Here is a 144179-nt window from a genome sequence, read left to right as displayed (position 1 = left end):
TACAATTTGAGGGGCCACATGTAATAACAATGCCCTTAGCAATGAAGGCCTCAACCGTAGTATTAATAGCATCACATTTATTCAAAACACCTATTGTTGAATACTAGGTGCAGAAGCAACCTCATTGATAGATGGAGGCTTTCTACTAGTCTTGGGTAAATATAGAGGCCTTCTACCCTCAACCACAACACTATCATAGAAAGCAGGGATGGAACCCTTGACAACACATGTTTGGGCATAATAATCAGCAATAGAATGCATAGGCCCTATAAGACAAGAAGAAATAAACAACAAAGCAATAGAACAATGTGGAACCCCCAACAAAAGAGGGTTGATCACCCCTAGATGAGGCAAGACCACCATCACTTGCAATGTAGGGGGCGATGGAAAACAGGGAAGAAGCATCGTGCAACATATTTTTCTCAACTATCCCTCACATAAATCACTAAGTTGTGGTATGCATGTTATTTATATGTATTCCTATTATAAAGATCTAAAATTTGTGCATAACCCTCCTCTGAAGGAAAGTGTAGGAAGTTATTCCACTACCTTATCTTCTTTACAATTATTGCATGTAATTTTATACGAGTACACATTATCATGCACTGTGTCCTAAATATTAAAATTTAGAAAATAATATGATAGACGTAGATATGTCTATTGAGGTCTTTTGACAATAACTTGTAAAGGGGAGACAGACTACTAATTATTTATCATGACACGACATGAGATTTATTAAGTTGTTGGTGAAAATTGTAAAACCTATATAGTTTATCGACAACCCAAATCATATAATTTGGGAGCCATGTTCTTCCAACTAACCAATGCAAATAAGTTAAGCAGAAAATCTAAATTTTGAGGGAGAAAACAAACAAAAAAATTGCCAAACATTTTGTTTATCATATGACAAATTTTATGAATAGTTCATATGTTTGACTCAACATATGTCTTCCCTTCCAAAACAAGTTTTAATAAATTATAATGAATATCAAAATTTGTCTTATAGGGTAAATAAGGAAATAGAAGATGAATAACATAAGGGAGCATCTTGATAAAAGACAAAGAGAAAACCTAGTGTTGCTAACATTACATCACAAGAAACAAAGTCTATTACAAAATAGGTAGTGTGCACTAACATTGACAATGACTTGTGAAAATAATAACAATAACAATAAAAAATAGTGTTTTTTCATTTGGGATAAAAACAAGTTTTGAGGGGACCTAAAACCCCGTACAATTAGATTTTAAAAGGGAACTAGAACCCCATCAACAAGAAACTCTACCAACAAGTAAATAAACAATAGTCTAGTAGTCCACTATAATTCAATGAACAACAACCAAGAGATAGAACAAAGACATACCAACTGCAATAGGGAAAGAATTCCCAATCAACCCTAAGGGGGAAAACCCCTCAACCAAATAAAACAAGGAAACCTCCTAGTGTTCCTCTCCACCAGCGACACTCCCCCCACAGCACTCAACCCCCGTCCTTCTCATTCATTGTTGTCCTTATTCCCTCTGAGGAAGGATCCCTAAACCCTATTCTTGTTCGGGGTGACTCTTGCTCTCTTCTTCATCCTCCTGTTTAGGTTTTGTGCTTGCTCTTTTATCCGCATCATTTGGTATTCTATTTGTTGCTATCTTCTTAGTTGTAAGCTCCCAATCCCATAGACCTATGTTGTGATCTCTTGTTGGACATTAATATTATCTTATCTTTACTTGCCTTCTTATGGGAGCAAAGATTCATATCAAAATGAGGAGAGGATTTCTTGTGCCATTTTCTAGTAAGAGTGATCCATCCCTCCTCAACCAACGAGATTGTTGCCCGTGATTCAAGAATAAGCGAATATGTTGCAAAAGAACCAATAGAAGAGACACATGAAAAGCCAACAGAGGGACTAGTAGTAGAACTAGTTCTGACAGGGATCTCAACACGGTCTGCCTTTGTCATTGCAGGGGAACGCACAATAGCATCTGAACTAGCCACCTCAAAACCCGTAGCAATGCAAGAAGCTACAATCTGAATAGGAACAGTGTCATGAACAACATGAGAAGAAGACTCAATAATGAGGGAAGTAAGAGCACACTTCTTACCAACAATATAGTGTTCAAAAGAAGCCCCCTTCCACCAAGAGGAAGCCTCATTAGTTTTTTGGCCTTTGAAGACCACAATGAGCTACCAAATGTCTAGTGTTGTGGCATTTTCTACATCTGAAGGGAACTCTTTTATAATGCAATGACTAGATCCAACTACTCCCATTAGCAAGCTTAACTTCAAATTTCTTAGGCAAACCCTCAGAAATGTCCATCTCAACAAAAATTCTCATATAAGTGGAATGCAAAATGTTTGATGAATCTTCATCAACCATCAAGAAGTTACCAATAGCATCACCTACCACTTTCAATAAGGAATCAACCCAAAGATGAAGAGGAGGGTTAGGGATCTAAATCCAGATCGGGAACTTAGTAAAAGATTCAATTTTTGGAGAGAAATCAGGATGCCACGGTTTCACCATCAATGGGTGGCGATTCGACCAAGCAAAACAAGGGCCACAAAGATCTTATGATCCCCAGTTTCATCAAACTTGGCAATAAAGGACCCCTTAGCCATGGGGAAAAGGTGGACAGTTCCAGATAAAATAGGTTCCCAATCTTTGGAAACCCATGAGTGCAACTCTGAAAGACTCGACCAGAGACCCTAGAAGCAACAAACCATTACATGGTTAGAGAGAGAATCAATCTCCTCCACAATATCTTGTGCCATGTCCATCTCCAACCTAAACAAAAAAGGGGAGCAAACATAACAAGAGTACTTCCCCATAGGGGACCAGAAGACCCAACAACTACCTTAGAAGCATAAGACAAAGTTCTCTCATAAGCCCTAGCAACATCATCCCTACTTGACCAACTCGAACCCACAGGTGCAATAGAAGCCACTAAGCCCATCCCAACCACACCAAGCTCTGCAGCAATTGAAGGACCCACCGTGCAACCACTCAAGATGGGACAAGAAACACTTGAGACTGAAGACGAGAAAGCAAGGACAAACAAAGTAGGATCACCAACACTTGTGAACAATGGAGAAGCCACAATAGGAACCTTAATGCTAGTATCATTTAACCTTCATAGTGTGTTTAACATAGCAAGAAGGTCAAGTATGTACTCTTGTTCTCAATTGGCAAAAGTTCTCACTGTAAATTTTAACACCTAAAGAACAACATAAGCACACCAAACTATAATGGAGTGATTTCTTCCAAGCTTTTAAAATAAGAAAATGTTTTAGATTTTTAAGAAAAGCCATTATATTAAATATGAGCTAATTTAGTGAGTGCTTGCAATGTTGCTCCAATGTGATTTTTCTCAAATGCAAATATATTTATGAGGGGCCCATTTGGAAAGACTAGAGATGGATTAATAAAAATATTTCTTTTCTAATGAAACTAATGTTTTATGTGACAAGTTGGATATAAATTTGATGTCTATCATTACATAGACATGGTTTTGGAGAATAATGTAATAACATTAAAAGCATTTTGTTAGCTAATTGTATCACTAGGTCCTAACCAACCAACCAACCATTCGAGAAGATGTATATGTCAAAAGTCAAATTAAACATTTGGTGTTCAAACTACAAGAGTGGATTTAACAAGACAAAACTAGAATGTAATAAGTTTCATAAATGAAGACGTTCCAATCTCTACAATTCACTCTTTAAGTACCTATGCTATTCACACAATCTATATATTGTGTAAATTCAATTTAAGTGTAAATTTTTCATTTGACTATGTGTCAAATATATTAGAGCTATCCTTGTCACACTATGTATATGTTATCTATGACTATGCTAGTCATTATTTTTACCTAAAATGTGTAACCAAGCTAACCACCTTTTGTACAAGAAACATAGGATAACCCTAATGTTTACTTGTCAAGTATAAATGAGTCGATCACCTAGATGGATGTGCGACACAAGTAGGAGTTATTCATGTGTACATACGATGTGTAATTGGGAAAATCAAAGTGAGAAGATGTGATGTTGAAATATGTTGGTCAATATTATATTGCTCAACGAATAGTTTAGCCCAAAATTACGATCACAAAACTTATATAAGAGGAGTAAATTATCTTTACTATTGTATACAAACTATGAAACTTTTGATTCTCAAAAGAGATACATAGGGATATTATGAACGTACCCTAAGCTTATAGACCAAAATGTAGAGATGTCACTAGCATTACAAACTTGGCACACTTTAATGGAAGGATATGTATTGTAGCATAAAATCATTGTCACAACTATGATAGGAAGTACCATAAATTTAGCATTTCCAAAACAATTGAAAGATGCTGAAGTGCCATTAATTTAGCATTTCCAAAACAATCGAAAGATGCTTGATCAACTAAATTTAATACTTGTGAATTAAAAACAAAGGTTTTGGAGTTCCAAGTGTGGTTATCACGAATATAAAAGAACTATCAAAAGCAATAAACATTTCAATATATTTGCCAGCTAAAATAATTTATAAAAACAAACACAACACACTCATACTACAAAGCAATGTAATTGTATAAATAATCATAAAATATTGAAATTCAAATTCAAAATCCTTATCTAGAATAATAAAAATATCAAAAACAAATTAATGTGCATGATAGTGATCGTAATGATTTTATCTTTTCCATCTCAAAGTTTGTTTACACATACTTGGATAGTTAGCCTTTGAGGGGTGGGCCCTGATAACACTGCACAAGACAAGCATGACAAATGACATTACATATGCAACTTATTTTTGTTCCCACGGGTTAGACGAGTTGGTTTTACGTTTTGGGTAGATCCTCATGGTCTTTATGCAATTTATTATTGTTCCCACGGGTTAGACGAGTTGATTTTAGGTTTTGGGTAGATCCTCATGGTCTTGAGTACCACTCGCTGACCGTCATTACCCCAACCCCCTAAAGGGAATCCTTGGTTCACAGGGATACCCTCCAAAACAAAAACAAAAATAGGAAAAAAAATATGCAATTTATTTTTACATAAATCAGTGTATTTTACTCATCAAATTCCTAAATCTATACTTGGGAAACTTAAATACACATCAAGGCGCCTGTAATTTGATGTTCGCATTTTTTCTCGAAAAACTTTTACCTTAGTCAAAAACATTGAAACTCTGTCGTTCTCCCTTCTATTTATAAGAAATATCAAGAACACTAGTAATTCGTAACTACCAGACAATTATACAACAAATAAACATATAATTTATGTAGATAATTTTCAGTCAGTACAATATAAACGAGTCTTTGACATCCACATTGAGTCATTAGTTATATAACGAATTCTCAGAATAACAAATAAAGCGAGGATCTCCAGGTGCAAAAGATGCTAAGGTGCAAAGAGGAACTCCAGAAGCAAAGGATGATACGGGCTGCGAAGCCAGGAGTTCCCTGTTATTGAAATGACCAAAGCGCAGAAGGCCAAGAATAGCAATGATCTTGAGCTAGCATCAACTTTCTTGTAAAAAAAAATTCTAGAATTTTGAGGCACACATTTTTCCAGGTTCAAAAGAAATCTATTAGAGCCAAATCACACTTTTTTCCAGCTTCAAAAGAAATCTATTAAAGCCAAATCAATTAAAATGTGAAGAGATCATCACATAAACACCCAATCAGAAAGTCCTAGTAAATAAAGGTTAAAAGAATCACTAACGAAGTAAATAAATGTCAAATATTGAAAGTCGGTTGACTTTGCAGGATAAAGAAACGGTATTTTTCAAATCACAGTACGATAAAATGTGTCTTTTTGGGCAATCAAAAGAGAGCAAGTCATCAATGGGCCCTTGACCTTCTCATGAAGTTGAATGATTCTCAATGAGCCTACCAGGGATCAAGCCTTCCTATGGGCCCTTAGTCTTCTAATGAAGTTGAATGATTCTCAATGAGCCCACCATCAAGCCTTTCTAAGTGCAAGGCTCCCACATCATAAAGAGATGAGGTCAGGATGGTACTTCAAGCAATTTCAGTGGAATGAATACCCCAGTCCTTGGCTCTTAGCTGAAGAGGTTTCAGGCACAAGAGTGCCCATGTTGTGTTGCTAAAACATTTATGTGTTGGCTTTCGCTAGTTGGTAGCTTGCACGCTTCATGCATTTGCTGGGCTACGTCACAAGTCTGAACCCTTTATCAAAGAAGAGAGAAAAAGTGAGCAAGTCATGTGGCACTTATTGTTCTTTAAATCATTAATCAAGCATTGTTGACTGTTAGACTTAACAAATTTAAGATCTTGTGATCAGATAATCAACCGCAACGAAATCACAATTTTATATCAAGACAGTTTAAATGTTCCACAATAACCCTTCACTTTTATCACCACTGCAAATGTAATTGTCTTATATAATTCAAAGAGATCAAATCCCACGCATTCGTTTATCCTTTGAAAAATGCAATCTATAAATTATTACGTTTCACAATTTCACGAGGATCAAGAGACAACACCATCTAATCCTACGAACTCTCAAGCTGTTTTGTTGACATATGTACTCCCTAACCAACTTACTTTCAAGTCAAAAATTTGTATCGCCTTGTAAAAGTCCCACTATTCAAAGTATTTTCCATCTCCATGAAAACATATCCTTGTAGAATCATAACACTTGGCAGATCACATGAACACACAACGTAGAGATTTTCATGCAGTTAATTGTAATAGTAAACACAGATTATTAAATTTTATCAAGACGAAAGTTCACGTATGTATGAAGTTCAAGTGATGCAAGCTTGACCGCGGCAGAGTGTCAATATTATACCCGTACAAGATTTATTTGTTTAAATACAATAAAAGAGCCTTGTACATGCCAAAATTTTAAAATACAAGTTAAAAAACATGTCTGGTTTCTTACGGATTGAGTCACTCTATAAATACTCAACGGGAAAGCATATTATCTAATTACATCATTCACATGAGTTCCTAGAAGCTTTCTACAACTTTCAGTAATAAGCATTCTCCAACGCATGTCTTTGGTAACCTCTCATCAGAGAACCATTTCATGGAGAATCAAAATGGCATAGTATAGGCAAAATTCAGCTAGGAAGTCCCTCCAGGGCATTGAAAATATCAGTACGAGTTACAATACCTGCATCCAAGTTTCCAGAATTAACTTTCAAAGTTTTTGTCCAGGCTTTCCTTGGAACATAAAATTAAATATCTATTGTACAAATTCGTTACATCTCCAGAGTCCATAATGATAAATTGCTTCTGGACTTGACCATGTATGTTTTTTCATCAAGACCATGTATGTTTTTTATTGCCATAATGGAGAAACATACATGGTCAAATCCAGAAGAAATATTATTTTTCAAATTCTGCACTTACCAACAACCTGTCCCTGATCATTTATTATGGGAATTCGATGAATTTTGGATTTAAGCATCAGAACAGCAGCGTCTGCAAAATTCATAAAAAATTTAGCGGATATACTCATTGTGAATCATATAAACAAAAGTATAATTAGTTTTTTTATGCATTCTAGAACATTTGAACTTTAGTACACCCAACCCTGGCAATGTTTTTTAAATAATTGAGAAGTTTATTTTCAGTTTGATCCAGCAACATGTAAATTCACTTTATCAGTATTGTCAAAAGCTTGAGATTTTGAAGGCAAACCTAAGACGGTCTTTTCGGCAGATAAAGTTATTGCAGGCGAGCTCATGACCTCACCAACAGTTGATTTTAACTGCAACAACAAACTGAATAACAGCATTAGAAAGCAACCAAAGTACCTGTACAGAACAGACTAAGAAAATACTGACCAAAATAAAATACCAAATAAAACTTGAAAAAGAACAGGATAGAATAGATGTAATGAGTTACTTGTAACTGGGACCATAAAGAGCTCCCACATTATATTCATGAAAGTTGTCAGCTCTCCACTGAAAGAGTCAAAATAACAGGAAAATACTAGCCTTGTAAAATTATTGATATATCCAATGCAGGACGTTCAAATTCCTGTTCATGAAAAGAAAAACTGATAGAGGAGGATGGGAGGTCTAATTAATGACACGGCCTTATTCTTCCAGCCAAGTCCCAAAACCACTCAGCACACAAACTAGCAAATGCAAAAAATTATCAAAGACAACAGCAAGGTCAGATCTTATTACTGCTGCAACAAAAAGTGTTTGATGTTGCTGAATAGAACATTGCTTTGTTGCTGCAAATTTAAAAAGCTCCCGACAGATTTTAACAGAACACTACAAGTGCCACTTATTTGTTGCAAACAAAACAGTACAGACTGATATACTACATGTTACAGGCAGCTGCTTAACACCAAATAGGCAGCATAAGAACATGTTCAGGCCTTTTTTTGGTTATTTGGCTTGCTGAATCTTCACCTGCTGTGCTGACTGTTCCAATCCCCCGGCTTCTTAATTCATTTAACTCATGGATGTAATTGCTGCAATGCTCTTCAATCAAGAAGCTATTTTAGTCTGGACACCTTTTTTTCTCTTATCAATACAATGTCCTTCACCCCATCAATGTCATCCTTGGACTGTCCCCATTCTCTGTAAAACACAACCTGTTCCCTTTCAGCTTTCACATCCTCTTTCTCAAGCCTAAGCAAGTTGCCATAGTATTCCTCACAAGACATGCCCTCCCACTGTAAAGAGATCAGTTCTCATCCATCCATGATTGAGATTATTACAAAACAAAGCATGTTTCCTTTTGCCCAACTCATTGTGACCATGACGAACTGCTGCAAATGACATTCTAGAACAACTCTAATTGTTCCAAATTGCTTTCCTCGGCAACTGTGTGACTACTACATAATGACTTTCCATAGCCGTGGTGACTGTTGTGAAGCAGTTTCACCCTTGGCGGACATGGTATGCCAAGGCATGTGCTTGTAAATCACCAATTGGTTTTGGGTGATGCCAGAGTGCTGCTTCACCCAAGGATGCTCAAGCATCAAAAGTATTATTAGTCATTTAATGAAGAACATTGCAAAATTCAATTTGCTTTTTAATATTTTCTACCCCAATGTCATCTCATATATAAATAAGAAGCTCTCAAGCTATTTAATTTCACAAGCAGAGAAAGTAAACAAGAGAGTGTCATCCACAAAGTGGAAGTTGTGATATCTTGTACTGCCTTTAGCTGATGAAGTTTACATTTAGCTTTTGCCCTAAAAGAAATAAGCAAAAAGTTTACCCTCCATAATGATGGATAAACACAAACTCAACAAATTCCCTTGAAAAGGACATCTTGAGGGGGTTAAATATTTGAATGTCCCCATTTTAAGAGATGAAATATACTGGTAATTTAACTCAACTGCTAGTCCATTCCACCAGAGTTAACACATGAAGAGTTTCAACTATTAAAGCAAAAGTGCATTTGTAATTCGTATTCTCAGCCCTTTTTGAAGCTTTTGATAACGGAAATACTTTAGTGGCTTTTATGATATAGAGCATCTGTTTAGTCCACATTTGATATCCTCCACTACTGAAAGAGAGCCATTTCATTTGGTATTCTCCCCTACTGAAACAAGGCCATCTTTTACATGATACCAAAATAATAGGTAGATACATGTAATGGAAACAGACCCCAAGGAATTATGAAAATGAAAATTAATTTCACTAGTTCTTGTTTCATTATACGTGGAACATTCTTTGTCATAAACTCTTGAGCTCTCTCTTTCCTTGAGACCGTTTGCCTATTTTATTAGGATTCTTCAGTTGTTTTAGAATTCCTTCATGATATTCAGAGCTATTTGAATGAAGGATGTAATTACTATGTTGATTATGTGCACGGTATTGATATGCTGCCTGTTTGCATCTCTGTTTTCCCAGTTCTTTGAGTATTTGCATCCAGTACTGCTCCTCCTTTGGTCTAAATGACAACATTTCATGAGTAAAACCAATGTGCTAGATTTCCCTCTAATCATGGCTAATGTTTTCACACTAGTTGCAGCTCTGATGTAATGTATAAAAGTTTTAGGCGGCAAGGAGTTCATAAAAAATGTGCTAAAAAAATTAATCTCAAAGAAATAAAAGTCAAATGAGGATATGATTAGACACAATTGGAAAAGGAAGAAGGCAATCTTCAAATGTTAGACATGACTGTCTATATGGCATATTCCATGGACTTAACATATTGTATAGTTTCAACGTTTAGCTATAACTGGTAGATGATCCTAGTGGCAGCTCTAGTTCTATTACAAGTAGTACTGCCAACCCATTCCCAGGATCTGCTGCAACACCTAGTCATTTACTATGGGCTGCTGTAACACTCAATGTAATCTTATCCTCAAGTTTGCAGTACCTCCAAGATCAGTATTCTACCTAACCAAGCTCTAGTCAATGCCCAACCAGATACCACACAGACAACTCCAGTGGCGCAGGAGAATCTGGAAGTTCAAATCTAGTGTGCTACCTCAATGGCAAATTAAATCTCATGTACATCACCTCATGAACCTAATCACCTATGGTACAAAGTTCAAACAATGCAAATGAGTTTTCCCATACAACACCAACATGTATGTACAGTATTTTTTGTCCATTCCATTTGTGGGATGACCACCCTGCATTCAACTTTTGTATTTTGATGCAGCTCAGCCATAACCAACTGAAGGAAAAGCATCATCCATGGAGAAGAGAATAGATCTTCCATAATGGTTCTTGCCCTTCTGCAAGATCAAATTACTATAAGTACACATGTAGGCTCTTATAAAATATTGAGATCAAATAGAAATAAATATAGACAGTGACAGAAGTCTATTTATCTCCTTGTAGAGATTTCCGTGTACCTAACATTCACTTCAATAATATTCCTTTTACAGTTCTATATCTGTCTTATGTGTCAGTTTTTAAAGTAGTTGAAACTTTGTTAAATATGTGATTACATCTGTAACACATTCAAGTTCAACATTGTTGTCCCAGGGATACCTCCTAGGATTCCTGTAAAGTTTTGGTTAAAACCTAAAATTTTCAACTAAGTTGAACCTTTTTGGACAAAACCATCGATCTGTTTCAACAAAGATAAGAAAAAAGAAGAGAAAATAGGATGGGCTGTGGACAAAATGAGTTTTATAATTCACAATGAATTATATGATCAATAATTCCATGTACCTAACATTCAGTTCAATAATATTCCTTTTACAGTTCTATATCTGTCTTATGTGTCAGTTTTTATAGTTGTTGAAACTTTGTCAAATATGTGATTACATCTGTAACACATTTAAGTTCAAGGTTGCTGTCCCAGGGATACCTCCAAGGATTCCTGTAAAGTTTGGGTTAATACCTGGAATTTTCAACTAAGTTGAACCTTTTTGGACCAAACCATCAATCTGTTTCAAAAAAAATAGAAAAAGAAAAGCAAAAAGGATGGGCCATAGACAAAATGAGTTTTATAGTTCATGGTTCACAATGAATCGTGTGATGAAGAATTGCATTTAATTTTGATCCATTTGCATCAAATTTTAAAGGATTATGATTTATGAACTCATAAATATTGCACGCTACTTTATTTTATTGTATCTCATGATTTTTGCTGGTCCAAACTAGCCAATTAATTATCTTAATCTAGGAGCAGTTCCCAACCCATTATATTGCACAATCTTCATTGTACTCTTTTGATGACAAGCCATGCAGTCTATCTTATGACCTTTCTCCACTATTTACTAAAATCCAACCCCCCGAGCCACATTTGACAGGGACTGTTTATAACATGGGCATGTATGCCATTTTTAAACCTGGGGCGTTGTTTTAATAGGAATCCTAACCTAACGCCAGACCACATTACTTTATAGACTTGTGTAGAAATAATGTTCCATATAATTTGAATTGTTTCTGTCAGCATATAATTCTTTTTCATAATTTTTATTTCCAATTCCCAAACATTTTTCTTTCGAACTCCATGTAGCCAACTAGCCACTTGTTCCATATAATTTGAATTGTTTCTGTTGGCATATAATTCTTTTTCATAATTTTTAATTCTAATTCCCAAACATTTTTCTTTCGAACTCAATGTAGCCAACTGCAATTTTCAAGCCTGGCAACTGTGGTATTCTCAAGAAAATTATAAGAGTCCAACGAGTAAAATATCAAAAATATTAAAGCTCCACAAAAATGCATTGAGTATCCTTGCATCTTTGTGACTTTCCTCAAATGATGCTATCAATATATTATGTATGGTAATCTGGTTGATGACCAATTGGAATTTTTTTAAATGGATTGAAAATGCTGCAACCTTTTCAAGGCAGTGGAAGATGTAATGCGAACAATAACCTAGGTTATATTTTTCATTATAACTTTAGTACTATCTCAATATTATGATATTGAACTTGAAAAATGAATTCTGGGACTCAATTGTTTTGGGGAAAGGAGTTGCATCTTAGTGACTATCCTCAAATGATGTTATGTATATTATCATTATGTATAGTAATCTGGTTGATAACCTACTTAGAATTGTTTTGGGTAAAGGAGTTAACCAAGACAGCAAGTCTGAGATATTTCAACGCCAACCGAAACCACTTATTGTAAAACTTTCCTCAAAAAGCATTAAAAAATCACTTGATCCATAAGGCAGATTTTGTGACATCAACAATTCAAAACCATCAGGTTCATTCATTCAATTTTAAAGAAAGCATTTTCAGCATTCACATCCCTACATTATAAGAAAAACACAAGTGGACTTGAGCTATTGAACCCTGAGCATTAGATTGAGACTATAAACCTGTTTAGCAATCTTCAAGGTGGTGTGCAATTTCAATGCTTTTGATCAAAAATCTATTTTTTTCAATATCTTTTAGACACAAATGCTTAAGCAAGTATTTCATCCTTCATCACACAAAGGCTAAAGCATTCGATCCAATAAACACGTTGCTCATGCATGTCTATTACGTTATTGCAGAATCAGAAACTAAACAGAAGAATCATAATAAACTACGTCATTCTCTTTCTTGAGAGTAGAGAGTCAGAAACTGTATATCACTCTCTCAAATCAACTTTGACAAAGCCAATTCTCAACAAATGTCTTTAAAATATAATTCCGTAATTAACTGACAAGGAATGGACAGCTTTACACAGAGGAATCATATTATTTATGTATGGAATGTTAATTATAACTGTTTGGTAAAATAAAGCTGTAAGAGGCTACCACAAACAAATTAAACAAGTCCCTTATAGTTACATAAATACCCAAATGACTCCTTAAAATTATTCCCAGAGTTGGCTACTTCCTACAGCCTCTCATATGCAGTTACAGAGCTTATCAGACTATTGCTTCAGTGACCTGTATTTGAAAGTTCTATGTTAATGTTTTATAGCTGCAGGAGAAATCATTTCTCCCTGCGATGAATTGGCTAAGTAATGGTCTTCAGCTTCCACGTCATCTTTCTCTCTCTCTCTCTCCTCTGCATATTATTCCTGGCTTAGATGATTTGACTGCATTTAAAGTGGAATTTTTTTCTAGTCTCTGCTGCCACTGTCCATATCACTCTCGAAAGACATCCAAGCATCATCAGTTATTAATTGCACAAGGAATACATTGGTTTGGGTAACTGCATGATTATATAGCGATCGCAGGAGGAATATTAAATGCATGGGTAGCTGCCGTGGATGGTTCATGTGGTATCGGGTTTTATTCTGCAGAGGTTAGAGTCTGTGTGTGATATCCATCAAATTTGACCAAAGATTACAATGTCAAGAGATTGATGTAATTTTCATGATGTTTTACTGTGTGATATTTTTCGTTGTTTTTGACATCAGCATGTCTACGCTGCTATCTCTTCACCAGTTATTCTAAGAGATTATTTCAGGTGTACCGATTCTTCTGTGTTTGATATAAGGTACTCTGTGTACTGTTGATGTTAAGCAGATCATTTGGTTTCATTGTTCATAGTAAACTTCTGATGATTGGTTCAATAAAGAATTGAGTTTTTGGGTGTGGCTGGGTTTTCCACTCAAATAGGAGGGTTTTCCCAGGGTGAAATTCTGTGTCAACTTGTTCTTCGGTTTTGAGCGTCAGTTCATTGAATTTCTATGTATTCTGGTTTGAAAACTAACATATTATAACCCAAGCATGTAAAATACACCATTCACACTAACTTGCTAAGGTAAAAGTGATGACTATTAGCACATCTATGAAAGATGCAATATCCTACTCAAATAGCATACCATAGCAATCTGCATACAGCAACTCTAATTCTATTCAATCGAGAAACTGAAATAAGGATGAAAAAAATCACAGACCCCTTTGGAAGCTTTTGCTTTGTCCTTCTTGGAGATAACCCCAATACACTTGAGGTCTATGCAATATCCTACTCAAATAGCATACCACAGCAATCTACATACAGCAACTCTAATTCTATTCAATGGAGAAACTGAAATAAGGATGAAAAAAATTACAAACCCCTTTGGAAGCTTTTGCTTTGTCCTTCTTGGAGATAACCCCAATACACTTGAGGTCTATGTCAACAACAGGGAGCCCTGTGACACTCTCAAAATTATCGTCTATCTCCTCCAGCAGCTGATCTGGTCTAGCTATATATATTGCTTTTGACATCACATCAGCCAAAAGTGCTCCAGGTTGTGCCTGAATCAGCAACCCCAAGTAATAAAAAATAGAAATTAGAACAGATACACGAGAATTTACGTAAGAGGGTGTAAATGTCTGACTTCACTCTGACAGTTGAGGATATTTCACCCAACTGACATTATGATATGTTCTGAAAATAAGTTCTTTGTTTGTTCCAACCTAAAGCCAAATAAGCCAAAATTAAAATGAAGAGTTAATTCCCACCTTCAAATTTAAAAATTCTAGTACCTAGCTATTTCCCTTTTGTTTCAAATCCTGTTAAGAAATTCATTAGGTTTGAATAAAATAAGATTCATTGAAAACTGCAGTTTTTTGCCATCTCCTGTAATACTCTACCTTCATTTTATTAATGTCAACTACTGGCAAACAATGGCTTAAGGAATAAATAAATGGGACGCTCTCAGTTTATTTCCTCTAATTTTTTTCAAAGGAGACTGCCAATAGTTGAACATGAGACCTAGGAAAGTCACACATAAATAGCACAGCCAAAGATGAAATTTTCAAAGCCATGCCAGTCATCCTTGACATTCAAGGATAAAAAGAACTTTGTGCTCAATTTTGAAATACAAGCTCTAGTTCCAACATCTGTAGTTCTAATACCTGAATAACATAATTTCAGCTGTTGTGAAAAATACAGCATACGGATCAAGAATTTTGATCATGAAAAAAAATGCTAGAAATAAATTCTAACAAGATAATGTAAAATTCAACTATTAAGAAAAACATTAAAGATCTGACAAATAGAAAAAATATTAACACAATCAAATCCAGAAGCAATATCAATTTAAAACTATGGATTGTGGAAATCTGATATCTTTGATTTAAGATCCGACCAATTCTTCTCACATGAAACTATGCCGAAGGTTTGGCCAGACAAGATAGGACTCCAAACTCCAACTGAGTGTCTTCGTGCCTATTTGTGCAATGAAACACTAAGATTTGTGTTTTTCAAAGATGGATGCCTAGGAACTACTGAAGCCTTTTATTATAACATCTAATATCTACAATCTATTCACTTCCTACCTCCTAACCCAATTACTTATTTATAGCTAATACCTAGTATAATTATTTACCTAACACAATCACATCTTTATTGTTAAAAACTTAAAAGCTTAATTGTAAAAACCCAACTAACAACACAAGTACCAATAATTCAGAAAATACTCTAGCAACAAATATTTTGAGTTTTTTATTATATTCAATAACAGAATCAAAATGAAATTTAAGTCTAATACAGCTTACTGTACACATTCAACATGTGAATTTAAACTCCTCTGATGAAACTAGTAACACTCTGAAACCCAATCCCCTGCTTGGGGATTTCCATACCCAAGAAAACCTAGCTGCCACACCTTCAAGGTTCTATCTCTAGATGCCCAAAAGATCCTGCAAACAGCTTCAAAGTACTGAAAATGAAGTTAAATTCTGTTTTAAAATTTTAAGTTTAGGAAGCATCTTCTTTTTTTAACTCAATGCCTCTTATAACCCATGTGCTCCCTGCTTTCTCCTAACAAAGGTAGCTTCAGAACTTAATCAATGTGTCCTTTCTTCAAGTTCTCCTCAACTAGTGGTAATTTCTAAACAACCGTCTATGGAACCGCTGAATCAATGCAGAAACCAAACAGAAAAGGCCACCTTGTTCAAGTCTACTTCAGACCTGACTCACCGACCACAAACCATCTTATTTTCAGTCCTCACTATCTGACAGAAACTACAAAACTGGCTCATCTATGCTACTTCTATGTTGACAGACCACTCTGTCAGGATATGGACTTTAAATTCATCTGGAACGAACAATGCTCACAGATTTATCCTAAACAAACCCTGACTGCCTCGCTGATAAGCTAACCATTTGTGAAAAGTCAAATGCCCACCAATATATGTATTTCCCATAGATGACCGCACTTAAAAGTTATTGAGGCCCCCTATAAGAGTATCTATAACCATACTGTTTCCTTTATCCTAACCCAAGTACTAATTTAAAGCTTACTTAAACACAAATAACACTTTTGCTTCCAACCTCCAAAAATCTTTTAATCTAACAAACTTTATGAGGCCCCCTATAAGAGTATCTATAACCATACTGTTTCCTTTATCCTAACCCAAGTACTAATTTAAAGCTTACTTAAACACATAACATTTTTGCTTCCAACCTCCAAAAATCTTTTAATCTAACAAACTTTATCCAATGAAAGAGTTGAAAAGATTATAATTTTCATGATTTCAAACTCTACAACTCAGCCTAAGCTAGCAACTTTGTCTGGAGGACAACCTAGATGATTCATACAAAATTAGTTTATTTATTATTATTATGCTTCCCTTCCCAAAAAGTTTAATTTCAAAGATTATTTAAGAGATGGACAATCCTAAGGCATCTCTTCAGGTTCCCAAGAAGCTTCATTCTATACAATTACTTCCATCTTATGATAGTATCTCTTAAATTAATTAGTTTCAGATTTCTTTTTCCTTTCACCTATACTACCAGGTTTGTCTTTAAGGCATACCCACGCATATCTGGACATGCCCATTAAGTAAGGGGTCAAAAAGACTATTTCTGACAAAAGGGTCTCGACTCCAAAACTCACAATGATTAGTGAGATCTCTAGTGATATGAAAAGTGCGATTACAATGAGGGGGTCTGGGAGTGAAGACCAAATCAAAAACTTAGAGAGCTAAAATTATCAGTATTAAATGTCAATTGTTAAAGTAAAATATTAAAAAATTTACTATCAATTGGCATTTAATATTTATCTTTATCACTACCATTTTGGTATTTAGCATTCTGATGAAGTATCATACTATCAAATATTACAGTTCTGTATATTCCTTTAAATTTTTTGTACACACACATGTACCTGCACTCCCATACCCAAGGGCAAAAAAATTGCCCATTCCCACATACCCAGCTCACATACCCATACCAGCGTCTTAGTCTTTCATCAATAATAGCTAATGATTCAAAGACAAGTTGCCCAACCTTATATAACAGTAACGAACTGTAGAAGCAATTAGCTTTCCCATTGATTCTACCATCTTGAGACAAGAAAAAGATTAAGAGGATTTTGTTTCCAGCTAGTTACAACTTACTTTATATCTCATCCAATCCTTGAGTTTGAACTACCTTATCATAACTGTGAGCTTTTCCTCCTTGCAATTTAATTTGTTTGGCAAAAACAGTGGTTTATACTGAAAGATTTATGTGAACCTCTCTTGGAAGCATGACATTTCATTCCTTGCCTCTGGCTTGTCGTAATGCTTTTTCAATTTACTCCTAACCTTCTTGTGGTATTCTAAGGATGATTGTGCTAGGGCTACTAGGTACTTTTGTTCTATCCAACTAATTACTCACATCTTTGTATACATGATAAGTTTGAAACAGAGATAATCAAATGGATACATGAAATATCCTATTGTACAAAACCTAGCAAAGTGAAGTTGCCTTATACATTGATTTTCATCTCTGAAATCTAGGCTTAAAGATAAGCTTTCAATGTTTTGTTCACAATCTTCATCTTATCAATTCTGCAGCAATAACTGATGTACAGTGTTACAATAGTCCCAATCTCCTTAGGTAGCTCCTTAGAAAGAAATTCTTGTGAGTTTGATATCTTGATCACTTATCAAGAGTACCCTGGAGCTTATAGGCACACTTTTTAAAAACTTGGTCACTTGAATATATTCAAATTAACAAGTAATAACAATCGTAATTAAACAGCACTGAGATGTGAACTCCATTGCAGCATTTTGAATGTTTCATAAAATATTGTATGAGATGTTTTATAAGGTGGTAATAATCATAAACAAGGCCTCCAGACTTTATCCACCTGCAGTGAGCATACTGCAAATGGCATAAGAGCCAATGAAGCTTGATAGGCTCTCAATTCCTGCAGGTAGTCAACTTGGGCTTTCAATCCTTGCAATCCACCGTGATCTTGTTTTGTGGGTAAATGATGCCAGCAATTTCAACCCGGGGCAGTTTGGTCAAGGAATTGCAAAGGATGCAAAACATCCAATGGCATTCATGCCATGTTTCCACAGAAATTCCAACTGTCATTTGACCTTTTTACACTCATTTTCCTATGCTTTTAGCTACTCTGCGACCTCAGTGTGGGGGCTCAACTTATCTTCTGCAGGGACTAATATCTGATAACATTACTCATTTGACCTTTTTACACTCATTTTCCTATGCTTTTAGCTACTCTGTGACCTCAGTGTGGAGGCTCAACTTGTCTTCCGCAGGGACTAATATCTGAGAACAGTACTACTAAAAAAACCTTTACAATTACAAAACAGAGTCTCATTGTGCAATTGACCAGTTTTTGACCATGTGTAGATATCAAATTCACCTGAACTCACAGAAGCTGAAACAATAGCTTCAAAACTCTTCAGGCACCTAAAAAGAAATACAAAAAAAATCATAGAAACCTGACATACTGTTTAGGAACTTAAGGTACGCGAAGTCAGGGTAGTGGTTATTAAGTCCTTTCCCCTACATCCTATAAAACTATTATGTACACTGCAGTGTAAAATAGAAACAAGTCTTTAAAAGAAATTATCGATCAATTTTAGGTACTAGTAACAATTACACAATATGAGACGAGATCCCTTGAAATCCAAGCTTGACAAGGCTGTTTTAATTTTAAAAAATCTTCAAAATCAAAATAAATCAGTCTCGAACTGGATCAAAGTTTCCCGTGCAAATTTTCCCCCGTACTTTATTGCTACCCATCCAGCCTACCTAACGATTCGACATTCATTAAGTTCGAGGGCAAGGAGACGATGGAGATCGACAATAATGAGGTCAACTCCAAAAATATGCTCCACTGGAGAACTATAAATACTGAAACAATTTCGTTTAAAGAAGTTGTTCAGAAACAGACTACCAGTAATTCCCTTACAGAAATACTCTTCGCGGCCAAACCAGATCAAATGAAAAATTGATTCAAATAGGTCATCACGTCGATACCTTTGAAAGTAGATAAACTCAGAAGAAAACAAATAAAACATGAGAGTAAATTACAGTCGCAATTTAATACAAATAAAACGATCAAAGGCAAGATGTAATATTTTTGTTTTTTAAACTGCAAGCTAGAACAGAAACAAATGGAATTTTACTGTAATATACCTCTTCTTTGAAAATCATGGGCTCAAAATAAGACGACAGATCCTCAAAATTAAGCATGGAGAAATTTTCAGGCCACTCGCCGGACAAGATTTGTTCCGTCTCGACCTTTGTTTCCACGCCATCCCCTGATGACGCCAACACAACGCCGCCGATTTTCTTCCTATCGACACCAGATCGATATCTGCAAGCCGATGAAAAACGTGATCTTTGAAGATAAAGAGGCGATCGGCAGTTAACAATCGCAGGCGCCTTCTTTATTCCCGTACATTCCCCTAACCGCTGTAGAGGCAAGAGATTCGAGCCCTGGACGACTTGCGTGGCGATAGACATGGATTCCGAGCACCAAATTCTTTTCCCGTCTCGCAGTAATTTTGCAGCCCAATACCCTACTGGCCTCACAGTGTTCTCTATTAAACCTCTGATACGTTCCGAATGAATACCCAAATTCACGGGAAATTCAATTTCGTTTTAATTTCCGTACAAAACGGATAAGTTAGTGGCGCCTCGTGAGGGGGAAAGCGATATTTAATTTGTACACTAGATACGTGGTATTACGCTGTTAACGTGTGCGCTGGTAGCCAAAAACCAAAATCTGCGTGCGCTTCTATTCTAGGTGTTCCCAATAATTGAGAAAGGTCACCTTTACAGAATAAAAAATAATAAATAATAATAATAGTAATAGTAAAATGAAAACAAAAATTGACATGCACTACTTGATAGTTGATAGGTATCAGATAGTTAATATAAATTATTTTTCGATCTTATCCTTTGAGGGTTTATTTCTTAGGTTTGAGTTTTTAAATTTTATTAGTTTATGTCTTAGTCTTATAAGGGAGGGAGGTTAGGCCCCCCATCCAAATCGGTATTAATTTTTGAAGGAAAAAAGTATTGTATAGGAATAATAAATAACTCTTCATTTTATTACATAAAATCAATTTAAAGAAATCTAATTAATAAATTTTTTAAACACATTAAGAAAAAATAATTAAATCTTTATTTTATCAATTTATGGGTGTTAGGTAGCACTTTTCTTGTTATGATCCTCAAACTTTAATTTCTTTAGAACATTTCAAAAATATAATTGTAAAGGATTTAACATTTAGTGTGTTAGTTAAATAGTAGATTTTTTGTTATATACATTAAGATTAATTTTTATATCCATTTAAAATATAATTAAAAGAAGTTTATCATTTATTATGTTAGCTGGAAAGTATTTTTCTTGTTATATCTACCAAAACTAATTTTTCTTTAAAAAATTAAAAAATTATTGACAAAGATAATGAAGCTAAAATTATAAAATACTATATATCTTATTACACGCCAACAACACTCACACAATTAAAAGAAAATGAAAAAAAAATAAAAAAATTATGGAACTAAAATAACGAAATCTAACTTTATAGACTCTTGACAATGATTTTTACTTATATATTATATTTCACATAAAGGTGGGGACTCCAACTCCTCAAGAGCTCTTGTTATTTTAAGCTAATAGCTTTTAGGTTAGTTTAACATTAAGAAAAGTGGATGTGCACTTCTAAAATAAACAAGGATAGTTTGTGCCCAAGTTTAGTATTTGCATGTGATAATAGCAATTGGAATAGTCTTTTGTACACCAAATATACAACAGAAGATGGCATGTGAAAATATGACCTTAAGTTAGTGGCATTAATAAAATATTGTGTTTCAAAAATGCAATAATAACATATTGGGGAGGAAAGATGCCAAGAAGCCTTAGGGCTCTTTCCTCCTGGTTTTTAATGTTTTTATGTTGTTTTTATGTTGGTTGTCGAACTTTGATGGGTTTAAGGCAGAAGAGCCTTTGCTTTTATGTTTCCTTAGTTTGTTTAATTCTAGTACAAGCAGTAGTAATATTATGTCTGTTGAAACTCTTTTAGTTATGTTTCTAAACAATGTTTTTGTGTTAAAAGTGGTAGGGGGTAACTTTGGTTGGTAGCAATCTGTTGGTGGTTCACCACTTTGATTGTTTTAAAGGACAGCCCCCTCATTCTTGATAATTCAAAAACATATTGTGTTTCAATAAGATTTTACATTAGTGAAGCATGTAGAAAAACATGTTACATGTATAATTAATGTTGTCTTGATGGTACTTTATGGTTGGAGCAAGAGAGTAGCACACAATATAGAGTATTGTGACACAGTAACTAGAGTTGGATCTAATACTAATGCATATACATGATTAAATTACACATTGTGTTTGATAGAGACATATATCTTTTGCAACTAGCATGACTTGCAACTTGATATACCACTATAGCTATCCATGATACATGTAAGTTTCATGTTCTGAATGTTAGTATATTGTAATTATGTTTGAAAAGAAATCACTTTGAAATTTGTGAGAAAAAATTAATTTGTAATGAGTCATATTTACTTTTGGTGTCAGCCATTGTTCAATCTTCATTTATCGTGGCATGATTGATGGCATTATTGTGGTTGAGGGTAAATGACCCTTTGGAAGAGAAATCTCAAAGGATAAAGATGAACTTTGATTTGTCTTTTGTATAGTCTTCAGCATCTATATCTTTTAGGCTCGGTAGCAATTGTTCAACAATGGACTTGTCTATTGAGTATTGGATAATTTGTTTGTTGTTAATTGTGATCACAATCTTGAGGTGAAGCAAATATACGTATGCAACTTCTTGATTGCATATGTTGCACTGAGTTGTTTTCTCTTTTAACATTCCATAATTTTCAAATTTGAAGTTGCACTAGGAACAAAATGCATGAAATAGATTTGAGAGTGCATTTGTTACTTTGAGAGCCCCATCAACTTGCATCATATGTTTTGATATTAATGTAGTGTATGTATGCATTCATTATCAATTGGAGTGCTAAATTATCAAATTTTGATTACCTGAAGTGTCATTTGTAGTAATGCATTTAAGACATCTAGTGTTCTCATTTCTTTTAGTGTGTAGAAGAATGTAGCAATGCTCATGCATAGTGTTTTTCCCATGTCGTTTTGTCACACAATATTTATGAATAGCATTGTGAGACTCTCACCTCTTTATATAAGACCCCTCCTCTTATGCACTTAATGTTGGTTTCTCTGAGTTTTGTTGTCTATTAGTGTGAAACACTTAATCATATATAAGGTAGAGTTAGTTAGTCATCATTGCGACCAAGTTACTCTATATAGATCGTCATGTAAAGACTTGTAAGTAATCATGTGTATGTCGATCTCTATAGCAGTCGAGAAAGTCTTTGGTTGCCAAGTACTTCCATATAAGCCAAGTTCAGTTAATGTCGAGAAGAAAAATCATATGGATGTCGAGTCATATAAAAGGAGTCGAGTTAGTTAAGACTGAGTGACATAAGAAAGAATAGTTATGACTAAGCATCAGATACAGTATGTGTCGACTAACATAGAGTGAACAAAAATGACTGGAATGGTACAAACTTTGAGGTAAACCATTTTGACCCGACATGTAAACAATTTTTAATGATTGTAGAGTTTGTTATATTAGTTGTTACATATTTTGACATGGATCATCGATCCCTACGAAGGGAGGGCAATCAATTAGATGAAGAGGCAAAAAGAGAAACATCTAGAAGTCTCTACAAATGTATTTAAAAAGGAAGATCCAAACCCTATTTCATATTTTTGGAGGCTGCAAGTGAAAGTTGTGAAGTAACAGAGTTTAGTGACCTAATGAAGCAGTGAAGGATAGAATAAAGATATATCAGATAAGAGATCATATCAGAGATTGGAAGGAGGAGATCTATAATCAACATTGTAAATGCAGACCAAAGGATCAGGTACTGAATCAATTTTGGCAGATTGAATCAGGGTAAATCTATTAACAAAGTGGTCCTAACAGGCCTTTGTAAATCTCTTAACAGAGTCCTTACTTCATTGTAAATGTTAAATCCTTTAATTAAGGTAGACCTAACAATCTTGTAAAGCTCTTAACAAGGAAGATCCCTCATAGGGTAGAGGGTTAGAAGTGATCAAATTTACAGTCTTAATAGGCTAACTTTGTTAATGTAATAGTGAAGATTTGTGGGTGTCATCCCCACCCAAGTTTTACCTTCACCTTTGAGGGTTTCTGGGTTACCAGAATATTTTGTGTTATGTGTTATACATAGTTAGATTTATTTCAGCATTTGATATTTCAAGTTATGTTGTGCATAAGTTAGATATGAGATGGTGAATATGGTGAATATAGTCAAGTTGTTTTGAAGTATAAAAGTTTTATAGATCTTGATTCACCCCCCACCCCCCAATAGCTCAATTCCCCAATAAACTTCTAACAACTGGTATCAAAATAAAGTTTTGTTGAAATAATTTTAATAGCTTAAGAGTTCAAATCTTGGAGATGGAGGCTTACAAATTGGGAAAGATTATTGACAATCAAATGATTGATATCTAGCCCAAACTGCAACAACTTGAAGTAGTAAGAGAGGAACTAAGAAATCCCTAAGAAAGAGAAAATATATGGCTATCAAATAGAATGACACATTTGATCAAGAAGTTGATACTCAAGGATTGTTTGATGATGTAAGTTCTAATGAAAGTGATGCAACTATTGCAAATCTATTGGAGAAGAACAATATTCTGAATGAAGAATTTAGAGGATTAAAGAGAACATGAAATCCAGTCACTAAGGCTATGTGAAGTGACCGAACAGAAGAAGAAAGATTAAGAAGATAAAGTTACGGCTAAAGAAGACAAAAGACAAATGGCTATCAGACGTGAAGAAAGGTCGTATGATGTACAAAAGCTTGCAAACACTCAACTAGACATGATGAATCAATTGATACTTGTAAATCACAAACTGAACATGAAAGACATGGAGATAGAAAATCTAAGATCACAGAGTGACCAACTGAGGAATGAGTTAAGATATGAGAAAGAACTTGTGAAAAGGATGAATAAGCCCAATGAAGCAATGAGATATTTTGAAGAACTTATGAGACCACCTAGGTCATCTAGAAGCACGTCTGGCTTGGGGCATAAAAAGCAACATTCATCTACTAAAGAAGGAGAATCAGCCAAGAGTGGAGAGCTAAGGAATGAAAAATCAAAAGGAAAACTTACATGGTATCATTGTGGTAAACTTGGACATACTACAAATGTTTGTAAAAGCAAGAATGGTATGCAAAACCCTAAACCTAAGTTCACTGGTAACTATTTTTATTGCAAGATGCAAGGACATTAGCACATGAATGTAGGGAAAATATGAGCAATACACCTACTGCATCTAGATTTGAAGGATATTGTTACACTTGTCAAAAGTGTGGACATAAAGCACATGAATGTAGATCACAAGCAAAGTCTAACTAGACAATCAGAAGGCAAGACGAGTCACCTAAGAAAGATTTTTTCAGTGTCAAAAGGTTGGACATATGAGGAAAAACTGTAGGACCTGAGTACTAGTACCAAACATAGGAAAAGTGGATGTTGAACAAAAAAGGAGGAAGGTGGAAGCAACAGAGCAAATGAAGTTAGGATCACCAAATCCAATGGAGAAGGTGATCACACCACCTCAAACTAATTTTGAAAGGTATGTAACAAATTGTATATTTAATGACTTATCTTACATCAATTCCTAACATAAATATTGCATAGGACAAGATGCATTAGAACATATTTATGGAAAAAATAATGAAATAGAATAATTTACATTTTGGGTGTTGAGCATAAGCAACACTGTCTGTATTGATCAAGTATTGCAAAATGGACTAAGTATCATGTTAGGATTAACCACAGACAGAAATAAAAATTATATGCAAATATAACCAATATCAAAAAATAATAAATCACACATAAGAGAACACAAGACACAAAGATTTAACGTGGTTCACCCAATCCTTGAGCTATGTCCACCAAACAATGAGTCCAATATTATTACTATCTAGTGATTACAACTCGATTACAATCTATAATCCCTTACAGCTCAATATTGCCGCAAGAAGCAATTATCGCATCACACCTTATGAATATCCCTAACCGTAGGCCTTTTTTATACAATATATTTTTTAGGGTTATAATTAATTACAACATGCCAGCTAAAAATTACTAATAAAATAGGCCCACAAATTTTAAGAAAAGTGTACGGTACATTCCTAATCATTCACCACATATCAACAATCTCCCACTTGGGGACTGATCAAGCTCCATACTAAACAACAACCTCCCATTTTGAGACTGATCCTATAGTAATATCGATACCACATGAGGCTCCCACTGGGTCAAACCACCCTAGACTCAACTATTATTTTATCTTGTTTAATAGAGAAGACCAACTAAAGTTGAAGAGGAGTTCAACTTCTCCCTTGTCACTATCTTTGTAAACATATATGTTGCATTGTCATCTATATGGATCTTGTCCAAATTTAATTATCCATCATCCAAAATTGACCGAATGAAATGGTACCACAACTGTATGTGTTTTATTTTTAAATGCAGAGCATAATCCTTTGCAAGATGAATAGCATTTTGGCCATTTGTAAACAAACAGTTATCCCTCTAAGGGTGTCCAAATTCTTTCAGGAGGAACTGAATCCATATCATCTCCTCAGTTGCCTTTGTAGCAAAAACATACTTTGCCTCTGTAGTGGATAAGGCATTAACCTTCTGCAATCGTGAAATCCAGCTCATTGTTACCCCACCAACAGTAAATACATAACATGTAGTACTCCTCCTAGTATCAATATCCCCTGCCAAATTTGAGTCAACATAGCCATGTAAGTCATTAGTAGAGACCCAAAAGTGTAAACACTTATTAGATGTTCCTCTCAAATATCTGAGAATCCATTTGACTGCATTCCAATGCTAAATTCCAGGATGACTCATATACTTGCTAACGACTCCCACTCCATGTGCAATATCTGGCCTTGTACATACCATAGCATACATCAAGCTTCCAACAACTGAAGCATAAGGTACCTTAGACATCTTATCCTCCTCTTCTTGTGTCTTTGGACACATATCCTTAGTCAACTTCAAAATGACTAAGTAAAGGTGTGTTGATAGCTTTAGCATTCTCCATAGAGAAGCGTTGCAGCACCTCCTCAATATAATCAACTTGAGATAATGTCAATTTTCTATGCTTCCTATCTCTACAAAATTTTATACCAAGGATTTGTTTTGTTGCCCCCATATCCTTCATAGCAAACGAATGTGTTAACTATTATTTTAACCCCTTAATAAGATCCATGTTAGACCCAACTACAAGCATATCATCAACATATAAACATAAAATAATGTAGCTATCATAATCCAACCTCTTAAAATAAACACAGTGATTTGAATGCACCTACTATATCCATGCTCATGCATAAAACTATCAAATTTCAAATAGCATTGCCAAGGTGCTTGCTTCAAGCCATATAAACTTTTCTACGATCTGCACACTAAGTTCTCCTTACCTTTGACCTCAAATCCTTGTGGTTGTGCCATATATATATATATATATATATATATATATATATATATATATATATATCACCATGAAGAAAGATTGTTTTAACATCAAGCTATTGCAAATGCAAATCCTCAGTAGCCACAATACTTAAAATAATGTGAATAGAAGTCATTTTAATAACAAGAGAGAATATCTCATCAAAATCAATGCCCTTTTTATGTGAAAATCTTTTTACAACTAACCTGACTTTAAATATTTTCTTACCTCCATCCTCTTCTTTCAACCTGTAAACCCATTTATTCTATAAAGCCCTTTTACCTACAGACAACTTGCATAAATCCAAAGTCTTATTTTTCAACAAAGAGTCTATTGCTTCTTTCGTTGCAGTCTCTCATTGAATCTTTGTATCCACCTGCAACAACTTTGTCAAAACATTTACGTTCACCAACATCAGTTAGTAAAATAGAGTACAAAGAGGGAGAAAATATTTCTCAAGGTCTACTTAGCCTTGCTGACCATCTAACATTTACTAGGGTGTGTGGTATTTGTTGTTGCGATTTCTGCAAAGCATGAGGGGTTGTTGAAACATCTTCATTTTGAGTATTATCCAAGACTACATAATCCTTTAATGTCTTCTCATGTTGTTGTCATACAACACTTTCTCATCAAATATGACATTCTTGCTTCTTATAATTTTATGATTTTCAAAATCCCAAATCTTATAACCAAATTCATTAATGTCATATCCAACAAATATATGTTTCTTTGACTTAGCTTCCAGCTTGGTTCTATTTTCAGAATCTATATGTGAAAATGCTTCACAACTAAAGGTTTTGAGAAAAGAATAACTCACCTTCTTACCAGTTCATGTTTCCTCTAGAATATTAGAACCCAAAGGAGTAGAGGGACTTATATTAATCAAATATACAATAGTATTGATAGTCTCCACCCACATGTTTAAGGGCAACCCAACATGTAACCGAAAGCTCCTTACATGCTCCATTATTGTCTTGTTCATGCGTTCAACCACTCCATTTACCTGTGGAGTCCTTGGAACTATTTTCTATCTACGAATACCATTAGTGGAGCAATAATCTTCAATTTCATGACTACAATACTCACTACCACTATCAGATCTGAGACATTTTAATCTCTTACCAGTCTCATTTTCAACCAAGTATTTCCATTTTTTAGAAGTTTGAAATACATTAGATTTTTGTCTAAGGAAATAAACCCATATTTTTCTAGTTGCATCATTGATAAATGTAACGTAATATCAAAATAAGAGCCAAGAACAATGATGATATATCCAAGTTGGAGTACAACCTCCAATCATGTGCCAGATACTCCTGTCCAAAAATTAAAAACACCACTTCCCAAAAACTCATCTGCACCCAGCTTCAAGTTTTTTCAAAGTCTCTTGACTATGATCGACCCAACAAAGGAAGGAATATGTCTTGTTTGTAGCACAAATTTTGTCTCCATGATTTTCACTCAAACCTCTACAACCCACCCAAATAGCTTGCCTATTCTATGGCATCGGCTACAGTACAACATATTTGCACCGGCCAGATGTCATCGCCATGTACATACATATGTATCTATCATATGTATCATTCAATAGAATCATGTTACTGTTGAGCAGTAAATGAGATGTAGATTATAGATAATCAAATTTAGAAATAACAAGTGCCACATAGTGGCTTAGTAATTGTCTTTAGCTTTTGTATAAATATAGTTTTAATTTAATAAATAGTTTATTAAATATTTTAATTAATAAAAATATTAGATAATTATAATTTTCTATAATGATATTAATTTATAATTATAATTTAAATTTTTTATATTAAATATAAGGAGTTCAAAATTACAAAAAGGAATCGCAGAGTATCAAAACATAATCACAAGAGGCCTAGCCTCACACCAGAGATAACCGACTAATAACTACAAAGAACCCAAAAAAAAAGAGACGATCCCACCAGCTAGTGGAACACATCTTCAAAAGTATCAACCTAGGTAGTCCAGCCCAAAGAGCCTTCCATATTAATATATATGTTCTATTGTATATATCTCATCTGATAATATTATATTAGAAATATATTAAAATATGAAAATACTAATATTTTATAATAACAATATATAATAATATTTCTTAAACTATTAAATATAATATACAAAAGATATTTTTAAAGTATTTTTAATTGAATGACAAATATTATATTATAAAAAAATACAATATTAAAATATATATATAAAAAATTATTTACATTAAAAATATTAAACATTAATGAATTATATTCACCTTAATAAAAAATTAACTCTTAAAAATTATTAGTTTTACAATCCACCTGGCCAATATAAGAGCTAAATGAATTCAACCAATCAAATCTTAGAAAAATAATTTCTTAAATTTGTAATGTTAACAATCATGCATCTATGTTATGCAACATATTAGTTTGATAAAAAAAATTAAAATCAATTAATTTTTAAGTTGTAGAAACCAAAAAATTTAATTAAAGCATAAAATCTAAAAAGTATCACAATAGTACTTAGCCTAACCGCAAGTACTAACAAGAATACACAATAGATTTTAAATGTGACAACTTTGTTAAGTGCTCTTATGTAAACTAGTTGTTTAAATTTTTATCGTTGTGTTGTAGGCTCTTGTCTAATATATAATCATGTTTTCATTTTATATATTAATCGTTTAAATGCATGAAAAATTAAGTTGTTAAAACCTACATTTTTTACAATCTTTTATTTTATAAAAAATTGAAATTAAAATTAATGTTTGATTTAACACTAATTAAATATATATTTTAATTTAATTTGAAAAATATGACTTTTTATTCTATATTTTTTATTAATTTTACTTTGGTACAATTCTTAAATATATTTATAAATATTTATAAACATGCTTTGTTCACTCTTGTGTGTAATATACATACATACATACATACATACATACATACATACATACATACATATATATATATATATATATATATATATATATATATATATATGAGTGTAAGAGTTGTATTTTAAATGATAATTTTTATTAAACAATAAATAGTAGTGTTTTTTGTCAATTTCTTATTTGTCAATTGTATTTAGTAATTATAATATGCTAATATGTTCTCTTGTACAATTCTTAGTTGTCACTTGTATTTAGTAATCATAATATGTTAAATGTCACTTGTATTTAGTGATCATAATAGGTTAATAAATATTTAACTACTTATTAAATTATAGATTCATAAATATTTTACTACTTAGGAGATTAAAGATTATTTATAAATATTATTAGATTATGTCACGATTAATATTTATATGATTTTGGTGATTATTTATTAGTTGTATATTTAGGAGTGTTAGAGATTTTTCTTTTAATTATAATTTTATCAAATAATAAATACTTATTTTTAAATTTTTTTATTCTTAAATAATTAACAAACTATTCTTTTAAAGATACTTATATTTTAACTGGTCATTATATGAGAATGGAAAAAAAATCATTTATTCATATATATTCTCTCAAATTAGTCAATTAAAAAATTAATATAAAATCATAATATAAAAAATATAATAATACATTATTATTAAATAATAATAAATCTTATGATGATGTGTATGATTATGGATGGAGGAAACAACGATTGATCTGTATATTTTGTGATTGAAAATAACAAAATTTTGAAAAAAAAATTGTTGTGTTCTTGAATTTGAAAAAGAATCATGTTTGACTTTTTTCTTTCTTTAGTATATTTTGTGTGGAGATTAGCCAACGCCATAGATAATGGAAAAATGACATCGGGCCAGTGCAAATATGTTGCCAACTATTTGACAAAGTACTTTGTAGAATGGTGGTGACAAAAGGCAATGAAGCTTAGTTTTGCAAGAAATATGTATTGATGTACTCGCAGAGTTTGGGGAGATGAAGAACTAATACCTCTCAGAGAATTGACACATATCAAAAAGATTGAGGATTAAAAATAAGTGGAAATCCTATGACCTATACAACAAAATACATCAAGTTGGCGATGTAAAATATTTGAAGCACACAATCCATGTACATAGCATAGATGTGAAGGTTGATATCATCGATAATGATGTATCTCACTTATTAATGGTGGTCTGGCATGAGCCATAGTGTCAGATTAGATCCATAGGTAATCACAATTGGGTGCATTCGATGACAAAGTTGCCACTCTGATTAGAGAAAGTTCAAATTGCCAATCGCTTGATGATACCCATTAGACGTAAGAACAAAGAAAATGTGATCTAATCCATACAAGCATGCGAGTGACACCTATCATAGAGACTCAAAGTCCAAAAATATTCTTTTGGACCGCATGAGAGTAAAACTATGTGACTATGGTCAAACTATAGAGAGCACAGAGAAAGAATACTACAACAGTATAACACAACATTGACTCTATTGGCCATGTGAACAGTGACGATTGTGCCAACAGTTGGAGAGATTGAAACTGATCATTACCAGATTACAATCTTCCTCTACATTTGAGAGGGGTAGCTCCCTCGTAAGATAATTTTTTGTTTTTTCAAATAAAGATGATTACAACTTAGAATATAGAGAGGAAACTATTAATGACGAATGCACCACACAACTTCAATGTTTCCATTAAATTGATGTAGACTCCTAATGAAAACAAACAAGAACTATGCTTGAGAGCTATCATCAACACAATGCTAATTCAGTGATTCATGAATATTTACACCATACCATGAAAATATTCATACTAATGAATCGAAACTTCAACAATTTCAGATTCGGTAGAATAGAGAACGCAAAATATACTTTCTTTTATTTCTTAGCACCAAGAACATAAGAATTGACTGATTACAAGAACAACAATTGTACAAACTTTCTAAAAATTGCCTTGTTATCAAAACATAAGTGTTCCCAGTCTTTAAGTCCAAAAAAGTTCCCCTTTACAAATCCAAAATGATCCTTTTTATAGACATCAAGGTTAATAACTACTCCTTTGTGGTTAATAACTACTTCCAAAATACGTGATTTTGAAAAGATTAATTAACCTCTACAAAATCAACCAAATATGACTTGAAATTTAGACCTTACACCTCAAAAACAAAATTCCATGAGTAACATGCAAAAGGGTGAATAGAGCCTCCCAAACTAAAGAAACTACAACTGCTGCTCCACAAATCTTTAGCATGAGAATAATCAATTTGGAACAAAAATTTAGCTCCACCATAAACTTTAATACAATTTGATCGACGATTGCATAGAATGGAGATTAATCATAAAATCTCAGAAAGAAAATGAAACTTCGTATCACCATTTTGGAAGATCTGAAAGAGGTTGATCCAGAGTGGAGAAATAATTCGTTCCATCCTGCACCATAAACACCATCGCCAAAGCCCATCCGTTGTGTACGTCCAAATGACAATGCATCAACCAGGTCCCAGGATTGTCAGCTATAAATCTGATAGCAACCCATCCATTGATAGGAACATCGATAGTATTTCGCATGAGAGGATCCGCAAGGTTGATTTTTTTTTAGGATCTTTCTTGGGATTATAGTTGTCGAATCATGTTCCCACAATGTAAAAATCATTTCCATGCAAATTAATCGGATGGCTCTCGGTAGTGAAGATATTAGTCCCCAGAAGAACCACCTGAACTATAGAGTTGTATCTGAGCACTTTCAGCTTAGTGGTTTTCACGGGAGCCCGAAGACTCCTGCTAATGTTTTGTTCAATGTAATCAAATTGAACAGGAGGAGAATCAGGGAATCCATTGGTGAAAACTCCCTTGATTCCAAAATGGTGGGCTTGAATAATCGAAGAAGATGTTGGCAGAACAAATGAATGGTTGTTCATACTCTCTACAAATCTTGTTCCATTGGGACCTCCACATGAATTTTTTGGGCAAGGAATGAGCCCCAATCCGATTGTGTAGAAGACATTTTCATCAACATTGAGAGAGACTTTAATTGGGTGTTCTTGAGAAGCGAGGCTTCTAAGACGGGTTTTGAGCCTTGTGACAGCTTTGGTGTCATTGTAGGAAGGGAGTTTGCGCAAAACAGGGGAGGATGAGCTTCCTTTGTTGTAATCAAAGATTGCAGTTGTTGTTGTGTTGTCAAAGGAGGCTCCTTGAGCACTTGCATATGCTCGAGCAGCCATGTAAAATTTGCCTAGAGCTTTGTTGAATTTTACAAGTACATTTGTTGTTCGGCCTGGTCCCAACATGATGTATTTTGTTATGTGGGGCTTTGTGTAAAGAGCATCAACTGCTACACGACCGTCATTTTGTGATGTGTGATAGATACAAAGAGGTCAGTATTGAGTGCAGTGTTGATCACCCGAATCATGTTTGTTTCGCCTCTCTTTATAGGAAAGCTCAGTGTCTCTGAAGTGGAACATGGATAGAGGTCTCCTGGTTGACCATTTATAGTGAAAGCATCCAAAGTGTTGGTGGCGGCTCCCATTAGTGTTGTCTATCTCACCACATCTATGGGATTCACATTCCACCATTCCTCGAGTAAAATGGGAATCTCTTGGGTAGGCTTAGGGAAAGGATAAGTAGTGCCAATTTTGGGGAAGATGATAAAAGAATAATAAACAGTTGCTCTGGGCCATGAGTTGTGTGTGTGCCACCACCGTTCTGAATACTCCAAGCTATCATAGCATGCTTTCTCTTCAACAGAGGTAGAGTGTAATGCCTATACTTGATTTTTTAGATTTGTTTTGATCGGATTCTTTTAGGCGTGTGTTATGATTATGTTTGATGATGATATATACGTTCATGTATTGACTTTCAGTTATTGAATGATTTTAGTTAGATGAATGATTTTTATGCGGTTTATATAGATACTTACATGTGTATGGTGTGCGTGTATGCTTTTTTTATGTTTGACATTTCTAATGTGGTTAAGGAAGGGAGTCATAGTCACTTGCCAGTCGAGATCTATATGATGAACCACTTTCTTCTATTGCTTGTTTAGTTTAGAATATTGTGTTTGTACATGCATGGATTTTATGCAAATTGTAGGTACTAGGTATCGACTTCCCTAAATTGTGAGGATGAGTGTACCCTATCACAATATTTCAATGGTATAAGTGGGCAGATAACTCTTGAGTCCAAATCGTAAACCCTAAGCCAATTGTCCTAGAAAATAAGACAAGTATTTGAGTTAGTTTCACCTTTCCGAATTCATCAAATGACATGAATTCGTGACTTTGACCCTAGAGTTTGACTTTGTTCTTTGACTTTCAGTTGGGTTGTCATATTTGGTTTTCTGAGTCTGTTGTATTTTTTTTATAATTAAATCAAATTAAAAGATAATTTAATGAAAATTTTATAAAGAAATTCAATATTTAATTATATTTAGTTAATTGAGAAATTAATCAAATAAAATAATTAAATTAAAAAAATTAGCTTAAATTTCTATTTTTGACGTATTTATATTTATCTAATTTATTAATAATTATTTAAGAGTTTTATTTTAATAATAAACTCTAAATAATAGTATTACTTGAATTAATAAATATATTATTAAAACATCTCATAATTAATTTGAGAGAGAAAACATAAAATTTATAAAGTTTATTTTCATTAAATTGCATAAAGCATATGCAAGAATTTTAAAGATAAAGTTATAGTTCTAATTGTGGCGTAGCTATAGTTCAATGATAATTATTTAAGAGTCTTATTTTAAATAATAAACTATAAATAATGTTATTAATTAAGTTAATAAATATATTATTAAAAATGTCTTTGAATTTAATTAAATAAAAGAATGAAACTTAAAGATTAAGTTATGTTCTAATTTTGGCATATTTTTAGTAATCTAATTTAATAATAATTAATTTAGAAGTTTTATTAATAAACTCTAAATAATATTATTAGCTAAATTAATAAATATGTTATTAAAAACATTTCATGATTAATTAAAGTGAGAAAAAAATTAATTTAATAAAGATATTTTAATTGAAATTGCATAAAGTTGTTGCATGAAAATTGTATATAGAAAATTCAATATTTAATTATATTTAATTAATTGAAAAGAATTAAATAAAAGAATTAAATTTAAAAGATTAAATTAAAGCACTAATTTTAGTATATTTATATTTATTTAATTTAATTATTATTATTTACGAGTTTTATTTTAATAATAAACTCTAAATAATATTATTAGTTAAGTAATAAATATTATTTGATTAAAAAATATTAAAATATTTGAATATTTGATTAATTAAAAACTAATTAAATTTATGCTTTAAATAAAAAGTTTAAAATTAGAAGTCTAAATTAGAGGTCTAAATTTAGAAAATTGGTTAAAGAAAGATTAGAATATGATGTTATTTAATTAATTATAAATTAATTAAATATTTAGTTTAGTTTAAAATGTTTATTTTAAAATTCTAATTTAAGAAGTTGGATAAAATAGAATTACACTATTAAAATATTAAAGATGTAATATTGTTTTATTATGATTATTTAATTAATAATTATTAAATTAGAATTACATTTAAATAATGAGCTTTAATTATTCTTATTAATTTAAATAATAAATTATGCTTTAAAAGTGCTTACACTAATTAATAAGTGGAGGAAAAGAAAATATAGAAGAATATTTTAATTAAATTTTTTTTTTAAATCTGCATGAAAGAATCGAATTTAAAAGATTTGATTAAAGTTATAATTTAGGCATATTTATATTAATTTAATTTAATAATAATTTATTTTGTAGTTTTATTTTTAATAAACTCTAAATAATATTACTAGTTAAATTAATAAATATTATATTAAAAAGGTCGCATGATTTAATAAGGGAGAGTAAGCTTTAATTTAATAAAGGTTTATTTTAATTAAATTACATAAAGTGTCTGCATGAAAATTAAAATATAATAATTAAAGACAGAGTTTTCGCATGATTGCATGATCAAAGCCTTGATTTGGGGGAAAACTTCTTTATTAAGGAAATTAGAGCTCATTTCTAGATAAACAGGTTTAGAGGAGCCAACTTTCGAAAAAAGGGTTTTTGAAGGAAAAAAAAGATTCTTGCATGTTTGCGTTCATTGTTTTAGCATCAAATCTAGTTAGGATCTTATGACTTTGTGTAGTAGTTGCTTGTTCTTTGAATTCTTGTCTTCTTCATGTCTATTGTGTTTCTATTTTCAGAAGTTCTCTGGGTTGAAACCCTTGTTTGAGAAAATTGATTTCCATTATAGAATTGTTTGTGATTTAATCTAAAAACCTTTAGTAAATATTGAACTTTAGGGTTTTAAAAACCTAATGAATTATGAAATTCACTTTTGTATGTGCTTTATGTGACGTGTGATTTACTGGTGTTGGGGTTTTTGGGTTTGTCTTAGCTTTGGCAGGTCAAGATGTTTATCAGAGGCTCGAGAGTTTTGTTTTGTGATGTCATGATGATGTTTTGATCTCAATCTTTTATACTCAACCACGGTAATGTGTCTGGTATGCTCTATGAGGTATTTTGATCTATTGATTATTATTGATTTTCAATGTTCTTGTGCGAAATTGAGGTGAATGGTGTGACCCATCTGATATAACCTTTGAGTCTTCGATCAATTGTATTTGGATTGCTTTCTAGTAGCTTTTATAGGACTGAGGTGTTTGTATGATTTGTTCTTGGTGATGTCATGTTATGACGTGGATTGGTTTATGTATACTTGATTTTGGGATCAATCTTGTTAAGATGATCATTTTGGTGGAATCTATGATTATGATCAATGTTTTTAAATACTTGTCAGTTGATTGTTTAAAAACTGATGTATGGTATGTGGTCTTTGTGATCTTTTGATTTTACTGAGCTTAGGGTAGGTTATCTGTATGTTAAGTTAGGAAGTGGCTTGCAATGGAGGTCGGGGCCCAAAGTGGCTACCAAGGTAACCCATTGTAGCTTATTTAATAAGTGATAACATTTCATTAAATGGGTTTAAAATGAATTAACAAAATATCGGTACCACAGAAAGTCACTAATGGGCCAGAGGATTAAAAGACTAACCAGGTAACTTTAGAGTTGACTTTTTAGTATGCCTTGTCAGTATGAAAGGATACTAGTGCTGCATAGAATCACTAGGGCGCCGAAGGATTAGAAGACTAGCCGGGTAACCCTAGAGTTGGTTCATGCAATGACACTTGCCCACTTGCATAGTAGATTTCCTAGTGTCTATGTTGCCTCTAAGATTAGTTGATACTTGTGTCTTGTTACCCTTTGAGATAGTTTGCTTTCAGGTGATTCCTTGAGCCTAGATGTTGGTTTTTAACTTTTGATTTTGTTATCCTATTTGGGACTTGAGACTATCTCCTCAGTGTGGTGGGAGTGGGCTATTTAGGTTCCATGAGATTAGGTGGTAGTGCTTTTTCTTATACCATTGAGATCCGATTGTCAAATGTTGTTGTTGGATGTGTTTGTGCAGATGTTCCTTTCTGTCTGTTCTTGTATTTCTATGATGGATGGTTGCACTATTGTATTGTATTTGATTTCATAAGATCTTAAGAGATGATGTAATTTATTTCATGATGTATATTATTTCAGACTTTCATACCCTATGACCTATACAATGGATGATTGTTCATTTTGTTTATTGCCAAGTGGCATCATATGTAATTGCATATTATTTAAATGATTTTATATTGGTATATTATTATTTGATGTGGATTTATTATATATTAGAATTATTATTAATTAAACTTAAATGTGATTCAACGTCATGGGACCCTTAAGAGTCGTAACCCGTTTATGTGTTGTTGATGTATGAATGTATGTTAATTACTTCCACTATTCTATTACTATTGTTGTATCTCTATCTTTAAAAAAAATGTTTGACAAACTTAGTAAAACTTTAGGTTAACTTCTTTTGGGTCACATGGCGGGGCGTTACATAGAGACCTGCAAATTTCATTGTTTCATTGCTTCCATACTTTGGTATGCATGAGAAATGAGATGCTCAATTCAGTAGAAATATCTCCTCACTTGAATATACATGAGTTTTCATTATCACTGATCATGAGCCATTCACATACACAATCCTTCACTAGGTTAACAACTATCTTTGGAAAACGTATTTTAAGCCTCTAACCTCAACCTTTTTGGATGAGAGGTTAAGGTTAATGGCTCAAAATGCATGTTTTGGACCTCGAACCATTTTAAAGGTTAAGAGGTTAAGGTTAATGGTTCAAAATATGTGTTTTGAACCCTGAACCTTAACCTTTTTTAAGGTTAATGGTTAATGATTTGGTTGAAAATATGTATTTTTGTTCCTTTCATTAACTTGAGAGAATTTTTAACTCGGGAACTAGATTTTAAAAATTCAAAGTGCTGGACAAAAAGTCTTTAAAAAGATTGAGGAGAAGAAACCATTTTAATGCTTAAAGAAGGTTCTTTCAAGGAATAACCATAGTTTAAAATGGCGAGAATTTTAAAAATTAAAGTTTTTGATATTTGGGCAACAATATGGTAAGCATAAAGCCACATCAAAGCGTGTATGCTAAGGCATTTGAGCAGTTGATCAATGAGTTATAAGCAGTGATCTCATTACCTACTCAAATTTCAAAATTAAAGTGAAAGTATCAACTTGCCCAACAAAATGTTAAAGTAGAAAGAGCCTTAGCCATCATTTGGAAATAAGGAGATGACAAGCTTGGTTAAGGGCGAAAATGAAAGGGTTGGCTGACAGTGTGAATATGCTCAAGCCATTATCTTTAATGAATCTAACACCTCCATTCTACACCATGGTACTGTATACAATAAGAGGATTTGACAAGAAGGTTGTAGAAATTTTCAAGCATATGCAAGTGGCAAGTGTAAGTAGATTCAACAATATTCTCCATAATAATCCCACCCAATTTGAATAATATGAAAGCATTGCATTATTTATGTGGGAATATGTGTTGACCTCTGATTATAAATCTTCCAAGGACACAAATTAAGCATGGAGAATGTTGTCAATGGGTATACAAAATCATGGGCTCGTAATGGTGTAGGAGATTTGAAATCAGTCATAAATATTGACAGACGTTCAGTGACCTATAGAAGACATCATGAGATATTTGTGACATTTTACCAATTTCAAAGGATAACTTATTATAAATTTCATAAATACAACTTTATTGAGATGTGAAGAGATCATTGAAAAAGAGTGAAATGTTGGGCATTTGATACAATTGAGAAAGATCACAATGATTGTCATTAGAAGAAGGTACTTTATTACTTTACAGAGATTAACATCTTCCTCTTTGTGTGATGTCATATACTTTAAATTTCCATCTTTATAATTGGAAACTTTAGTCACTTCTGGTCAAGGTTAAGAAATTGGTCACTTTGGGTTAATTTTATAGAGCTTAATTAACTTCACCAAAATCAAGTAACTAGGAGGTAGTTATTAATCAAAGAGGAGTAGTTCTTAACCTCAAGTCTATATTTAAGTGATAATTTTGGGTTTGTAAATGACTTTTTTGGACTTTTGAATTAGGGAAGACTTATGTTAGAATTTTGATGATAAGACAATTTTTGGAAAGTGTGTGCACATTTTGTCTTCGTAATTGAAAATTCCTCTGATGTTCTAGGTGCAAGAAAATAAAGGAAATCACATTTTGAGTTCTTTTTCTAAAATGTGAATGATTGAAGCATGAAAATGTTGATTCTCTTTGCAATGAGTGTTTTTATGGTATTGTGCAAATGTTCATGAATCTTGAATCAACGGTCTGCCAATGATCATCTTCAAGCATAACTCTTGATTGTCTTTATTAGCAATTTACGTTAATCTAAGAAAGCTTTGAAGTTGTTTGGTGCATTTTTCGTCAGTAGTTTTCTTTCTATCCTTCAAGTTCAAATACATCTTTATTGAAAAATAAAAAAATTATATCTTACGAGGGAGTTGTCCCTCTAAATGCATAGGAAGGTCACATATCAATCCAATTGTTGGGAATAGTTTGCCACATACACTTCATTGGGTTAAATTACATCATTTTCAAGTGACAAATTTTTATACCAATAGGCCATAGCCTTGGCACATTAGATAGTGGATCAAGATGAGTGTCATCATTTATTTAAAGAGAGGCTATGAATTTTAGATTTTCAAGCCTAGGTTTATCCTTTTTAGGACATGGTTGATAAACATCTATATACGGCTAGGTTCATAAAATTATACTACAATAATGCATTTAACTTTCTATTTGTTTTATTGTTTGAGTGTTTGGGATAAATTTTTTTTTATTGAATTATGTCTTGTCTTTTATTTTGTACAAGATGCCTTATGTTATGGAGAAAGGCCCAACATAGAGTCAAGCAATATGTTATTGCATAGTTAAACAACAATACAAGGGAATGAAATGAACAACATGTAAACAATGTCACTTGAGTTTGTGCAACAAGGGGAACTCTAGGTTTGACAACAAGACCCATTTGATTTAATGACCTAATGTAAGCACCGATCATGGTGAAATTTGAGTTAGTTTGCATGATTTGGGAGATTGTAAAACTTAAGATTGGATATTACTTCCTTAGGAATAACTGCATAGGTTGTAGTAGATGGAGAGTTAGTTGTGTTTTTAGAAGACAAGAATTTAGAAATGGACATGGAGTGCTAACAAGGTAGGGACAAAATGAGTATATGGGCTCACAACTTTGATGGAAGTCTCCACTCCCAAAAGACATTAAACTAGTAGTTGCATGCTTTTGTGCATGCAACGATTAGTTGATAGGATTTTGTAAATATGCAAAATAAATTATTAATGGTATGTAGAAGAAAGTTAGAAATGATACTTAACAATCTTTAGTTCACAGGATTTTCTAGCAATTTCACATTTGTTCAAAAGTGTTAGTAGTTTATTGTATAATATAGAAACTAAACGATAAATGAAACATTAAATATCATCAATCTTGTGAATAGAAGACAATATAAAATATGAGAATAATTTGTCATATACAAATGAAGATTTAAAAATGATTCCATGTGTATATATCATAATATTACAAAAATAATATAATAAATTTAATTGAAATACATATTACTTAATTATTATTATTATTTATTAAATAAGAGTATACTTGAACCCAAAACCTCCCACATAAGAAGCTCATAATTTACCATTGTGTTATAAGCTCTTGCCTAACAAAATTTTTATTATTATTGTGCTACTTAACATTAAATAAAAATAATTAACTTTAACAAATTTATATATTTCAAATAAAGTCATTGTCAAAAATTTATTAAAAAATACCCTAAACAGTAATCAACCATTAGCACTCTAAATGAATTTTTAATTAAAATCAAATTCAAAAGATGAATGACTACTTTATTATGTTAATAAAAATAAATTCAACTTAACTCGATTTAATTAATCACAACCCTATGTATGATGCTAATTGAAAGTTTTAAATATATTTCTTTAGAAAAAATGATTAGTCAACTAAGAATACAAATAGAAAATCGATCTTATTTTAATTCTAATATAAAATATCTTTATATTAAAGATTAAAATTATATTAATTTAGAAAGTAATAGTTTTAATTTTTTAATTTAGAAAGTAATATTTTATGTTTAAAATTTATAAATATTATGTGTTTTAATCTTTCTAAATTAAACTTGCAAATTAAATTTGATTTTTTGGGGGTTTTATAATATTATATAATAGAAAAAATGGTAGCTACTAAAAATTAAACATTAATGATATATAATTCAATATAATAATTAGAAAGCAACTATGATTTAAAAACTTTTTTTAAAATTAAAAAATAATATATTGAATTTATGCATGTGTCAAAAGGTAATATTTTTGTATCACAAAAATTAACAACAATTTTAAACAACAATAAACAATAATTATAAAAGCAACTCTAACAAAATATTAATTGAAACTATTCATTTACACATTTGAGAGCAAATGTTTACCCCACCAAATACATATTTACAATACTAGCAATGAATAAAGAAATTAATTAATTTAATGACATGAATATAAACAAATAAGTATCACATAGTGGCTTAATACTTGCCTTTAGTTTTTATATAAATCTAGTTTTAATTTAGTATATTTATTATAATAATATTTAATATTTTAATTAATAAAACTAATATAAAATTATAGTTTTCTATAATGATATTAATTATAATTTAAATTTACATTTTATTTATAATTATAATTATTGGTATTTTTATTTTTTTGTATAAATCTAGTTTTAATTTAGTAAATTTATTATAGTATATTAAATATTTTAATTAATAAAAATATTATAAAATTATAGTTTGCTATAATGATATTAATTATATTTAAATTTATATTTTATTTATAATTATAATTATTGGTATATATGTTCTATTACATATATATCATACATGATATATTATATTATAAATAAATTATAATATGTAAATAAAAATATATAAGAATATTTCTTAAACAATTATATGATATAAGAAATATATTTTTGTTAGTATTTTTAATTGAATGAACAAAATTATAATATAAAAAATACAATATAAAAATATAAAAAATCTAAATCAATGTACTTACATTAAAAAAATATTAAACATTAATGAATCAATTCAACTTAGTAAAAAACAACTCTAGTTTTACAATCCATCAAGTCTAGCCAATATAAGAGCTAAATGAGCTAAATGAATTCACCCAATCAAATCTTAGAAAATTATTTTCTAAAAATTGTAAAGTTAAAAATCTTGCATCTATGCTATGCCACTTATTAGTTTGATAAGAAAATTTAGAACTAATTAATTCTAACTCATAGAAAATAAAAATTTTAATCTTTAGTTAAACCATAAAATTCAAAAAGTATGACAATAGTACTTGGCCTACCGGTAAGTACTAATAATAAAACACAAAAAAGTGCATCAAAGCATGATTTTTTTGTAGGTAAAAGATACACGTGTTGGATAGATTATCAATTTAGGAGGTATAATCACTTTTTATTTCAGCCCAAAAAAATTGACGCTCTTGTTGATCCATCCAATAGAACAGAAGCATCATAACCCTCTATACTAGTTTTCTCATCATTTAACCACAAACCCATTGTTAAATTGCACAATATTTCAAGGAGGCAAATTAAAAAATTTGAAGGCCTATCCTACCATTTCAAGAAAATTAAGGTTTAAGAAAGAAAACATAAATTTTCCCATGACATATTCAAATCCTAAGATCTAAAATAGGTTTGGAACCTTGCCAAAAACATAAAATTTCCCATTACATATTGAAATCATAAGATGCTAAAATAGGTTTGGAACCTTGCCAAAAACTTGCAAGTTTTCAAACATGTACAATAAATAAATGAGTATACTAAAAAGTATTAAAATAGATGAATTTTATTTGAAATCTTAGATCTTCATCTAATCCACAATCCATGAAATTGAGAAAAACATACCAACACCTAAAACATACCAAATTTTGAAGCAAAAAGATAGTCTCCACAAATGCTATCTACAAAAAAATCACAAATTAAAGAACATTTGTGTTGAGCATGATAAATAGAAGAAGAACAAAGTGCATGTCTTAAGAGGGAGAATATATATTTTAGAATACTTTATTTCAATTTCATAATTTTTACATTCAAATTAGAAACTTACCAATCTTACAAGATAATGTTTACATTTGATAAATCATTAATGTATTTCATTTTACGTTTTTAAAAAAACAATCATTTTTCTCTCAATAATTTAATAATTCTTTTAAATTGTAATAAATATAATGTAAATATAAATTACTAATATCCACAAAATGCAAGGTCCTTAATTCATATGTTTTACAAAATAATATTAAATCTTAGAAACTAGTTATAAATTAGCAAATATGTCAACTTTATAAAATTTCTAAGTTAATATTTTGTCTATAATAAATTTTAATGGTTTATTAATTAATTTAAGTATAATATTGACAGCTTAATAAAAAATCAACCTGTCAATCAACAAAATTTCAGCCTGTCATAGATGGCTAAAAAGTGGAAAAACTGCCAATACAACCATCAAATTCTGCGCAGTGTGTTGCTAAAACATTAACCAATTGACAATAATTTATATTCAAAAAATATAATAATAATGATGAGACTATCATGAGAGTGAGGAAATTTTTATGGTAGAAAATGTCCAAGTGGAATTGAGATATAAGAATCAATACTTGTGATTTTGCTAGAGACAAGTATTCTTATTCATATAAATATTGAAAGTGGACGAGCTAATATCATCTATGGGTCTATTTTATATTTTATCATCACCCAACTTTGACATAAGTATCACATTCTTAAAGTTTGTGACTCAATTAGTCTATGCATATTTTTATTCATAATTTGGGTGGTCTGTGTAAATTTTGACCAATTAACTTAAGTGGTCTATTCAAAAACATTATCAACTTAGATGGTCTAATATAACCTATTGGGTCTATTCTATATTTTATCTTCACTTAACTTTGACATATTGTAACTTGGGTGGTGAATGCAAATTTTTAGCAATAACTCTGGTCTTATAGATAGATTTTATTAGTAACCTGTTTGTATCTTAAAAGTAACATTAAAGTTGTATAGTTTGAAAACAAAAAGGGTTGGTGTTGATTGATGTATTATGTCTTTGTGCTTTTAAAGTGTTGGAAATTTAATTTGGTTATGCAAAATGGCACGATCATGTATATTTGAGAGGAGCTATCCTCCACCATAGACTACTTTGCAATCATTTCATTATTTGAAATAACATTCAATGCATAGTTGGCCTTTTGTCCAATTGCAAAATATATTTTTCAAGAAGTTTTTAATGTTAAAATTATGTATATTACTTGTTTTCTTTTGGCCATTTCTAACTAAGGGTAATTTTTAGAGTTTTGAAGTAACATTACTATTTAAGGGACTCAAATATATGATTGTGTGATCTATTGTGATTACTATTGAATTGGCAATGTGATAGGTTCTTGGTTAGGAATATAGAAAATGAACACAACTCAAACATTAGATTAAAAAAATGATTATGGAATGGGCTACTTCCATATAAAAAGATGATGACAATTTATAGTCAAATTGATAATTCATGTGGTATTTGGATATTTAACATAGAAAAAGTCTGCAAATTTTTTTTCGTGAAATTGCAAAATAGTAGAGGGTAAAATAAGTATATTTTTAACTTAGAATTAGTACACATGGGACATAGGTTCATGCCTAGGACATCTGGAATGCCATAAATAAACAAAAACATTACAATATAAATCAAGAATGAAAGGTTGATGCTAGTGAAGTGAAGGAAACTTGATCTGGAATAAAAAGATGCTATAAGGCTCAAATCAAAATTTCTCTTTGAATCTCACAATTAATACTCTAATGGCTGCAATAACTTGCTACAAAATCTTTAGTGGAAATTTTGTTTTTACAACCTTTGGTCAAGGTAGATGAATGTAAGTTGAAGATTTTAACTATGCATTGAAAGCATGCATTTTTCAGAAGTATATCATATTTCCTTGTTATCTTTGATCATAAATATAACAAGTAACAACTTAGTTGATTCAAGCCTTGGCAACATGAACATTTGAATTGCCATCATATGAACATTTTCTATACCTATGTTGGTCTTTATTATGTATATGACATGCACACATAGATGAATTAATTCTTATTAAAGTATTTTTCATTAAATTTAAATTGTGTGACAATAGTATTAAATTTTAGCTAGCGATTCTAAGATAGCTAAAAATATGAAATATTCATGAGATAATGTGTTGCACAAATATATTGTAACTATAAAGTTTGTCAAAGTTATCAATTGTATTTGACATGCTTTTCAGTAAAATATGCATATTTGAAATTTTAGGCATGTTATGTATATGGCTTCATATATAAATTAGTTTACAATCTCAATAAAATGGAGTAGAATCTAAAAGAATAATAGTATGCAATATGTAATGACCAAGAATGAAAGGTTCAGGAGAATTAGAAACATGTTCTTATTTAGAATATATTTGAAAAATATAGCCAAAATCATATTTTTCTTATTACCTACAAGTTATATAAAATGTCATTTAATAGGTTGAAAAATTATCAGGTTAAGGATATCAGTTTCTTCATAGAATATAATAACTAGAAAGATTTTCTTAAAACTCCAAAATGAAGAATCTTGTCAAGCATGATGAATGTTGAATATTGAAACCATGAAAAAATAAAAGAAATATTGTTTTATTGAACCCTATGAAAGAAACATATATGGGTGAAAAACCTCTACAATATATGGGCAAAAAACCTATAAAATATGTGTACATATATTGATGGCTATAAATATATATTTCCTCCTATAGTGAGCTCATATACTAGCAATATGTGAAGTTTTGGCCCTATATCAGATTTTAGACAACTTTGTTCTTTAGCAAGCATTGAATGTCTGAAATGCAAAAGCTTCCCTTGGAATAATTAGTGGAATACATACCTAGATAGCTAAGAAAGTGGGCAAACTTCATACTTTGTATCTTCCCTAATCATAGCCAATCAAATCAATCAGAGAAGATCCATATGTACTAAGATCCCCCATTACAATATTACATTAAATTGTTGGTCTAGATCTTTACATTATGATGAATTCAATTGCAAAAACTAGGTACAAATTTCATGTATTCCATTAATGGATCATAAATGTGGATATTCAGTTATCACTGCAGAAAAGAGATTTGTGGTTGCAAAGACCACAAATTTATAAATGCATATGATTCTATGGATTCCTCTCGTCCGACTGGGTGTATTACTAATTACCAAGTAGAGCTCTATGATTAAGGGCGTTCATGAAGGAGGAGATTTATGAAGCAAAAAGTTCACTAAGGGCTTATTTGGTTGCTGAAATTGGAAGGGAATTGGCATACGAAATTCTTAAAAATTTGTAATCCACTGTTTGGGTTCGCCAAATCGGAATTGGGATTGAAAAAAATAAGAATCCGGTATGCCCATTTATCCCCCAAAATCTAGATTTGGTATTCCACCTAAATAAGTGGAATTGGTCCAATGCTCATTTTAATTCCAATTTGCCTCAAAACGAGCATTACAAAAAATTAACAATGAAATTTGTTTTCAGGTCCAAATGACTTATATTTTTCCCCACTCATTTTCCGTTATAACTCTTCATGGAATATTACTTTGCTCATATATTTTTCTTGCCTCTGGTTTTTACATATGCATTTTGGGATTTTTAACCTGTGGTTTGGGTTGTTCATATCTTAGGGTTGAAAGAATTATTTTTTCCTACAATTTAGGGAGATTGAAGTTGAATTTTCTTTTGGCTCTGAAGTGGTTTTCTTTAAGAAGAGTTTGGATATTGTTTGATTTTCCCGTTCATGCATCTGTATCAATAATGATAAACTTAATAGAGCCAAAAATTAAAATAAATGGTGACTTTAAATCCCTTTCCATTTATTCTACTATCATTCTTTAGATCTGTGACAGGATGGGAGCGACATACTAGAGTTTAGTTACCTACATAATAGAGGCAAATTTTTGCAAGACAAATAGTTTGAAGTTCTTAGATGGGAGCAACAATAAGGGATTATTTGATTGGTATTCCAATTCTAGTTGTGCAACCAAACAAAGGAAACATGTTTTCTATAATGAATTCTTGGTCAACCAAATGGTGCCAAATCAAATTCCCAAAACTATAAGCTGGATTTCAAGTTCCAGAATCCCAAATACAACATTATGAATGCCAATTCTTAAATTGTATTCCACCAACCAAACGGGCCCAAAGGGGGCTGTGAAAGGGGATTTTCCAACTAGGAAGATTATTATGGAACAAGATAAAATATACAAACATGTCGATTTTTAATTTATCTAGCCTTTGATTTTTTTACCAATATTTGTAATCCACTAGTGATATAGCGAGCCTTGCACCACCTCAATTAGCTTACACACTTGGAAAATTTGTACCACCAAAAATTAGGTGATCAATAGAGAGTTACTTGCTAGCAAAGAATATATTTGAAATAAAATTAAAAACTACTCCATGAGGATAAAATATCTATAGATTAATTTCCTATATAATTTTTGGTATATGAAATAATTAAATATATGAAATCACCACTTACGCACCATGAAATTTATCATAGGTATGCCAAAATAAAAGAAATATTGTTCTTTTGAACATACTAATACTTTCAAGACAAAACCTTATGTCATACAGTCTCTAAAACTAGAGTCAAAATTCAAACCAGAAACTCAAACAATCCAAACATACTAATACTTCCAAGACAAAACCTTATACCATACACTCTCTAAAACTAGAGTCAAAATTCAAACTAGAAACTCAAACAAATCCAAACATACTAATACTTTCAAGACAAAACCTTATGCCATATAGTATCTAAAACCAAAGTCAAAATTCAAACTAGAAACTCAATCAAATCCAAGAAAAAAGAAGCATGAATCCAACTTGAATTCACACAAATCCTATTACCCTTAAAAAGGCAAAAATCAAAATCACTTGAATAAACCCTTTACATACATTAGAGTAAGCTAAAGAAAGAAAGATATAGGGCATCTAATGAGAATTCTTGTATAGTACATATATTTCTTCAAGAAAAGAAGTTAGACATACATAAAATAATAGTAAAGAAAGAAAGATACAAGTAAATGGAGCTTCAAGTAGAGTTGGTTTAATCATGCAGGAAACTCTGTAGTTAAGCACAAGCCAGAGTAGTACTAGGATGGGTGACCTCTCAGGAAGTCCCCGTGCTTCACCTCTATTAGCATCACCTAGATCCAATGAGTAGTAAGTGTTCCATTTATTCTCATGAGAGATGGATTTGTGTGTGAATCACTACTCATAATACATGGGTCAATGAGTTTGACTGAAAAACTACACAACTAAATTTCGATAGCAATATCATTGAAAGATACAAGGCATCTTTAGGTGAGTAAAACATAACATGCTCATAACATCTTGGGCAATAGAAAGAGAAAGATATCTCCATGGCTCCTATACTTACAAGAACCATTGCATAACAATATACTTTGAAGGATACTAGGGGTGAGCATTATCAAATTTTAGATAAACTAGATGTGAAAGGAAAGACAACAATTGGGTCTTCTTTGACCCAGGAGCTTAGGAGTATTTTGAAGAAGCTCCTAGGCTCAAAAGTCACCATAGATGATTATGTTTTGTGCCCAATGAAAAATTTGAAGTATAGTGAAGTTTCTAGCTCTAAATCCATATTTAAGGGTGATCATAAACCTTCTTGATAATGAAATTTCATTGAGTTATTTGAGGCATTCAAGGTCTTTTGTGTACGAGGATCCAAATAGTAGCACATAAATAATGATTTGAAATGTTACGATTAGAATATCTCGCACTTTGTATCTTTATTAATAAATAAATCAAATTATGAGGTAAGAAAATAATATTTTAAAGTAATTGATAATAGTTAATTAATTTGAATAAATGAGGAAAAGAACATGAGTTCAAAGTGGAGATAAAAACTAAACAAAAAGAGAAAAAAGAGAGAGTTAAAAGTGGAGATAACAACTAATTATTAAGATAAATAAATAGGAAAAAAATAAGAGTTAAAAATGGAATGAGATGCAAACTAGGTAGAAAATAATTAATGGAAAGGACTAACAATTTTTTGGCGAAAAAAAGTAATGTTATGGGAGCAAAGTCTATTGGCTAAAAAACAATCTATGAGAAAAAATAGTGTTATTTTTAACAATACATTATTAAAATGTAATATTATTACAAAATAAATATTTTTGATTTAATTTTTAAAAATAATTTATTCAAAAATGATATTTAATCACAATAATTTTTAAAGCTTCATCATTGGCCCAATTTTCCACCATGTTATCAAGAAGCACATCACCAATGTTACTAATATTACAACTTCCACCATTGATAAGATAGGAGATATTTTCCAGAGCAAGTGAAATGGTGATATTTTCCATGGAGGAAACTTTATGGTTAAGCACACTTAAGCTATAGTATTGGGATGGATGACCTCCCAAGAAATCCCAAAGCTTCACCTTTGTGAGCATCACCTAGATCTAGTGAGCACTAAGTGTTACATTTATTCTCATGAGATGTGGATTCCTTAGAATCATTGCTTATAAAAATATGGGGCAATTAGTTTGACTCAAAAACTACATAGTTGAATCTTGATAACAATATCACCATTTGACTTGCTATGGAAAATATCTCCTATCTTATCAATTGATTAGCTTCGGGGGTTTTCTAATGAATGGTTCATAGGGAACAACACTCAGTGTACATTTTTCAAATGGGGTAGCAAGCATAGCAATTTTAACCATGGAGGAAACTATGTAGTTAAGCATGCTTAAGTTGGATTAGTATTGGGATGGGTGACCTCCTGGGAAGTCCCAATGCTTCACCTTTGTGAGCATCATCTAGATCCAATGAGTTCTAAGTGATCCATTTATCCTCATGAGAGATAAAATCATGCGAATCACTACTCATGAAACATGGTTTAGTGAGTTTAACTCTAAAACTACACAGTTGAATCCTGATAGCAATATCACCAACTTCCACTATGTATGGGACACAATATAAGAATCTCCTCTTCATTAGGAACCCTATGTTGACCAATACCAATCAAAGTTCCAATGTGCCCTCAACAACATCATAAACTTCAAATGATCATCAATAACTGCACAATGGAGATGGATGTGTGTTTGTACCAAAAGACCAAAAATCATAGTTCAAATAGTCCCACCTAAATCGTCAAACCCACCCAATTCATTAGTCTCATCAATAGGTCATTATAGTATCTTAAACAATATTAACAAGACCTGTGTGTTGGTATATAGAGCCTAATCAAACTCAAAGGTTGATTCTTTCCCACATTTTTTGGCATAAATTCCTTGAGTCTTTTCAACAAGGGTTTGGGTACATTGCCCACGTGATGGGGTCAAGGGGCCGAAAAATGATTTTACTATCATAAAAGGTGTTGAGAGTTATTTTTCTATTGCCTCACATATTCTAACCTTAATTTTATAACTGACATAAATCTTGTTAAATATCTTAGGGTTAGGGCTTCTCATAAAAGAATTTGGTAGCTTCTTGCAATGGTATTGAGTTCCAAGGGATTTTAGGTTATAATCAAATTTATTTGTGGGATAGTGATATGAGGCACTAAACTTTTGTTCCCTTGTTCTACTTTTGTGTGTGTTTTTTCTTCTACTTTGTTTCTTAGAATTACATGTAATTTTTGGATGTGTCTTTCAAATATACCCTAACAAGTGGTATTAAAGTAGGTTGTATTCAATTCTCCTCTTTAGGAGGGTCACACAATTGAGTGGGAGAAACGGTAGATGAGGGTAAGTTGAAGCTTGAGAAGTTTAATGGGAAATAAATTTAGTTATGAAAAACACAAAGTAATGATTAGCTCTATAATAAGGATTCATAGAAACCATTGGAAGGAAGATCCAAGAAAGAAGAAATGATGTCTAATGAGGATTAAGATTTTTGGATAGAAAGTCAGTTGGCGGTATTTGTTTATGCTTGGCATAATCAGTGACATTTAATATTAAAAAATAAAAGACAACTAAAGAGTTAATGGAAACCCTAGAGAGCCTATATGAAAAGTCTTTTACTTTGAACAAGGTACTTTTTATGAAGTATTTATTTAATATAAAAATGGTAGGTGGTGGATCAGTTATTGATGATTTAAATGAGTTTAATAAAGTTATCAGTCAATCATCTTTTGTAAATTGTAAATTTTATGAAGAAATTAGGGCTCTTTTGACTATGCATTCTTTGCTTGAAAGATGGAATAGCTTGGTAATGGTTGTTACTAACTTTATTTTTTATTCAAAAACCCTAAATTTTGATGATATTATTGATGTTATTTTGAGTGAGAAATTTGTAGAAAAATATCATGTGGATCCACATTAGATAATGTTTTGAATGTAGAAACTAGGGGCAAATCAAACAAGATATGAAACAATTATGAAAATCATGGGAAATTGAAACGAAATTCAAAGGGATATAAGTCTTAATCCAAAGGACCAAAGATTGTTGGTACTATGAGAACTAGGTTGTAGGAAGAAATATTACTAGTCTGAGAAGGTAACAAGGGAGATAAACAAGAGGCAATAAAATGACAAATGGGGTCAGTAATAAATCTAAAGAGGATGCTTCGTTTCTTTTCCTAGATAATGTTGATGATTCATAGGTTTTATATTTAGGCGACTCATTTTATGCTACACCCTATTAAAATAATTTTCTTGACTATGTCCAAGGGGATTTTGAGCTTAGTTTATTTGAGAGATAACAAACCTTGTTTCCTTATTGGAAATGGAAGAATTAAGATTTAAGTTTCAAAATGAGATTCATTGGCTATTGGAAGAGGTAAGACACATTTCAAAGTTGACTATGAGTTCAATTTCATTGGGGAAGCTAGGTGATGAAGGTTTGCATAATTACTTTTAAATGACAAAATTGAAAGATTTAAAAATGCTCCTTAGTAGTAGAGAAAAGTGTGAAAGTAGACATCTTATATCTTTGTACATGTCATCATGTTCCTTATAGTTTAATTATTATAGACAAAATTTGGCATTCAAGAATAATTGTTGTTGTTGAGAAAATAAAAGATCAGATAGCTATTATGGATTTCAAAAACACTATGACACAACAAACTTGGGCATATTAGTAAAAAGGGTATGAAATTGTTTCATTTAAATGAAGTTTTACTAGATTTAAGATGTGCCAACATGGATTTTTGTGAAAGTTGTGTGTACAGAGAATAAAAGAGAGTTAATTTTATGAAGAGTGGGAAAGACAAGAAAGATGAGAAATTATAGCTTGTGCATACAAAATTATAGGAAAAAACTCAAGCATCTTTCCTTGGTGGCTCTCTATATTATTTTACATCAATTGATGATGTAACTAAAGAAGTATGAATTTATTTCCTTAGGTATAAATCTGTCATATTTGAAACTTCTTTTAAATGGAAAAGGTCTCTTGAGAATGAGATTATTAAAAGACTAAAATATCATAGATTTGATATTGGTCGTGAGTATTGCAACAAAGAGTTTGAAGATTCTTGTTCCTCTATTAGTATTCATAGACAAAAAATAGTTCCAAGGACTTCACAAGAAAATGGAGTGGCTTGACACATGAATCAAAAAATAATGGAGCATGTAAGGAGCATGAGGTTACATGTTGGATTTCCCTTAAGATTGTGGGTAGAGATTGTAAACATTCTTATTTATTTAATCGACGTAGGTCCTTCTACTCCTCTCAGTTGTGGTATTCTAGAGAAAGCATGAACATGTAAGAAGGTGAGTTATTCTTTTCTTAGAAATTTTGGTTGTGAAGCATTTGCATGTGTAGATTTTAAAAATAGAACCAAGTTGAAAGTTAAATCAAATAAATGTATATTTGTTGGATATGAAATTAATGAATTTAGGTATAGACTTTTGGATTTTGAAATTCATAAAATTATAAGAAGCATGGATGTTATATTTAATGAGAAACTGTTGTACAAAGATCTTCTATAATAACATAAAAAGAAAGAAAATGATTATGTAGCATTAGATGATGCTCTAAATGATGATGTTCTTGTGGTCTCTTTTGATCTACACAATAGTAACAACAAATACTAAAACAATAGTGAATTTTATATGGTCAAGAAGGCTAAATAGACTTCCTAAATGTTCTCTCCTTCTTCGCATTTTATTTTATTAACAAATGCTAGTGAAATAGAAGGATATGAAGAAGCTATGAAGGTAGATACAAAGGTTCAATGGGAGCTTGCAATGACAGAAGAAATGGATTAAAATAAGACTTCAAAATTATGTAATTTATCTATATGTAAAAAGGATTTACCAAACAAATATTTTATAAATTGAAAGACAAGGATGGAGGTAAAAAATATTTGAATCCAAGTTAGATGTAAAGGGGTTAAACATAGAAAAGGGGGAAAATGAAAGAAATAAATTTGTTAATGTAAACTAGATGAGATAAGTTCATTAGTTAAACATCTTCACCCTAAACCATTCAATACAAGAAAAAGGGGGGCTTCCAAATATAACTCTCAATATAACCCAAGATAGATTAACACAACCTAAGTAAGGGGAAGGTATTCCAATACTAAATCCAAATTATATCAAGGAAGTATGAAAGAAAGTCCTCTTTCATGCAATGTTCATTAACCTATAGATTTATAATGTGATTGGATTGAATTGATTGATTAAATCCTATATTGATTAACTCTCCTAGGGTTAATAAATTTAAATGTGAGAAACACATGTACAACCATACCAATGTAAGAAATGAGATATGAGACACAACAAGAAGAGAGGTAAAGTGACTAACCTCAAAGAGTGGTAGTAGAAAACACCTTTTTGCCTAGAAAAACAAAAGACTAGAAACTACAAGGGAACAATAGAGAGCGGATCTAGAATCAGGACAAAAACCCCAAAAATCTCATAAAAGTACAAATTTCTAGGTACACGCCAACTTAGTTGACATATAAAAGTATACGTTCCACCAAGTTGAGTTGTTCCCAGAAGGCCAAAGTACATTTAACCATAGATCTCCAGAAATATTCCACTGACTTAGGTTTTTGATTCCAAAGTTACAATTTCAATTAATTTTTCTTGCACACAAGAAAAATGAAATTTTGTTTGTGGGGGGGGGGGGGGAGGGGGCTTGCATTGGTCAAGTTCCCATATAGGAATCAACCTTGAAAAAAATAAGTATGTAAAAAAGTAAGATAAATGCAATAATTCACCTTACTTGATAAAACCCTTGTTAGGAAGAGTTTCATAATGCTAGATGTTGTTGATGATGTGTCTCCAATGAGAAATATAGGAAATACTAAAAAATGTAATGGATCTAATCAAATGTAAAATCATGGATCCATGGATGTAGATGTGCACACAATTTTTTTTTTCCCAAAGTAGAACTTCTCCCTTTGTAGCCGCCAAAATGCTAGATCTTGAAGAGGAAATGCTCAAAATGAATCCTTAAATCTTGATAAATGCCTGAAAATCTCTTTCAAAACTTGATGAATGCCTTGAATATTCTTGCTTGAATTTTTTCATACATGTATGGTTATCCTTCATTGTGAAAATGAGGTGCCTTGACTCTCTTATATACTAGTTTCATGATCAAAAATAAAATGAGCCGATTGCAATACCACATTAAACAATTTAAACACCCAAGGTAAAATTGTCCTCGAGACTAAAAAAGGTCAAGTTATAGGTCTAGCTAGTTGACCTATAGGATTATCCCAAGGAGAGATAAGCCTAAGGTCTCAAGAATGGTACAAAAAGAATCAAGAAAAATAAAAGATAACATGAAAAAGAGTTATTTGAGCATAAATGTGTCCGTGGGCCATAAAATCATTGAAAGGATATGAGCTTGAAGATAAAGTTTAACAATTTGGGAGATCCATGGAAAGCATGTTCAGGAAAGATAGTCCAAAGTTTGATGGAACAAATAATCACAATTGGAAGGAAAAGATGAAGACACGTCTATTGTGTATGGGTCCAAGATATTGGATCTTGACAAAATCATCAAAGATAGTCACTGATGAAAAAGATTTGGAAACTTGTACTAAAGAAAAAAGAGATCTGTTTATGTGCAACATGAGAGCTAGAGAAGCACTATTGATTACACTTCCTAAAATTGAATACAATCAGGTCAAGTTACTTGTTGCTTCACGTTTGATTTGGAAAGCTTTGGAAACTAGGTTTGAAGGTGATGAACATTCTAAGAAATTGAGGCTACAAAGTTGGATTTGTGCATTTCAAGATGCTAAAATGATGGAAGGTGAATCAGTAAGAACATATGTAGATAGAATATCAAAAATTATTGCATATATTAAATCTCAAGGAGGAACCAAAGAAGATGATGAGATTATATGGAAGGTATTGAAGAGCTTAACACCACCATTTAAGTCAGTAGCTCAAATGATACAGTTGTTGATATCTTGTACCAAAGATTTCACAAAGGAGACATTACTTGGAAGACTTGAAGTAGTTGAGAATGAGCTTAGATAGTCTGAAGAGTTGACCAAAATAGAAACAACTTTCAGTGCCTTGAATATTTGACCTAGTTTATCAAGGAGCATAAGTGCTAGAGAAGACTTTGCTAGTAGCAGCAGATCTGATGAGGATAGAAAGATTAAAGAAGGAGTATCCCTTCTATTAAGAAGAGAAAAATATGCTAAGAAAATATTTAAATGTTGGACTTGTAATGAATTTGGTCATTATGCATCTAATTGTCCTAAAAGAGAGAAATAGTATAGAGGAAATTTCAAACCTAGAAGAGATAGAGAATGTTTGTATGCAAATGAAGAAGATGATTTTGATGAACAAGTAGTAAGTGCTAGTGATAATAAAATATGGAGTTGTAGCTATTAAAGAAGAAAGTCCAAAGAAAGTAGTTGTGGTGTCACAAGTTGAAAAAGAAATCTAATTGGATAATTGATAGTGGTTGTTCACATCATCAGACTAGTGATATGAACAAGTTTGTTGAATTCAAAATTTAGGATGGAGGCATTATCAGAGTTGGAAATAGTGCAACATGCCAAGTTAAAGGTATTGGATCTATAACTCTTGATGGTAAAACTAACACTGAGGATGTAATTACACAACTAGTGGATAAAGGTTATCGGTTGTAGTTCACTAGTAAAGACATGCATGATCAGAGAAGAACATGGAAAGGTAATTGGAACAGGAACCAGATCTAGAGGTAATATATTTCAATTGAGTCCTATTGAAATGACATGTTTGGTTGCAAAGGTAGATCACACTTGGTTATGGCATAAGAGATTTTTTCATATAAACTTTGACAGTATTGTAAAGACCAATAGTATGTTTGTAGTTGAAGATTTTCCTAAGATTGTCAAACCTACTAACATAATTTGCAAGGAGTGTGTTTTGGCAAAGCATAACAGAACTTTTCCCTGCAGGAAGTTTATTGCTACAACAAAATTGGAGATTTTATAGACAAATCTCAGTGGTTCTATGAATACTAAAGGTTCTATGGTGAAAGTTATTTGATAAATTTAGTTGATGACTTTTCTAGAATGATGTGGGTTGCATTTCTTAAAGAAAAATTTGAGGCATTTGATAAGTTCAAGACATTAAAGAATAGAGTTAATAATGAATTAGGCATGAAAAATGTTTAAGATCATATAGAAGATGAGAGTTTACTTCAAATGAGGTTAACATCTTTTGTGAAGCTAATGGAATCAAAAGACATTTATGAGCTCTGAGAACCCCTAAACAAAATGGTTAAGCTCAAAAAGAAGAAATGGATCAATAACATAAGCAACAAGAGCTATGTTAGCTAAGAATGACGTATCCAAGATGTTTTGGAGAGAAGCTATGAATACAATAGTCTACACTATGAATAGAGTATAGGTCAAGAAAGACACAAACAAGACCCTTTATGAACTATGGTTTGGTCACTCACCTACAGTTAAGTATTTTAGAATTTTTGGCAGTAAGTGTTATCAAAAGAGATGATGATATTGGTAAGTTTGATGCTAGAAGTGATGACGGTATGTTTCTTGGTTATTAATTGAAAAGAAAGTCTTATAGATGTTATAATATGAGAACTAAGACTATTATGGAAAGTGAAAATGTAAGAGTTGATGAGAAATTCAAGATACAAGAAAGAATAGCTGATTACAATTTAGATGATGATGTTGTTATTAAACGAAGGAATGATTAAGTATTCCTTGAGACTAACAATGATTTATAGAATGAAGGAGAGAGAATGTAGGAACAAAGCTTAGAAAACTTAAATAGAGCCAAGAGTTGAGATAACAACTCCTACTTTAGGTAAGAATATGACAAAGAATCATCCACCTGAGCAAATCATCAAAAGTAGAGATAAAAGTGTGATGACAAGAAGTAGAATCAATGAAGAACTATGTTTTATATCTCAAGTTGAACCTAAGAATGCAGATGAAGCATGCAAAGATGACCATTAGAAGCAATCTATGAAAGAGGAATTGGATCAGATATTAAAGAATAAGACATAGAAATTGGTCCCCAGATCAATAGACAAGAATGTGATAGGAACTAAATGGGTATTCAGAAAAAAGATGAATGAACAAGGTGAAGTTGTAAGGAACATGGAAAGATTGGTATGTAAAGGTTACTTACAATGAGAAGAAATAGACTATGATGAGACCTATGCTCCTATGGATAGAATAGAAGAAGGTTATTCTTAGCATATGTAGCATATAAGAAATTCAAAGTATATCAAATGGATGTCAAGTTAGCATTTCTAAATGGAGAAGTTGAAGAAGAGGTATAGATAGAACAACCTGAAGGTTGTCCTTTGACAAATGACAAGGACATAGTATGTAGACTAAAGAAAGCATTGTATGGCTTCAACAAAGCACCTAGAACCTAGTATGCAAGGTTGGACAAGAATTTGACAAAGCTTGGATATAGCAAAGGTATGGTAGATAGAAATATCTATTAGAAAGAAATTGATGATGGATTGATGATCTTGGTAATATTTGTTGATGATATCATATCTAGAGGAAATGATGATGAAAGTGAAAAGTTTGTAGAAGAAATGAAGAAAGAATTTGAAATGAGTATGATAGGAGAAATGAAATATTTTTTAGGATTACAAATTATATAGGATAAAGAAGGAATCTTTCTTTCTCATACTAAGTATTTGAAAGATTTACTGAAAAGGTTTGGTTTGGAAACATGTAAACCCATTGGAACACCTATGGTAACTGGACACAAGTTATCTACAAGGGTTGAGACAACTACTATTGAGTAGAAAAAGTACAAATCTATGATTGTAGGATTGCAATATCTAACTCACACAAGGCCACATATAGAAAGTATAGTTGGAATTATTACAAGATTCCAAGCTGATCCTAGAGAAGCACATTATGTAGTAGTCAAAAGGATATTTAGATACCTAAAGGGAACACCAAAGTTTGGATTGTGGTATGTTAAGTCTAATGATTTTACTTTATGTGCTAATTGGGTAGGCATTATGGATTATAGAAAGAGGACTAGTGGTGAAGCCTTCTTTCTTAGAGGAAGATTGGTTTCTTGGCTAAGAAAGAAGTAGGATTGTACCTCACAAAGTATAGCAAAAACAAAATATGTTGCAACAAAAAATAATTGTAATAAAGTTGTTTGAATGAAGCAAATGTTGAAGGATATAAGGATAGAAATCAATGAACCTATTGTCATACATTGTGACAACACAAGCACAATAAATATGTCTAAGAATCTAGTGTTGCATTCTAAGACCAAGCACATTTCTATCAAGTATCACATGTTGAGAAAGAAATTTGTAGAAAAGGAAATTATATTGGAGTATGTGAGCACTAAAGAGCAGATTGCAAATATTTTCACTAAGCCTCTTCCCAAAGAGACTTTTGAGTATTGGTGAGGTATGTTAGGGGTTATGCCCCTTCCTACATTAGAGTAAAAGATGCAAGAGTGCATCTGTCCAGTGTAACAGAGCACTATTATTTTTCTAGACTAAATGTTGATGCTTCCTATATGGGGGAGTATCTATGATGGATAGATTCATCTAGGACTCTTATTGGATGTTAGTTTTGAATAGTGTCTTTGGACACTTGAGGTGAGTAAGAATCAGTTGTTGCAGAGTTTGATGGTTATTGAAACCTTTGACATTGATGTCAATGGGGGAGAAGTTTCGCATGAAAAAAAATTTGAGTACATTGAAGGGAGAAGTATAGTATGGAAAATAGTTTGATGTAAAAGACATTGAGGTATATCAATGGGGGAGAATGATTGATGAAGAGGATTTGAAAAGCAAGGTTAATAGTCTTTTGCAGTTGGTATTCTTGGAACTAGATGTTTTTTTATCTATGTTGTCATCAATGCCAAAGGGGGAGATTATTGGAAGCATGAATGTCAATGATATTCCTATGGGAGAGTATTGTATAATTATGATACAATCATTATCATGATGATATGTTACATTCATGACTGTATTTGGCATTGATGTCCACATAGAAATTTTTTGTGGCATCTAATAGAAGAACAACAGAAAGATCAAGTTGGCATAGACAAATCATTGAGTACATTAAATAGTTAGGTTAAAGAGAGATGCTACTATGTGTCTAGTATATGTAGCTAACCTCAAAAGCATAAAATATTAAGTTTGGAAGAAGTTATGCAAGTTTTAGTAAAGATTGTTCTAAGATAGAGTTTACTGAGGCATGTTCTAGTAAACTTGTTATATCTCTTAGCATAGTTGTTATTTTGAGAAGCCAAAGTTAAAGATGTCAAGAAGACATGTTGTTGATGGTGTGGTTAAGTTTTCTCATCATAATGATACATATAGGGAAAGATATTCAAGATATAAGGTGAAATATTAATGTTATCACTAAGTCTAACGTGTTATTAATGTGCTCCTATAATAATTAATTAAGAAGGTAACCGTCAGCTCAAGGAATTTTTTTTATGGATTTGATATAAAGGAAGGACATTTTCCTTTATCATAAGTGTGGCTATATGGAAGAGAAGTAATTATAAGTAGTACAAAGAGTAGAATATGAAGTTGAGAAGAGTAGAGTAGAAGTGAAGGAAACTTTATTGCTGAGGTTTTATTGAGTGATCTGAAGTTGGATACTTGGATCCAAGGTGTGTGACATGGTCTACAAGGTTTGATAGTGATCGGTCTAATTGATATGATAGAGGAAATGTGTTTGAAGCATAGTACATACAATTATTCTGCAAGGAATAGTTGAGAGATTAGTTGGATAATAAGTTCAGTGGTCTTGCCCCAAAAGCTATTTAGAAAATGGGTCCTTCTATCTTTTACAACTCCTAACAGGGTTGGAATCTTCTAACAAGGATTCAAAATCTCTTAACAAGGATCATATGTACTAAATGTTGTAATAGACTCCTAACATGGTCCATCCTCTAACAAGGAATATTTATATTAGTACATCATCTTATGGGCATCATTCCCACAAGGGTTTTCCCTCTGATCAAGGGTTTCCCTAGTTAGCATATCTAGTGTAATTGTCTATGTGCATCTTGTTATGGTTGTTCTTTACTTTGGTTGAATGGATATGATTGTTTAAGGTTGATAAATGTTTTAATTATTGGATAACCGATTCACCCCCCCCTACCCAGTTATCTTGGTGGACTATTATTTCTAACATCACTATGACAAGACTAAATGTTCTCATCAAGACCCTTGTAATACTAAAGTTTAGATATTTGAAACACAATATGTGTGACATAGTAATATAGTGGTAAAATAAAGATTCATTAAGGAATTTGATTGCAACAATAGTATAAGAGTATGGAGATTTAACACAAAGAAAAAGCCCATTTTTGTCATATCATTGTATGTGGATTTTTGATCTATATTAGTGTTTTTGGAAGTTATAGACAATACCAACACAAGGTTTTTTAACATGTAGCAACATAAATTGTAAGCCTATAGCTATTACATTAATATAGCAATGTTAAATACATGGTTACTAACCACAAAAGCAAAACAATACAAAGATTTCATGAAATTGGTATAACAACAATCCAATATGGCTCACATAATTTCCTTTCCTCAAATCCCCATAATAGGGGAAGAATAGAATACAATTTAGATATTTTCCTCATAAAATCTGTGGAAGTATGTTTGGTGTTTTAAAATAAACAACTAAGTTAGTCTTGTTAATAAAAAGGTTTACTCAGATTCCCATTGAAATGTCTAACGATTATATGGTAAGTGGACTTGAAAAGAGAAACCCATTGGAGTAGATGGTTGTGGATTTTTTAGATATCCTACAACTAGCCAAAAATGAAAGCCTAAGGGTAAAGAAAACTATATTTATTCTCAATCACTAGTGAAAAAAGGCATAGCTCAAACTCATTGCAACCCATATGCAATCAAGAAAGAAATAGTGTATAAGAAAAATAGAAAATCTTTCCTAATTTGCAGCAGACCCAAACAAGGAAAACTCAATTAGAGAGTGCTACATTTTCCTTAGGTTTTAGCAGTCACTGTTGTTGGTACTTGTTAAATCTTTGAGTCAACTGGAATGGAGACTATGAGGTAGCTTCTCTTAACCATGCCCCTTCCTAGTTAACAACCTACATACAAGAATGATAATGTACAACTATGTTTCAAAATGCATATAACGTATTGAATGTTTAGTATCATACCTATAGATCCGACATTACTGTGTTGTTTGGTATTATTAAACAAATCTTTTACATTTGATATTTGTACAAGGATCCTCACAATGTATCTATTTTTACAATAGCTTAAATTTACACTCATGTGATTGAATAAAAAAATTACATTGACCTCTCCAAAGTGAAATAACATAATGCTTAAAATCCTTCCAAAAACAACTAGGTGACAAATATATAGTTACAAAAATCAAAATCTTTAGAGTTTTCGATGCATTGAATAAGTAACATGTGATTAACTAGCACTTAAAGGGGAACCTGAAAAATATGTTGTCCTTCGTGCTCAATCCAAACTCCCTCTGTCTACTTCCAAATTTTTCTCCTATTGGCATCAGCCCCAAAGTAAAAATAATTATTATTTTTATAATATTAGATTTTTTTTGTACCTGACACAATTGCATTATTCTTTCCTTTTCCCAAATATGTGCATAGTATTGTTAGTTATTCCCTCATATGTGTAAGATGCTTCGGATGTAAAAAGAGAAAATAAAGATATATTTTCCCACCTTTGGTTATAAAAAACCTATCAATTAATGATGTCCTAAGTAAAATAATAATAGATTATCATAGTATAAAGGAATCTTTCATTAATAACCTCTCCATTATGTTTTAAACATTCAAGAATCAAATTAACACAAAATAGAATGCAACATTATTTAAGCATCTAATTCTTAAGTGGTGTGTGGGTGCAACTGTGAGATCCTTTTACTCATCCCCTTCTAAGAGGCTAACCCTCTTTACCTCAACCACACTCTCATCCCTTTGATCCTACAACCACTCAAACACTCATAACAAGCAATAAGTTAGTAATCCAAATAGTATATTTAAATACATCATTAAATATAATCATGAGTGGCATATATCATAGCATCATATAAAATGAAATGTGACACCACATAACATCCATCTGTACATCAATTAATCACTAATCCACCCTCAAAAGAGAAACTAAGTTACAAACTTAGGAAATCAAGTTAAATATTTCTTAATTTTTCTTCAAACAAAAGGGTTGACCAGTCTAACTTTGACTCAATCATCATATAAGCATCCAAATAAGCATTTTAAAGCATGTTGACAAGTGAGATGAAACATCCCTCCCCTCTAGGAAAAGGCATTGTCCTGATGTAAAATCACAACAAAAATAAGCATGCACACACATCCAAAATTGATATCTGGCTAAAATAAAACAAGCCATACAAAAATATGAGGAAAGGATTTCTATAAATCCTCCTCATCCTCCCAAGTGGAACCATATACACCAAATTGCTCCCATTGGACCTTATACTAGAGGACGTCCCTATCTCGTACCTTGACGATATGCTGCTCAATGAATCAGGTGGGCTTAACTGCCATCACCCTGGATCATGTACCTTAAACACATGCTAGTCAAGCACATGAGATATCTTAAGATGATATGGCTTAAGTAGAGACACATTGAAAAAATTATGAATGTGGGTGAAAGAAGGTGGCAAAGCAAGCTAATAAGAAACTAGGTTGATAACTTCTAAAACCTCAAAAAAGCCAACAAATCTCAGTGCAAACTTTGATATGACAGTAGAATGTTTGATCTGACTACTTATAATCTGGTATTGTTGATTTTAGATCTCAATTCAGTCCATCTTGATCCTTTCTAATCTAATATGAAATTGATGTATCCTCGATCCTCTGTTCTACAAATTGATTTTGCAATTCTATCCTTCTAAGTCACCTTGAATTTATACTGATCAATTCACCCCTTTCAATTCCTTGAAATCTTTGCTAGCATCAGCTCCTCACATACATTCTCTAAATCTCTCTCTCATACTTTAATTATGGGGCTTCATCTCCCTTTAAAAATACTTTGGTGGTTTAGGGTTAGGTATGAATCTATGATTGAGATTCATTCATTTTTTCCTACTCAATTCCTTCAATTTTTCTGATTGGTTGCATGTTGATCACATAGGGAATCCAAACAGATTATATCTTATCTTCAAAGCTTCAAGATCTATCCATTAGTTGGTGCAAAAATGATTTACATAGTTGTTTGTGCCATCATAAACAACTAGATCCATTCTGTGTTACTCAACACTTGATAATATTGATGCTCAACAAATATTGTAATTCTATCTAACTCGGCACTTGAACTTTCTCTACATCTATTGTTCACTTAACACTTGAATTGCTTGGCACTTACTATTTACTCAGCACTTGATTTACTCAGCATCTATACATATTATACTTGGCATATGTTACTAGTTGGGCATGAACTTAGTAAAAAGCTTAAGTGTGTTGACACTCAATTATCAAAACCAATTTGAGATCAACAATTTTTCCAACCCTTCATGGTTGTGAAAATATATCCTATTCTAGTACTTAAGTACACCATCATCATCAAAAGAGTAATTAACAAATCTTGAATCAGAGGCATCGGTGTCCAATACTGACTTCACCTATTCGTAATGGGTATCTCCAAGAAGGTATTGAAGAATATACTCTCTCATATGAGTTCAAGATGTAGTGATAGTGGTGATATGCCTTCTACAATTAAGTGCATCTGCTACCCTTTTCTCTTTTCCTTTAATATACTCAATTCCAAAATTGTATTCACTGAGGAATTCAAGCCACTGCCTCTGCTTGGCATTCAGATTAGGTTGAATGAAAATATACCTCAACCCCATATGATCAGTTTTAAGCTCAAATGGCTTCCCCAACAAGTAATGTCACCACGTCTGCAATGCATGTACTATCGTAGCTAGTTCTAAATCATGAGGAACATAGTTTAGTTCATGCAATTTGAGCTTCCTAGATTCGTAGGCAACAACCTTACTATCTTACATTAATACACCCCCAAGCCCATCTCCTAAAGCATCTATTGTGACAAAAAGAGTGTCCATTAGGATCTGGTATAATCAAGATCAAAGTGGTGGTAAGCCTTTGCTTAAGCAACTGAAGGGCTTTCTCATATGCTTTTGTCCACTCAAACCTTTTTCCCTTTTCCTAGAGAGATGTGATTGGTACTACTATGCTAGAAAATCCCTCAACAAATTTCCTATAATACCTAGCAAGACCCATAAAACTCCTAACTTCACTTATGTTCTATAGAGTTGGAAATTCAAGGATGGCTTTTATCTTTATAGATTCCACTGCTATGCCATCAGCTGATAAAATATGCCCTAGGTAGTGGATCTCTTTCTAATAAAATGAACACTCAGAGATCTTCCCATACAATTTTCTCTCTCTCTCTCAGGTGCTCCAAGACTATATGCAAGTGTTCTTCATGCAATTATAAATTCTTGGAGTATATCAGGGTATCATCAATAGATATCCCCATGACTTTGTCGAGACAATCTCTGAATACATTGTTCATCAGGTTCATGAAAGTAGCAGGCACGTTTGTCACTCCAAAAGGTAAGACTACAAAATCATAATGCCCATACCTAGTTCTAAATTTTGTCTTAGGTATGTCTTCATCCTAAATCTGAATTCAATGATATCCATATCTCAAATCAATTTTAGAGAATACGGTTGCTCCCTTCATCTAATCAAATAGTTCATCAATTCTTGGGAGAGGATATCAATTTTTTATGATCACCTTATTTATCATGTGGTAATAAATGCACAACCTTAAGGTACCTTCCTTCTTCTTAATGAAAATTATAGGAGCTCCCAACGGTGATACACTAGGTCAAATGAAACCTTTATCTTAGAGTTCATGTAGCTAAGTGTTCAACACATACATTTCTATGGAATTCATATGGTAAGGAACCTTTGAATGATGTCATGCTCCTGGCACAAGATTTATGGAGAAATTGAACTCCCTCTTAGAGGGTAGTTCAAGAAAATCATCTAGAAACATGTCTCTAAATTCCTACAAAATAGGATGATCCTCTAATCAAAGTGGAATATCTTCCAAATTCTTGACATGGACAACATATAACTGGCATCCCTTCCTCTTTGTTTTCTTCAATTGCATAGCTAAAAATTTTCTTCATTCAAATGATTGTTTGACACCATTTAGCATGACTGAGTGACCTGTGATATTATGGCATTCGATCACCTTATCCTAACAATTAACTAAGGATTTATGTTTACTTAACTAGTTGATTCCTAGGATGACATCATATGAGCCCAAAGACGCTACATACAAGTTTAACTCTATTTGAAAGCTAGGGAGTTCGAACTCACTGCAAAATAAGCATTGTTCTACCCTATGTTCAACCCTATTACCATATTCTATAGTCCAAGGTTCAGCCATAAAACTGGCCCTAATAGGTATCTTAGCCACTATATTGGGATCTACAAAACATTCAATAGCACCAGTATCTATAAGAACAGAAATAGGGTAACCAAATAGTGTACTAGTCATCTGTATAGGAGTGGCTTGAAAATTTGCTTGCCTATGATCAACTACAGCATGGATGTGGTGCTATGGTGGAAAGTCCCTCTTGTTAGATCATTATGGACACTTAGCAACAAAGTGGTTACCACCACATACATAAAATCCTATCCTAGGGCCCCTCCTATCATCATTCCTATTCTTTTCACCCTTATCATTTACATTCCTTCTATTTCTATTTCTTTTATTTATATTGTTTTGATTCTTGTTATTGTTCCAATTTTTCTTATTCCTATTCTTGTTAGAATTGTCCTATCCCTTATCCTTCATGTTTTTGATTTGTTGTTTCTTTCCATTTCCTTTTTTCTTGTCATCCTAATACCCCCTATTATCCTTATAAGACTTGTTGTCTTGGAACTTCCTTTTATAGTTCTAGTTGGAAGATTTAGATGAGGAAGCATCCTTTAGTCTCTATTCCTTCTTAAGATCCTTATGCAGTGCAAAATCCATGGTCTCAGACTCCTACATTTTGATCTCATTGTATATCTCAAGTCATAAACCCATCACAAATTTTCAAGTTCTAAATAGCTCATCATGTTGATATTGAGGAACATACTTCACCAAATGACAAAGATGTTCATGGTATGTGTAACATTCATGTTCCCCTAAACTAACTTGTAGAAATTTGATTATTTCTTGTCATAGAATAGCTGAGGTAACCATTATTTGTGGAAAAGATGCAAAAATTCTTCCCACATTACCTCCCCATGCTGAAATTTCTTTTTAGCCATTGCACCATCCCACCAGGTAGCTACCTCACCCATCAGCTAAAATGTGGCCCAAATTATTCTAAATTTCCCTATATAGTTTCACACCAAGAAATACTTCTCCATGTTGGTAATCCATGCCTCAACATCTTCCCCTAAAGCTCTACCATAAAATGTTAGTGAGGTCACTTTCTTGAGATCTTTTCTCAAGTAAGCTATTGTTTATAACCTATCAGTATTAATGAGAGCAATCTAACGGTCATCATCGACCTTCTGCTCTACCTCAGACCTCCTATGAGCCTCATCCAATAGATCATCCTCAAATTTATTCCTTAGTTCCTCCTCCTACTTATGTATGGCTCTAGAGTGCTGATCTTCATCATGCTTTATTGCCTCTTCGTTAGTTTGTCTACCTCGAGCCTCATGCTCTATGTTATCGATTCTTTGGCCTTGTTGCTATAAAAAAGGCTCTTGTTGGGTCAACAATGTCAATATCTAATCTAACCTCTCATTAGGTTCCTCAGCTCATGCACCACTACTAGACCCACCTCTATGATTAGCTATTCTGGCCATGGTGATAACTCAAACACTTGACACACATGGGTGCAAGTTAGCATGGTAGCCCAAGGCCTAGGATTTAAACATAGCTCTAATACCATATGTAAGAATGATGTCCTAATAAAAAATGCCACATCACATAAGAACAAAAAATGCGAAAGAGAAACCAATCACAACTAGAGTTGAAAAGTCAAGATCTCATTCGTTATCCATCAACTAATATGATAAAAGCAATTAGTTTATTAACAAATTCAGTATAACACTAAGGTGATGTTTTATATCGCATGAACATTACATCATATGAACTATGGTGTTGAATTACAATGTATGTTAATCTTATACATAAGGAAAAGTACATCTCAATATTTTAGGATTGCATTACTTAATAATTAGAGATCACATCAATTGAATGTTACTATTCATCATCTCTAAGATGAAAATTACAAGACCATAAGAAAGGTTATCCAAAAAATTAATGTGTCCTTTAGTGTATCTAGTCTCCAAAGCCATCTAATGTCGTCCATCTACTATCTAAGACAGAAGCGTCACCTAGGTGCTTTTACCTCGCCAACCACAGAGTGTATACTCCCTCAAGATTCTTCTTGACATGTATAACTCCCTAACCCTATCACAAGAAGCCTAGCTTCCTAGAACAATATGGATCAGATAGATTTGGTGTAGCCATGAAATATACTAGATACAACCATGTGCCTATTAGCCTAATCATAGAATATGGTATGGAAAAGAAAAAAACACTACACATCTACACATATGCAGTAAAAGAAAAATTGTAACACATCTACCCACATATAAATTTATTTTAAATAAGCATATCTATACATATGCAAAAAAAAGTGAGCATAGTCATGCATAGGCTACATGTCAGAACATGTTACTTAAATGCAATACAAAATGGCCTGGCCAAGCACAAAATTCATCAGTATTACCAAAAAGAGAGACAAAACATAATAAATCCTACTTTTCAGAATCTGATAGGTTGAGAGAAGCAAAAACCTAATGCATCAATCTCCACCCTCCCTTTTGCCACATTTCACCCTTCCATAAAGGATATAAACATCAAATACTAGGACTAGTCATTAAGAATTTACAACTAACATTGTCATTTAGCACTCAACAACCTCATTTTTTTTTTTATAAGTTTTAGTATTTCCTAATTTAGGATGCAATATCTCTTAAATCAGTACATAGACCAATGAGCATTATCCATAATTTAGAGTATTGGATCCTTTTAACAAAAGTAAGGAACCTAATAGTTGTCTAGTGTAACATTTAGTTTTCTTTGTACAAATTATCTTCATCTCTTACTATGGAAACACTAAATGTTCTCATCAAGACCATCGTAATACTGAATTTTAGAGATTCAAAATACAATATGTATGCCACAACAATATAGTGGTAAAATAGAGATTCATTATGGCATTTGATTGCAACAATAGTATAATAGAGGCCAAGTCCATTTTGGTCACACCATTATATGTGGAGTTTTGGTCTGCAGTAGTGTTTTTGGAAGTTATAGAAAACACCAACCCAAGGTATTTTGAACATGCAGCAACATAAATTGTGAGCCTACAACTAGCACATTAATATAGCAATGTTAAATATGTGGTTACTAAATGAAAAAAAAAAAACAATATAGAGATTTCATGAAAATGGTATAACAACAGTCCAATACAACTCACATAACTTAATTTCCTCAAAACCCCATAACAAAGGAAGAATAGAATACATCTTAGATATTTTCCTCATGAAATATATAGAAGTATGATTGGTGTTTTAAAATAAGCAATTGGGTTAGTCTTATTAATAGGAAGGTTTACTCACATTTCCATTCAAATGTCTAACCATTATATGGTAAGTGGACTTGAAAAGAGCAACCCATTGGAGTACATGGTTGTGGATATTTTAGATATCCTATAGCCAAACAAAAATAGGAGCCTAAGGGTCAAGAAGACTATATTTATTCCCAATCACTAGTGAAAGAAGGCATAGCTCAAACTCATCGCAACCCGTATGCAATCAAGAAAGAAATATCATGCAAGAAAACACAAAATCTTTCCTAATTTGTGGCAGATCCAAACAAGGAAAACTCAATCAAAGGGTGCTACATTTTCCTTAGGTTTTAATGGTCACCACTATTAGTGCTTGTTAAAGCTTTGAGTCAACTATAATGGAGACTACGAGGTAGCTTCTCTTAACCATGCCCCTTCCCGGTGAACAACCTATATACAAGAATGATAACGTAGAACTATGTTTCAAATAGAGGAAGCTTTCATCAATAACCTATCAATTAATGATGTAATAAGTAATATAACAATATATTATCATAGCATATAGGAAGCTTTCATCAATAACCTTTCCATTGTGTTTTAAACATTCAAGAATTAGATTAACACAAAATAGAATGCAACATTAATTAGGCATCTAATGTTAGAATAAATAAATAATTAATTGTTAATTATTTATTCTATTACTTAAGCTTACTTGGGTAAATGCATTTATTTAATATTTTGTATTTAATGCATGTAGTGGTTAGTTTTTGACAACACGGGAGTTTGTTCCCTTCTAGCATGTTCCACCTTTTGTGGATGTGTGCTGAGTTGTCATTCTTATCTTCTACCACCTTCCAGCTTTTTCTACAAGCTTCCTTGAGGTATTTACAAGTGAGCTCTCCCTCTTTGTATTTTCAACATAACATAACATAAAGGCATTGTGCATATTGTAAATACATTTTCTTCTTGTGTTTGCACATATTGTCTCTCATGTCCATTTAGGGTTTTACCCTTGCTCCATGCTCTTCCTCTCCTTGGCTTCTCTTTGACAAGTTTTTGCATGTAGGTGATCTTGGGCATCTTCGAAGTTGACTTTCATCAACTCCAACATGGTATCAGAGCCTTCCTGCTACAGCTTGTTTGAAGAATTTTGAAGCCGTGATTTGAAGTCACAAACCCTAGTTTGTTTGTGCATTTTTTCTTCAAATCAAGGGATCAACAAATTTTTAGAGCACATTGGGGCAAAATGGACATCACCATTGGATCCAGAAGACCGTTTGCAGTTAGGATTTATATAAAACTTGTCATTTTTGGAGATAGAGCTCCGGGAGGTAAAAAAAATTTGTTCAAGGGGCTTTCCATACAGATCGTACGGATGCATGGCGATTTAAAAAAAAATTAAAAAGGGGCGCAGGGTGCACCATCGAGGCACAGCCTAGCGGCCACCTCGGGCTGCCCCCGCCCAACTCCTTTGGTGGTGTCTGCAACTCTTCTACTTCAATTTCTGCCCCGCTCTGCCGTCACTAGCCCCCTCCTCCGCCTCCGCTGTCTGCGCTGCTGCCTAGCCTCCACCATCGGCTGGAGCTCTGTGCCACCCCGTCGACTATTCAATTTTTTACGCCACTCTGCTGCTAGTTTCCCTCAGCTCTAATTGCGGCCACCTCCATTGTCTACATGTCTGCTCCATCAGCCCACCCACTCAACTTTTCTGCATAGTCAGTGCGCATTCTACACGTGACATGTGGCGCAGGTGCCACGTGGCACCTGCTACATCAACCTCTTGCCACGTGGCATCCACATGCCACTACCACATGGCTTCTTTTTTTGTGGTGACAATCACATGGCCGTCAAATTTTTTGCAGTAAAATGATGACATCAGCATGTCATCAGCATCCTCCTTGCACCTCTCCTTCAGGGTCATTTTGGACCTACTCTTTATTTTTTGGCCATAACTTGAGCATACAGAGGTATTTTTCTGATCCAAAAGAAGCACCGAAAAGCTAGTTCTAAGATGGAGACTTTGGTGCAAGCATTTTTAGGTTTTGATGCCTTTTCATTGCCCATTTTTTTAGTTAAAGTCTAAAGTTATGTTTTTGACTCCGACAAGCATATCTTTTGCATCCCATGCCTGTTTTTTGAAAACTTTATATTTTTGGAAAGTTGGTTCTGTCACTTTTTCAGAAATGTGGTCCTTTTCTTGAGTTTTTTGCCCATGCTCTTTCTATCATAATTTTGGCATTTTTTCTATATGGTGGATATTTTGAGTGTTTTAGGCCCGAGGATCATTTTCCTGGCATGGTTTCTCTTGTTTTTAGTTGTACTTTGTTTTGTTGCAACTTGTTTTTAGTTTTGATCATTGTAGCTATCATTTTGAAGAACTTTTTTGTATGGCACTGAGATAAAGTGCCACTTTTGCATTCTGAGGATTATGAACATTTTTTTGAGTCAGTTGTACATGCACTATTTTCATAAAGCACCATGGGGAGGATAGTTGTTTGCTATTTTAGGCATTCTCCCTTTGTCAAGTGAGTGTCCCTTCCATGACATTAGCCCCATGCAGAGTCTGTTTGATCATGTCTTTATAGGTGTCTATACCTCTTTCCCTCTCTCGTCGTTCTTGGTTCATTTGCAGGAGACTTTGGCCCACCTTCTCAGTTGCCAGTCATCACAATCCGTCTGCATTAAGGGGGGGTTATGTTGTTGTTCTAATGCATATGTGGTTTGATGGTTCGATAGTGTGAACTATGTATTCAGTAGTTGATCCTATATACAAGGTGATTGCAGTGGCTGGCTACCTATGCATTTCAGTGAGATGGATCATCTACCATATAGACATGCTCAATTTGTGCCTTCTTCTTCCATGGAGGTTCTTCATATCAGCAATTTGGCAGATTTGTGGCTTCTTCATGCTTCAGTGATGCTTCTTCATGATCACTTCTTGTTCTTGTTTTAGGGGACATTTCCCTAGTTGGAGGCTTCTTCAGTTCTTCACTAGGTTACCTCTTTTTGGGGCAGGGTTTTTCCCACGTGGTTTTCTCTCTTTCCCCACTTACAAAGTTTGCATTTTATTGCATTGTACTTGGGTACCTAAAATGGCCTCATTTTCGGGACCCATTCTGCATTCATCTTAGTTTTGTGAGCTTAAGGCATTTCCCTAAGTTGCACTTAAGGGGGGGTGTTAGAGTAAATAATTAATTAATTGTTAATTATTTATTCTATTAATTAAGCTTACTTAGGTAAATGCATTTATTTAATATTTTGTATTTAATGCATGTAGTGGTTAGTTGTTGACAACACGGGAGTTTGTTCCCTTCTAGCATGTTCCACCTTTTGTGGATGTGTGCTGAGTTGTCATCCTTATCTTCTACCACCTTCTAGCTTGTTCTACAAGCTTCCTTGAGGTCTTTATAAGAAACCTCTCCCTCTTTGTATTTTCAACATAACATAACATAAAGGCATTGTGCATATTGTAAATACATTTTCTTCTTGTGTTTGCACATATTGTCTCTCATGTCTGTTTAGGGTTTTACCCTTGCTCCATGCTCTTGCTCTCCTTGGCTTCTCTTTGACAGGTTTTTGCATGCAGTTGATCTTGGGTGTCTTTGGAGTTGGCTTTCATCAACTCCAACATCTAATTCTTAAGTGGTGTGTGGGTGTGGTTGTGAGATTCCCTAACTCATCCCCTTCGAAGAGGCTAACCCTCTCTACCTCAACCACACTCTTGTACCTTCAAAACTACAACCACTCAAACACTTGCAATATATAATGAATTAGTAACTCAAATAGTATAATTAAATACATCATTAAATATAATCATGAGTGACATAACCTAACATCATATAAAAATGAAATGTGACACCACGTAACATCCATCTATGCATCAATTAATCATTAATCCATCCTTAGAAATGAAATTAAGTTACAAACTTATGAAATTAACTTAAATATTTTGTAATTATCATCAAACAAAAGAGTTGACCAATCTAACTTTGTCTTGATCACCACATAAGGATCCAAATAAGCATGTCTATGCATGTTGACAAGAGAGACATGACACTTTGGCTTTGATCATTGAAGCTTCTTGACTGACCTTTATTTGGGCCATTCATCCTCCCATTGGAGTAACTAATGCATTGAATGACTTTCTACTAGAAGGATTTGAAGGGAGAATGATGGAGTTGAAACAAGAGCTTCTTCTAATGGGTTGGATGCTATAATTTCTTATCCTTTCTCATTATTCAACCTACAGATTTCTAAGCCATTGTGGATAGAATTCTATGCTTGAGAGCCTGAGCGAAGGTGTGCCTATGATTGGGTGGCCCATTGCATTGGATCAATTTTATAATTCTAAGCTTTTGGAGGAGGAAGTCAGCATGAGCATCAATATTTTTAGGGGCATGGAGGGATAATTTGACAAAGTAAGGTGGAGAAGATTACGAGGTTGTTCATGGATGGCTACTTGGGAAGTGAGATGCAGAAAAGGGCGAGGCAACTGAGAGATATTGTGAGGATTGTAGTTTTTGCAGATGAAAATGCATGCAAGGCTTCGTCAATTGCCAACATTGATGACTTCGTAAATGAAGTAAATCTCTTGCTTTTGTTACCTCAATCCTATAGTCCATGAAGTAGTTTTGTTGTTTTTTTCGTGGGGATTTTTGTGTTTGGGATGTGGTATTAGTGAAGAGTCTTGTGATGAAACGAAACACTTTTATTAGTCCATGTCTTATCTATAAGACACAAAACTAATGTTTTTGGTTGTGGTTCAAAATTTAATTTTTTATAACTAAAGGCATGGAGTTAATATTTTTGGTTGTGGTTCACAAATTAATTTTTATACCTAAAGTCATTGTATTCTTAAATTCCAAAATTAATTTATTTTAAAATAATTTCTACCCATTAACTCATTAATTTCGATTGACTTCCCCCATTTTTCTAGGGGTAAAATTAATATATTAATACAAAAATTTCTAAAAATTAAATTCCAAAAACTACTTCCAAACCTCTAGAATGTTGTTCATGTTGTTTACAGTGTTGGAAACTTGCCTCTATGATAAAACTAATGATTCATGCCTCCATGAACACATCTCCAAGCATGGAGCAATCTCATTATCGAAAAAAACAAATCACCAAATCAAATAACACATTTTCAAATCAACTCTACAAAAATATTTCAAACAAATCATTTCAAATTGACAATGTGGGAAGCTATGCAACATATTAATTTAAATCTATTCTTTTCCTCGGAGGATTGAAAGAAATTTGAAAGTTGCACAACAAATTATTTCAAATCAATTTGTTTTAAGGATAGATTATTTTCAAATCCATTCATTTTTTCACATGCTTATGAGAGAAATTTGCAACCTTAACAAGAAAAAACCACAAAATTGTTGTAACCTCAGCAAAAAAAATACACAATTTACAAAGTTGTAGAAAATATTGTTTCAAATCCAATTTTTTTCTCACAAGCCTAAGAGAAATATGTGACTTTTCAATGTGTTAGTTCATGTATTTTTTGGAGAGTCACCTTTATTTTGATTTCTATTTCCTTTGGAACCTTTGGTTTGATTTCCCCTTTAGCCTAAATTATCCTAAGTACATAACATACAAGTTTTCCTAAAGCTAAATATTTCTCTTAGCTTGTTGTTAGTCAAAAATTGTTCATTTAACCAAAGTTCTAAACTTTTGAACTTTCTAAACTATCGAACTTGTTGGAACTTTTGAACCCGCTGAACCACTTTGAACTTGGTTCAAACTAGTTGAAAATAGTTTGACACTTCAAGAGCATTCTCATAAAGGATGAGGGAGACTAAGTAAAAACAAGTGTTAAAGCCAAGGGAGACTAAAAATCATGAATGTGAAAGTGGACCCTGCTTTCCTCCAGATGATGTAAGCAAAGAAATGATAGCACATGGTTTAACGATAAAAAGGTCTATTATGATGAAGTTAATTTTATTTGAAATAATTAAATGGAAAGCTCCCTTAAAACAAGACTCAAGAAAATGACAAGGATAACACATGGCAAGGTAATTATGATGAAGTAAAAAGTTGTAAGGATGAAAGGATATTCATTTATGACAATTACTACAAAGAATCTTGGTATAATAAATTGTTAGATAAGTAAATCTTACCAAAATTTGATTCTCCATGTTGATTAATTATTCACATCCTCACAAACTCATCTTTAAATGTGAGTTCACTTTCATTTTGAATATTATCTGTGAAGACATGTAGGATAGAGGATTCACAAGGTTGAAAAGAATTACTTTAGCAAGTTCAAAGGTGATTTTTTGATGATTCCTCACTTAAAGTTTCCCATTCTCAAAAAATTTCTCTTTGGGTTTAGTTGAGTATTGTGATTTTCTTCAAGAATTGGGAAAATTGAAATCTTCCCTACATTTCTTTGGTAACCATGCTAGTATGGGTTGCAAGAGTCCCTTGTTAATTGATACACATTTAAGGGGGGTTAACACAAATGAAGTTTGTGATAAAATTCACTCAAATGTAGAAGTTGAATTCATGGGAAAAATCATGGATAGTGGGGTATTACAAATCATGATTTTCCCTCAAGTTGTTATAATCCTTGAACTAGTTCAAGAATGTGTGAACCATCATGACATTAGGTATCAATGCATTAAGAGAAATGATGGCAAAAATTTTCTTTTTGTAGACCGATACACCACCACAACTGTGTTTTAAATACCACATGAAACTTTTTTTGATTTTACCCCTACCCAACCATAGGCCAAGTTTAATTGAAATTCTGAGAAGAATGTCATAGCTCATGATTAGACTGAAAAAATCTATAACAGAGGTTTACAACTGCCAAAGGTTTTAAGTAAAGATCATATGAAGCCTCACATTCATGATTTAGTAGTCATATTGCATAGAATCAAAGGTTAACCTAAAGTATACCTTTTTTAAGATTGGATTTATCACTTTATTGATATTATTCTAGATGAAAAACTATATCTGGATTGGGTTGAAGTTATAGTAGGTTCTATGAGGGATCTATTGAAGGTAACACAAATCATAAAGAAATATTTCTTCATGTATTTGTACCTTATCTATTGTTTGGCCTATACTCAAGATCTCCCCCTTTTTCACATGAACCTTGGAATGAGGAAGTCTTCATATATAACTATTTCCCTTACCTATAGAGGAGCCAAGCGTTGACTAATTATAGAAAGGTTCATGATATTTTCCTAGGTAAACTATGTTTTGAACTAGTAGAAAAAGGGGAAGAAAGGGTCTCTTTAGAGGCTTTGCAATTCATAGAAGTGTATGGTAGTCTTTTCACCCAGTTCCCTAGGCTTACATACCTTAGGGTAAGAGGATTTAATGAAGAACTTTTAAGGTTACCTAGATTCTCTCTTGATTGTCTCATTCTATTTGAAGTCTTTCGTTAACTATCAGTGTTAAAAGTAATTTTTTAACCTAATGATAAGAAGAACAATTTTTTTACATTAAGAATTGGAAATCTTTCATGTAAAAACCTAGAGGATGCTATAGATATTAGAACTAATTTGAGTGCTTTTGATTTCAAATTTTATCAAGCTAGTAAAGGATTCGATAATAAAGGATTTTTTGGGAGAGTTCTAGAGATAGGAGATCATTTCTCACCTATACTCCACTTATAAGATTATTGGAAATATTGCATGAATGAAAGAGAACTTCAAAAGAGGAGTCATCTTTAGAAAAACAAAGGATGAGAACATTTAACATCTAGAAATGGTGTTGAGGAAGCTTCAAGAGGAAAAGTTGACAGTAAACCTAGAGAAGAGTGTTTTCATGAAGGAGGAGCTAGTGTATTTTGAGTTTTTAGTATCCCAAGGGAATCTAAAATGGACAAGGACAAGGTGGAGATAATCTCTAGTTGGCCTACTCCTAGATTCGCTACTCAAGTTAGAAGTTTTCATGGCCTAGCATAGTTGTATAGGAATTTTTTGAGGAGATTTAGTGAAATTTGTGCACCAATGAACGACACCATTAAAGGAGGCATGAAGACCAAGTTTACATGGACCAAGGCAGAAATGAAAATTTTGAGAGATTTAAGAAGGAAGTGACAACAAAACCAATATTGGTTTTTCCTAGTTTTGAGAAGCCATTTGTGGTGGAGTGCGATGTTAGAAACATGGTATTTGAGGTAGTTTTGAGCCAAGAGGGTAGACCAGTAGCATTTTTTAGTGAGAGGCTTAATGAAGCTAAGACAAGGAATTTAGCATATGACTTGGATCTATAAGAACTTATCCAAGCCCTCAAGAAGTGGAGGCATTACTATTGGAAGATTGGAGAGATTGTTGGAAGATTGGTTTGATGATGATATATTACATTCATGACTGAGTTTGTCATTGATGTCAACATAGCATTTTTTATGTCTTCCATGGTATCTAACAGAAGAACAATAGAAAGATCAAGTTGATACGGATGGCTAGTTGAGCATGATAACCACCTGAGATTATAGGAGATACTTTTGAGTATCTAGCATATGTAGTTAAAGTTGAAAGTAGAAAGGATAAATCTAGAAGAAGTTATTTAAGTTTTGGTGATATCTATTCTGAGATAGAGTTTATAGAGGCATGTTCTGGTAAACTTGTTATATCTCTTAATAGAGTTGATATCTTGAGGATTGAGGTTGAGGACATGGAGAAGACATGTTGAGGATGACATGGCTAAGCTTGCTCATCATAATTGTGCACATAGAAAAATTTATTCAAGTTGCAAGGCAGAAGATTTGTGTTATCACTAAGTGTAACATGTTCTTAATGAGGACCTATAATAATTAATTGAGAAGCACTAATAGCCGACTCAAGGAATTGTTAATGGACTTGGTACAAAGGAAGGATATTTTCCTTTATCATGGTATGGATATATTTGAATTGTGAAAGTTCAAAAAATAATAAAGAGTATGGAATGCGAAGTTGAGCAAAGCAACGCGAAAGTGAAGGAAACTTCATTGCCAAGGTTTTGCTAAGTGATCCAAGGTTTGGTATTTGGATTTGAGGTTTGTGATCCATTCTACAAGGTTGAACAGTGATTGGTCCAGTTGACAGGATAAAGGAAAGATCAAGGAAAGAAGAAAATAATAGTAAATTACTTGTTTGAGTAGTGAGCTCTTCTTGTAGTTGAAATTGTATGGTTGGACAGTGAGCTCATCTTGCATACTTTATATCACTACTCTTAATAGTGTTGGAATCTCCTAATAGGGATACAAAGCCTCCTAATAGGGACTCATTGTACTAAATGTTGTAATAGACTCCTAACAGGGTTCATCCTCTAACAAGGAATATTTATATTAGTACAACATCTTGTGGGCATCATTCCCACCAAATTTTTCCCTCTAATCAATGGTTTCCCTAGTCAACATATCAGGTGCAATTGTTTCTGTGCATCTTTATATGGTTTCTATTTACTTTGGTTAAGTGTTTTAATTGTTAGATAACTGATTCACCGCCCCCCCCCCCCCCCACCCCCCCCCCCCCCCCCCTCTCTCAGTTATCTTGGTGGACTATTATTTCTAATAATTACCTATTGCCCAAGGAATTCATGGTCTTCATAGATAATCAAGCACTAAGATTTATCAACTCACATGAGAAGCTAAGTCAGAGGCATATCAAATCAATGGAGTTCTTGTAGTCCTACACTTTCTCAATCAAACACAAAAATGGCACAAACAATAAGGTGGTAGATGCTTTGAGAAGGAGGTTGCTAAGAGTACAAGAGGTCAAGCTCCAGAGCATAGGATTGGGTGGATTTGAGGACCTATATGAGGAGGATGCTAACTTTTTAGAGGCTTGCAAGGTATGTACTAACTTTGCTAATCATTTCCATAGTGACTTTTCTAGACACACCTTGAAAAATGGGTTATTGTTTGGTTTTAACAAGATATTAGACCTTGTGGAGAGGTTCTATTACTATCTCAAGATGCAAAGGGATGTAAGGAGGTATGTGGAGTAGTGTGGCATATGTCAGAAGGCAAAGGATAGTTCATCAAATGCAGGACTCTACCAACCTCTACCCATTCCTAATAGGCCTTGGGAATGCATTAGCATGGAATTCATAGTGGGATTACCAAGGACTAGGATAGGGTTAGATTGTGTGTTTGTGGTGGTGGATAGGTTCAACAAGATGAGCCATTTCATCCCATGCAAGAGAACACATGATGCAAGCTGTTGGCCTAGTTTTTCACCTTGCATAATTTGGTTACACTTCATAGTGAAAGAACCAATGGTATTATATTTTAAAATGTGAGATGTGTTAAAAACCATAGATGAAATTATTAAAATTTTATGAAACCTTTTTTTTGTGCCCTAGTTTTCAAAATTTTTGAAAATAATGTTTTATAAAAAATGTGTGAGAAGCTCTACCCTAAGGCTTTATATTTACTTTTTCCCATTTTTATTTTAAAATTCACTTTCCCAAAAAAAATATTTTTCGTTAAACCATGGCTTTACCCTTTGTTAACTCCTTAATATTTTATGGAATGTTTTAACCATGACAAGTTTTACATTTGCTAACTGTTGATCTCAGAAATATCAATGATGAGTGCTTGCCCACAATATGAATTTGCTTGACCTTTAGAAAATGCGGGGAAGCTCTTGATTTCCACATAGCCCTTAGTGATGCTATCACCTAAATGTGTCACAAAAGATGGAGGTGTTAGAATGGTTTTAGAACTTCCAAATGGTTGTCATAGCATGTTGGGAATTTCAAGCCATCTCATTTGTCGAGCTGAGCAGTGGAGTTACCTTTTTGTAATATAACAATGCACCATCAATCTTGGGAAGATCTATAGTAGGCACATTACCACAATATAAAGATGGTCTATGTTTATGAAATGTGGCAAAGTGCCCTAGTGACATGTGTTCTTGGTGAGGTGATGCACCACTAGTTTTAAAAGGGTGTTGGAACAGTTGCCAAATGTCAAACATGTTGGAAAAAGAAATGCATTTTATTGGTTACTTATGCTGACTAGATTGGAAAGGGGTAAGATATATGACACCATCAATCTTTGAAAGATCAACAGAAGGTTCTTTACCACTTCATGAAAGTGAATGAAGTTTAACTAAAGTAGGGAAGCCCTTCATTGCCATGTGGACAAGTGGGGCCAGTCATGCAAAGGGTCACCTAGTCACACCGAGTTGGAAAGAATGCTGACATGGTACATAATGATTGGTGGAGTAGTCTACATGTTCATTGAGTTGGAAAGTGATTGTATTAGTGGGCCTAAAAATTTGAAGCCGAACTTATAAAGTTATAAGGATTTTCATGATTTTTGATCTTGGGAAGATTGATGATCAACACTTTCCTACAACATGAAAGTAGCCAAAATTCAACTAAAGTGGGGAAGCAACCTATTGACTTGTGTAAATTTCTAAAAAAGGTTAATGCAATCATTTTGATTTCAAACTAAGCCATCCAATTCTTGATGATCGACGGTGGAATTTCAAACTTCACGGTGTGACACAGAATGTAACTATTGAAGCATTAACTTTGATCAATGTTGCTTCATGTGAGCTTAATGTTATAATAAAATGTCTAATTCTCCATTATTGAGAAATTAAGTTGCATAATTCTCATAGTGCAAATATTTCCAGAGTGAAGGGTGAAATTTTTCAAGGGTTTTGACATATTGCTAAGCAATTTTGAGAGAAGAAAAAAAAAAAAAAAAGGGTAAGTCATCTAAGCTTCTAGAAAATTGAGAAGTTGTATTTGTATTAGGGTAAATTTTAAACATGGCTCCATAAAGATATTTTTTGGGGAAAGTAAATTATTTTAAAAGAGCAGTTAATGATTACTTCCTAAAACAAATGCCATAGTCTATGAACAAATTAACTAGGGGAAAAGAGCTTATTCTGAAAAGCCCTAGGTTATTTGTTAGTGAGGGTCTCTATGATAAAGCAAACCGGTTAAGGGACACTAGAGTGTCTTTTGGAGGATTAGGGCTTTTCTTAAAATGATTTACAGAAAGAAAAGTAGATACTCCCTTGAATAATGTATGTGAATTTGATATAGGAAAACTGATCATTCTAGGATTTTTTGTTGATGATGATTTGCTAGCAGTAATGGAAAAGAAATATGACCCAATTACCATAATTTTGAAGAACCATGTTGGTGATAATCTCTTTAGGGTTTCACTAGAACTAATCAGAGAAGTTTTTAAGTTAAACCCTAACCATTCAGTTCATGAAAAAATAGACATGGAAGGTTGTTCTCACAAAAGCTTGCACCCTTGTCCAAAGTTTTTACCTAAGGACAACCTTGTGAAACATGGAAACTACATCCAAGTTGTGGGACTTGAACTATAAGGTTAAATCTCTAGAGAAGGTTGGCTTCCTTTACTAGCAAGATGCACCTAACTACTCTTGGAGAGGAAAAGGAAGAAGGAATGCATGAAAGAAAATCTACCTAATCTAACCTAAAGGGGTAATGCACCAAAATAGAGTGTTTGAACTTATAACTACCCATGAATGCACAATCAACCAGTTGTAACCTCAAAGAATATAGATTAAGACTTTGCTTAATTCAACAATTACATGTAGATCAAACAACAAAAGAATGGTATAGGAAGAAACTCCACTTAATATCATCCAAATGTCAAAAGCAGATGCAATCATGTAAATTGCAAAACAAACACAAAACATTAACTAGAGGTAAAGAACCTTGAACAATGTGTTAATGGCTAAAAGACTTAGTAGAGGATTACAATGGTTCAGAGGCATGAGAAATTACAATAGTACACATGAAGCAATACTAAACAATTAGAAAAAGATCAACCCCTTACAAATATTACAAAATTTGCCTGTATAGCTCAGACATAACTGAGATATTTTCTGTCCTAGACCAAACTCAACTGCTACCATTTAAGACTACAAAGAAAAATCATGTAGATCTAGAGAAAATTTGATCCTAGTATAGCTTCAAATATGATGCAAACAATATTTTTTTGAAATAGAGCCTTAAAAAGATAGAAACGGTGCCATTAAATCACTCTGACCAAATAGATGGATAAAACTAGAGATGGTGGAGTGTTTTATTTCATTCACTATGTGCAACATTCATAGGAAAGTGGTTGGAAATGAGCATGAAGATCAGATCGTGCAAGAAAACATTTCTTCTTCATAGCTAGCTCAACAAATCGACAAAATCAAAAATTCAACTAAATTTTGCAACTAAAATGGGACATGTGGGCCAATAATCTTATTTGATTTTGCCACCTCAACAAAGTATCCACATGGTTGACCATATCACTTTATCCACTTCAACACCTACTTGGCACGCTTTAGAATAACTGACCCCACATGTCTCTCTAGCATAAGATTAAAACCAAGCATATGTCCTTTTACAACCTTACAAAATCTAGCAACTTTTTAAGATCTTACATCTTTACCTTTGACCTTGTGGTCCTACGACATCCTCAATCTTATGATGTCTTGATCTTATGATATCGTCTGACCTTCATAGCATCATAGTGTTCCTTTTCCTTTCTCTTGATGCTACGATTCAAGCTTTGTCATAACATCACAAGATGAACCCTTTAAGGCCTTTGACCACTCAACTAGCATAGAATCTTAAGACTTTATCTCTCTTCTCCTGATGCTATGGTTCTTTGAGCTTATGACTCCCTGATCTTACGAGTCTAGCATAACATCGTAGACCTTTGAAAATTGCCCCACGATCTCCTGATCACATACCATCTTAAGACTTAAAACCTTGTCTTACGATATTATGATGACCCCACTATTATGATTTTACAATCTTATGGTGGGCTTCCCTATCTTAGCATCTCATCTTTATTTCTTGAGCTCCCCAATCTTACAAACATCGTAACATTGCTAGCCTTCACTTTTCCTTGTGCGATCTTACGAACTTGTAGCATTGTAGGCCCTTGAATTTTGACTCCCAACCTTATGATATCATCTTTTCATGGCATTGAATACAAAATGGGATGTAGCCATTTATTTTTTAAATTCAAATGTGGTGATTCTAGCAGGAAGGAAAATTTGACAAACAATTCTAGTGACTCAAGGGGGATGCAAGCCTACTATGCATATGACCAATGACCTTATGCATCCATTGGGCTAAAAAGTCATAAAACATAAAGATCTACCCAGAAAAACCCTAAAAATTGTAGAAAACATATCTAGGAAACTTCAAAACAACCTCTCTACAACCAGAACCAAGAATTAAAAAGACTTTTGTAACCTTCAAAACTTCAAAACTTGCTATCCTCCAGAGGGACAACCTATGCTCATGCACTTATTGGAAAGTAAGAAAACTACTCTAATATGTAATAAAACCTTTAATCTTCTCTAAAAGTAAGGTTTAAGGTGAATCTCATTGACTTAGATTGGGAGAACTTCACCATCAGGCCTAGATAGCTAAAAAGTGTTGGCCTCTTTGCAACTAGTAACTACATAGGAACCACTCCATAATGTATCAAAATTTGAGTGTCTCCCTGGTATTTCCCTGTCTACATCCCATTTTAATACTAGATCACCTTCTCTAAAGATTCTAACCCTAGTCTCCCTATGAAAACTCTTATTTACCTATTGCTAATGTGTTTCTAGGGTCTGTATGGCCTATTCCCTTTTCTCTTCTTATTCCATTTACTCCAACTAATGAGCTAGTTCTAGGGATAGAAACTCTAATGAAATTGGAAGCCTTGCTTCCCTACCATATACCAACATAAAAGGTGAATTTCCAATGGCCCTCTTAGGTGTTATTCTATTAGCCCACAGTGTTGTCCTCAACTTTTGATGCCAACATCTTTGATTGTCCTCTATAGTCCTTTTCATTCTCCTGATTAAGTTTTTGTTGGATGACTCAGCCAATCCATTACCTTGAGGGTAGTAGTTTGAGGCTGTGCTCAAGTAGATATTATGATCAATTTCCCATGCACAAATTTGAGCTCCTACAAAAGATTTTGCATTATCTAAAATAATGGTTGAAGGGGCACCAAACCTAGTCACAATTCCATCAAGGAATTCAATAACAGAAGATTATATGGCATCCTTTAATTCTATTACCTCTATCCATTTGGTAAAGTAATTTGTGGCTGCCAAGATCCATTTATGACTAAAACTAGAACAAGGAATGATAGGGCCTATGAAATCCAATCCCCATGGAGCAAAAGGTTGGTCCACCTGAATGGGATGAAGAGGAAGAGCTGCAAGCTTTTTTTTACCATAGAAGAAGGCACATTTTTCACACTTCCTTACATACTTATGACAATCATGGAACAAGGATAGCCAATAGTAACCAACCCTCATGTTCTTCATTGTAGTTGTCCTTGCCAAGTAGTAGCCACCATCAAGACCATCATGAAGCTCTTCGATCATTCTTTTAGCTTGGTATATGCTAATGCATCTTAATAAGACTCCATTAAAATCCTTCTTGGATAATATTCCATCCACTGAGACATAAGGGATAGACTAAAATCTAAATTTTCTTCCCTTAGCTCTATTCAAGCCATATGGATATCTTCCCTCTACCAAGAAGGTAGTCATATCGTGCAACCAATCATTCTGATTGTCATTCCCTGCTAGTTGCTCATTATGTATTAAGAGGGAAACTTCCTTGGGTGTCTCAAAATAAGAAACCATTTTCTCACACAATCCCTTTCCTCTCACAAGTTTGGTGATCCTAATATCAATGTCATATTCCATGACTTTTGTGATCCATCCAGTTCTTTTTTTATTGATATATTTGTTTAGTAGGAACTCCTCTACACTTGCATGTGGAACCAAGAGCTAAACCTTTTTATGAGACAAAATATGTCTAATATTTTTTAAGCCCTTACAAAAGAAAGGACTTACTTCTCTACATAATTGTATCTTCCTTTATAATCCTTAAGCCCTTCACTAAAGAAAGGAATAGGCTACTCCAACTTCTCATCATTCAGCTATGTTAGCATAGCTAATATACTTGACTCTTCTCGAAGGGAGTAAAGGATGAAGTTTCTATCAAACTTGGGATTGACAAGAGTGGGAGTCAATGCAATTGATTTCTTGATTTCTTCAAAACTAAGCTTCCCCTCCTTGGTCCAAGTAAACACCATATTCTTCTTCAACATAGCTGTGAGAGGTTTCATCGTGGAGGCAAGGTCGGGGATGAACCTTCTTAAAAAGTTGATCCTACCAAGAAAGCTTTGTAATCCTTTCTTATGACTGGGAAGTGGGAGAGAGAGAATTTATTCTACTCTTTTTGGATCTATTGTTAGCCCATCTTTTGACACAATATGTCCTAGGAGCTTTCCTTAGTCAGTGGAAAATTCACACTTCTTGGGTTTGAGGGACACACCATACTCTTTGTATCTTTCAAATACCTATCTCATTTGATCAAAATGATATGTTGCATGTTTTTAGAAAATAGTTATATCATCAAGATAGACTAATAAAAAAAATTCTAACACACCCTTGAAGGCCATCTCCATTTATTTTTGAAACGTGGCACCTATATTGGTTAGTCCAAATGGCATCTTACAATAAGCATAGGTTCCCCATTTGGTAGTGAATGTTATTTTACATTTGTCTGACTCTTGGACTAGCACCTTATTATAGCCTAAAGAACCATCTAAGAAAGAAAACCTTTCTAAGCCACTAACTTTGGATAGAATCTATTCTATAGAAGGAAAGGAATGCTGATCTTTAAGAGAAGCCCTATTAAGATCCCTAAAATCTACACATAATTTGATTTCTCCATTCTTCTTTCTAATAGGAACAAGATTGGATACCCATGAAGAGTGCTTAATAGGAAAAATGATATTGGCTTCTATAATTTTGGATAGTTCTTTTCTCATTAAAGATTCAATCTTTGGGTTGACTGGCTTTTGCTTTTGTCTAATAGGCTTAACATCATGGTTTAAATCTATGGTATGTTGAAATAAATTTGGGTCAAAACCCCTTAAGTCTTTGTATGTCCAAGCAATAAAATATTTGAATTCTTGACATAAATTAATGAAAACTTCTTGTTTGGCATCAGTGTATAACTTTCCTAAGATAAGAGTCTTTCCATCAGTAATAGTGACATGAGTGTAGTCATCCCTCTTTGCATTCAAGTTTGGACCTCTACCTTTGGCTTAATCATCAAAGTTGAAAATGTCATCTAAGGTGATTATACCTTTAGGCAACTTATTGGAGTTTAAGTCCATAATCTGGTCCCTGTACTGACTTTGCAACTTGGATTGATTTCTAGCAAAGAACTCTACTTCATTTTTCAAGAAATTAACAATCTATAAATTAGAATCAAACACTTGCCAATTTGTGCAATTATCTAGGATGGCGGGCCTTACAACAATTCTAATTTTCTACTTTTTTTCATTAGTAACATGCTCTAGTATGTCATAATGAGCACCAATGGTTGCAAGTCTATCAGCATGTTTTTTTTTGTTTCTTGACATGCTCTGAATATTGAAAGCTTGGAAGCCTTCAAGTAGATCCCAAACTCTATGTTTTTATGATTTAAGAAGGTTGTTCTTTTTGATATTCTAAATTCTAACTTGACTAACAACCAACTCACAGTCCCCAAATACCCTTAAGAGTTTGATGCCCCTCCTTTGTGCCTATTGGAGACCTTGGATTAGAACCTCATATTCTGCCACATTATTAGTACAATTTAATTGGAGCCCAAAGGAGAAGTAGTACTTTACTTGTGTAGGAGAAATCAACATCACACCAGCCCCTAATCCATTCTTATTTCTTGATTCATCAAAATACATACTCCATATCCCACTCACATCTTCTTTGGTTTTCATAAGGTTAGGGACAAGGCAATCCTTTTCTAACACACAATATGTACCAAGTCTTGTCTAAAGGGCTTATGATATGGGATTAAATTGATATGCATTAGCCCATTCATATAAGAGAAAATTAGGTATCTCTACTAGAGAAGTGGCAGGCTCATTCACTATGTCATTCTCATCCATTTCTAGGATAGTGGAATTCATATTGATGAGATTAAAGGTGTAGGCTTCAATATGATGGAGGGATAGAGTGTCTACTCTTATTGAAGCCTTTGTCCCATATCTTGTTCTAAAAAACATGCATGACCAATCAGAAGATATGTAACCACCTATTTGTGCATTGAAGTCTCTTGAAAGACAAATGGCAAAGTGTGGTTTTACTTCAGCAATTGATATATCTTGAGTTATGGTACAACTAGGGCATGCATGTAGGGCCATTTACACATTCCTAAGGACCCCTATAGTCTTAATAGTACTACCATACAACTATAACACATCCCTAACAATGGGTTCATATTTCATCTCTAAAGCATCAACAACACACTTAAGCATTGCTGAACTACTAGCCCCTGAATTAATCATTGCAATTTTGGACTAGTTTATCCCCTATAATTAGAGAAACATAAAATGGAGGAGTTCTAACCTTTTTACTTTTTTCTACCTCCTTTGATGGTTGTACCAAGCTTGTGGCACTTTCCATGCTAGTTGTCTAATATTTTAGTTCAATACTTTCCAACTCCTGCTACGGTAGTTTCTTTTGCATGGGTATGGTAAAAACAACATCCCACATGGAAATATTCATATTTTTCTTCTTCATATTCTCTACCACACTAAATGAGGCATTAGGTTCTTTGGTAAAAGCCTTGGGATTTGTATGTGTAGGATATTGAGATGGAACAACTTCGAGACTATACACATCTCCTCTAGAATTACTTTGGTTTTTGTTGTGGAGGAACATTGGTTTGATCATCTACTACTTGTACATGATGCACTACATCTGACATTGAAGCTTGATTAGGAGGAGGAGGGGTAGCATCTTCAATAGCTTTTCTTTTTCTCCTAGTGTTTTGAGCAATGGAATCCTATTTTACATTATAGTGTTCTTCTACCTAATGATTCATAAAGGAGCAATCACCTTGTCCTTGCATAAATGAAGCATCTTTGGATTGCTTTTTCTTGTATGATTTTCCTGCTACAAGCTCTTGAATGGTCAAAGCCAAATAAGATTCAACCTTCTAACACATGCAATAGGCATAAGAGTAATTATAGGAGGGACAAAAATCTTGATCTTGGGCTATATTGTTTTGAGGGACTATGGCCCTACTTTGGTTTGCATTTGAAGTAGAGGCATGACTATTCCTTACTACTTTGAGCTTTCTACCTCTCCAACATCACCATTTTGTTGCCCACTTTTTGCATCATAGAGAAGCTATCTTCTAGCTTCCTCTCTTGGCCTTGCAATCTTTTATCTATGTTCAACATCATAGACTATATCGTCTCCTTGATTTCATCTATTCCATTTGAAGATGTGGAAGCTTCAGGGACTGGAGAAAGAGATTATGATGTATAAGTTATGGGAATAGGGGCCATTATTGGTTGGTGATTTAGGACATTGAGGAAGAATGGAACATAAGGCCTTGGGGATAACTTTCCTCCTTGTATCAATATGTTTTCAACCCTTATTGCAATTTCATAAGTATTAGGTAAAGTGTCTCCTCCCATGGTTTGGATTGTGGTGGCAATGTCACTATTAAAAGCTTTGAGGTAATGTAAGAAGGCATTACCAGGGTTAGGCTTCATTGAAGTAGATATTCTATCCCATGTTTTCTAAAATCTGTAATTGAAATTGGTGATACATTCATTGGGGGGCTCTTTTTATAGTAGCTAGTTGCTCTAAAAGTGACAAATAGTCACTTTTATCCTCAAAGTGTTTACATGGTCCTACTCCTAATCCATACCAATCTGTTACAAAACCATGTGATAACCATTTGTACCATTGTAGGGCTTTTTCTTTTAAAGATGAAGCTAGGAATCTAATGGCCACATCATCTTCTATAATACCATGGATATTATAGAAATTTTCTACCTCTTGAATATGTTCCAAGAGACAGATAAAAGTTTCACCAGTAAATTCAAGTTTACTTTTATGTGCAGCTACTAGTATGTCATGTCTTTGTGCCAATGAAAGGGGACTTCCACCATTAAAGGTGGAAAAAGCATGAGATCTAGGCTGGGCCATATGAAATACTAGTCTATTTATATGAGCATACAACAACCTAGGCTAAGATCTAACAATAGGATGAGTAGAGATGGATCTTGCAGGTGTATTTGTTACTATTGTACTCCTAACTAGTGATAAGGATACTCTAGTTTTTCTTCTTTTAGGATTTGAAAATGAAAGCTCCTGGTATTGAAATTTACCTCTAGAACATGCCCTTGTTTCAACTTTGGGCATGAATCACTACAACTCATTCTGAACTAGATGTGAAGGGTGTAGAGTCACCAAGTGCTTTATGGGATGAGCCTCTTAAAGGCCTACAACACTGAGAGTAGCATTATCTTCTTAGCACTAATCTTAAAATCTTACTTTTGACACCAGTAGACTTAAAAAAATTTAAATATTGTCCCACTAGGTGTGCCAAAAAATTTTGCCACAAAAGCTTGCACCCTTGTCCAAAGTTTTTACCTAAGGACAACCTTGTGAAATGTGGAAACAACCCCCAAGCTATTGGACTTGGACTATGAGGTTCAATCTCCAAAGAAGGCCAACTTCCTTTACTATCAAGATGCACCTAACTAATCTTGGAGAGGAAATGGGAGAAGGAATGCATGAAAGAAAATCTACCTAATCTAACCTAAAGGGGTGATGCACCAAAATAGAGTGTTTGAACTTATCTCTACCCATGAATGCATAATCAACTAGTTGTAACCTCAAAGAATACAGATTTAGACCTTGCTTAATTCAACAATTACATGTAGATCAGACAACAAAAGAATGGTATGGGAAGAAAATCCACTTAATATCATTTGAATTTCAAAAGTAGATACAATCATGTAAATTATAGAACAAAGACAAAACCTTAACTAGAGGAAAAGAACCTTGCATAGTGTGTTAATGGCTAAAAGAGACTCAACAGAGGATTATAATGGTTTAGAGGCATGAGAAATTATAGTAGCACACATGAAGCAATACCCCTTACAAAGATTAAAAAATCTTCCTTTATAGCTCAGGCATAACTGAGATATTTTCTATCCTGGACTAAACTCAACTACTACCATTTAAGAGTGCAGAGAACAATCATATAGATCTAGAGAAAATATAATCCTAGTATAGGTTCAAATACGGTGCAAACCAATATTTTTCCAAAGCAGAGCCTTGAGAAGATAGAAATGACACCATTAAATCACTTTGACCAAGTAGATGGATAAAACTAGAGATGGTGGTGTGTTTTCTTTCATTCACTAGGTGTAGCATTCATTATAAAGTGGTTGGAAATGATCATGAAGATTGGATCATGTAAGAAAACATTTCTTCTTCATAATTGGCTCAATGAATCAGAAAAATAAAAAAGTCAACTAAATTCTACAACTAAAATGGGCCACATTAGCCAATAATCTTATTTCATTTTGCCACCCTAAGAAAATCTCCATGAGGTTGACCATATCACTTTATCCACTTTAGCACCTACTTGGCACCCATTGGAATAGCTAACCCCACATTTCTTTCTAGCATAAGATCAGAACCAGGCAAATCTCCTTTTATGACCTTACAAAATCTGGCAACTTCATAAGATCTTACATCTTTACCTTTGACCTTATAGTCCTACAACATCCTTGATCTTATGATGTCCTGATCGTATGATATCCTCTAACCTTTGTAGCATTGTAGCACCCCTTTTGCTTTCTCCTGATGCTATGGTTCAAAATTTGTCACAACATCACAAGATAAACCCTTTAAGGTCTTTAACCACTTAACTAGCATAGAATCTTAAGAATTTCTCTCTCTTCTCCTGATGCTATAGTTCTTTGATCTTATGAGTCTAGCATAACATCATAGAAATTTGAAAATTTCCCCATTATCTCCTGATCACATACCATCTTAAGACTTAAAACTTTGTCTTATGATATTACGAATACTTACTTTTCAGCTACGGGTAAAAAGGAATGCTACTAAAACAATATGAAATCTAACATTCTCCCTCAAGTTTATACCTGTTGCAGCCTTGGGGATAAAAACATTGTGAGTGTGGAACCTATGGATACTCTGCAGGACATCAAGAACCAGCAAGTAATGATACCAAGGTAATGCTACTAGACTCATGCCTTTCCACTAAGCGTATAGACTCTAAACTGCAGTTTGAACTAGTGGTTCCTCCATGAAGCCCCCTACCCCAAATTTACCAAATATGTTCACATCCCATTCAACCAAATTGACTTATCTTTGATGGAAAATAAAATTTATCTATAAAATCTACTAGCTATTTGAACTTTTAGCTTTTCGTTTACTTTGTGTGACAATGGATAATATAGACTGTCAAAATTGATGTGTAATTTTATGGAGAAGCATGTCAGAATATGGATAAATAATTAGCATGAACTCCATGGATAAATAACATGATTACACATGTCAATTAAAGGTATGATGCTATAATTTCTTCCCTTTTTTCATATTTTTGGTGGAACATGCTACTTTATGCTAAAACCTTCAGACCAATATATAATAATCCACTATTTAGTACTGATCTTTATATCTATATCATCTAACATATTTCAAACTTTTCATAAGTTGCAGGACACATCAAAGGCAACAAAGGTGAGGCTAGAAAAGGTTGGGCAGCACAGACTTGGCTCTGGGGGATATTCAAAAATCAAAGCACGCGGTGTAAGTAGCAATAAATGAATTGCAAAGAAAAATTATTTATAAAATGCAAATAATTTTGTTAATTAATAAAAAAAATCAGGGCACTGATTTTAATCTAGAGGCCACAGAAGAACACAAAAAAATTGTCTTCAAGCAAGGCTATGCAACGGTGGCTGAATGCCTGTGGAAAACTTCCATTGCCCCAACCAAATAGTCTCCTACACAATGTGCATTGGTAAATATGCCAAAATATATATTAGAAATTGAATACTTGAGCAACAATTTATTTGATAATAATGTGCATGACATTGCAATGCAGCCTATTAATCGTGACACAGATCATACACAACATCATGAAGCCCTTAATGTGCATTGTACTATCGATGGAGGTGCTCATTTGTTATTTAAAACTAATTATATAATTATTAATACAATTTAACATCTTTAATTGAGCTTGGTGTAACCTTTTTGTGTTGAGGATATAGAATCATGTCGTGCTGAATGAGTGCCAGAGGATGTTCAGACTGATCAGCAGGTAGATCATGTCACACATTCAGGTAAAGAAAATATATGTTTTGTTCTTTTAAATTAATTTTTTCATTTATAGTTATTTTTCTTAAAGAAAAACTTGTAATTCACTAATATAAAATGGTGCAAATTTAACTCATGAAGTACTTGTTATTGCAGCGGACCCCCCCTTTGGTGCAACGGCCTCATGATGTTCCTAAACGAATGAGGAGGAGACATGTGTTAGAACAAGTAGAGGAGGGGGATGAAGAGGACATTGATATTCCTCTTAGAAATTTTATGAAAAAAAGAAATGGCAAGAAAGAAAAAAAGATATGATTATTCATGAATGACTTACTCTTGAATATTGTTAATGAATATTATTCATTAATGTTGGGTGTTAATGAATATTGTGTTAATGAACTATTCATGAATGACTTACTCTTGAATATTGTTAATGAATATTATTCATTAATGTTGGGTGTTAATGAATATTGTGTTAATGAATTATTCATGAATGACTTACTCTTGAATGTTGCATGTTAATGAATTATTCATGAATGTTTTGTGCTTATGAATTTTATGTGTTAATAAATGTTATCATTTGATTATAATGATTGAATGTTAATTTCAAAAAAGGATGAATTGAATGTTATTAAATGTTAATGGGGATGACAAGGACATTGATATTCCTCTTAGAAATTTTATGAAAAAAAGAAATGGCAAGAAAGCAAAAAAGATATGATTATTCATGAATGACTTACTCTTCAATATTGTTAATGAATATTATTCATTAATGTTGGGTGTTAATGAATTATTCATGAATGACTTACTCTTGAATTATTCATGAATGTTGTGTGTTTATGAATTTTATGTGTTAATGAATGTTATCATGTGATTATAATGATTGAATGTTATATTTGAAAAATGGATGAATTGAATGTTATTAAATGTTAATGGGGAAGTGATGTTCGGGGGCGGGGGGGAAGGGACCAAATGAGCTTCCACCTTCATGTGGTTGGCCCTATTAAGTAGAGAATATTTAACTATTCTTGAAACCAAGTGAAGCTCAAACTTTAGAGATAAGCTTATAGTTAATAGTGACAACCAATTAGCAAGTCGAAATGAAGTTCTTCATTACAGGTACCTTTTTAGTTTTTAAAGCACAAAATCATGTTTTAATATTGTATAGTTTTTTTTCTTAAGTTAAAGTATTCTTTTACTATAACAACATAATTTATGATCATTTTATTAACTATTCTAACATTGCTTTATGATAAATCCTATTTTGACAAAGATGGCAATACGTGGTGTTGTCTATTCCTTGGGAGATTGGATTGCACAAGTCTATATCTCAACATCAACATGGCAATTGGTGTGAAATTGCACTTTCCTTAGTCATGGTTGGATACCTACTGAACTCTTTCGTTTGAAAAATGAATAGAAATACCATATCTAGTAGCTTCTCTATGTTGTATACATTTATTGGTAATGATTCAATGTCATGCCATTTGATGGTAGCTTCTAGAGTTTCATTTAGTTGTAAGGTGTGTGTTATCATTTAAAGTTTGTATACTCTGTTTGGTAGTTTGGTATTAATTGATGATGTCTGGGATCTTCTACCTTCACTGTAGTCTTCATCATCATCCAACTTATTGTTTAGTATTTTCCATGTTATCCTCTATTTCCATGGTCTTCAGCATGGTTGTGTATTTTATCTATCCAGTTCAAAGACTCTATGCACCTAAGGTGGAAGCCATTTAGAACTAATAGTTGGAGAGATCGTGTTTCCCCTCGCAAAATTAGAAAATGTCATGATTTTAAGGTCAAGAAGGAAGAAGTCGTAACATTTTGAGTAGCAAAATATGCTTAAAATTACATATTTAGTTGATTCTTTGGTGAAGTTTCTTATTTCAATTCAATTGATTTTGGCTATCAACCAAATTCCTAACTCCAATGTATATTGTATTTTAGTGCTACATTTTCATAGGGATCTAAGTAAAATGATAGTTGACTATTATTTATATTTGAGAATTTGTGTTGTGCCTTACTATGATGCTCTGACAATAGAGGAGAAATCAATCTGAATTTGTTTCTCATGTCCCATGTTGGATGCTTCTTCTTGTGTAACTAACCACTTTTGATGTGGGTTATGAACTCTGATGCTAGTATGCTATTACACTGCCATTTATTATAGAGTAGATATAATAAGTATCTCTAAATATACTGTAAGGATCTCTAAACATGAGTAAAGCAGTATTACATAATGTAGATCTAAACTCAAAATTCATGATGTTTTCCACTCTGGGGAAAGAGGGGAACTTAATATACTCGTAACACACACCATCAGAAGAGATCCATTGGATGGTTTTTGTTGGGGTTTGACTCTCTTGGTGTAGCACTAAGCTAGGCTTCTAGGTGCTAGGATATTTGCTCTTGTTAGTGGTTCTAGACCCACTGAATGCTCTAGATAATTTCTACCAAATTTTGGTTGAAGGAGCTATGCTTGGGCTATCAAGTCTTATGCAAAGTTTTTCCTATTTTGTGTTGATAACATGGAATTTTATTAGTGCAGAAGTATGGTCTATAAATTCTTAGAGTCTCTAGTGCCTCTAAGATTTACATTGTTGGGTGACTAATTCTTTGAACTCCCTAATGTTTGGTGACATTAAGCTATACCTATGTGAGTTATGTTTGGGTTTTCCTTCCTCATCTTCATTTCACTCTTGTGAGTTGTTTTGCCCGAGGCCATTATAAATTCCCTTTGCTAGTTCCTAAAATTGAATGGATCTAGTACAATTTTGGGCTATTCTATGTTTGTATTCTAGTTGAAATAGAGATCTCTCCACTTCAATCATGGTTAATGAGAGGCCATGAGTGAAGCATTGAATATGAGGGTTTTCCATTTTGTTGTAGAGATTGCATATCTATAGGATACATGCCTAATGATTGCCATTTTGTGTTGGATAGGTGCTGTCACTTGATGGAGGGCCGTGAAAAATGACCATTTGACAATTAGAGCTTCTGATTCTATTTTATATTTTCCTTTTGAGGACTTGTTTTCTAATAAAGAAGAAACTTTTTTTGATTATATTGATGCTTCTCATGCTGTTGGTCTGAGCTAGACTTCTATCGCTTCCATTCTTGTCACAATTTTGGATGTTAGACCGTATTTCAGGTGTGATGCCCGCTAGCCTTGTCGCCTATGTTGTTGAAGTTACTGCTCCCACTTCTATTTTGAACAAAATTCTACTGATAATGTTGACTCTTAAATAATCACTCTTGGGCCTTGTTGACAGGTTGTAGTGGGGTTTCCTTTGTTGCAATCCTAACAATAGTGTTGCTTAGACTTTTGTCCAAGTGCATAGGAAGAGGTTTTTTTTGTTGTTTTGTTGATGCCCTATGTTTATGCTTTCATCCCTTGTTTGTGTAAAGGTTAACAAACCCTTGTTTTGGCTGTTATAGAAAAAAAACATATCAATATCATCCTTTCAGATTGAACAATACTAGATGAGTAATGATACTATCTTGAAAAATACAAGAAGCCAAGACTACAATATACACTCATTTGATGAAGCAAATAAAATCCTTCCAACAATAATTAGTCAGAACTATCAAAGTAAATTTTTTGGATTGTATTAACACAATTGGAAAATGGATCAAGAAGATTTCATGTCTTTCTAATGGAAACTTTGGTTATTATGTGTAAAATTGGCCTCATTCTTTTAACAATTATTTTCATGTTATCTGTAGAATTTTTTTTATCATTTAAGTTTCTTGTTCTTGCAAGATGAACTATGAGATGCAGTGTTACTAGTGTTTGAAAATAAGTAGGATATTCCTAATGCAATGAATGATGCAGAGATCATGATAAACTTGGGTTGCATTCTCTTAGGCAGCGACACTTGTGAGTATTACATTCTTTATAATTTTCAGTATTAAAAATTTTAGATACTAATCATCTATTATGCTACACTATTTCTACTTTGCATATATTTTATCATCATTCTAGCAAACAAGAAAAAAACTAGAATGTTATGTGTTGCTTGTGAAACAGCTTGTATCATGTCCTAAGGTATATACAAAGCATCTGTGATAGTTTGTTAGAAATAAATCCTTTTATTTTAGTTTTTATGGCTTTTTTTTTATTTTGCAAGTTTGAAAGATTATATTGGAACAGGGTTCAAGAATTTTGTATTACAAAAATGTCATTTCTTTATTGATATAGATAGATTGAGGAGGTAAAAATTCAGTTTTGATGCATACTCATATGTAGGATGCAAACTTATTTTGATGTGACATTATGTGTGTTCTCTTTCACATTTTACTATCAATATTCTATCCAATTTAATAACCCAAAACTACTAAGAAAAATTGTGAAGGTCACAATTGCTATTAAAATCTTGTACTACCTTTTTATGTTTATCGCTTACCTATCTGTAACTCCAAAATCAATATTGATAGTCTCTTTCCCTCACCATGCAACTGAACTAATTTAGTTTTATTGATGCAGCTAAACTACGAGTGCCTTTTGTGTTCTTGACAAATCGTAAGCTTTCAACTTTTGTTTAGCCATTACAGATGCAAATGAACAACTGGTGAGGTGTTAATTTTAAGGCAATTTTTTGTTTCTATGATGTACAGTTCAATTGCTAGAAATATTTCATCTAGATTGTTAATTGATAGATTGTTAACTTTTCATGTCATTTTCTACTTTGGTTGGGTAGTTCTCCTTGCATTTGTAAATCGTAAATCTTGCTACAGCCTTTAGCCTAATGACAGTTTGGTATTACATCCAGGGCAATAACATAGTTGACTTAAAATTTTGCATTAAAGAAAACATCAAGGGATAATATTTGAATTGTGGATATTTGTAAATTACGTTGGTTTTAGACATAGTTATAGTTATAGTTATATATGCACTCTTATATATGATGATGTGATTGGGACTATAAGTTTTTTTGTCATGTTTATCTGTTTGAAAAATAGATGAAATTATTGGCTTTCATTCTTGATAAATAATTCTTTCCTAATTTTATTCTTCCCTGCAGGAACCAAAATTTAGAGACACAGTGCCAATTATTGCAAAGTATTACTTGTTTACTTCCTTATGCATGGTTCAAAGTAATTAATAATAGCTAGCTAGTGATAAAATATTACCCATCCCCTTCCCCCCCCCCCCCCCCCCCCCCCCTTAGTATACCCTATTTCTAAAAGAAAAAACTAAGAAGAAACCATTGTTGTTATATCTCTAGATCCATTTATCATCTTGGGATTGATTAAAGAGATTGGGGTTAGGAAGCATATCCTTTAGATACATGACTACTTCCTTAAATATATTCATAATTCTTCTAGTATCCCTTTGAAATTTCCACAAGCTAATTAAGACCTTCTATCTTGCATTTCCATTCTCCCATTCTAGGTAGTTTTCCACCTTCTTGCCCCTATTTTGCCTTTTCCATCGGTTAGGGGGCTTCACATGCATTACAGGACAATGGACGGTATTCGTGTTTAATTGCAATTGGCCTTTTTGGCACATACTTGCAATTATGTTCAAGATTTGAGAATATTTGCTAATTTAATGTAATTGAATTGGTAGGCAGATGGAAACAAACAAATAATCCCTAGCACCCTACTCACCAAGATTATTTATAGGCGATTGAGCTACTTCTTTCATCATTGCTCATCTCATTTTTGGTAGTTGATAGGTCTAGTTTTTTAATTGTTTGGTGTTAGTTTGAACTTTGCAGTAAAGATGGGCAACCCTATTTTCCTGAGATGCATTTTGGAAGAGGAGCAGAAGGCTTTCTAGGTCGCGTTCTTGAGGAAAACCTCTTGTCAATTTGCAATGAGGTTGTTCCATGCTCTGGTGTGAAGTTTGTTATTGCTGCTGTCAAAATGGAGGCATGAGTTTTTGAAGAATGAGAATTGGCATCGTGTCAATAGTGACATTACATCACAATTTCTAGCCTCCCTGCTTGACCTTAGAGAAGCAAGGGCCGAAATTCTGCTGCTCCTGAGGGAGATTTTTAAAGTAGTATATTTGGGCGATGACATTGAAATTGTCACTCATGCAATTTTAGTAGTGGGGATCCCTTGGGCGGGTGAAGTCCACAAGCTTTTGGAACCTGGCCAGAATGTGGTCCTGCAACCATTTTTACTAGGCTTAACTGCTAGGCAGTTGCAGCACCATAGGAAATGTGCAAGAATTGGGTTGAATTTTTTTTGAAAATGGTTTTTCCTGGATGAAGTGGAAGATGACAACAACTGGCTACAAGAATTCACAACCATAGTCAATTCTGGTGGTTTCTACAACGAATAGTACAGTAGTTCTAGAGTCTAGGGTTTTCCCTTGATTTTATAAATTTTTAAATTTCAAGAAATATCAATGAAATTTCTCGAGTTTCAGTTCCATATAAAATTCTATTTCATTGTTTTAACTTCTTATGCTTACTTATGGAACATTGCAATATTTTGCATTTTTTAATTTTCTATTGAATTGTTTATAAAAGCCTATGTGAATATAAAATATTATTAGTTCCTGCCTTTGGCAGGACACTAATGGAATCACCTAGTTCCATATTAGTTCTATAATCTAAAAATTTCATTGATATACCAATGTTTGCAAAAGGTTTATTAATTTTCATTTTTTTGAAATTGAAAAATAATTTTTTTAAAAAACTTTATTGGTTCATGATGAAAAAGGCAATGAAAAAATTCAAATTTCTTCTTAAAAAATACAACTATTTTTTCAACACCTCTATTAATGCAAGCATTAATTGCAACCTTATATTTTCTTGTGACAAGTGGATTAGTTTAAATTAGAATTTAATTATTTTTATTTTTACATATCTAAACCAATGCTTTTAATAATTTTTCTTTTATTTTTTATTTATATATATAATTTTATTAGATTATAGATTTATTTAACATATATAATTTTTACTATATTGATATTTTTAATTTATACTTTAAAATACATAATATTAATTTTGTATCAATTTTAATAAAGTTCAAATTATTTAGCTTGGTATATTATCAACTTTATTTATTATAAGTGTATTTGGTTTTTTTTAAAGCATAAATGTTATTTTAAAATTAATTTATGGTTTTTTTTAATGCATTATATTTAACCTTAAGAATATTGTCTAGCTTCTACAATTGGATAAATTTATCACTTGAACAAGATATATCAAACAATTTAATAATTGAAATTAATCAATTTAACTCTTTTAAAAAAAAATTATACAATTTTATCTATATCTTATGTATAATTAGTTGATAAATATCTTTGGTATGATAAATGTTCTTTAGGATGTCATCTAATTTTAATTTAGCATGATACTATAATGTTTATTTATATATTCTTTTACTATTTTAATTAATATACATCATTGCAGTTATATAATTTAACAAGTGCCACCTCATGACATGTACTTGCCTAATAGTTATTAGACTAATTAGAAATTAAGATTTAATTTATTTTTTAAAAGTTATTATACAAAAAATAGAAAAATAGAATTAGTATGGAGTTAAGTTATAGTTTTTATACTAATTAAAAATTATAATTTAAATAATAAATTTAACACTTTTACTAAAATATTATGTCTTTATAGTAAATTGAAAAAAATTCTAAATTTGCATTACATTTATGAAGGGTATATAAAAATTCTAATATTGGTTAAAATAAAGACAAGAATTTACTAATTTTAACTTCAATTAAAATAAATTTTAATTAGGTACAAAATAATTTAAATATTTTATTAGAATATATATAATTATACAAATATACATTTAAAATAGTTTACTAAATTATTTAATTTTAATTTTAAAAAATGAAGTTAGTGAAGAAGATTCTAACCAATCCTTCTCTAGATTTAAAATTGTATAATTTATAGATTATTGCATGTCAAAATGTTATCAGAATCACCTAGCTTAGGATTAACCCAATAAACTCTTTTATCTTGAATTATTAATTTTTTTAATAATATAATTATTTCTTATTCAATTTACAACTTGTGATATTGAAATCTATGTAAAAGAAAAATTATGTCAAAAAGTATGCGAGAATTTAGCCAAATATAAATGAACATGGAGGTAGCCTCCGAGAAAAGGGGTCTTATAACACTAAATAAAAAGAACCAATTATCATTCAGATAAATAGTATAGATAATATATGAGAATAATAAATTTATATAAAAACTTTACAAATATTTGATAAAAAGAAAAATAGTTCATTTTCATTGGTTGGTTGATTCTAAACTAATTCACTTATTGTGCAAACTGAATGCAATAGTACTAGCCTACCGACAAGTACAACAATATACTAACTATACTCATAATTTAATGGGAGTGGGACCCACGACCCACGGGGCCACCACACCATTCACCGGTGCTATTGGATGTTTATAGATCAATGATCGAAGTTGAGTTTCAGGATGAAAGGAAAAAGAAACCCTGTCATTTTAAACGCGTCTCATAAACATGACATGTGTCACTAAACTCCTCAGTTGACTAACAAATAACAATGTAGTTTCAATTTGGTGATGATGTGACACTGACATGTCTGACTCGTGATGTGAGTCATCCTGATACTTGACTAGCTTAGTTAATGGGAGTGGGACCCACAACCCACGGGGCCACCACACCATTCATCGGTGTCGTTGGATGTTTATAGATCAACGACTGAAGTTGAGTTTTAGGATTAAAGGAAAAAGAAACCCTGTCATTTCAAACGCATCCCGAAAACATGACACGTGTCACTAAACTCCTTAATTGACCAATAAATAACAATTTAGTTTCAATTTGGTGATGATGTGACATTGACACATCTAACTCATGATGTGAGTCATCTTGATACTTGACTACCTTAGTTAATGGGAGTGGGACCCATGACCCACGAGGCCACCACACCATTCACCGGTGTTGTTGGATGTTTATAGATCAATGATCGAAGTTGAGTTTTAGGATGAAAGAAAAAAGAAACCCTGTCATTTCAAACGCATCCTGGAAACATGACACGTGTCATTGCTCAGTTAACACATTGACATAATCACATTCCACTTGTAGCTAACAGTGACATTATGAATGACATTAATACATTATGACGGGTTAGGTAACACTAGTGGTCCACAATTCCACTCACATTTAAACTGAATGTGTACTGTGTGACAAGTGTGATGACTATAGACTATAGAGTATAGATTGTACAATTTTGGCGCATTAATTTTCTTTAATTTTGTAGTTATACATTGTCTGCAGATTTAGAAATTAGAAAGGGGTTACAAATTACAATTTACAAAGTTACAGTGCAACAAAGTTACGGATTCTTAATTTCTAGGTTGAGGATTGTGGTCTGAGGAAAGCAACAAACTAAAGTCTCTAGACTCTCAGCTCTCTGCAAAAATTGAAACTAAGGGCAACGTGAACGTGAACGGGTAAGTGTAACTACTGAAATCTTGAAAATTTACGTCCCGCATTTTAAATTTTACAACTTTACTATTTATATTATATAAAAAAATTTAGTCGATAAGGTTTTAATTTTGAGTCACCCCTGTAGGCTTGTAGCTATGTTTAAATATTTACCACGATGGGCAAAAAAAATACCAAGAATAACATGGGAAAAATAACAAAATTCCACAATATGCTTAAAACACCAGGTTTCAGTGATTTATTCCATGATATACATGATCCTATTATTCATGGAAATAAGTGTATAATGGAGATAAGATTTGCACTTGAAAACAAGTGGAACGATCCAAATAAGGCTTCAAAATTTTGTTCATTTAACCCTAGTGTAAATGCAACTGCAAATAAAATTGCACCATGGCTAGCTGGGTCGACACACATGGCATTACCTCAAGTATTCCCTTGCCCAGAAATTGTTATGCTCTACGCTGAAAATTATGATGAAAATAGAAAAGAAATTGTGAATAAAATTACTCAGGAGGAAATTTTTTCCATAACTGAGAGTGAATTTGCTAGTCTGTTGAACTAGGATTTCAACAACAACAGTCAAATGTACATATTGACTTGGGAAAACTGGCAGATGATTATGAAAAATTAGATGCAGAATAGAGAGATTCTTATATCAGAGGAATAACAAGTAGTTGTAGGCTGAGTCCAAATCACATGCCTCCTTATGTTTTTGAATTTTTTGTGCCATGGGCATAGGACAATATTTCCTTGCTAGCATTTTGTTTGGGATTGGATAGTAACATACAAGTGGATGCCAGCATTCTTGAAATGCTTTATGATATTCATTTTAAAAAAGAACCAATAAGATATCATTTTATTGAGCACATTGTTCGTTGCATGCAAGATCAATTACTAATGATTCAAACAGTTTCAAAGAAGACATTTAGATTCACAACCTACTTGTGCTATCTTCTCCTAGCAAAGCATCGTGCATTATTTGAGGCAAACAAGCTTTGCAGTCAGACTGAAGGCCAAAATCCAATATATGAGTGGACACCTCAGATAAGGATGATTGATAACAGAAGGAACTACAACAATTTTGTAGACTTCTTTTTGGCACTAATGTACCATAAAATTACAGGCACTCCAATGCCTAGATTTCCTGTTACTTGTACAAATTTCACTCAACTCGAAAGTGAACTACAATTGGCTGACTGGTACTTAATGAAAGAGTACACTGTGTTAAGGTTTTACGGTTCATGGGTAGAACCCTGCAAACTTCCAATACATGTAACAGAGAGGGTATTTGCATTCGAATATGTACAAAAAATGGAGAGCATAGATGTACTCTTTCATGGTCAACAAAAGAAAATGATGCTTCCCTCCTTGCCATTCTCCTTTGGAGGGTTCACATTTGAGAGAAGAGGATTCAAAGTGGTAGAAGCCTTTTTTTCAATTTTTCGATTTGATGTTGACATTCACTGGCAGTATGATCTAGTGAACATAATTGGAGCAAGGCTTAAGGGCGTTGGGACTTCTACAAGTAAATATCAACATGAAAGTATGCCTTTGATTGAAATTTTTTAAAAAATGGACTCCTGGGAGGAGGTCAAAAAATAGATGGAGAAATATGCTGCTGAAAATAATATGTCAATACAGGAATTGTCATCACAAATAATGGCATTGCACAAACAGAAAGGAAAAGTGCAAGGCGTGACATCATCCAATTTCTACAAGAAAGTTGATAAACGATCTACAAAACCTATTCCAAAAGAGCTAACGAATGATTGTGTAGATGTTGGATGGAGTCGAAGCAAAAATTTTCAATTTTGGGAAATGAGGAAGAATCTCGGTGAGCCCAAGACCTCTTTAGATCATGATGAGGCTGAAGAGGATACAATATTTGACAAGTTGTGGAATAAGAAGCATCCAACTGAAGCACATCACAGTGATACTGATGATGATTATGATGACCAAGATTCTTTGAATCCCTCATCTAGTACACAAATTCAGAGAGGAGTTGATGCATCCACCAAACTTCTATATAGCAAAGGGGCAGAAATTGTAGAAAAAATGGGCTACCAAGGTTTTGGTGGTCTGGGTCCCAGTGGAGAAGGGGTTTGGCTACCACCTCAACCACTAGCTATAGCACCAAAACATGGTTAGAAACTAGGCCTTGGGAATGGAGATCAATCATCAACTCAGTCAATTCCATCCACATTGGATTCATCTTAGTTAATTAAATTTGTTCCTACTTCATTTACAGTTCCACTTCCAAGCACTTAGATTCAATCCGAATCAACTGTCACTCCCACAGTTGTAGATATCATGGGTACAACTACAACTAGTGGTCCAAAAAGGACATTGTATATAGATGCAAAAAAATTTGGTCCCGGAGATCAAGAAAGTGTAAAGAAGTAGAAGGTTATGACAAGTATTAGTAGTACTACTAGTACAACAATGCCAATGGTGACTGTGAGTCCAACAATTGCCCATCCTTCAGGACAAAACCCTCAGAACAGTCCAAAAACTCAACTAATGGGTCTAGGTATTGGTTATCCTCATGGTATTGGTGGAAGCTCCTACATCAGAGCAAGTGCTACTGCTATTTCACCATTCAAACATTCAATTGTCTCACAAAATCCTGATTTTTGTTACAATGAATTTGTAACTAACTATGAAAAATCAAAAAACAAGAATAGACAAAATAGTAAGACAATGAAGATGGAACCAATTGCTACAGCTCATGATGCAAAATCTACAACCAACAGGCTATTTCCCACATATGACCAAGATAAAGATATGATGGAATTCATGGTTGTTATGCCCCCAGCTAGAGATAACAATCCACCAGAGAGTCAGTTAGATCCATCTAAATTTCAAGTTAGCACCCTCCAAATGGATTTATCCAAAATAAAAAATGTGGACAAGATAAATGTGTCCAAAATGACCAACCAAGTGGTCTATAGTTCAATGATGAAGTTGGAGAGAGAAAGGAAAGCTTCAGGGCACAATAGATAAGTTAAAGGCAGACCTAGCAAATCTAAAGGCAAGTGAGAAAGTAGTAGTAAACAGATGCAAAGAATTAGAGAAAAGGATAAAAAATTCATCCTTTGGCTCTAAAGAAGCAACTGAACAGCAAGAAAAAATGGACGCAGAACTGAAAACTTTGAGGGAAAATTTGGAAAAAATGGGAAAAAAAACTCCAAGATGAAAAATAATCTTCAACAAAGTTATACAGAAACTTGGAGAATGCTGCAAATGTAAACAATAAGTTAAATAAAGAATTGGAAAATTAGAGGTAAAAACAAAAGAGTGGGAAGAGAAAGAAAAAGGGTGGGAAAATAAAGCAGAGCAAATAAGAAAACATAGTGAACACTAGTACTCAGAAATGAAAGAAGACCTAAAGAAGGCAAATGATACTATTAAAAAATATGAAAATGGCTTGAATGACCATGTAAATAATATAGTAAAGCAAATAAAAAATTACTTCTGGGGGCAAATAAAGACTTTTGCTAATAGGTTGTGTGATTGGTTCAAACTCTGCGAAGCTCTTATAGATGTTTTTGGGAAGTTGAAAGAGCAACTTGAGGAGAACAAAAGTTTTGGTCAGAGACATAAGATTGCAAAGTGGATTATGGAAGAAATCAACAGCACTGCTGACAAGCATTTGGCATGCAAGGGAATTTAGGACCGCATTGGTTCAATAATAAAGGCAACCTCTATATTTCATAAATGTCAAAAACTAACAGAAGTAGAAGAAGTTCTTGCTTTATTTTGGCCAAAGCTCACCAAGATGAACAATAAAACAACAAAATTGATATCTCTTGGTTTACCAAGTCTTGGACCTGATTTCTCAAAAATGGGTTTCGTTGGAAGAGAAGTTTACAAACAAAAGTTGGAGGACCAAATAAACTCTGATTTAGGCAACGTTCCTCAGGACAGAACTCATCAAGGCATTGCAAAGTGCATCAAAACATTCAAAAATTTGCATGCACTAGTGGAACGAACATTGCTTGAAACTCACTCTTCCAAGTATGGAATGCTGACGAGAATGCAGGTCATTTACCATAACATCAAAAATTTTGCCCTTCCAACTGAAGAAGAATGGAGCATACTACAGAAACTTATAGTCTCTATGTGAAAGTACTTTCAATTTCAATCATCTTTATATCTTTACTATATATGAATATCTTTCATATTATCCTACATACTACAGTCTAGACTCTAGAACTGAGTTTAAAGTAACAAGTTTGAACTTTATTTTTTGAACAAGATCAATGTTGCAGTCTTGCAGATGCTATTGCCTATGCTAAAATTGCTAATTTACTAAATCGGCCTGTCAAATGCAGAAATGTACAACTAAAGTTGTAGAGATGTTTTAGACTTGTAGATGTCTTACTGATTTAGATTTTGAGACTTCACATTAGGCAAATCAACCTGAAGCTATTGTTGCTCCCTTTTCTCTATAAAAGGGAATTCAGGGTCATTGGCTTACAAGAATTGTACCATATTAGCTAAATATTGCAAATGAAAACCATTAATAATTATTAATTGTGGAATTGAATCTATGATTCTATCTAATTTTCATGTTTTCCAATTCAATGTATGTTGAATAAATGAATAAAATAGAAAACAAAATTTCATTCAGGAATTTCAAATTCAAATATGAATGATCATTGATCACATGATATAAACTACACTCTACAGTAATAATACTCTTTGTTCTCAAATTTTAATGATGAAACATAATACATTCTAATTTCTTGCTTTTCTAAAATGAACATTGAATGATAGGATATCATATAGTAGTTAATAAGTTCAAAAAATACCTATTGGTTGCCACTGCTAATTTAGCAAAAATTTCCTAAATTTTCCAATTCATCTCTATGTCGTCATCATCATTCAATTCTGGTAGTCCAGTTGCTTCATTGTTCTCTTCATTTTTGTTTGTGTCTTCTTCAACTTCAAGTTAACTCTGACCTCCACTTCTATGACTTGGACTCCCAATCCCATGGCTAGTGCCACTGCCAACTGTACTTGTCCCGCTTGGAGTCACTGTAGGAGATTGGTTAATGGTGTTGCCCAGTCCCACCCTTCTTCTTTTTCATCTTTTCTTCCAGATTTGCATTGCTTTTTTAAAAGGAAAAGTATTGACATTATACCTAGATGTGTATACCCTCAAGCATGATTCCAAATTCTTGTCTAGTTTTTTTCTTAGCTTTGATTTTAGGATCCCAAAGCACTGAAAACTCTCTCATCCTCCATTGAACCCAATATTATCATGGTTTGACATAGATCAACAAGCTTGAAGTACTCTAAAATTTCTTCACGCAACAATGTGCTCTATTTTAGTTCTATCCAAAGCTTTGTTGTCGAACCCTCTTTATGTGGGTTATGCATCAATTGATATTGATGCTTCATGGTCCTTGCAAAGGTGTCTGATTGTTATCTAAGAAGACCCTCATCTAATATTCTGTTGATAGTCACTCCATTGAATTCTATAGATTTGAAAAATTCCTTTATCAAAATCAACAACCTTCTACGATAATCTTCCTTATTGTTGAAGGACCAGAATTGAGGAAACACAATTGCCATGGCCTCAAGCAGTTGATCATATGGGAACCATGATATTATTTCAGAGGAAACTCTATGGGCTATGTCCCTTGCAGTAGATGCTATAGACTCGACGATCTTGGTAAACTCTTCCCTTGTAACTCTTGTAGCTCGCTTCTTTAGGGCACTGTAGTACATTGGTATCTGAAATCCCCTTACATAAACACATAAATCTCCATTTTCAATGATCTTTAAATAATTATCAGGATCATCCAAATCTATTAGTTTCTGCCAGTGATTAAATCTATCATCAGATAAATTTAAGTTAGTATGATAGAGACTATCAAGGGCTCGGCATGACATTTTACGCAACTGAGCATATTCTACAATATATATGGCTCTTTGCTGGGCTTTTTTCATAATTAACCTCATTTCTTCTAGCATGGGAAGAAGAGATGCCAAAGTCTAAAGTGTATCTTTATTGCTGTAACTTTGTCTAAGGAAAATGCAATAAAGCTTGACTCTTTTATTTTTCTTTGTAGATCCTCTATTTCAACTTGCGCAATACAACTTGCCCATTCCCATCCACTGTTTATCGACCAATGACTAACAGGATAGTTAGAAACTTTCAGAAAGTGTAAAAAACCACTCATTTCTAGATAGTCTTTCATTGGACGCCCTCTGCTCAAAATATAGAAAACATTACTTAATTGAACAGCTTTTCCACATTCTTCTACTTCACTTGCTTTTGCAAAAATAGCATTAATAGAACCTTGAACTTCACCAGGCTTCGTCTGAAATTTCTGAAACATATAATATTGTTCAGCATTCCTTTTATGTTGGCATTACTCCTTTATTTTATATATTACCACTTTTATTTCCTTACCATCTACAGTTGAGGTTTCGTAAATCTTACCAGCATGTTTCTCTATGGTGTCTAGGTTAAGCTGCAACCACTTTTCCTTTTTATACTTCCAACTACAAATTGCACATCTGCATTCTACAAGTGGCTCACCTATAATTGGATTGTCCTCGAGCTCAATGAATGGATACTTTTCTACCCAATCAAATTTAAATCTCCTGGTCATCTCCCATTGATGATCAATTTTTTCTTTTGATTTTCCTCTCCCTTTAGTGTCACTGTTACTATTAATTGCACCATCATCATCACCGAATTTGATTTATTCATCCTGGTACTAGTTATTTACTGGATATTCTTCTTCAAGGTCATCTTCATTAGAGATATTAGGTTCTGCAACTCCGTCACCAGATTTATTAGGCTCCCCAATTTGTTGAATGGACTCCTATGTAGGTTGAGATTGTACAGGCTCCTCTGATGATGTACCTTCCTTACTTTGACCAACACTATTGCGTCTACCCCCGCCAAAGTATGAAGATATATTTTTTCATTTCATTGGCCTCTCTTGGAAATCTCCACCTACATTAGTCCTACTCGTCTTCCTATTTAAATTTGACTGTGACATCTCCATCAAATTAAGGCTCCAATAAAATACTATGGACTCATAGTCGTAGTCATTTTGGTTCTCTACTGATCACAATACTATGAAAAAGGCTCCTTCTTTCGACATGTTTCAATAGTGAAACTCATGTCTTAAATAGACAAATACAAATAAACCGTTTTCATTTTGGCAAATGGGTTGACTGTTACATATGATAAGAACTAATATTTGGCGAAGCCCGCGTAATTTCAAGTAATTGAGTGGTCGAATAGAGCAAGAATTTGGGACCCCATTGTGTGTGATGCATGGCGAATTGGGTCCTAGGACAAATAAAAATTTCACATAGGAAAATGAGAATTTGGCGAATGATGATTGTCAAAAGAGACACTCAATTAATTTCATGGCGAATAAGAGTAAACATTAAAGAGAGATATGGGCAAAGAACTAGACTACCAAACTGAAATCACGTAATAATAGTGGTGAACGTTCTGACCACTATATAAGTATTTTATAAAATTTGGGCGAACTGGTCAACTAGTATACAATGTTTTTTTTGCCAATTTCTATAGCCCGATTGGGACATATTCACCAATTGGCGACTAATCGCCACTAAAAAAATCCTTGACTGCCAAGCCATTGCCTCAAATAAAATGGATTCTTCAAAAAGGACAATATCATCTACAAACTACTCATAAGTAGTGGGAGGAATATTAGAGACAAATTTAACACCATGAATAAAGATGGAGATCTTGAGTCTATTCAAGTTCCTACTTAGGACATCCACCACAATTATGAATAGATGGGAAGAGAGAGAGAGGGTTTCCTTTCCTAAGGCCAATTCCTATAGTAAAGACCCCAAAGGAGCTCCATTGAAAAGAACAACATAACTCATAGAGTTTAAATAATTCATAATCATCTTGTGGAACTTTCTAAAAAACCAAATTTAGTTAGCACTTTTTCATGGAAGGACCATTTCACCCTATCATAGGATTTAGAAATGTTGGGCTTGAGAACCATGACCATTTTATCATTAACATTCATAAAATGTAATATCTCATAAGTTTAAATAACCACATCCATAATATTCCTCCCACAAACAAAGACTTTTTTATTTATTGAGATGATTTTCTCTAGGATTAGCTTCATTATGTTCACTAATACCTTGGCTATAATTTTGTAAATAGTATTGTAGAGACTGATAGGAAAAAATTATTCCATACAAATGTGGTTTTTTTTTTCAGAATGAACACAATGTATGTTTTTTTTATCTTATTCGCAATGATTCCTATTTTGAAGAAGTGAAAAACTACTTTGAAAACATCATCTCCCACAATATCCCAATATTCTTGGAAGAACAATGGAGGAAACCCATTAGGACCTAGAGATTTGAAACCCTAGGAGGAGAAGGAAACATGTCTAACTTCATCTCTAACGACCTTTTTAGACATAGCAATATTGTCCTTTGCGGGGGTAAGCTTAGGAATGCAACCTAACAAGTCAAAAGTGTCATCAGCTCCATCATCGATCGCTTCCCTTTCATGAAAATAGTTGATAGATTTAGTGTTAATGTCATCTTCCTCTAAAACCATAATATCATTGACAAATTTAAGAGATCTAATTTTGTTTGTACTCTTGGCACAAGATAGTGTTTCAGAGTAGTAAGATGGAAGAATTTAGTATTCCTCTCACTGTGTCTGAGCTATTGGATCTTAGATTTTTGTTTCCAAAAGGTTTCTTCCTAAGAAGAGATGGTTAGCCATTGGTCCCTATAAGATCTTAATAATTTTTGAGAGTCCATATGATTTGGATTATCTTCAAGTTTCTTTTGAGAATCCACTAGTTTACCTTCTAAATCCTTTTTCTTATCAAAGATGTTACCAAAGGACACTTTGTTCCATTTCTTAACCTTGTCTCTAATCACTCCTAGGTTAAAGTTTAAATTGATCAAAGGATAAGACTTAGCTAGAGTTTTCCACCATTCATATATCAAGTCTCTTAATTTTCTATTGGATTGCTACATAATTTCAAATCTAAAAGGGCTAGAAATTATTTTTCCTAATTTCCATTCAAGGAGGATAGAACTATGGTTTGACCTTGTTTGAGGTTTCGCTTCCAAGTTGAAGTCATCAATATTACTCTAGTTAGAAGAAAGACAAAACCTATCCAATATAACTTGGATAAGGCTTTTTTCTTGTCTCCTATTGGACCAAGTAAACCTTACCCCTTTAAGGTCCAAATATATCAACCCAGTAGACTAGAAGAAATCTCCCAAGTGCACCATACTATCAGAGATTTTTTTAGAGCCACCCAATTTCTTTGAAGGATGTAGAGGAGTGCTAAAATCTCCAGCTAGCATCCATCTAATGTTCTAACTATTACTCATCATATTTTCAAGGAATCCCATTGTTTCTATCTGTTCCATCTTGAGTTCAAAGCACAGATGTTTAGCACATTCCACTACCATATAGTAATAATATCACGACAATCTAAAATGATGGAGTTCTCATTAGAGTGTAAAAGAGTACCTATTATTTTGTTCACATTACACACAATCACCACCCTACTAGAAGCACCATTCGATTCGTGTGAGATTGAAGAGGAACTGAGCCAAGCGTGGGATATTTCCTTGTCCAAGTTATCTTTACTCATCTTTATTTCTTGAATGTGAACCATATCAACTTTAGATTCAAGTAAAGAACACTTTAACATATGTTACTTAAGGTGACTATTCAATCCTCTAACATTTCAATAAAGGATTCTAACCATAGAAAACTAAGGGGATGCCACTCTAGTTTCAGACACACCAAAACCCATAAATAAGAAAACCAAATTAAAACCCTGGGGGGGGGGTTGCATTTCTTTAGTTCCTCCTAAAACCCCAAGGAGACTACCCATTTTTCTATCTCTGCCAAAATTTATTTTATTCTTTTTCTCTTTTTTCTTGTCTACCATTGTCCATTCCACCTCTTTGATCATATTTGAATAATAATCCCCTTTTAAACCCAATCCTATCTTAGGGGAAGCAAGTTTACTAGCAGCCATTTTTTTAGGGGTTAGGTCCCCTAGTGGATCCACCAAAAGAGCAAGTTGGCCAAGGATAACCACTAAAATATATAATTTTTCTCTAATAGTTTGGTTTGGGGATGAGTGCTTAATCATCCCTATAATCTAGACGAAGAAGCTTGTGAAGCCCTCATTGAATTGTCAAGGATTTTTTTTTGCGTTGGGGTCATTGGAGGACCATTAACCCTCTTAGCAATCTTTAGAGTACCAAGACCCTTAGGCTCAAAATTTGAATAATTTGAAGGCCTTTTAGAAGGAAGGACAACCTCTTGAACCTTGGAAGCTAGGCCATGGGAGTTATCCATCCCCAATTCCACTAAAGGACCTCTAGAATGGATTTTCTTTTGATTAAAAGGGATTAGTTCTTGATTTCTAGCCCTATTTTCTATGAACTTAGGTGGACCCCCAAACTTAGTCGGTTGGGTAGCATAGGCCACAATATAAATGCCCAAACCATTTACATCTTATGTACAATTTTTTTAATTTTTAATAGTACAAGGGTTAGACCTAGGATCCCAACTTGGATTCAATAGTAACCCCCAATGGAAGAACTTAATTCAATGTCACACTTACACAAATCCTAAGAAACATGATGTGGGATTTTGTTTATGTGACCTTATCAACTACCAACAACAATCCAAAGGAGTGAGCAATACCTTTAAAGAACTCATTATTTTAGAACTCTAGAAGTAGCCCTAGCAATCTAACCCATGTAGGAGCATGAGCTCCCAAGTCAATAGCCAAATCTAGCTTAGGTGTCCACTTACAAATAATAAGGACATTATTCAAGTTCCGACCCAATGACCAAGGTCTATTCATAAGAACATTGGAGAGATACTCATGGAAGGAAAATGAGAACAAAAACAAGTCATTAACTAGGGCATTGATTTTAATTCTACTTTTTAAGGACTAGGTTAAAGCCACCCATTTCCTAAGCTGTTTGACCAAAGGTCCAAATAGTGGGAATTTTCCCAGAAGATTGAGCCCTAAATCATTTACTATTTCATCAATGATCTCATCGAGAACAAGGATCATATGACTAGAGATCAAGCATGAGCTTTTAAACTTGGGAGGAGGGAGTGAGGAAATTCCCATAAATTTATCTTCAAATGGGCCACCTGAAGTGGTGGAAACAATGGTATTAGCTCCACAAGGTTGAGGAGCCAAGCCAAGAAAGACATGGCCCCTTGGGTTTACAAAAAATAATGGGGAACTTGGAAAACTACCATTACCAACTTGGGATGAGAATAAATATTATTCTTCATATGGAAGTAATATTTAGTTCTTATGAAGGTGTATCATTTTAATTTATCCTTACTATGATAACCCTATAGCATATATAGATCAGATGCAAGCAATGTTTAGTGATGTGGGTTACATCAAAGATCTAAAGTGTTTGTAAATATGATAATAACACAATTTAGATTTAAGTAGACTTATTTTATATTAACATGATGAGAGTAGGTCTACAAGTTCCACATGTTTGGGAGGCATAGCTACCTTTATCACTACTAGGGAATAGTGTAAAAAGTTGTCCTTCCTCCATGTTCAGTTCTGGAGCTGGATGCTTACATGGTTCTCCATATCTTCCATAGTATGTTTCCATGTGATTTATGTTATTTTAGTTCATACAGATAGTTTATTTATGCACATTTATGTTCATTGTGATGTTTCTTTCCACGTGATTACATTAGATTCTTGGATTAGATTTTATGGTTAAGATGTTAGTTTTATGCGATCCTCCTTATGCCTTCAATTGTTTACTCTTCAATTGTTGTTGATCTGGTACTCCCTGGTGTGGAAGTTCTAACTCTTTTTCCCTTTTGATTGTTTGTCAAGCTATTTATTTGTAATCCTGGGCAACAAAAGTTCAACATTGGGTGATACTCAAAAATTATTGTATGCCTTAGAAAGAAATATTGTGCGATACTGGAAAGTATTGATCAATAGTAATAAATTCTATCATGTGACACTAGTAAATTATTGCATGGTAGTAGTAAGGTATATCATGAAAAACTAGAAAGTATGGCACAATAGTTATGAGAAGTATTGCACAATACTACAAAAGTATCACCTAGTACTATTATATAGTTGTGTACGATACTGGAAAAATATAGCTTGAATTTTATGCAAAAACCTACTTGGGCAAACAACAAGTATTTCCAAACTTGTTGGTTGAGATTCAAAGGGTGTTTTGGATACCCTCTTGGATTGTGCCCCTTCCTAATTTTTGATAGGCCAAAGTTTATTGGCTCCTTTGTTTGCATAAACTTTCATAGTTGGTTTTGGATGCATTGTAAGCAATGATGCTTTGGAGATTTTTTGGGTGTCTGGATTGTTTAGTTAAGTCTTCCATTGTGATCTTTTGATTGATTTCATGTTGATTTTATTTGAATCCATGCTTATTACTTTAAAAAAAATGTATTGGATTTTATTTATCCTTGTTCCAAGAATTTTTGGGCAGGGAAATATATCTAGTATCAGAGCACATGTTGCAACATTAGGATCTTATGTTATGCTCCCACTATGATATTGTTTCTATTACATGTTATAGTATCTTATTTTAGCTTATGCTTGTGATATGTATGGTTGTTGTGTACAACTATGACCCTTATCTTGTTGCTCCTATAGTGATGCCTCCTACACGTAGGCTTAGTGGTCAAAGGAATAACCAATAGAATAATGAGGAAGAAGACCACCATAAGGAAGAACATCAAGAAGTTTGGGAAGGACAAGATGATAAAAATTGGGGTGATGTAAGGGCATTGTTACCTGTGTTATAGGAAATTATAGCTCAGTTGGGATCTCAAATTGAGGAGAATCAACAAGACCGTGGTTGGGAAGAGGAATCTCGCCATTGAAACTCCCATGTGTTAGAGCATGGAAATGAATGTGAGCATTCTTGCACACCACCTGGTGGTGAAGGTAACCTTAAGAGAGGCCATGGTGAGGATGATGGAGGTTCCATTTGAATGGACATGATGAGAGACCTTCAGAGGTCTAAACCACCACTATTTGATGGCCTAAGAGGAGGTCTCAAAGCTAGGACATGGTTACTGGATATGGGATGTTCCTTCTCCTTGTATCCATATGAAAGTAATGTGAAGGCCCATTGTGTCATTACACAGCTGAGAGAACATGGGTCCGTGTATTCAGATATGGAGAGTGAGATGCTCTAGATCAATATAGTGGATCTCACCTAGGAGATCTTTGAGGAGAGATTTAGGGAGAAAATTATATCTCCATAATATCGAGAGGTTCATGCTGATGAGTCCATAAAGCTCACAAAGAAACATGATAGTGGTTCGGTACGAGATTCAATTCTTTAGGTTGAGATAGAACTCTAGTTACCATTACAATGAGGTACTCCTCAAACAACATTTTTTAGGGATCTTAAAGACTCTATCATTGGGGATGTTCATCTTCATCGGCCTATGACACTTGCACTCACCACTTAGAAGGAAAGGATTACTAAGAGAAATGTGGATAGGGGGCTTAGTGTTAGATTAGACTCTTAGAGCTATAGTACATGATCCATAGGATAGAGTCTACCACCCCCTCAGACATAGGTCATAGGGCAAGGTCAAGCCTAGTCAGCACCCTCATCAAGTGGTCATAGTCTTTAGGATCAATGACACCAACGTTATCTATAGAAAGGTGGATAGATTTTAGGTACCATAGGAAGGAAGGGTAGTGACTAGAGTCAAAGTTAGTAGTCCCAATAGAGCTATCCATCTTAGGGTGATCAACATAACTCTAGAAGAGGGAGTGCACCATATTCTAGCACTTGCCAGGGTGGGCATGGATCTAGTTCCAATTTTGAAGGAGCATGTTTTTCTTGTGGCAAGCTCAGCCATAGATTGGTGGAGTGTCCTATAAAGACATCTTTAGGACCTAGTAGAGGTACAACCATGTTTGAACCTACCATGGGTGACATAGGCAAATCCCACAAATTTTTGCGGTGGTGGAAATTTGTCAAGCTAAATAGGGTATTGTAGTCAAGGCTATAGGTACATTATATGGTAATTATTTTATAGTATTAGTGGATTCTAGTGCATCAAATTCTTTTATTTCACCATCCCTTGTTTGATAATATGGGCTGGTGGCTACACAATAGGTTGATACGTGGTAGGTTGAGTTAGCTATAGGTTCCAAGGTGACTGTGGATTCCATAGTTAGTGGTCATGTATTGGACTTGGCTACCTTCACCACCACAGTTGATCTTCATATGCTATCCTTAGGGTCTTATGACATTCTATTGGGTATGACCTTAGATAGTTGTACTTTTGGGTAGGGATGAGGTGTGATGTTGCTGATTTTGTAGCTCAATGTCTTGAGTGCTAGAGAGTGAAGGAAAAGCATCAACATCTGATGGGCCTTTTTCAGCTACATGCCATTCTAGATTGGGAGTGGAACACTATATCCATTAATTTTATCACAAGGTTTCCTATGTCATCACGATAACATGATTGTATCATGGTTACAATGGACAAATTGTCCAAGGTAGCACATTTTTCTCCCATGAGAGCATCCTACACAACTTCTTTTGTAGTGCATGTTTTCTTAGAGGATATTATTTTCTTGCATGGATTCCTTGACAGATTATATCAGATAGACATTTAGTATTTTCTTCATCACTTTGGACATCTCTCTAGGATGCTTTGTGTGCACAAATCAATTTCAGTTCAACTTACCACCCAAAGAATCATGGTTAGATAGAGAGAATGAACTAGGTTCTAGAAGACATGCTTCGTATGTATGTGATAGATAGGTAGGTGAAGTGGGAGGACTATCTGTACCTTGGCAAGTTTGCTTATAATAATGGGTAATATAGTTCTCTTGGCATGTCATTTTTTAAGGCTGTGTATTGTAGACCATGTCATACCCCTTTGAGTTGAGATCATTTAGAGGACCAAGTGATTTTAGGTCCAGAGATGCTTCAAGGTATTGAGTAGCGAATTGTGTGTATTAGACAACATTTGGTTACTCCTCAAGATAGGCAAAAGAAGTATGCAGATGCTCATAGGTTTGATCATCACTTTTTAGTTGGTGACTAGGATTTTTTGAGAGTGCATCCGAGGAAGAGCCCCATCTATTATAGGAAAGGCTTTAAGTTGGCACCACATTTTGTCAAACCATTTGAGATCCTTGAGAGGATCGTTCTTGTTGTTTATCAACTAGCGTTTCCACCTAGCATATCATGCATGCATGATGTTTTCCATGTTTTTGTTTTGAGGCAGTATATTCCAAATGTGACCCATGTACTTGATTGGGATGCTTTGTAGGTGGAGGATGGACAACTTTCTTTGGAGCTCATTTGTATCCTTTAGCATCAGAGGCTGACCCTCAGAGATTGAGACATAAAGAAGGTAAGGGTCCACTAGGACCCAAGTGATGAGACTTCTACTTCTTGGGAAGATGCTACATGACCTAGGGTCAAATAGATATCCCTACGGATCTTTTGGATCAATGTCCAACTATAGTGCCAAGAAAACTTGAGAAATTTCGGTGGTGCACAAATCAAGGAAAAAACCAAAAAATGGCCAAAAACCTTGAAATTAAAACCCATTATGTCATTGGGTACAAAAGTGGATTATAATACTAGGAAATTAACTGGCCCACTAAACCAACCCTCTCTCAACCCATAAAAAATTGGGTGATTTCGATTAAATGGAATTCAGCTACAAAAAAGTTGTCAAGAATTAAAATAATTAAATTAAATATAAAATTTCCAAAACTATTAAATCATCATATTCTGTAATAACTTTTGCAACAAATGTGAACCTCTAAATGCACAGAGACGCTCACTCATCTAATCACATAATGCAAATGAGTCTCGATTTATTAAATCACCGGAGGGTTTAATTAATCAATTAAATAGGATACATAAACCATATAAGGATGACATTGGCTAGATAAGAACAATCGAATAACTAACTCCATGTGTCACTGCTAGGGATATAGATCCTACACACTACACAATAGGATCAAGTGCAATTGAATACAATAATATGGCCAAAGTGATAAATTTATTAAATCAAATTAATAACTATTTATTTAATCACATTAAAATAATCTATTTAAATCAATCACTACATCATAAAACATCCAAAAGCAAGAATGAAGTAAATAACCATAGCATCAAATCAAAGTATCCATAATCATGTCACATTAATAAGTATCATCTTGTAGATATGATCAAACTAAACAACATACCATCTAACATCTATGATATTGGTAAATAAAAATATAGTATTTGACCATCATGTCATCTTGAATGTCCTCAAACATGAGCATCAAAGTATCTCTTGAAACCAAAATATAACAAGGTAAAACATGCAAACATGGGAGGCAATATAAGATATGTGTACCTCAAGGGAAACTTGATGTCGCCCTTTGTCTCGTCATCATAAGAACATCAACTTTCTTGAGCAAGGAAAAATTGTATGTATTTATTGATTTTTCTTGTAATCTTTTGACCTCTAGTCTGTCGCTCTTTTGTAGGCATACTACATGTCTCACTATCCTCAAATATTCTTGAATTTCCCTCACTGAAGGAAGATAAATCTGATAGATACCTATTTGGTGGTAGCTATAGCCCATCAAATAAGAGATATAGTTGAAGGAGAAAAATATTTTTGTATAAAATGAGGCTAATATTAATAAAGTTTTCCTAAAGTTAATGCTGAAGGAAAAGAGAAAGCAAACCTGTAATAAACTTATACCTATCGATCCATGTCACTGTGTACGATCCTCATCAAAGGGGTATAATTTCCTACATATGTAAATCATTTTTCTTAAGCTAGTTACAAATTACATGCTAATTATGCTACAAATTACATAGAACATAACATGAACAATATGCATACATTATAATCATTAGATACTATTTAATTCTTTACCTCTACAAAAAAACATATTATAAGTAATCAACACCAAGAATTATGCATCATAAGAAATATTTCAACCTAATCATCACCTAATACATTTCCATTGATCATGTCACTGATCATCTTCTTTGTCCATCTCATCATCATGAATATCATCATTATCGCCATCATCATCCAAATCATCAGAATGACCATCATCATCATCATGATCATCACTATGACCATCGTCATCATTGTCGTTGTTGTCATCATCATCACCATCACCATAACCATCACCATCACCATCATCACCACCATCATCATTGTCACCACCATCATCTACTTCATATTCTACTTCTTTGGTATCTTCTTTTCCAATCACATTATATTTTACCGATCTTCCTCTTGGATCGTGTCTACTGAAAAATGACCAACACGGTTTATGTGGAACACCAAAGTAAAACACTTTCTCACATTGGCTTGGAAGAACATAGGGATCCTTTCAAACTAGCTCAAATGACCTTATATTAATAATTGCAATTCCATTATCATATTCAATAATAGTTCTATTAGGATTTTTTTGATTCAGTTGTAGCCTATACCATTTGACAACAAATACAACTAGTTTGAAGGAATTAACGTCACACTCAATTATATCATCCAAAATTTCGTAGTGTCTATTTTCATATTGTTGAGGATGCATGTCATTTCTAGACAAAATATTACTAACCTCAAAGGCTGCAGTTATCCTAGAATCACAAGTTGTCTTAGTATCGTTCACCTTTTTTATGCAAAATTTACAACCATTGTAGTACATGGCTTTATGGTGCAAAATTTATAGAAATTTACTTATACATACCTTTCCACCTCTTAAACCATTTTCTAGATCAATTACCATTGGCGTAACATTGGGATCTCCATTAGGATGAGCTTCTTTAACCAATGAAGCAACACCTTCCCATGTTAATGAGTGACCATTTTATTGAGTTTCAATCCATATCATCATCCAATCAAGATTGTTTGAAGTACACCCCACTCACGAGAAAATTTATAAAATAAACAGATCTATTAGAAATAACTTATATTGATTATGGATAAAAATTAATTAACTACAATAACATCTTAAATAATTATCTCTCACTTTCCTCAATCTACCTTTCCCCATCAAGTACTCTTCCTTTGAATCTGTTAATAGAGTTGGGATCCCAAATGTGATCTACATGGATCTTTGATGCATACTTGGGAAGACATTCACTAATGTACACCATGGTCTAGTATACCATATATCCCTTGATCATGGAACACTTAGGACGTGCTCTTTGTCAAACCAAGCCCTTCAAAAATTTCAAGTGCCTCTCAACCATCCACATTGACCTAGTTGGTATAGGTCCACACAATTCAATCTCATCAACTAGATGTATGAGGTAGTGTTCTTGTGCATTGAAAAAAGTGGAAGGTAGACACTTTTGCATCTCACACAAAAGCTAAGAATTTTTTCTCTTCCAATGCTTTATGTCTTTTCTATCAGTTTATTTAGATGAAAACCACCTATAAGATGTTCGTCACACAAAAAAATATTAATGAGACTACAAAAAATTATACAATATATTATAGAAAAAATAAGAGAAAGACAAAATAATATCTATACAAAAAATCTAAAAAATAACACTTCTAACCTCATGTATTTCCCAAGATCATATATAACTTGTTTGAAACTCATGTTGTCAAATTTGTGTGGGAGAGATAGAGGTTGAACATACTACAATAATAATAAAATGATCACTTCAATATATTATAAAATAAAACAATAAAAAGTACATGATGTTTTACAAACTTATTGTAAATAGAGAAGAACATGACCTATCTTGACGAAGGTATGCCAATCATGCATTTTCAACCCTGGCCCAAAATCATCTTTCTTTGATATGAGACTGCATATGTTTGCAAAAAATCCTGTGGGAAATTTAGTTTTTTTTTTTTATGGCTTCAAATATGGAATCAATTTGTTGTTGTGTTAATAACCAAGTAATGACACTCACATTAATCTAGTTTCCATTGCTATTTGATTCAAGGAAAAAATTCAATGCATGATTGGATTCATCAATGTCATTAAAAATTTTGACCATTTTTTCTTTTTCACACCTTCCATCCAATATTTTCCGTAATGTCTCCATTACATTCTTTCCACTATTCATAGCATCAAACAAACACACAACTGGGAGGTTCTCATAGTACGACAACCTACTAAATTTTCAAGGATAGATTTTAATTCCTTTTGGAAGTTTCTCATCAATGCCTTGATGACCTTCATGAAAATCAATTACATCATTTCTAAATAAAATACAATATCCAATTTTCAATTTTATACAAAATCCTGCATTAGATGGAATGACATTACCTCGATGACTCATTCTATCGTATTCCAGCTTCCACATGTGAGGTATCATTCTTCTTGGCTTTGATGTCATCTCTTCTTTCCTATTGAAAAGATGTTTTTTGGTAATTTGACACTTAAGATTATTGTGGAGAAAGTGTCCATGCTCATTGAACACCTGGTTTACTAAAAAAATTAAACAACAAGATTTCATCATTGGACCACAAAATGGACATACAAATTTTCCCTTTGTTTGAAGACCTACAAGATCGTGTATAATTGGATGACATGTGTACTAAAATATTTATATTTACAATTATCACATGTAACTTAAACATACAATGAAAATGTGTTAGCACTATTACTTACCAAAATCATGCATTAACAGTTTTACATACCACAGAAATGTGTTATCCAGGGGCATCATGTATTGTCCATACAAGCATTGCACAAAATTGAAATTTTCTTTCACTAATCGATCTAGAGATGTCATACATAGTGACCCAATTTCATAACTCCAACAACTCATCAATCAATGGCTCAATATATACATTCATATTTTTCACTTGGCACTTACCTAGTAGAATGAACATAAAAAAAAACATAATTATTATGGTCATTTTGATACTATGTTTATAAATAAATTTAGATGACTATTAAATGGAAAAATACCTAGTACAATCATTACCAACATTATGTGCTCCCTCTTTACAGACGTCCAAATAGGAATGTTTTTGTTAATAACAAAAATAGGTCAAACCAAGTAAACAAATCTCATCTCCCCAAATGGATTGACATCACTTGCTACCAATGAAAGCTTCAAATTATGAGGTTCTTCTTTATTTAATGGCCACCTATCTTCTATGTCCTTAAATGAAAAATCATCCATAGGAATTCACATAATGTCACATTGACTTCTATTGTGTGCATGGTAATCCATAAATTTTGCCAAGCTAGTGCACCTGAATAATTGTTGTAGATGTGCAATGGTGGAAATGTACCAAAGAACCTTGTGAGTCACCTTTTTGGTCATTTGATCTAATTGATATCTAGTAATGTGATAATTAGGTCATTGTGTTGAAAATTTATTTTTTTAATAATATATAATATGATCATTAGGACATGCATGTATTGTTTGATACTAGATTCTAATACCTTTCATAATGGCTGATAATTCTCGGTAAGAGCGAGGTGGAATTTTTGATGGTCCTATCAACCTATGGAAAATTTGTTAATATAAAGAACATTAATGGTACACTAACATAGAAGATGACAAAAATGACACTATACCTTAGCATATGTAAGATTGCTACATTGGATATACCATTCATAACCTTGAAGTTTACTAGAAACAATACAATGGAGAGAAGAATTTTTTGGGAGACTTGTTATAGGGGCTCGTATACCTTTTCAATTAAAGGTATATCAAGGTTTTTTTTGTCATCATCATTAGATGTGCTACTATCATCCTCTTCATCATCTTCATCAGTTGCACCAGTAATATCTTCTTCAATCCTATTCTTTGGCACATTATTAGTTACATCAATACCAACATCTTCAATTGTGTTCTCTACCTCAGGATCATCTTCTTCCATGAGAGCATTACCTTCTACTTTGATATTCACACCTCCATGTTCCACCAGTTTGAAATACACATTCATCAAAAGACGAAAATCCTTTCCCCCTTCAATGTGGCCATGTTGCCTACAATGTCTCTGAGTCGTTGTGATTAGAACTATTTGATTCTATAAGCCCTTGCATTTTTTGCAAGGATAGTTACATTTTCCATCACCTTTTCTTTTGAACTAAGACCACGATCTAGCAATTGCCACCTTATTTTGTTCTAGGTTCATATTGTTAGATGTGAACTTTCTTCATAAGCAAATATTTAGGCTATAAAATTATATCAAATATAAAAATACAAGCATTAGTCTAATATATTTTATACAATAAAAAATAATTAAATATTACTATCTTTTTAGTAAGGGTGTCATCTAAAAAAATTAAATGAATTATACAATATAAATATATATAATACTAAGAAAATATTTCATTAAAAAAATATCACTATACAGATGTAGATATTCCACTTTACATAACAACATGTACGTTGTGTCTTCATGGAAAATCATTGGTGCACATAGACTTCATATGTTTTCTTTATAGTAAATACCATTAGATGTGAGTCTTTATTATGTCTAGACTAGGTGTTATTCTCATTATTACATATTGAGATCTATGTGTACCGAGCTAAAAAAAATCTATGGATGGATCTTCATATTATTTGTGATGCATATTTTACTAACTAATACATGAATTTTATGGGACAACCAATGGGGAATAGAGATTATAGACTCAAAGCAACATTATTTTTTTGCAAATTCAATAACTAGAAAATAAAGTTGTTCTATTCATCATGTTTGGAATGCACAAATAATTGATGGTGCCTGAAAAGATATGATCCCTTTTGTTTTTACCTTTGATTAAGAATATATGGAAAGTAATCCATAACGAACCTACAACTAGTTTGATTTAATCCATAAGAAATGAACATACCATAGTAACATGTGAAATCCTTGTACATACAAATGAGAATGAAATAGATATCTACAAAGGCAACAATCACTAAACATTCAATAGAGTCCATAGATAGAAAATAGCTCTTAATCACAAGTACATTGTGCTAAGGATACAATTAAAGCCTTTGACATTCACAATTGTCTTACCTTTGTAGGCTGAATATTTAGATCGATTGTACAATATCATTAAGAATGTCTTTAGATGATGGAAATATGCATCTAAACTTTCTTATTATATGCATGTTTTCTTGAAAACTTTCTTAATATATGCTTCTCTTGTTTGATTGAGAGAACATAAATGGATTTTATTGCAATGTGTTTAAACTTTAAAGAACACATTAATATACAAGGAATGTTAACTACAAATGAAGGAGAATGAAAGTAGAATTCAATAGTTATGATGTCTCAATGGAGTATACAAACATTTTTGTGTGTAGTTGGACACTTGAAGTCTAATTAAAAAAATTTAGCAAGGATGTGAGGACTTCAAAGTGAAGGAAAAATCTAGAGCATGATATTTTTTATTGTAAAGATATGCATTAAACTTTTTAATTGTAAAAACAAAGCCAAATAGTGTGCTTAACATTTGATCTTAACAAAGGTGAGCTTGTCATCTTAATCAATTGAAGAGCCACCTTTGAAATCAAATGTTACTAGCATAAGATTGGTCCAAACTATGTTTAATGCATCTAAATTGAAATAAAAAAAATAGAATTACAATTTTTATTATCAACTCTTTTAACCTAGAAAGTGGACCTAATTTACCTGAAAGAATAATTGAGTGAATAGAAACTGGAAATATTTTGGTGTAGTGAAGCATATATTTGTAGACAAGTAAGATCTTGTTCTAAATGATTACTCTTATGATCCTACAATGATTATTCCATTTTGGTAGCCATTTGCTAGATGATATTATTTTTGTTTTGCTAGTTTCCCATAACTAGCTGAGTTCCAAAACTAGTGCACTTACCTTTACATAAATTTTTTTGTAGGTTAATTTATTATACCATGGTTTAATTATTTGATTTGTGATATTTCCCGTGCAACCTCCCTATAACTATGAGGAAAAATTTCCTAATAGAAAATGATTGGGGTGGATCAAATATTCAAAATTATAAAGCATTTTGGTTTAGTTTTCAATGATGTGAAAGGTGATTTCAGATCATCTTCCCACGATTACACAAGGTATTGACCATGATATTACTTGATTTGGAAGAAAACAAACAAGAAACAAGAAACATTGTTTGAAAGAAAGCCCTAGAGCTTTAATATATGTAAATCATGCACCTATACTAAACTAGCCTCATGCTACTCCCATTGGGCCTAAATGTGTAGGTTGCATGTAAGCTACCTATATTACATTGTATATACAAAACCCTTTCCTTTCCTTTTGATTTTTTACCTTCTTCATTCAAAAAGTCACAACAAATATAAGGTCGATAAGAAGGGGAGGATCAGTACCACGTTATAACATAATCAATAAAAATTTAATGAATTTTAGTTATCTTCAAAAAAATTAAGAAGTGGTTCTTGTTCAACCCTCCCATGCCGCTGCACTTTGCCACATAAAAATAAAATGAAGTTTCACTTTTCTTTTTCTCTTTATATCCTAACAATGTCAAAATTTTGACAAAAGTACTTATATATTGTCAAAATTTTGAGAGAAACTTAAATCTCGTCGAAATTTTGACAAGATACTTAAGAATTGTCAAATTTCAATTTTTTCGTGATCATATTAAAAAAAAGAGAAATTGATAAGCCAAATTGGCATTTCATCAAAAATTTAGGTCAAAAGTGGGACTCAAATGTACTAGTGCTAGATCTACTTTATTTGTATTTGTGGTACTTAGATATCCTTGAATTTACATATAGAATGCATTTCATATATTCACATTGTGAAAATACAAAAAAGTATAATTGCATCTAGTCATTCCATTTCCTTTTAAGGAGATTTTTTAATCTTTATTTCCCAATGTTTTTTAGATATTTTATTTGATGCATATGATGATGATTTTATGTATTACTTCATTGAGGCTCATCTTTTTAAAGATGATGTTAATCAACATTTAGTGATTCATGATGTTCCTAACCTTGATAATGGAACTATTTGAGATGAACCTTTAGATGATAATTTTGATTACTCCTTTCCTCATGAAAATATGGTATGGTTAATACCTTTTCTTTTCAACATGACCTCTATTTTAGGTATATTTTTCCTCCTAGTAGAGATGAAGCATTAATGGACATTCAAAATCCTTATCGTCTCTCTTCTAGCCATAACCTTATGAACAATCAAGAGCTTTATCAAATTAACATGGTTCATATTAATCAACATTTTAATAAATCTTTCATGATTATTAAGGGTTGTCCTCAAATAAATATTAAGGGAAAATCTAGTGATCCATTGGATTATCCTTTAGTGCCTCACACCTATCATACACATCATAATTCTCAACATACTACCTCTCTTCCACCTTCCCAATATTTTCTTCCTCCTCCACCTCATCTTCCTTGTTGGATTATGACTTGGTCTCAGAGATGCGTAATGCCCCCGCCAAGATTTCTCTTTGGTAAATTATTCAAACATATCTTTTGTATCATGAAGCTTTGAGAACAACTTTATCCAATCTCTCAATTCTACCTCCTAATTAAGATAACATCAATGCCTTTTTACAATAGATGCATACCACTCTTGTCCCACCTGCAATTGTGTTTACTCATGAGTATTTTCCCTCTAAATAGCTTCAATATTTTCACAACCTTATTATGGTATTTGTTTCTATTAATAAATCTACTGTACGATGAACTCTGATTAATAATTGATTGGGTTTGAATATTTATCGTGTGGATATGCTAAAGTCTATGGATGTTGATCTTTTTACCATTCAACTTGATAACATTCCTATTCATGGATTTGATAACATTGATAAAAACACTTTGGGTATTATAATTCTATCTATGAAAGTTGGCTTGGTGACATTGGATACTCCTATAAATGTTATGCCTAGATCTCTCAATTATAACATTCTCTTAGGAAGACCTTTGTTGCATTCTATGCATGTTGTTCTTTCTACTCTTCATCACAAGGTTAAGTTTGTTTATAACAACTTTATGTATACCCTCCATTTCTATGATGTACCTAATATGTGTTTAAATATACAATATGCTATGATTTCTCCTCCTACATAGGAAGTGAAGAAACCCAAACCTAAATATAACCCTTCTTCTTCTACTCTTTCTAAAGATGATTGGGGTACAATATATTTTAATGCTACTTTTATTGGAGAGTATAAAGTTAATGATCTTTCATTGATGAGAAATCAAGTGCCTCCTCTCTTTACAAATGTTAATTCTACTTGCAGTCATAAGTTATCTATCAAACCTACTCTGTCTTTAGGCAATGGTTGGATAAAAAAAATTCTTTCAACACCATTTTTTCTCATACATTAGGATATGTGCAACAAAGTAGTTCTCTGTCCACAACCTCTCCTTTATCATCTTCAGCTAATAAAGAACATTTTTTTCCTATGCTTTGTCATGCTAGGGTGATTTCTAGACCTAAACATAGACATAAACATAGTCAACAACTCATGAATCTTTCATTTTGCATGTATGATCATTATCATGATCGCTCTACTATTGATTGTAAAGCTTTACAATAAAAGATTCAACAACTTATTGATAATACATGTTTATTTTCATATCTTCTTATGGTGAGATCTATGTTTATCTACATTTTTGTAAATAATATCTAGGTCCCTATCATGTATCTCCACACCTTGTAAAATTGTCAGGTTCTCTCTTAGGGGTTCATTATCCTTCATGGTTCACTCTGTGGGCAGAATAATAGGCCATATTTTCCCTTTTTTCCTATACTTGGGGAGAAGCTAACTATATCCATAATCCTCATTCTTTCAAGGATTCACTATTTCCTTTGGTTAGGTGTTATTCATTTACCATATCACATCTAATCTTATATTATTAGCAAGTGCAATTTCATGGTAGATAGATCACTTGCCTTGGAGACTCATAATAGCGTGTTGTCCTTTTTAAGGACTTACTTTTTCACTTCATGCATGTTGTCTTATTTTACTCTAGCCTTCCATGGCCTCATAGCAGTTGTGACCTCTTTGGTTTAGACTAGGTGTTGCTAATGGATACTATCTTGATGTCGAAACTACTTTATCCTTCTTCATCACTTCCTTAAGATAAAAACATAAGAAATTATTTTCCCATTTTGGGGGGTGGTAGGGTGGGGGGTGTGTACATGGTCCCCTTATTTTCATGTCTTGGATTTGGTTGAGTAACATGATGCACACACTTGCTAGACCATTTGACCTATCCTTGCAAATTCTCAAATAATTCTCATCAAGTAAATTATGAATTTTGAGTATGGCTTAGGGTAGTTTTGTTAAATTAATTAGATATTTTCTAATTAACTCTAGTCTACTTAAGCTACACTTTAGGCATATAATATTTAATTCTTTCATTAATTATTATTATGATACCTAGGTTAGTTACTTGTTAGGGTTTTGATCTCATTTATAAGGATGACCTCTCTTTGTAATTATACATTAATTCACTTTTGATAATGGATATCTCTTTTTTCTCATCAAGAATGTTTCATCTATGGATCTGGGAATTCCAGCCTCCATAGCTTCTGCTTCTCTCTTTTTGTGACAAGTGTTTGCATGCAGGTGATTCTTAGGAGTTGTGGGGTTGATCTTTCATCAACTTTAACAACTTTTTCCTTGGATGCTTGGTATACTTCTTAAGTTAGCCTCAAATATATGCATTGATACTTCATCCCTCCTTTATGAACATCTTTCCTCTTTATGGAATAAGCATAGTCATAAAGAATGGATTCCTTGTGGGAAGAAAATATCCTTGACATTGGCTCTCTCTCTCTCTCTCTCTCTCTCTCTCTCTCCCCAACTCTCCCCCCTTTGCACATACATGCTAGATCTTATATATGGGTAACACATTCAAGAACAATATGCTAAATCCCATACACGAGTAACACATTTTTATAATTTTATATGATTCAAAATGAGAAGCACATTTATCATTGGAGAATTAACTACACCCCTTATCTCTCTTCTTTCAATCAATGATTTATTATGATCTTGAGGTTAACAAAGACTCAATCTCTAGTGGGCTTGATGGATTATTTGTCTCCTTAATTGTGATAATATTATCATATGTATTGTGCTCTACTTTACCAAGAGTTTGGATTGAGTCAATAGCCACTAAAGTTGGGGGCTAAATGTACTATCTTAAATTGAAGGAAATACAATTTAATGCTCATTGAGCACCTATTTTAATGTGAGATCACCATTTCCTTGTATTTATCTTCCTTTCTTCCCTTTTCTTCTCCTTCTCCTAGGTGTAATTGGTGTACAATCTAATTGATTCTCTTGAAAGATCCTATTTTCATGGTGTAAAGATCGATGTAGGACCTAACCACTTAGGTCCACCCTTTTCCTCATACAATCACTTGGAATCTATCTTCCACACAAAAATGGATTTTTTTCAATAATTGTAACCAATTTATGAGAATCAAGACCTATTTTGGGATCCCACAAGAATTCTAGAGATTGTGGGTCATGTTTGACAGGGATGTAAGCTAAATGATGTAATGTATCCCTAATTTGGTCCTAGTTTGGGTCTTTTCTTGGGTTCTAATTTTGAGGTTATTTTAGGGTACAAATCTCTAGGCAAGCCAAACTATCGGAGAAATCTTTTTCGAGCCCTTTATAAACCCATCCTCTTTCTCCATTTATCATCTCATCTCATATTAAGCATTGACAAGATCAAGTACTCATTTTAAAGTTTTCAAGCATTCAAATCATCAAGCATCCCTCAAGAAATTCATTCATTGAAGATCAAGGATTCAAGCATCAGTCCATTGAAGGAGTTTATCTAGAAAGATCCATTGTTTCATCTTCTACATCCATTCATCTTCATATTCTTGATCTAAATCAATTGGTGAAGTAAGCACACTACATGTGATTTGAGATCCTACTATTGTAAGGTGAATCTACACATTTACTTTACATTTCTTCAATTCAATTATTTTAATTCAAAGTTATGTCCTAAATTTGGGGTTGAATAAGGAAAACCCCCCATCAACAACAAAAAATCTTATTTTATTGTAGATTGAAGATCTCATATTGGTAAATAGGTTATAGATTTAGATACCCTTTTTAGCTTTTTTTGGAATTGTGAAATTAGAAATAGTCTCACACTCATTCTAGTAAGGTCATCCGGGTCACCCTTGATGCCTAAGCTTGATCGATTCACCCCTAATCATCTAGTTCAACTCTGATAGATCGCCGAACAATTTCTAAGTTTCATCTATCTCTCTATTTTCTTTCTAAGTAGCAAGAATAAACCCTTTTGGAGGTCATTTAACAACCTATTTCTTTCACTTTTAATCTTAAATTGAAGATCTACTTAATTTCTCTTCATATCTCTTTCTACATTAGGGCTTTAAGGATATATATGTACTCTTTCTCCAACTCTATAACAATTAAATATTTGTTTGCATTAGTGCTCCTTTATCACTTGGTTGACACTAATCTTCCTAGATCTAGTTACCTTAGAATCTAAATGATTAGTCTCATAAAGTTCCATCAACCATCCCTTGAAGTGTGAAGTAGTTGAGACATATTCCAATTGCTTCACATTTCACCTTTATACACATCCCAACTCTAACAAGTCATTCTAACTAGAGTAGAGGAAAGTAAGTCATTTAGAGCTAGAAATAGTTCATTCCTTTGAGAGGCACTTGAGATCCTTATTCAATTAATCAACATCGTCATTCTTTGGTCCCTTCTAATTTTTCTCATCCTATTCCCCCATCTTGAAAATTTTCATCATTCTACTCTTTCTTGTAGGCACTCTAAACACAACTTCAAAATTAAGCTATTTATCAACATATATAAAGAAAATATAGAATCATTGAATTTATTTTATAAATAGTATGAGGGATTAAATATAATAAAATCTATTTTGGAGATCCTTAACCTAATTCATCATATTATTATCCTTTTCACACTCTATATTGTGAGCCATGGACCATTTTTCCATAAATACTTCCTCTTGAATAACAAGGAATGCACTATCCAAGTTCACCATCTCTTCAACATTCTATAAATTAGCAATGATGTCCAAGGATTTCTCTTCTTTGGTATCTCATTCTCCTCATCATAGTCTTCATCATTTGAGGTATCTATGTCTTCACTCCTTCAGGTTCAAACTCCTAGTTAGTTTGAGAGATCACTTCCTCCATCATTTTCTCTTTAATATCTTTGTTGTTCCTCAACCTAGTAGATATAAAATCCAAATAGATGATATCAAACACTTTATCTCTTGATCTATTTAATTTGTGGCCTTCTTGAGTCAATTTATTCTTTTTCAAAATCCTATGATAGTTGAGGAAGAAGTTTCACAAAGGATAATTGGAATTCTATGATACCCTTTTTTTTCCAAGGTTTCCTCCATGTTCAACCCTTCCAATTGCCTTTATTTGTAATAATTCCATGGAGATTAGGCAGGGGAAATTGTACAATTTGGGATTATTTTATTTGTCTTTACATATAAAATATATGACCAATCATCGTCTCTAACTCCATGCAATAGATTTGAAATTGAGAATTGAAGCTTGCACCATGCTTATCAAAGCACTCCATTTGATGACCTTATCGATCCATTAGTAGCTAATTTCCTTAACATACTTTGAGGTCTATTCTTGTGTTTGTTTGAAATTGGGTGCTTTGAAAATATTTTCTAGCTTTCTAAATAAGAACTATAATCTAACATTTTTTTGATAATCTTCACTTCAATCTTCAGAGCACTTTTGAGAAGGATCTTGAAAGTCTTGATCTCTTATGAGAATCACATGCTCACTCCACAATTCTTCTTAGAATATAGAATTTTGTTTTGACGCGAGGAGTGCAATGAGAATTAAGAAATTACATCAATGTAAATCAATTAAAAAATATATTATGCCCAAGATCTTAGTTTTGAATGTATTTCTGCTATTGAAAAATTAATAGCAATTAGAATAGGGTCTAATGAAAACATTAGTACCTTCCTTATATAAGGCAGGGACTAATAAAGTAAATTCACTTTAAACTTGTTACTTTAAACAATTAAAACTGAATACTCAAAAATAAAATAAACGTGGACATTACGTTGATCTCTCAGTTGTGTATTATGATCTCTCATTTTGTCAGATCGACTAACATATTGCCAACCGTCCAGATAGTCCATTTCATATATAAAACGCTTTCGACATAATAACAATTATTATTGCATTTCACACAGAATCCACGTTGATGATACGAAATTAAGAGTTCAGAACACGGAGATTTAAAATAAAGGCTTCTTCTAAGTGAACCCCTCGTTAACTTTGGAAAAACGTAGAACGAATCTAAAGAGCATTTAACTCTTCCTTAACTTTGGAAAAACGTAGAACGAATCTAAAGAGCATTTAATTCTTACTATTTTAGTGCCCGGTCAGGCAATTGAATTTTTTTCCAATCACACTGCAGTCAAAGCACGCCAGAAATATCTTTGACCAAACCAGATGCATGTCATTGTATTTATGTCTGAAATGCAAAGCAAGGCGAGAATTTAATGTTACCCAACTCAGGTTTATATGGCCTACCATCCAAGCAGCATGCAGTGAGTCCACCACTCTTCTTTGATAAATACATTTTATTATGGATTTTAGTTTCTGTACTGCATGCAAAGAAGAATCACTGCAAAACAAGGGCAGCGAATGAATAACCAGTACAAATACTAGTATACTTCCCTTGGCAATCATTTCAATGTGTGAGAGGAAATTCGTATATCGTGATACTAGTAAAAAGCAACAATATTGAATAGTATCAAAAAAAACCTCCATGGTGAAGGAGATAGCTGAGCATGGAGAATCAAGGGTCAAGAAATTAGATCAGAGAAGCAACAGGGTGAATGAAGGGTTGAGATCAGCCTTTGGGCCTAAGTTTAAGCCTCCTCTCAAACTGTTTGGCTATGAATTGAAGAACATCTGTGAATGCAGTGCAGAGAAAGAGACATCCATGGATCATAGTAAGAAAAGTAAGGACTTTATGAAGGCTTCTATTGGCGGCAACTCCTCTGGATTGACTACAGAGAGCCGAAAGTACGAATGCCAATACTGTTGCAGAGAGTTTGTGAATTCACAGGCCCTGGGAGGGCACCAGAAGGCTCATAAGGAGGAGAGACAGAAGGCAAAGAGAGCTCTCATTAAGGCCAGCAGAAGCAGCAGGAGATGTGGCAGTAACCCTAATTTATATGGCAGTAACACTTATTTGTCTTGGAGTAACCCTGACTTTTATGTCAGTAAACCTAATTTATATGGCCTGCAACCTTTTCCTGGCTCCGATCTTCATAGTCCCTGGCCTTCTAACACAATTATTCCCATTATTCAACCCATTCCTGATGTTTTTGGCTACAATGTAGAATACCCATCTTGTGCCATTAATAAAAGCTCTGCAACCAGCCTTCCTGCTAGCAATCCATTAAGTTATGCCACTCCACAATGCAAAGAATTTGGCTCTGGGTTTTCCTCAATCACGTCATCTTCTCCAAACAAGTACTTTTTGGAGTCTCCATCAAATGATTTAGGAAGCTTCTCAGCACTGCCCTTGCCCTTCCAACCAATATACCTGAGTAACTTGCTCGAGATTCAACAGCAGGAAGTCGTTGCAGATGCAGAACAAAAACACAAAGAGAATACTAGTAACAGCAATGGTAATAATAATGTAGGTTCGCAAATGCAGGAAGCTGAGCTTAGTTTGGATCTTCATTTGGGTCTTGGACCTTCTACAAATCAGTAGACTAATGTTTGACTCTACCAGAATTTTCTATTTGATAAATATAATAAGTACCGTTGCTGGCATTCCACATACTCTGAAATCAGAATTTGTTTGAACTTTCTTTGTCTTCTAAATGCCATATTAATAATAATTTCATGTGACAAACCTTCATATCATCAAATTAATATATGTATCTAAAAGTAGTGTTATTTTATTTATTTGAAATAATAAAATCAGATATTGCATTTTATTATTATTATTTAAAATGGTTTTAAAAATAAAATGTACATAAGGTGTAGTTTCTAATCCTCCTTAGGGATCCAAGAAGTATAATTTTATAGAATTTTTATTTTATTTTTTATTTCATCTTTTTATTGTAATTTACAAAACAAAATTCTATATTCTAAGAAGAATTGTGGAGTGAGCATGTGATTCTCATAAGAGATCAAGACTTTCAAGATCCCTCCACTCATTTAGTCTAGATAAATGGGCATTTCATTCCCTCAAAATATTGAATTTAAAATGTAGAGATCTTGAAGGGAAAATTTAGGAGATTCAACATAAAGAGGAAGAACATGGGAAAAAGGAGGAGGTAGAGAAGAAGGGGAAACAGGGGATGATCAATGAAACAAAGAGTAAAATTGAAATAATGCAAAACTTGACAAGAGATGCACTAGCTAGATGTCAAGGTTTGCTAGAAGCTATTGTAGAGTGCATGAATAGGGTGTTGGGTATCTTGGAGTAGGATAAGAAGGTGAAGCTATTTCTTGACCTAGAGGAAGCTAAGAGGGAAGATGTGAATGATGGTCTTGGAAAATGTACCTAATCCAACACCAAGAACAAGCAAAATAAAGAGACTCAAATTGACAAAAAAGACATCAAAGAGGTCACAAAGAAGATCAAAAGTGTTCACTAAGAGCTGAAAGATAACATGGAAGAATTAGTCTACCTTCTTCTACTTTAATGTTGTCTCTTTCTTTTCTTTTTTTTCTCTAGTTAGACTATTTTTCCTCTATATGTATTGGTTTAAGTGCTTACTATAGCCAAGTTTTGTTGTAAGTGGATGTGGGTGTGTTTGTTGGTCAAAACACCATTTCATTTTAGTACTTTTCAAATTAAATTATTTTGTTACAATATAGTTGGGGTTTCGGGTCCCATGTAAAAAATCTATTTTATCCTTAATAAAAAATTTATTATTATAACCCTTCCATTTAAACATATTAGTAAATTAGGATATGTATCTTAAGTATGTCTTTCTACCAAATATTTAGAGATATTGATATAGGATCTGGTTTTCCTTATTATTTATTATACCTACATTTTTTACTTTTATTAATTTTTATAACACACTTATTTTAATTTTAAATGGGACTTTTTAAAGTTTATCTTGGTGGATAAGTCAGTTGAAAGAAATGATCTAGAGTCCAACATAAATATAGCATATTTCATAGGACACTAAAAGCCAACCCATGTGCTAGGGTATTTCCTCAAGAATGTCAATATTCCAATAGAACTTCCCAACCATAATAGTGAAGACCTTAGGTATGAGAAAAATGAAATCAATTTGTGTTATTTTTATAATGAAGAAATGGATGTTGAATTAGAAATCATAGAGCTCAAATGCATCACTTAGTTGGCATAAAAATACATGAACTTGTCATATAAAGAAAGAAGGGTGGTAGAAAATCAATAACTATAAATGGACTAAAATAAAATTACAAATCATTTAATATTTAATAAATTTAAATGAAGGGAAAAAATCTCTTGCAAAAGAATTAGGACCACTATATAGAAGAAATGCATGATCAAACACCATCTCTAGATACTTTTTAAAATGGCATAGTAATGAATTTAGAAAAAAAATGAGAATATTAATCACTAGAAATGATAAAATTTTATATAAGGATACATAAACATCTTAGAACTTATATAATAATTTTTAATTTATCATTTACCTTATGATGGACTCTTCCTTCAAACTTTACATTTTTTAGTACACTAGTCAGATATTTCAAAGTTTAGTTCCAAATTAAGGATATGTAAGTAAATCTATAATTTTATTTATTTATTTTTAATTATTAGGGGTGGGGAAACTATATTTATAAAATACTTTCCATATTTTGCATGCTAGTGAATCCTTTTATTTATAAAGGAAAGAAAACTTCACGACTAAAAAGGGGATGAGGTAGATAATTGTTATTAGGAGAAAATGTGAAAAGGAATAATTTTCTGTGAGTATTGTCATGTGGCTTAGATTAGTCAAAGTGGTATATTAAATTTCTTGGTTTGAGTTTCCAAAATCAATTAATTATTTTATATATTAAAAAGCAACCAAAATGGGGGCTGATCCAGAACATAAATACAAAGCTTAAAAATCATTCAAGAGACACAACCAACATATTAACCAACCTCATTCCTTAATATAAGAAAAACACCAAAATAAGATGTTTCAAAATGTACTACAACTAATAACTACAATATTCTCATCATTATACATAAGACTAGCCCAAAAATTCCTATTGGGAATTGAACAAGTCCAGAAAAGATCAACATAGAAATTCCCCTAGGCTAAACAAAGACTAGCAATCATAACAAAAAACTAAAAATGTAGCACATAGGCAGGAGCTAACTCTCCTTGATTTGGTTCATTGGGTTCTCTAGTATCAAGCATAGCTAATCATCTACCAAAATGTCATACACCAAAGGGGTTGTTTCCATGTCCTTATCCTTAGTGGTGGCCTCCTTTCTCACCTGCAATAGATTAAGAGTAGTCATAACCAAATGCATGACCTTGACAAAGATGTTAGCAAACTTATCAAAATTTTCCTCTAGGTGCTCATTCTTTTTAATCGTACTAGTGATGGTCTCCTCCAACCTGGCCATATCCAGTCTCACCTAGTATTTATTAGTTTTCTCCATAGTACTCACCTCCTTCTAGATGTCACTCCCACTAATATTCTCCTCCTTTTGATCAGTGCCTCCCACAAGAACCCCCCTTGAGTCTTTCTCATCAAATTACCAATTCTAACAGGAGATGCATGATCATTCCCTATTCTCCCATAATGCCTTCCTTCCTAGACTCTGGTGTGTTGGCCTCAGTTTTAAACATATTAGATACCCAAGAGGATAAAGGGGTGTCTTATTCCCCTCCCATAACCTCCTCATCCTTCCCTTCACTACCAGTCTCTTCCTTCTCTTTTTCCCCAAAATTCCTCCTAGTAGCTTTCCTTCTAGGTCTAGAGGGCCAATTTTCTTTCTCAATTATTAGTGGACTAAGAATTGTCATGTCTTTCCTTACCAAGGGTAGCCAAGGGTTTTTTTTCTCTATATTTTACTCCACCTACTACTTTTTAGAAACAATAGTCCACCAAGATAATTGAGAGGGGGGAGGGGGGTGGGGGTGAATCGGTTAAATTTTTTATCAAACTTAATTAATCTTAACTATTAAATCAAAGTAAACATCAACCATAATAAGATGCACATACACAATTACACCAAATTTGTTAACTAGGGAAACCTTTCATCAAAAGGAAAACCTTGGTGGGAATGATGCCCACAAAGATATATTGACATAAATATTCCTTGTTAGAGGATGGACCCTGTTAGGAGTCTATAAACACTTTCAGTACATAAGAGTCCTTGTTAGGAGATTCCAACCCCATTAGGAGTTTGCCAACCTTTTTAGGAGTTGTAGAAGATAGAAGGACCCACTATCCAAATAGCTTCTAGGGCAAGACCACTAAAAGCACTTTCCAACTAATCTCTCAACTATTCCTTGTAGAATACTTTTTCATATTGTGCTTTAACCTCTTTCTTCTATCCTATCAACTAGACCAATCACTGTCAGAATTTTTAGACAAGGTCACAAACCTCAGATCTAAATATCAAACCTTAGACCTTATAATAAAACCTTAGCAACAAAGTTCTCTCCAACTTCATTCTATTCTGCTTATCCTCGCATATCAACTTGTTTCTCTTCTATTCCGCTCTTTGTGCTTCTTGCAATTATTTATACATTCATACATAACAAAGGAAAATTTCCTTCCTTTATAACAAATCCATAAAACAATTCCCTAAGTTGGATATTAAACCTTCCCAATTAATTACTATAGGGCCTCATTAAGAACATGTTATACTTAGCGATAACATTAATCTGTTGCCTTGTAACTTGAATAACTTTCTGCATGTGTAATATTATGATGATAAAAATTAGCCACGTCATAAAGAAAATGTCTTCTACATTCTTTTAACCTTGCTTCTTAGAATAAAAACTCTACTAAGAGATATAACATGTTTACCAGAGCATACTTCTATAACCTCTATCCCAAAATAGTCTTCACCGAAACTTGCATAACTTCTTAAAAATTAATATCTTATAATTTTGAGACTAGATTAATATACTAGACACTTAGTAGTATCTATCTAAAACCTCACTTAGTGAAAATGCTCACCAATCTATTAGTACCTACTTGATCTTTATCATTGTTCTTCTGTTAGATACCACAAAAAACTACTACGTTTCAACATCAATGACAAATACAATCATAAATGTAACATATCATCATGATAGTGATCTAATCATGCTTTTATAATACTTCCCCATAGAATTATCATTATAATTCACGTTTCCAATGATTCCCCCTTTGGCATTAATGGCAACATAGATGAAAAACATCTAGTTCCAAGAATATCAACATTAAAGACTATTATTCTTTCTTTTCAAATTCTCTTCATTAGTCATTCTCACCCATTAACATCAATGTCAAAGGTTTCAACAACCCTCTATCTTTGCAACAACTATCTCTGACTTATTCAAGTGTCCAAAGTCACTATTCAAAACAATATCTATCAAGAGTCCTAGATGACTCTATCCATCACAGATACCCCCCCATATAGGAATCATCAATATTCAGTCCAAAAAAACAATAGTGCTCTAGATCACTAGACTGATGCACTCTTGCATCATCTACTCTTATGTAGGTAGGGGCATAACTTCTAGCATACCCCACAAATACTCAAAATTCTCTTTGGGAAGAGGCTTGGTGGAAATATCTACAATATGCTCTTTGGTGCTTACATACTCCAATCTGACTTCCTTTTCTATAACTTTCTCTCTCAACATGTGATATTTGATAGAAATGTACTTAGTTTTAGAATGCAACACTGGATTCTTAGATATATTCACTATGCTTGTGTTATCACAATGTATGACAATAGGTTCACTGAACTCTATCCTTATATCCTTCAACATTTGCTTCATCCAAACAACTTGATTACAATTGTTTGTTGCTGCAACATATTCTATCTCTGATGTATTCTATGAGGTAGAGTCCTACCTCTTTCTTAATCAAGAAACCAATCTTCCTCCAAGAAAGAAAGCTCCACCACTAGTGCTCTTTCTATCATCCATATTTCCTGCCCAATCAACATCAATATAAGCATATAAAGTGAAATCATTAGATTTTTCATACCAAAATCAAAACTTTGATGTTCCCTTCAGATATCTAAATAATGTGCTTCTCTGGGATCAAGTTAAAATCTTGCAAAAATTCTAGTTGTAATTTCTATATTCGGCCTTTCGTGAGTCAGATATTACAATCGTCTAATCATAGATCTGTACTTCTTCTACTCAACATTAGGTATCTCATCTTTTGTAGATAACTTATGTCTAGTTACCATAGGTGTTCCAACTGGTTTACATGTTTCCAAACCAAACCTCTTCAATAGATCTTTCAAATACTTAGTCTAAGAAATAAAGATTCCTTCTTTATCCTACACAATCTATAATCCTAGGAAGTATTTAGTCTCTCCTATTATACTCATTTCAAATTCCTTCTTCATTTCTTTTGTAAACTTATCACTCTCATTATCATCTCCTCCAAATATGATATCATCAACAAATATTACCTAAATCATCAATCCATTATCTATTTCTTTCTAGTATAGATTATTTTTTGCCATACCTTTGCCAAATCCAAGTTTTGTCAAATGCTTGTCCAAGCTTGCATACCAAGTTCTGGGTGCTTGTTTAAGCCATACAATACTTTCTTTAATCTGTATACCATGTCATTGTCATCTATTAAAGGAAGAACTTCATGTTGTTCTATGTATACCTCTTCTTCAAGTTCTCCATTAAGAAATTTTAACTTGACATCCATCTTATACTCTTTGAATTTCTTATGTGCTGCATAGGCTAAGAATAACCTCACTACTTCTATTCTTGACACAAGAACATAGGTTTCATCATAGTCTATTCATTCTTGCTACGAGTAACCTTTACATATCAATCTTGCGTTGTTCCTTACAACTTCACCTTGTTCATTCATCTTATTCTTGAATACCCATTTTGTTTCTATCACATTCTTGTCTACTAATCTGGGGACCAATTCCCATGCCTCACTATATGATCCAATGCTTCTTTCATAGCTTGCTTCCAATAGTCATATTTGCATGCCTCATATACATTCTTCTTTGTCATATTCTTACTAGAAGTACGAGTTGTTATCTCAGATCTTAGCTCTGTTCTAGGTTCTAAACTTTGTTCCTACCTTAGCTCTCCTTTATTCTATAAATTTATTGTTAGTTTCAAAGAATACTTCATCATTCCTTGGTTTAGTAATAACAACATTCTCATTATTAGAATTGTAGTCAACTACTCTTTCTTATATCCTAAATTTCTCATCAACTCTTACATTTGCACTTTCAACAATAGTCTTAGTTCTCATATTATAACATCTATAAGCTCTACTTTTGAATGAATAGCCAAGAAACATACCGTCATCATTTCTAGCATCAAATTCACCAACATCATCATCTCTTTTGATATAACATTTGTTGCCAAAATTTTTGAAATACTTAACTATAGGTGAGTGACCAAACCACAGTTCATAAGGGGTCTTGTTTGTGTCTTTCCTAAATTATACTCTATTCATAGTGTATACTATTGTATTCACAGCTTCACTCCAAAAAATATTGGATACATCATTCTCAGCTAACATAGCTCTTGTTGCTTCTATTACTGACCTAATTTTTCTTTGTACAATGCCATTTTGTTCAGGGATTCTAGGAGGTCAAAACTACTTCTTGATTCCATTAGCTTCAAAAAAGATATTAAACACATTTGAAGTAAAATATCCTCCTCTATTTGATCTTAAATATTTAATCTTCATAGCTAATTCATTCTCAACTCTATTCTTGAATATCTTGAACTTATCAAATGTCTCAAATTTTTCTTTAAGAAATGCAACCCACATCATTCTAAAAAATTCATCAGCAATAATCATGAAGTACCTTTCACCATGGAATCCTTTAGTCCTCGTATGACCACTAAGATCTATATACACAATCTCCAAATTTGTTTTAGTAGTAAACTTCTTGCTAGGAAAAGAAGTTCTAGTATGTTTTTCCAATACACACTCCTTGCAAATTGTGTTAGTAGGTTTTACAATCTTAGGCAAATCTCTAGTTGCAAACATACTACTAGTTTTCACAATGTTGTCATCGTTTATATAACAAAATCTCTTGTGCCATAACCAACTGTCATCTACCTTTGTAACCAAACATGTCATTTCAGTGGGATTCACCTGAAATACATTACCTCTAGATTTGGTTCTTGTTTTAATTACCTTTCCATCTTTGTCTCTGATCATACATGTCTTCTCTATAAACTATAGCTAATAACCTTTATCTACTAGTTGTCCAACACTCAAAAGATTGTGTTTCAAACCATCAACAAAATATACATTCTTAGTGTTAGTCTTACCTTCAAGAGTTATAGATCCAATACCTTTAACATGGCAAGCTGAATTATTTCCAACTCTGACAATGCCTCCATCAAAACTTTTGAAGTCAACAAACTTGTTCATATCACCAGTCATATGATGTGAAAAACCACTACTAATTATCCAATCAGATTTCTTTTCAGCTTGTGATACCAAGGCCATTTTCTCTGGACTTTCTTCTTTAATAGCTACAAATCATATTTCATCATCACTAGCACTTACTACTTTTTAATTAGAATCATCTTCTTCATTGGCACACAAAAAATCTCTATCTCTTCTAGGTTTGAACTTTCCTTTATACTTTTTCTCTATTTTAGAACACTTAGATGAATAATGAACAAACTCATTACAAGTCCAACAGTTAAAGATTTTCTTACCATCTTTTTCTCTTCTTACCAGAAGGGCTACTCCTTCTATCTTTCTTTCCTCATCAAATCTTCTACTGCTAGCAAAATCTCCTTTAGCACTTTTGCGTCTTCATAAACTAGGTTGAATGTTTAGGGCACTGAAAGTTGTCTCTATTCTAGATAGTTTTTTGGACTATCTAAGCTCATTCTCAACTATTTCTAATCTCCCAAGTAAATTTTTCTTTGTGAAATCTTTGGTACAAGAGATCAAGAACTGTATCATTTAAAATTCTTACTTAAATGATGGCATTAAGCTCTTCAATGTCTTCCAGATCACCTCATCATCTTCCTTGGTTCCTCCTTGAGATTTGATACCTGCAGTAATTTATGATATTTTGCCTACATATGTTCTTATAGATTCATCTTCCATCATTTTAGCATCTTGAAATGTACAAATCCAGCTTTGTAGCCTCAATTTCTTAGAATGTTTATCACCTTCAAAACTATTTTACAAAGCTTTCCAAATCTTATAAGAAGTATCAAGTGCTTTTACCTGGTTGTACTCAATTTCAAGAAGTGCAGGCAATAATGCTTATCTATCTCTCATTTCACACATGAAAAGTTCTCTCTCATCCTTGATACAAGTTTCCAAAGCACTTTCAACAATAATTATCTTTTTTGATTTTGACAAGATCCAATATCTTGGACCCATACATAGCAGATGTGTCTTCATCTTTTCCTTCCAGCTGTCATAATTTGTTCTATCAAACTTTAGACTAACCTTTCTAAATATGTTTGTCATGGATCTCCCAAAGTTGTTAAACTTTATCATCAAGGACCTGATGCTCTAATACGAATTGTTAGAAATGGTAGTCCACCAAGATAACTAGGGGGGGGTGAATCAAATATCCAACCTTAATTAATCTTAACCATTCAATCAAAGTAAACAACAACCATAACAAGATGCATATACACAATTACACTAGATTGGTTAACTAGGGAAACCCTTGATCAGAGAGAAAACCCTAATGGGAATGATGCACACAAAGATATATTGATATATTTATTCCTTGTTAGAGGATGGACCCTATTAGGAGTCGATAAACACATATAGTACATAAGAGTCTCTATAGAAAATTGAGCTTCTTAGTAGTGAAACCGTACCTCAAAGCTCTAAGAGGACTCTCATTTCTAAGATTTCAAGTAAAATCATTCACTCTATAGCTAAGGAGAAACCCTTGTCCTTAGTTTCTTTCAAGGAAGCCATGCGTGATCAAACTCATCCCAAAAGAAAAACCCCAATCAAGAAGCCTCCTTTCTAAATTGCGAAAAAATAACTAGGACAAGGAGAGCTCCTTCATTGATGTCGTTAAAGATAATTCAAGGGAGGATAGTAACACTTAGAAAGGAAGAAAAGAGCATAATTCAAATGAAAATAAGACTACTTCAAGAAAGAGATCAAATGTCTCACCAACAATTGGAAGGCTATTGATAAAGATAAATGAGTTTCTTGGTATATAGGTTTTGAAACATTCTTACTATTTTTTCCTGTTTCTTTTGTAAAGCTAAACTCTTCGATGGTTTTATGAGTTCTTATGATGTTTATCTTTGGATCTTTTCCCTTTCTGCTTTAAGGCATAAGATGTTAGTAGTTATTATTGGTAGGTTTGTTTTTAATAGTGATGGCTTTAACAGTATAGTGGTGACTTTAATAGTATGGTAAAATTAGTGTGTGATCAAATCACTAGTTAGATGTTTTTTTAAGTATTATTTTGCTAGGTGATAATATTTGTTTCTTCTAGATGTAATGAGCTGAAATTGTTCTCTTTCATTTCTATTATTATATAATTGTTGTATTTGAATTGAGGGAGCTCTGCCAAGATTCAATGTGAGCTCTTTTGTAGGGAATAAAAGACTTTACGACTATCCTTTGCCGATGCTGAAAAACTGAGGGCTTTTTGTTCTTGCTATTGTAGGGATCGGGCTTGGAAGCGGTTTTCTTAGCCTGGTTGTGATTTTTACAATCATTTGCATTTCAATAGATTTTAACAATTCTGTCATTTTTTTGTTTGTTTTTTATTGG

At 33.1% G+C, this 144179-nt stretch overlaps 1 protein-coding gene and 1 pseudogene across 1 annotated transcript; both read right to left on the bottom strand.

Annotated features, from left to right (window-relative positions):
* Window positions 1-6690: 6690 nt before the first annotated feature.
* On the bottom strand, window positions 6691-20088 carry LOC149577894 (uncharacterized). Its single transcript, XM_089826271.1, has 5 exons — window positions 19706-20088; window positions 14395-14577; window positions 7654-7723; window positions 7363-7434; window positions 6691-7123 (listed from the first exon to the last, which is right to left on the bottom strand). The coding sequence occupies exons 1-5, from the start codon at window positions 20033-20035 to the stop codon at window positions 7071-7073; spliced, it is 708 nt and encodes a 235-aa protein (XP_089682397.1). The 5' UTR covers window positions 20036-20088; the 3' UTR covers window positions 6691-7070.
* A 12331-nt stretch (window positions 20089-32419) lies between these two features.
* LOC149577893 (laccase-23 pseudogene) lies at window positions 32420-132843 on the bottom strand (annotated as a pseudogene).
* Window positions 132844-144179: the final 11336 nt, after the last annotated feature.

Source organism: Cupressus sempervirens, chromosome 1 (assembly GCF_028749045.1).
Source record: "Cupressus sempervirens isolate cs-2001-9-10 chromosome 1, ASM2874904v1, whole genome shotgun sequence".
Lineage (NCBI taxonomy): Eukaryota > Viridiplantae > Streptophyta > Pinopsida > Cupressales > Cupressaceae > Cupressus > Cupressus sempervirens.
This window is presented reverse-complemented; position numbering and strand designations above follow the sequence as displayed.

What these genes read in the sequence shown, in the direction of transcription:
- LOC149577894 (XM_089826271.1), bottom strand. Translation starts at nt 20,035, where the DNA reads ATGTCTATCGCCACGCAAGTCGTCCAGGGCTCGAATCTCTTGCCTCTA. An exon ending in AAGCAAAAGCTTCCAAAGGG is followed by an intron (nt 7,724 to 14,394) that starts GTTTGTAATTTT and finishes TTGTTGTTGCAG; the next exon opens with TTAAAATCAACTGTTGGTGA. An exon ending in TGCCGAAAAGACCGTCTTAG is followed by an intron (nt 7,435 to 7,653) that starts GTTTGCCTTCAA and finishes TGAATTTTGCAG; the next exon opens with ACGCTGCTGTTCTGATGCTT.